At 38.4% G+C, this 144,179-nt stretch overlaps 9 protein-coding genes and 1 long non-coding RNA gene across 15 annotated transcripts in view; 4 read left to right on the forward strand and 6 right to left on the reverse strand.

Annotated features, from left to right (window-relative positions):
• Positions 1-367: 367 nt before the first annotated feature.
• On the forward strand, positions 368-8,737 carry LOC127414009 (uncharacterized). Its single transcript, XR_007892723.1, has 3 exons — positions 368-504; positions 591-653; positions 7,949-8,737. It is a non-coding gene; the product is annotated as an uncharacterized LOC127414009 (long non-coding RNA).
• Positions 2,532-31,052, reverse strand: LOC127413976 (ribosome-binding protein 1-like). Of its 2 annotated transcripts, XM_051651580.1 has the most exons (29): positions 30,543-31,046; positions 26,819-28,385; positions 22,475-22,629; positions 22,037-22,159; positions 21,338-21,490; positions 18,584-18,702; positions 17,781-17,934; positions 16,344-16,482; positions 15,769-15,920; positions 14,944-14,978; positions 14,756-14,831; positions 14,565-14,602; positions 14,374-14,455; positions 14,244-14,281; positions 14,052-14,127; positions 12,750-12,790; positions 12,541-12,628; positions 10,026-10,118; positions 9,134-9,226; positions 8,920-9,009; positions 8,748-8,840; positions 7,498-7,569; positions 7,046-7,141; positions 5,220-5,303; positions 4,988-5,068; positions 3,987-4,070; positions 3,769-3,864; positions 3,100-3,243; positions 2,532-3,014 (listed from the first exon to the last, which is right to left on the reverse strand). In XM_051651580.1, the coding sequence occupies exons 2-29, from the start codon at positions 28,356-28,358 to the stop codon at positions 2,976-2,978; spliced, it is 4,074 nt and encodes a 1,357-aa protein (XP_051507540.1). In that variant the 5' UTR covers positions 28,359-28,385; positions 30,543-31,046; the 3' UTR covers positions 2,532-2,975. The 2 variants fall into 2 exon arrangements, with proteins under 2 accessions (XP_051507540.1, XP_051507541.1); XM_051651581.1 differs by lacking the exon at positions 4,988-5,068 and having other exon boundaries at positions 30,543-31,052.
• An 8,718-nt stretch (positions 31,053-39,770) lies between these two features.
• On the reverse strand, positions 39,771-48,856 carry LOC127414169 (sorting nexin-5-like). 2 transcript variants are annotated; one of them, XM_051651972.1, is made up of 13 exons: positions 48,700-48,856; positions 47,923-48,027; positions 46,611-46,721; positions 46,233-46,354; positions 44,968-45,091; positions 44,425-44,520; positions 44,194-44,299; positions 44,008-44,083; positions 42,920-42,959; positions 42,722-42,808; positions 41,938-42,097; positions 41,647-41,732; positions 39,771-41,252 (listed from the first exon to the last, which is right to left on the reverse strand). In XM_051651972.1, exons 1-13 carry the CDS (start codon positions 48,733-48,735, stop codon positions 41,223-41,225), a joined length of 1,179 nt encoding a protein of 392 aa, XP_051507932.1. In that variant the 5' UTR covers positions 48,736-48,856; the 3' UTR covers positions 39,771-41,222. The 2 variants fall into 2 exon arrangements, with proteins under 2 accessions (XP_051507932.1, XP_051507931.1); XM_051651971.1 differs by having other exon boundaries at positions 39,771-41,273.
• Positions 48,857-48,988: 132 nt separating this feature from the next.
• Positions 48,989-50,570, forward strand: LOC127414172 (mitochondrial genome maintenance exonuclease 1-like). Its single transcript, XM_051651974.1, has 4 exons — positions 48,989-49,708; positions 49,776-49,998; positions 50,209-50,341; positions 50,430-50,570. Exons 1-4 carry the CDS (start codon positions 49,195-49,197, stop codon positions 50,559-50,561), a joined length of 1,002 nt encoding a protein of 333 aa, XP_051507934.1. The 5' UTR covers positions 48,989-49,194; the 3' UTR covers positions 50,562-50,570.
• A 104-nt stretch (positions 50,571-50,674) lies between these two features.
• si:dkey-76k16.6 (uncharacterized protein LOC566817 homolog) lies at positions 50,675-52,201 on the reverse strand. The gene is made up of 2 exons (XM_051651980.1): positions 51,950-52,201; positions 50,675-51,711 (listed from the first exon to the last, which is right to left on the reverse strand). Exons 1-2 carry the CDS (start codon positions 52,051-52,053, stop codon positions 51,315-51,317), a joined length of 501 nt encoding a protein of 166 aa, XP_051507940.1. The 5' UTR covers positions 52,054-52,201; the 3' UTR covers positions 50,675-51,314.
• si:dkey-76k16.5 (uncharacterized protein LOC566887 homolog) lies at positions 52,148-75,242 on the reverse strand. 3 transcript variants are annotated; one of them, XM_051651977.1, is made up of 8 exons: positions 75,224-75,242; positions 56,837-56,943; positions 56,626-56,733; positions 54,895-55,015; positions 54,692-54,821; positions 54,125-54,505; positions 52,414-52,530; positions 52,148-52,287 (listed from the first exon to the last, which is right to left on the reverse strand). In XM_051651977.1, exons 2-8 carry the CDS (start codon positions 56,909-56,911, stop codon positions 52,221-52,223), a joined length of 999 nt encoding a protein of 332 aa, XP_051507937.1. In that variant the 5' UTR covers positions 56,912-56,943; positions 75,224-75,242; the 3' UTR covers positions 52,148-52,220. The 3 variants fall into 3 exon arrangements, with proteins under 3 accessions (XP_051507937.1, XP_051507935.1, XP_051507938.1); XM_051651975.1 differs by lacking the exon at positions 75,224-75,242 and adding an exon at positions 58,653-58,752; XM_051651978.1 differs by lacking the exon at positions 75,224-75,242 and adding an exon at positions 58,394-58,519.
• Positions 62,408-65,142, reverse strand: cst3 (cystatin C (amyloid angiopathy and cerebral hemorrhage)). The gene is made up of 3 exons (XM_051651981.1): positions 64,830-65,142; positions 62,915-63,025; positions 62,408-62,792 (listed from the first exon to the last, which is right to left on the reverse strand). Exons 1-3 carry the CDS (start codon positions 65,028-65,030, stop codon positions 62,715-62,717), a joined length of 390 nt encoding a protein of 129 aa, XP_051507941.1. The 5' UTR covers positions 65,031-65,142; the 3' UTR covers positions 62,408-62,714.
• A 10,358-nt stretch (positions 75,243-85,600) lies between the features above and the next one.
• Positions 85,601-99,861, forward strand: LOC127414164 (epoxide hydrolase 1-like). Its single transcript, XM_051651961.1, has 9 exons — positions 85,601-85,733; positions 87,680-87,890; positions 88,064-88,244; positions 95,231-95,440; positions 95,650-95,779; positions 95,945-96,156; positions 96,396-96,504; positions 98,344-98,469; positions 98,801-99,861. Exons 1-9 carry the CDS (start codon positions 85,690-85,692, stop codon positions 99,009-99,011), a joined length of 1,434 nt encoding a protein of 477 aa, XP_051507921.1. The 5' UTR covers positions 85,601-85,689; the 3' UTR covers positions 99,012-99,861.
• A 43-nt stretch (positions 99,862-99,904) lies between these two features.
• Positions 99,905-102,658, reverse strand: LOC127414171 (MAD2L1-binding protein-like). The gene is made up of 3 exons (XM_051651973.1): positions 102,276-102,658; positions 101,812-102,092; positions 99,905-100,451 (listed from the first exon to the last, which is right to left on the reverse strand). The coding sequence occupies exons 1-3, from the start codon at positions 102,622-102,624 to the stop codon at positions 99,921-99,923; spliced, it is 1,161 nt and encodes a 386-aa protein (XP_051507933.1). The 5' UTR covers positions 102,625-102,658; the 3' UTR covers positions 99,905-99,920.
• A 1,857-nt stretch (positions 102,659-104,515) lies between these two features.
• macrod2 (mono-ADP ribosylhydrolase 2) overlaps positions 104,516-144,179 on the forward strand; it is a 790,103-nt gene continuing 750,439 nt past the window's right edge. For both annotated transcript variants that reach the window (XM_051651963.1, XM_051651964.1), the window contains exons 1-3: positions 104,516-104,735; positions 108,277-108,381; positions 113,404-113,505. In XM_051651963.1, coding sequence (XP_051507923.1) covers positions 104,699-104,735; positions 108,277-108,381; positions 113,404-113,505 — 244 coding nt within the window. In that variant the 5' untranslated portion in view covers positions 104,516-104,698. The remainder of the gene's footprint in view (positions 104,736-108,276; positions 108,382-113,403; positions 113,506-144,179) is intronic.

Raw genomic sequence — 144,179 nt, forward strand, 5'->3', positions numbered from 1 at the left:
GCTGAAATCAGTTTTGCTGTCAGATTAACTCACATTTATGCATATACACACTAACACATAGGACCCCTTGATTAGGAAAGTGTGCTGATTTCACATCTTTATGTACAGTACAGTGGACATCAAGTCTATTATTGTGTAAGCTCATAACAGCCCGGGAGACCCCTGAACTAACACACAGGGTTCAAAGAGATCATCTCTTTCTGCACCAGATGGGGAACCACCCCCTTATCAGCAGCCAATCAACATTTGACGCTCTCTTTTACACCAACAAACCAAAACGCTTTTACCCATGAGCCTTTTGAGCAATAACCATGCTTGCTTCATCTGCACGCTGTGTGTAATTCCATTTTAACAGTCACTTAGATTACAGATTTACAGAGCAACAGTTCAGTAGCATCAAGACATTTTTAATTAGCATTGCACAAGTGCGTAACCGCAAACTTACACAAGTGCACAACTAGAACAATTACAGAGCTGAGTCTTTGGTGTGATAAACAACAGCAAGTGAGTAAATCTTAGAACCTTTTAACTTTAATGCATTCAGTACACTGCAGTAGTAAGAACAGTGTTTCACAACCTATTTGTCTTAGGGACCCCCACATTTCAGTCCAAAATTGCACTTCGGTGTCGCTGAGGGAATACATGGAGTAAAGGTGTGTGTTTGACTTACTTACCGTCATGTAATTCTCTGTGTTTTGGTTTTGGTGGTTTACGAGGACATTTTTTATAATAGTTATAAACTAGCTGTTACGAGGGTAATATGCTATTAAGGTGGTTTATGAGGACATCCCTAGTGTCCCTGTAATTCAAGCGGCTTAAAAAACATACTAAACAATGTTTTTTTTTTAGTTTTTTATGTAAAAATGTCAAAAGGTTCCTGCGAGGGTTAAGTTTAGGGGTAGAGTGAGGGGATATAATATATAGTTTGTACAGTATAAAAATCACTATGTCTGTGGAGAGTCCTTATAGTGATAGGAGTACCAACATATGTGTGTTTGTGTGTGTGTGTGTATTGTGAAAGTGTGTTCAGAGTAAACTGGATTTCCTCTGTGCAGCAAGCAACTGTCCAAATAGCACTGCTATGTTGTTGTTTGTTTTTTTTTTTGTTTTTGTTTTTTTTCCTGTTTCAATCTCTCTCCTTTTTCATTTCTTTTTTACAATTATTCCTTTATTTTGTATTTACTTTCTCCTGCAGTTTGTAGAATGAGCTGATATCAGATTTACTGGTCACTCTGGCAACCTGAAGTACTGTCCTGATAAAATCTTATTTTAGGTCAGTAATTCTAAATTGGCTTCATTAACTATAAACGCGCTACCACTGAGGGTAAATTAAGTGGACTGCATCGCCCTCTTCTGGGCAGGAGGGGTCTGTGCAATAATTTCCTCTTACCTGGGAAAGCAAGTCTTTGTGGAGGAAACAAGCCAGTATAGAGATTATGGACTTTATTCAGAGTAGTGTCAGTGTCGTTTAATTTTTGACGGGAATTAAATTTGGGCTGTGAGGAATAGACTTACGGTATCTCCAAGGGTTTGTAATACGGTTTTGTTTTTATAGTTCCGCTGACGAAACATTGAAAAACACCTTTCCAAAACATTTGAACAGACATAAAACTCCAGAAAGCATGAGATGTGAAAATTAGAAGTGGTCTAGGAGCTTTATACAACTTTATGTAGTGCTTCACAGCCTCATCTTCATTCCCATCAAAATCAAATATGGTGCTGCTCTGAATAAGGTCTGTTACTTGCTAGTTGCTAATTTTAAACCTTGGTTTATAGGCCTACTTTTGATACTCTGATACTCTTGCTTTACAAGTGTTCTCTAATTTCCTTTTTTTTTTTTTATTAAATTTGTTTTTATTATTTCACAAATTAAATATTTGTTTATTAAATATAAATAAATAAATCAATCTACTGGCCTATAATACAACCCCAATTCCATAAAAAGTTGGGACAGTATGATAAATGCTAATAAAAACAAAAAGGAGTGATTTGTAAATTATATTCACCCTTTGCTATATTGAAAGCACTACAACTAAACATTATATGATGTTTTACCTTGTGAATTTTTTTTATTTTTTTAAATGTACTGTAATTTCAAATCAGATGATTGCAACACGCTTCAAAAAAGTTGAGATGGGCAATTTGACCAGATAAAATAACAAGGTGATGTGAAACAGGAGTTGTTAAACAGGTGAGGCAAACGTGTCATAGTATATAAGAAGCCTCCAAAAACAGCCTAGTCATTCAAGACCAAGGATCATTCAAGACTTGTCAATTTGCCTACAGATGCTTCAGCAAATAATCCAGCACTTTGAGAACAATGTTCCCCAAAGACAAATTGGAAGGATTTTGGCATTTCTGATATATTGACTTTGAGGCTGACAGTATATTTACTAGTTCATATACATTTAAGGCTCCCCCTTCAATGCTAGCGGAAAAAAAAACAGCTTTTTTTTTTTTTTTCAAACAGATGAACCAGCCACAATAGACCGAAATCATATTTAAAAAGAAACTGACAGTAATACATAAAGCAGTGTTGTAGGTATGTTTATTAATTATCAAATTTATACAGTGGTGTTTAAGCCAACTGCAGAGAGGGCATTCCAGATGCTGTATCCATGTACCATAAAAGTATGCATATTCATTCACTTACAAGCATTTGCACTAGTTGATGTATACTTAACATACATACGGTTTCCCTTTTAACACTGACATTAGGGGAAATGCAGGAACACTCAGAAAATATAAGGCAGTTGAGGAATAATTTAGGCCATAGCCAGAAGTTTTAAGATGGAATGTATAAAGCAGAAATCGTTCAAGCAAATCTCCTTAATAAAATATTTGCATTGGTTAAAGATTTCTCAAAAGGTGCAATTTTTCAAAAGACTACAGTACAACAAGAAAAAACAATTATGGAATGCTTCATTTTGGTAACCTTAAGGCAATTTTTGGCAAGATGTTTAGTGTTTTCCACCTTAAACAGAAGTGCCTCCCTTCAGCTCTCCACCACCCTCCTGAAAAGACCACAGTAAGAAAGGACATTATTGTAGACATGCACTGGCTCCTCCTATTAAATATTCATATTTGTGCCTTACTTACCTTTTCTTGCAACTGATCCTGCAGGGTCCTGACTTTTTCTTTTTCTTTGGTAAGTTGGTCCTGACTGTTTCTAAGCAGCTGCTGGAGTTTGGTGGCTGCCTGGCCCAAATCTTTTGTCATCTTTCGCTCTTTTTCTAGACACTCCTAAAACACCAAGTCATGAGCATGAGGGCTTTACACAGAATCTAAATTCAAACAAGTTTCCTAAACAAGAAACTTTTAAGAGAAAGTAGAATAACTAAATGGCAACTATAGTAATCGTCCAGAATGAATGGACACATTTTTAAATGAAGAATGCATGAGTAGAGTTCTTGTTTTGTTATGTCTAATTAGTTTGATATTGGAATCCGATAATATCAGGGCTTAATTTGGTTTTTCCAATTCAAATGATTTTTAGAGCAGAGCAGAACTAGAAAATCTATATTTACTATCATTTCCATTGCGTTTTAAGATTTAACTAATTTCCATGACTGTTCCAGGCCTGGAAATCATCATTTTTAAATTTCCTGATATTTTCAGGTTTTCCATGACCATGGGGACCATTGTAAAGACTTATCCATCTTTTCTACATTGTAAAGTAATTTCAACTGAAGTCATACAATAATAGATAATTGTCAGTGTAAGCCATCATTTCTATATCAGTGCATCCCAAGTCAAATTGCACAGTACCTTCAGCTGAGAAACATCCTCCATGGCTGCAGTATCTCCAGCTGACTTTGTTAGTTCCATGTGGGTTTGAAGCTGTTTTCTGAGGGTCTCCTGAGCCTTAGGATGAATGAGATCATGGAAATCAGAGTGGATGAATAATGAGCTTAAACCAAAAGAGATAAGAAGAACACTATGCCCAACTTGTGAATGTAATTTAATGGTCATGAACACTGCTGTACCTGCTCTACTTCTGTAGACAGCTGCTGGTTTAGAGCTTGTTCACTCTGCAATTTGTCCACCGTCTGCTCCAGTTGAGCCTGGACCTGAACCACAACACACATTTAAACCATGTCAGTCCAAATTGTTATTTTACTTAGAAAACACAGAGATAGACAAAGTGTGATAACATTCAGAACAGATCGAAGTTCATCTTGTAGCTGCTACAAAACCTTTCCATGCCAAACATCACAAGAGCTTCATTAGTGCAATTGCATTCAAAAGCAAGCAGTAAGATCTTTCAAATGCAAAAGGCAAATGTTAGTGGTTAAAAAGGGGAGTAAGAGAGAAAGAACCCCAAGTGAAAACGGGTGCCTGGGTTAACAGAAGCTGTTGAAACAAAATGCTGAAATATGAATGGTTAGAAATAGGAGTACGATGTCCCCTTACTGGCAGCACTGGACAGAGTGAGAAGGCCTCTTAACGGGAACTTTTATAAGGTTTACCCTAAGGTAAAATCTACCAAAGTAAATAAGACACTGTATATTGGTATAATGCCAAATTTGCATCCATTTAAAATCTATGGATGTTAAAAGGACAGCTCAACCAAAAATGAAAATTCTGTCAATATTTACTCACCCTCATGTTGTTCCAAATCCGTATGGCTTTCTTTTTTCCGTGGAACACTAAAGGAGATGTTAGACAGTGTGTTCAGTGTCAGTCACCATTTAATTTCAACATATGGAAAAAGATTCATTGAAAATGAATGGTGACTGAGGCTAACATTTTGCCTAACATCTCCTTTTGTGTTCCACAGAAGAATAAAAGTCATACAGGTTTGGAATGACTTGGAGGCGAGTAAATAATCACAGAATTTTTAAGGCGAACTACTCCTTTAAGTGATAGAGACAAAGGCTGTCTCAAAACACAGCCATCGACTACAGCTAGCAGTTGCTCTAATGCAGTGCACATCTAGTGCTGCTCAGTAAGGTGTGCAGGGTGCCCCTGTGCGTTGCACCCTAACCTGAAATTCCTCTGCCTCAGGCTGCCCATTCTCGGCCACTCCCTGAGCTCGCAGCGTCACGTCATTCAGCTGCTTTCTGACCTGGAAAAGGAAGCGGTCATTCAAGAATAACCACCCCTTGGTTGTGTCCATGGCAATCCCACCCATTTGCCACATGATTGTGGCTAAAACTATTAGAATTATGGGGTATTCCCTTACCACATATTGACAGAGGGGGAAAAATTTAACTGACCTGTGAAAGTTCCTCCTGCTGTGTCTCAACCTCCTGTTGGGCTGCACTCAGTTGTCTTTCTGATTCTGACAAAAGCTGCTTCAACTGAAAACAAGCAAAGGAACCGTTAAATGTCACAGCAGAACTAGCCATTTACTAGTAGGTCATATGTATGTGAAGTTGATTTAAAGGAATAGTTCACCCAAAAATGAAAATTCTCACATCATTTACCTGATGCCATCCCAAATGTGTTTTGGCTTTAGTTTCTTCTGCTGAACACAAACAAAGATTTTTAGAAGAATATTCAGCTCTGTACAATTTGCAAGTCAACAGGGTCCAAAACTCTGAAGCTCAAAAAGCACATAAAAGGCAGCTTAAAGGTAACTCCAGCGGTTAAATGTCTTTACAAGCGATTTAATAGGTGTGGGTGAGAAACGTATCAATATTTAAGTCCTTTTTTACTATAAATCTCCACTTTCAAACAGCCCTCAAGCGCTCTTCTCTCCTAAAAGTTCTTATACTTTTGTTTTTGGCGATGCACATTCTTCGTGTATATCGCAACCTATTGGGCAGGGAGGTGAATTTATAGGAAAAAAGGACTTAAATTGATCCGTTTCTCACCCACACCCATTATTATAATTTCTGAAGATATGGATGGAGTTGTATGGATTAATTTTATGCTACCTTTATGTGCTTTTTGAGCTTAAAAATGTCGGACCCTTTTGACTTGCATTGACTAGACCTACAGAGCTGACATATTCTTCTAAAAATCTTTGTTTGTGTTCAGCGTAAAAAAGTCAGTCATACACATTTGGTATGGCATGAGGGTGAGTAAATGATGAGAGAATTTTCATTTTTGGGTGAACTATTCCTTTAAGGCCTATTAACAACAAGCAAAAATTTTCACCATTGCAACATTTATCAGAGAACAATGCATGCCTTAATAGAACTCATTTAAAAATTAGCCCTGAAACACAACAGATGTTTATTACACTTGTAAGTTGACTGGAAGATAAAAAAAACTCAACGGACAATATGATATAAGCTTTTGGTTCATGTGTATGGAACTGGCATTCAAATAGACTTTGCATTTTCGGACAAAATGGGAATGTGTTTGGCATACTTGATTCTGATTAGTCAATCATGGCACTGAGTGGTCAAATATTTATGGCTGTTGTCCTAGGAAACTGGTTTCCTACATCCCTGTGCTACTTCATGTCTCCTTGTTTCATTTCACTGAAAGTTAGAAAAGCTTATTGGGCCATCTTACCAAATCAAGTAAAACTGACCTTAAAACTGGACCTCAATTTCAATTTTGGAGAGCATAAACTTTTGATTGATGGCTAGTAGTTATGGAGTCCCCAGTTAAAGCAAGGAAACAATCATTTTGCTTAGAAGAAGAAACTGCCAAGACAAAAAGCTGTATAAGAGTGAGCTTAACAAAATAGAGAATAAAAAGCACCACAAAAAAGAGCTCATTAATGGGCTATGACAGTTTCCAAAGGTTGGCAAATCGATGGGGGGGGGTAGAAGACCTCAATAAAGTTCTACATTCATTTTATGCATCTATTCAGAAAGCAAATGGTCAGCCTTATTTAAAAGCCAGTTCTAGGACCATAAGGGCTGGTATCAGCAGAAACAGAAAAGATTTAGATCTTAAAGAGCACTATCTTCCATTCATTCCAAGAGAGTAATAATAGATCTGTTACAGTTTAGCAATTGGTTGCATTTTGCATTTAAGTTGTGAACGACCAGAGTATCCTCCAATTTTGAAAAAAAAGCATTTTGTTTAGCAATTTACGCCACTGTTATTGTTAAAATGCCTTTAGTCAGGAGTGTGCTCTCACATGCGTCATCTCTTCAGATTGGCTCTGGCTGTCAGTAGAAGCTGACTGTATCTGTTCCTCTAGTTGGGCCTCTAGCAGCATCACCTTGTCCTTCAGCTGCACACAGAGGAACAAATGTGTGTGTGTGTGTATGTATGTATATATATATATATATATATATATATATATATATATATATATATATATATATATATATATATATACACACACACACATACACACACACACATACATAAGAGTAGAGTCAGTAATGATGTTTAGTGTGTTCTTTTCATACTTAGTTGCAAACTATGGAGTAGTGCCAAATAAATAACTAGCTTGCTGCATATAAATGGTCAAATGTTGCTCAGTAAAGAAAAACTAATTATGGTACAGCTAAAAAAAGAAGGCCAATTTGAAAGTGATTCATGATGATAAGGTTTGGCATCGTCTTGGTGAGGTGAGAGATATACCTGTTGACTGCTTTGATTCTCCGCTCTCAAGCTCTCTGTTGTCTCTTCTAATTCTTGCACCTTTTTGAATGCCTTAAAAAACAGGACAAAATAACATTGACAAAATGTCAGGTTGAAACTTGCACTCATTGTCCTTCAGTAGTGGAATAATCCTCCAAACTCCACCCAATAAGCAGAGTCCTTCATAATTTTCAAAAAATGCTTAAGAAATGACTATTTCATAACCATTTATCCAGACATAGATAGATATATATATATATATGTATATATATAGTATATATATATATATATATATATATATATATATATATATATATATATATATATAAAGTCTTAGGCACATAAGATGTTTCACAAAAACATTTGTCTTAAGATGATTATTTATATCTTCAGCTTTTGTGTGTCAATAGGAAATATACATTTTAGACTCCCACATTTCTTTTACAAATAGAATAGAAGAACAGGGAGCCCTGCAACAGATGGCATGGTCCCCACAGAGCCCCCCACTGATTATTGAATCAGTCTGGGATTACAAGAAGAGACAGAAGTAATTGATACAGCCGAAATAGATAGAAGAACTGTGGCAAATTCTCCAAGAAGCTTGGAACATCCTGTCTGCCAACAACCAAGAAAAACTGTGTCCAGGTGTACCTAGGAGAATTGGTGCTGTTTTGAAGGCAAAGGTTGTCACACTGAATATTGATTTAGCTTTTTTTATGTTTACTGGAATTTGTATGATGTTAATTGATAAATTAAAACTATTTATGGCATTAATTTGAAGACATCCTCACTATGCAACATTTTTCCCAAGTGCCTAAAACCTTTGCACAGTACTGTATATATATTTTGTTTTCTTTTTTTTTTTTTTAAGTAAATATAACTAATAAAGTTATTATTAACCTATAATAAAGGCTACATCTCTGTTTTGGCCTGTACTGGGTTCACTTTTTAAACTGTATTGCTGTACTGCTACTATTATTGTCTCATTCTTAATCACTAGCATTTTAATTTTCCTCACTTGAAAGAGTCTGCTAAAATGAAAAAATGTTAATTAACCTTTTATATGGAAAACAAGGGAAAGAAGTAGTAGTACATTATATTGTCATTTCTCTCCTATGTGGTAGGAATTTTTTTTAATATGGAGCCACAGTTCAGAACATGTAATGGAAAAATACTAAACACAATGTTTGGAAGTCAACACTGTAGCAATAAATATGAACATTAAAAATTCTACCATTGATTTGACCCACCATCCTTAGTTTCTCCTCTGAATCCGTTATCTTGGTCCTCCACACCCTTTCTTCCTCCTCTACGCTCTTCTGAAGGGTCTTCAGCATCCCCTCCTGTATAACATAAAAAACCCAGCTCAATACCTTTTCCAGTAAAGTTTTGCTGAAACAGATTCCTGGAGAATAATCTCACCGTCTCAGCCAGTACACTCCTGTACTGTTCACATTCTGCTTGTAGTGTGGATTGACTCTCTTTGGCGTTCTGTAGTTTCCCCATTATCTCCTATTAAATAAAAAAAAAAAGCACTGTACCATTTACAAGCATGCCTCATATCCCCACTAGGAGGTGACAATGAGCAACTTTACTATGATACAAGTACAAGGGCCAGAAACTGATGCAGTCTTACCAACATCTCTGTACTTTGCTGGGATTCTTTGTTCTGTTGCTTTTGATTTAATGCCTCTTGTGCTTTCACAGCAAAGTCCTTCAACCATTTGGTCTGAATGAAGAGAATGACACAGCTAGCATTCAGTGACTTGTATAGAGGAAGTTATGGGAGACTAAAGGGATAGTTCTCCCAAAAATGAAATCATTAACTCACTTTTACGTTGCTCAAACCCTGTATGACTTACTTTCTACCCATGAAACACAAAAGGAGGTGTCAGCAAAATGATTCAGTCACCATTCACTTTCATTGTATGAACAAAGAAACAACAAAAATAATGCAATGAAAGTGAATGGTGACCAATGCTGAAATTCTGCCTAACATCTCCTTTTGTATGCAGCTGCGCAAAAACGCGCTCTGAAGTCAATCGAGTTGGACATCTATTCCTCTGCCCTTGGTTCCTTTCCTTCCAACCTTCCTTCATTTCCTAAGAGGGTGGAGCAAGGAAATGAGGAAAGGAAGCAAGGAAAGGAAACGAGGATGCACAATTTCAGAAATGAGAAGCACTATAAGTGTTGATGTTTTGTTGTGGAGGCGGTCACATGCAAATGTTTACAACAGTGTGACAACACAATGTGAAAGTAGAGAACGAGTCATTTTGGCAGCTTGATTTCAACAGATGCTCTTTTTGCAGTGAGGTGGAAGTTTTGAGTTCTGAATCTTACAGTACGTTTTTATACTGCAAGCAAAAAGAACTCTTATATGTTAAAAGATCAAGGAAAATGTTATTCTTCATAATGCTTGTGACAAGTCTAATTGATGCTTAAAGTATTTGCTTTTACAAATGAATATTTGAAAGATGTTAAAATATATATGGTCATGTGATAACTACGAAAAATTAAATATTAGCCACCTGTTCAGTGTCTATATTGATGTGTGGGAAAAGGGAATGAAGAACTTCTTTGGTCTCGGTCTGGAAAGACTGCAGCACGTCCTCCAAACTCTCCTGTAATTACATATTCAGTGACAACCAAAAATACTTTCAGTACATTACAACAACAATTCTAGAGCCTTTCAAACCAACATGAATTTAAATCTAAACTCAGAAATTCAACTAAAAATTCAAATAAATTTTAACCTAAGTGACAGCTGAGACTGTGTTCTTGGCCCAACAAAATGCTGACTAAATAAAAATAAAAAAAAAATACTAAACTCAAATACTTTTATCAATACTTTTATTCTGCTGAAAAGTTTGTATCTAAAACATTCAAACTCCTTAAATAAATCCTTGGGGGCTTCTTTTCTTTTATTATTTTATTTTTCCTCATTTGAAAGTGTCTGCTAAATGACCCAAACATAAATCTGATATATTGCCATATATGAACTCACACATATACATACACCGTTCAGCCACAACATTAAAATCACCTTCCTGATATTGCGTAGGTCCCCCTCGTGCCACCAAAACAGCGCCAACCCACATCTCAAAATGGTATACTGAGATGATATTCTTCTCACCACAATTGTACAGAGTGGTTATCTGAGTTACCGTAGACTTTGTCAGTTCCAACCAGTCTGGCCATTCTCTGTTGACCTCTCTCATCAAAAAGGCAATTCCATCCACAGAACTGAACCTCACTGGATGTAATTTTTTGTTTTTGGCACCATTCGGAGTAAATTCTAGAGACTGTTGTGCATGAAAATTCCAGGAGATCAGCGGTTACAGAAATACTCAATCCAGCCCGTCTGGCACCAACAATCATGCCACGGTCCAAATCACTGAGATCACATTTTTTCCCCATTCTTGGTTGATGGTTGATGTGAACATTAACTGAAGCTACTGACCCGTATCTGCATGATTTTATACACTGCACTGGTGCCACACAATTGGCTGATTAGATAATCACACGGATGATTGTTGGTGCCAGACGGGCTGGATTGAGTATTTCTGTAACCACTGATCTCCTGGGATTTTCACACACAACAGTCTCTAGAATTTACTCAGAATGGTGCCAAAAACAAAAAAACATCCAGTAAGCAGTAGTTCTGCGGATGGAAATGCCTTGATGAGAGGTCAACAGAGAATGGCCAGACTGGTTCGAACTGACAAAGTCTACAGTAACTCAGATAACCGCTCTCTAAAATTGTGGTAATGGGTATGTGTGTATATGCTATATGCTGTTAGTATCACGCTTCAGTATTATTGGTCACAATTTAAAAATACACACAAAATGATCTCACACAGAAATACTCATTTATTGTTCTTTAAATTACAACTCCTGAAATGGAAATGTTAAGGCCAGTTCACACTGCTACAACAAATGCCAACAAACACCAACATCCAACACTTGTTGGGTTTTGTCGGATCAGTGTGATCACCCTGCTGGCGTTTGTTGGCATTCGCTGACGTCTGTTTTCACCGATTCAACACGTTTAATCGGTGTTTGTCGGGTCTAGGAATGTTTGAGCAGTGTGGTATGATCTTCCAACTAACTCTGACTTCATCGCAAACCGTTGCCATGACAATGAGGTAAGCGTCCCTGTCAACTCAGAAAATGAATGCACTGGTAGAGCACCTACATTGGTAGAGCAGGAGAAACACAATCACGAATAACAATAAAAATTTTGCAAACTTGTTAAAGAATTCAATTCCTTTCTAAATATAACATTTTTTGTTACTGTTGGGTTCAGCAGTTTGTGTGGATGACACACGTGAGGGAATACGTAAAAATAGGCAAGACACGGCCAGAGATTAATTTGTGCTGAAGCGCTCTTTTCACTCCCATGAAAAACAGATCCTTTATTTCTCAATATTATTGCTGTTTCTGAAGAACTGCATTAATATTAATTTATACCTGCAATAATATAAAATACTAACTTTCCCCACATTTTGGGACAAACCGCATGTAGTGTTTTTTTTTTTTTTTTTTTTTAAGCTTGATTGCTGTTCTTCATCGGAACTCGGAATTAAGTTTCCAGCAAACACAAAACGTTTTTAAAATGTAGTTGTGTTTAATAGGTTATAGCCTAATGTCTCTACATGCTGAACACGTTTAATCAAATGCACATAATATTTATATATTAAAATCGCACATGTTTGGCTTCATTTGCAACCTCTTCCTTGTCAGTCGTCTTCAAAGGCGAACTACAACATGCAAAGACGCAAGTTTGTTGGATCAGTGTGAGCACGACAGTTTTTTTTCTCAGCATTCCAAATACAACAGCCAACTTTAGAATGTTGGAAGTGTTGGTGTATGTTGCCGTTTGTTGGGGCAGTGTGAACTGCCCTTAAGAGTACTGCTAAAGTGAGCTTTTTATAGCAGGGCCTGATATGTTGAGATATGATGTGTGCCTGTGCATATTTTAATACATTATTATTCATATGCAAGATAATGACAAACAAGTTCACAATAGCCTTGGCTACTTACGCAGCTCTTGCCCTGTGACTGATATAGCTCCTTGAGTTGCTGCAGTTCCTGCTGTAGTGATGTCACAAGGCTTTCTTTCTCAGTTACACTGGAAAACAACATCAAAACCACTCATCACATAGATCAAGAGACTCTTTATTATGGAACAATCTTAATGTAGTGGTCAGGTATGAAACATGGAGTAGGCTTTAGTAGGAGTGAATATGCACCTCTTAAGTAGTGACTCCATTTTGGTTGTGTTGTCTTCCATCTGTAGAGAAAAAGTGTGTTATCAGACATGGTCAAATGGACCTAAATAACTTTTATGGTAACTGACAAACCTGAACAATAATTTAATTATTTTTAACATCAGTTCAAAGACCCATTGAAATCAATATTGAAGTTTTGTGGCATTTAGTCCATGTCTATCCGCTTTGAAGCCATCTATTTTCTATTTGAGTACTCCTAATAGTTGACAAAATGTACCTTTAGCATATACTAAATGCATTTCGAATATGCAGTCTCTCTCTTCCGGGAAAATGGACAGAGAAAAAAATAAAAATAAATATTGACTCAAAATGACTCATCTTGAACAACTCAGATTTTTGTCAAATCATATGCTCTCTAGAATGAGAATGTCCTTCTAATAGTACTGCCAGCCAGTGGTAACTAAATTTATCTAAAGCCTATAGGCTATTTTTTTAGAAAAGGGATAATCCCATCGATATGTCCCACACAAACTTCCTGTTTCAATAGGAAACACATCAACACAGGAAAGAAAACCACACTTGTCAAGCAATTTCATGGAATCTTTTAGATCTACCAAATATACTAAAGACCATTTCAAGGACTGTTCGTTGGCGACGTCAAATGACGTCACTGTTCCGTGAACATTTCCTGCTCGTCAAAAAAGAAAAAGAGACCATTTAGCAGAGATGGGCCACTTATATGAAAATGATTGAAAGAAATTGGAATGTCCAACAGCAGCAAAAAAAATACAGCTTCTTCACCACTGCCTTTAAACTCTGAGCGCGGATCTCCTCGGGAGACCGGTCTCTACCTGCTGGCATCTTCGCGGGTCAAGGAACGGAGTGGTGAGTGTCAGGCACGAGTTAGATGTGACACCAAAGATTGGAGCACGCGTTGCGGCCGGGGCGCTCGAGTGAAGCTGAAGCCACACGCGCCTCGGACCAATACAATTTTACTGCTTATTTGAAATATGTTCTTTTATCGTAATCCTGACCAACCGTTTTGGAGATTTCGGTCTTTCCCCATTCAATTAGAAAGTGCAGCTGAAAAACGGCAGCTGAGTGGACTGACTTACTTTGAAAAAGAGACTTTGTTGAAAGGATCCGGAAATACTTTTGGACCATTCTAATTTATTTGTTTTTGTTTACATTCTTGAAATGGTCTATATGCTTATTTAGTATTGTGTTCAATTTTAAATAAACGCAATCCTGTGCTCTTTAGCAAAGATTTATTTAAGCTTTCTGTGGAGCATTCAAAGAGAATAACACAGAATATGCACTTACTCTAGTGTTGCACTGTTCTTTACACTGTCTCATCTCATCCTCAAATGAAGCCACTCGAGCTTTCTCTTCTTTCAAACTACAGGAACAGGAAAAAACAAAACGCATGACAATTAGAAACAGCTTAAAAAATGTGTTTACTTAAAGTGAAAAACAGAATCTGATGTTGTTGCTTGGAATACAAATGATGCATACCTTTTTTGTAGCTTTTCCAGCATTTCTGTGTTTTCAAGCTATGAATAATTGAGCAAGCAAACTGTCATGAATATTTATGTCTGAATTTGAATATATTGTGAGGTTTACAGTTCTGACATGATAAACTTACTTTGTTGAGGTTAGAACTTTGTTCTTTAACCTGCTGAAGTTCTTCCTGAAGAGCTGCTATTTGGTCATCTTTTTCTTTTATGCTTACATAAAAAATAAAAAAAAGGATGAAAAAAAAAATTACCATCATTAAAATAAACTAAGTTCTACAAAACTGTATTAGTGCCGTAGCAGAAAACATGCACATTATACCTGCGCTGCAAGCACTGCACATCTGCTTTGTTATCCACCTGAGTGGGACATGTGATCGGTTCAAATCAGACAGTGAAACAGAAGAAAATTAAAAGAAACATGTGCAAATACATTCCAGGTTCAAGTTTATTAATGGTTAATCAAATAATGAAATATTAAAATGAGCCAAAAGTGTCTAAAAATGCCTTCACCTGATTGGCGATAGTGTTTTTGAGTTGGGTCAGCTCTTCTTCAAGAGTTGAAACTCTACTCTCTTTCTCCTTCAGACTAGAGATTAAACAATGAGTGTATGTGAATTCAAGTTCAACTAAATGTTATGTTGAAAGGTTGTTGTGAATTTTTATTAACTAGGAAGATAGATGCAGACAATAAATCTCACCTGCTCTTTGCTTGCTCCTGTTCAGCCATCAAAGCCTGTATTGACACATGCAAATGTTTATCAAATTACTGTTTCACAACTCATACTGTATATTTCGATACAGATGAAAAGTTAAAGGAAAAGTTCACCTAAAAATGAAAATTCTCTCATAATTCACCCTCATGCCATCCTAGATGTGTGACTTTCTTCTGTGGAACACAAACAAAGATTTTTAGAAGAATGTCTCAGCTCTGCAGGTCCATTCAATGCAAGTCAACAGGGTCCAAAACTTTGAAGCTCAAAAAAGCGCATAAAGACAGCATAAAAGTAATCCATACGACTCCAGTGGATAAATCCATATCTTCAGCAGGGATATGATAGGTGTGGGTGAGAAACAGATGAATATTTAAGTCATTTTTTTCCTATAAATTCTCCTCCCTGCCCAGTAGGTTGCGATATACACGAAGAATGCAAATCACCAAAAACAAAAAAAGAACTTTTACAAGAGAAGAGCGCTTAGGAGGGCTGTTTGAAAGTGGAGATTTATAGTAAAAAAGGACTTTAATATTGATCTGTTTCTCACCCACACCTATCATATCACAGTCTTATGGAATACTTTTATACTGCCTTTAAATGCTTCTAAGGTTTAGACCCTGTTGACTTGCATTGTAAGGACCTACTACAGAGCTGATATTTTCTTCTAAAAATCTTTGTTTGTGTTCAGCAATAGAAAGTCATACACATCTGGGATAGCATAAGGGTAAGAAAATGATGAGAATTTTCATTTTTGGGCGAACATTTCCTTTAATATTAGGGCTGTTACAGTCACGGTAAGTGGTGTCTCACTTCTGAATTGTGGTTCTGTTCTTTGTTCTGTCTTGCCTCCTGCAGCTGCTCTCTCTCCATCTGTGTCTGCTTCAGCTGGCTCTGCAGACTCTCCACCTGTCCGGCACGCTCTTTCAGTTCTGCCTCCACACTGGCTACACGAGTTTGTGCCTCTAATATAGTACATTAAGGAAGACAAGAGGTACATTTTAATGTGTACATCTTTTTGATTTAATTTGTGCAATACAGGGTTCAAATAAAGGGGGAAAAGTATGTAAGAGTATTTATACTGGAGGTAGCAGTATTTCTAATTACTAATTCACCATTTAGCTGACGCGTTTGTCTAAAGCGACTTACAGTACACTTATCCACACGCAACCTGATGTTACGTGTCTTAATCATGGGCACAATGGTGATACCAACCCAGATCTTAAACTATTTCACACTAACGTGTTTCTGAAGTAGTCTGGATCCACTTTACTCAATATGGTGCTACAGTGTGCTTCTTTCAAATGCTCTAAATAAGCAGCTAATGTTGAGAGTAAAAGCTTAAGATCTTAGCCCAGCACCCTTGTACTGTAATGTTGGGCGCTGACCTGCTAGATCCGTGGCATCATGCTGAGCTTGTTCCAGCTGCGTCTGAAGGCTGTTTCTGCTGCTTTGGGTCTGTCTGAGCTCCTCACTCACTTCCTCCAGACGCTTCTGCAGGGCCTGTTCACTACTCGCCCAGCTTGCCTGCAGGGGGACAAGGCACCATAACACACACACACAACGCAGGTTAGGTGTGATCATGAAACACCACTGAATTCTGCTCGAGTCTTTATGAAAAAAGCAGGTCTGATCATGATGCAAAGTTAAGATGTGAATTCTTTCAAATGTATTTGCATCAGCTGCTCATCGAAAAGGTTGAGGAGGTGCGCTGCTCCATTAATTCCATTTACAGTACATAAATTAAAAGGACATTTGGGTCTTAATGCACATTTAAACTACTTCTCAAAAGGGCATGCTGAAACAATGACAATTTGTGGTAATGTGGTTTTCTTTGTGTTTAATTTAGCAGAAATTCAATTTACATTTATGCACTTGGCAGAATTTTATCAAAAGCAATTTACAATGCATTCATTTTGGCAGTTTGTGTGTCCCCTGGGAATCAAGCCCATGACCTTAGCATTGCTAGAACCACACTCTAACAGTTGAGCTACAGGAGCACTAGAATTATCGATTATATCACAACAGATTACATCACAAACTTTAAAAATGGGAAATTTCTCATTGCAAGCTACAGAAATACTCTCAAGAGTTACACACTCAGATGTGTGTCTGGAGAGACGAGCCTTACTCACAGTCACCTATGTCTCTCCTGAGTCAATACAGTAAATAGGCTCAGTACACACTGTAACACAAGGCTGCTTTTTATACAGTGACATTTGGCGAGTCGAGACAGTTTGCTCCCAAAGCATGTGATCCGGAGAGTAAACTATGTCATGTTTTATCTGTGCTTCCAGTAAGTACAGGACCTCTTAGAACAATCAGACCCTCATCGGTGTATCTGTGTGAAATCATACTGCTCGGGCAGGCTCACATCCCAGATCGTTCTGAGAAGTGCTTCCCTGTAACACAGGCAATGTTCCAACCCACAGAGCACTGCTGAGCGATCAAACTGGTAATCAAACGTTCTGCCGGCATGCGTACAATCCCATTAGAAGAGGTACCAGCGCCGGGGGGTCAAAGCTTTTACCGGCAAGCCTAATCAAGATTTCTTTTAATAAACACACACTGATTGCGAGAAGCTAAGCTTGCCTACCTGTAGATGTGAAAGGCTGAACAGCCCAGCAAGAAGTAGCTGAAAACTCTAATGAGGCAAGTGCTCATGCTGGGAGATGTTTTATAAGAATCAGAGTGGCATTTTGAACTCTTTCATAAGAGGTTCTGCTTGGGCCCTTGTGCAAAACAGTGCTACTCTGCAAACTAAACAACAGGAATGATTGGCGACTGTGGTGCACAGCTCATATTTAGAAGGGTGAGCATCTGACCTGCAGCTGGGCCAGTTGTTTCTCAGCAGTGGCAGCTTTGGATTCCAGACTTTTCTTGAGCTGGTCGTCAGCCTGCAAGGCCTCATTCTTCTCAATCAGCTCTTTATTCAGTCGCATGCAGTCCTGACGCAGTTTGGCCAACTCAGCATTTTGTCTGATGAACAAAATAAAAATGTATTTCATGGTGAATCAGGATATTTAATGAGAAAAAAGGTAAAACTTTACTGTATCCATCTGGTATTGGTTGGATGGCAAAAAAGTGGGTGTTACACACTAGAATGGAGCCAGGTGGTACAAGGAGAGGGGTTGAAAAATAAAATATTATTTATTGTTATTACATTTTTATATTTTGTATAACATGCAATTATTAATCGTGTCCAATAAGATCAGGAACATGCTTTAAGAAAGTAAATGGGGTCGATGTTGATAATGTTGTTAATGTTGTTGAGTTTTTGTCCTCAACAGCCAGGACCGTCAACAGCATCACACATGAAGACATTTTGGTTGTTTTGTAGGGTAGTCCACTGTAACCTCATTGGTCCAAAGTTTTAAACATTAAATAAGTTCTCATTAGCTATCGTTTTCTTTATTTGGCTATGATTTTCTGTCATTTATTAGCAGAATGGAGGCTAAAGAAATTATTTGGCACGCTGCGGCAAGTAAAGACGAGGTGCAGGAGTTTGCTGTGGTCTCTGCTGAGAAACAATGTTTTGCACTATAAGGAAACAGATGAGTTACAAAAACGAGAAGTGAAAAAACCTATGAGTAAGACATTGGGTTTGGGAGGAGCTGTAGGTTCATACTTGCTCTCAGTTTGACTAGTGGCTTGGTTGAGAGCATCTCTGAGGATAGAGTTCTCCTGCTGTAGACGGGCCAGCTGAGCATTTGGGCCTTTCTCCAGCTGGTCCTGGAGAGCCAAGACCTGAGAAGAGGAATGGCTTAGATATTAGATAGGAAAATGCATCTACGTGTATTTCCTCAGTTAATTCGGGATGACTTCAAGGACTTACGATCATAAAATCATACAAAATCATTTTGTTTGGCCATTGACCCACAACACTTAGTTTACTAATTGAAACCACTAATAGTTCTAAACATAAATAATATTGGAATTATATTAATTAATTTTCTGTTATAGCTTAGTTTCCTGTACAGCTGCTTTGAAACGACATCTGTTGTGAAAAGCGCTATACAAATAAATTTGACTTGACTTGGGCCCTTGTGAGATATGTCACCTAAATATTAGGGCTGCTGAAGTTAACATGTTCACTTATGAGATTAGTACATCTAATGCCATTAAATGTAATTAATACAGTTATGCAACTACCTAATTTGACATTACAACGATAATGTGATTAATATTGCTACATTGTTTTTCTTCCATAAAAGAGGAATGGAATGCATTAAAACAAAATGCACACATTGGAAGAAAAACTATTTTTTACGCAAAATTCATAATGTGAGATTAATCATGTTAAAGGGATAGTTCACCCAAAAATTACAATTCTCTCCAATTATTCACCCTCATGCCATACCAGATGTGTATGACTTACTTTCTTCTGCAGTACACAAAGATTTTTTATAAGAATATCTCAGCTCTGCAGGTCCTCGCAATACAACTGAATGATGGCCAGAACTTTGAATCTTAAAAAAAATAAAAATAAAAAAAAAATCATTTACATAAAGGCAGAATAAAAGTAATCCATATGACTCCAGTGGTTAAATCCATATCTTCTGAAGCAATCCACCTTATTTTGCAATGCGGAAGTACGCAAGCGGCTGCATTTTCGGCAAATGTGACAAAGTTCCGCTCTCATTGACCGCAATGTAAATAACTAGAAGTATGATAAGACCAGAATTTAGTGATTTGGGCTTATAAACTCACACAACCACAGGATGTACAGCAGAATAATATGCCAATGTCAGAGAATTTTCTAACATCATCATTTTAAAAAAAATAAATAAAAAAAAAAAAAGAATGTAAAAGTGAAAGTGGAGATTTAGCTACACTATGTAACTTTTGACCCTCTAGCTGTTAAAAAATAAAACTGCATGTGTCTTGCAGAAGAACATAATTTTGGTAATGACTTAAGTCGTTCTTCGGCTCTGCTCCTCTGCGCGGATGAACGTAGTTCGAGGCACCGGTGTACACTGGATACAGGACATCTTATCAGAGCAAACGGACAAATAAGCAACGAAAGAAAGGAAAAGATGGATATCTGAAAACATGTCTTCTGAGCAGAAAAGTGCCATATCTTATTTGTTTTGACTTATTGGAAACATTGATGTTTTGAAATAAATGATGTTACAAAAGTTAGGCAAAATTTGTTAACATCAAGACACAGTGATTGCTAGTCTGATGGTTGTAAAGTTTTTATAACTGCAGGATATTCTGGCCAAATAGACCACAGTAGTAACTAATTTATAGATTGTCATTGTTACCAACCAGTGGTCAACATCATTTCAAGACTCACATGTCCTTGGCAAGCCTAGGACTAATGGATTTATTGATATAAATTATTGCCATTATAAAGAAAATACACAAGTGTGCAGACGTGTGTGTGTGTGTGCGATTACACAATTATACATAAACCATCTCAAATAAATATCTTACCTGTTGAGTAAGAAAAAAAGCCATCTCTGGGTCGCTTTTAAATCCTTTCAGATCTCGGAGTTGTCGCCACCTCTGAAAAGCCAAGCCGATGTTAATTTGGGTTTTATTACGGACTTTGCCACTTTCCCTTTTTGCTTGTAGACTCTGCTCTGTTCGGGGATTCTTTGTTTTTACAACCGGTGATTCCCCGGAGGTTTGCCATTTTGAATGATCTATGGTAAATTTTTCTCGTTCGTTGTGACAACATATTTTCAGCTTCAGCTACTCCCACACACGTGCTACAGTAGCCGGATCTTATTTTCTCTATGTATGGATATGATGTCAACACGTACGGGCGAGTGACGTTTGTATGCAATTTCCCGCGAAATCCATCCCGACAGCTCTAAAATATTTATAATATAATATCATTATTATAGGTTTATCAAAGTGTATTTGGGTAAAGACATGGTTTGGAAGATGGATTTTTGTCACGCTCTCTCGTTAATAAGATTTTATTTTTTAACAAAAAAAATTTACATTTAAATATTGATCTGTTTCTCACCCACACCTTTCATATGACTTCAAAAGACATGGATTTATCCACTGGAGACTTAAGGATTACTTTTATGCTGACTTAAGTGATTTTTGGAGATTCAAAGTTCTGGTCACTATTCACTTGCATTGTATGGACCTACAGAGCTCAGATATTCTTCTAAAAATCTTCATTTGTTTTCTACAGAAGAAAGTCATACACATCTGGGATGGCATGAGGGTAAGTAAATGATGAGAGAATTTTCATTTTTGTTTGAACTATCCCTTTAACAACAAAAATCATGAGATTAATAGTGATTATTTTAATCTACTGACATCCCTACTAAATATATGTTTTTCCAAATGTCTCCATAATTTGAGACTCATGCTGATTGTGCATCTTTACAACAGAGAGTCTATGCAGAGTACTCACTTTGGCATTAAGTTGCTGGGTCTCGGCGAGGTGGTCTTGATAACTGGCCTGCATGCGTGCTTGCAAGGCGATAATGTCCTGCTCTCGCTTGCTCAGCTGAGAGCTCAGCCTGGTCTCCACAGATGCCACCTTTGACTTCTCCACAGACAGCTCCTACATACACAAACACAGGTCATGATATGGGCATCTGGTGCAGGTGTAGCTTAGTTCTTAAACATCTGGGCTGGAAGATTGTAGTCAAACCCTACAACAATCACCACAAGACCCTTGAGCAAGGCACTTTTCCCCCATTCCTCCATGGGAGCTGTCCCTGTTAAAAATGTACTACAAGGGGCCATTCACACAGGAACGAGTGTCTTGTTTTCTTGTATTCCATCTGCACCATTTTTTTTTAATTGCTGGTCTATGTGTACACATATCAGACAAATGTTTTTAGCTGCATTTTAATACACTGTGTTAGTTAAAAACAATTACCAGAATATTTGAAAGAAAAAAGGCTGCATTCTGTTCCATTCCTATGACTAGCTGTTCATGCTTGAATTTGCAAGAATTTGCCTGTGTGAATGGCTCCCTAAGTCGCCATGAATAGAAGCATGAGCCAAAAGATAAATTAGTATTTAGTAGTTTCATTTTAGTTAGATTTAACTGATTCATTTATTTTTATTGTGTTTTAGATTGCATGAATGCTTAAGGCGTTACCTTATTCAGTTCTCTAAGACGGCTCTTAGCAGCTGCTGCATCCTCCTGCTCAGCTGCCAGCTGCTTTTCCCGTTCCTCCAACTGTTTCTTCAGTACTGCTACCGGATCACCCTTCTGTGTGGCCTATAAACACACATGCAGAGCTCTGTTTACAATAACTTCCTGCTTGAGTGTAAATGAAGTGAGAAGCATATGGGATGTATCTATATGAAAATAAATCCTTTTTATGATGAATTTAAATGAATTAATTTGGAAATTTTCAACAAAACACCATCATAGAGGAAATAAAAACCTATAATCTCTAAATCTCTCAAAACTGAAATCTGTCTTCATATGTGATATTGTATAACTCCACTTAAAGCTGAAGTTTGTAATTTCTGCACTACTGGTGGCACTAAACAGGTTTCCAGAACCCTGTCTGCCATTGTTTGAACATACCTTGTGCCAGGTGTCCTGGATGATGCCAGTTTTATCAGACAGAATCTCAATGAGCTGCTGGGCCTCTCCTTCACTGAAAACCATACTCCTCACGGTGGACACCAGAGCCTTATATGGCAGGAACAATGGACTGTCTGCGGGGTCTGCAGCCGCCGCTAGGGAAAACATAAATAATTTATTAAGGAGTGTGTGTGAGAGAGTGAAAGACATCTAAATAACCTAAGAGGGCATGAGATATTAAAACAGAAATAACTGCTATCTTTGGACATGATTTAGTTGGAGTGCTGCCCCATGTTGGAGTGTAAGTAGGTATAACTCAAGGACATTAATCAGAAATCCAAAAATGCTTTGCAGCAGATCAGTCATAATTCGCACCAGGGTGTACACTAAACTCATTACGTAAATTCTCTAAACCACTTTATTTCAATCCTAAACTTTGCCTAAATACACAAACCATGACCTCCAACATCCAATCTGTCATGTTTCCTCCAGTTCAAATCAGCACAGTCGTGAAAAAAAAATGCTCTCTTCAAAGGAATATTCCCAGGTTCAATACAAGTTAAGCTCAATCGAAAGCATTTGTGGCATAGTGTTGATTACTACAAAAATTGATTTCGACTTATCCATCCCTTTTATTTTTTTTATTTTTTTTTAATCTTGGTTACTTTGAGGAACTTGCAATGAAAGTGAATAGGGCAAATCAGTAAACAGTTAAATACTCACAGTTTCAAAAGTATAGCCACAAGATGTAAACAAAATGCCTGCTAACATGATTTTGGTGTGATAACATTGCTTACTAATGTTTTCTGTGTAAAATAAATTCAATTTTACAACTTTGCTGAAATGACAACGTACTGTAATGCTGTAAACCCTAAAATTGACTATAAAAACAACAACTAAACAAATTTACAGCTCAAATCATACATGTGTTGTAACAGAAGAATTAATGTAAGTGCATTTATAAAATTATAAGCTTCACATTTCTGCCTTTAACCCATCCACAAATTGGCCCTATTCACTTCCATTGTAAGTGCCTCACTATAATCAAAATTTTTGCGTATTTTAAAGAAAAGGAAATTAAATTTCTGTGGTAATCAACATTATGCCACAAATGCTGTAGACTGAGCTTCACTTGTATTAAACCCAGAATATTCTTTTAAATGTTAGAACAGAGTCCAAAACAAGTGCAGCTTCACAGGCCATAACTTGTACTTGACAATACAGTTAACTTGACACTTGTACAGTAGTGTGTAAGTACTATCATATTGACTCATTTTGTTATTTAGACAGTGCCAGCATGGCAGGAGTGCAGTATGGCACCAGGGTGAGATGGCACTCAGGACTGGTGATAAACTTCTATTGTCTGGTCAATAAAGGCCTTTGTATGCTCCACTAATGGAGCAGCTGAGGCAAGAGTATTGTTTGAGCAGAGCTGAGAGCTATGCTCTGCATAGAGGAGTGTAACTCAGAGCCCCGGAAACCCACCTGAGCAATGGCACAAACTCTGTTTTTTTTCCACGGGTGTTAATACCACATCACATGTGAGTGGAAACTGTATAAAAACTGACTGTATGTGTATGTTTAAAGAAAGGAGAAAGAGAGAATGGGAGATGTCATCTGTGAAGTCTAGTCAAAACAGCATTATCTCTGTGTATAAAACTTTTAGAAGCATCCCGTTATTGTGCACTGAGGCCAAGCTTCCTTTAAGACTTACCTTCTCCTACACACAAATATAATTACTTTTTGCATTTAACAGGTCTAATCTTAGCATCTGCTACATTCCTAAAAACATTCCTCAGCATTTTCCTGATAATAAGAATAATGATTATGATGAAAATAATGAAGAAAAATATAAATTTTTTGGGTCATTATCCTGGATAGATTTAGTAAGGGTGGACAGGAAATTAATGGCTTCAAGGTTTTATGGTTTTAGTGTGGATTTTGTAGTTACTAAAGTTTTCAGGTTTTCTCTGAACCTGAGCATAGTTGAGTCAAATCAGCCTGTCAAAGTGCAGATCTCAGACTAGGAGACCCGATTTTTATATGTTAAGGCTGTCAATCAATAAAAAAATTTTAGCGAATTAATTACAGGATATGCCGATTAATTAATCGAATTAATCACAATTAATAAGTCATTATTTGCTCATAAAGAATGCATATAAAAATGCATAATAATTTAAATAAGTATACTATGTAGGACCTATAATAAATATATAATATAAATTGAAATTCAGTTTAAAATAAATTGCGTTATTGTGGCAGATGAAAAAAGCATTGATTAGACAATACAAAATGTGGTGTAAGAAGTCAATATATTGTTTGACAGCTACAGCTGACAGCAATCTGTTTTGCATTGAGTTAGTAAATCTGTCCTGTTCTCACAGTAGGCATTCTTGCATTCTGTCTGCGCTATTTTTAATTGTCGCTCTATGTACATGTGCGTGCCTCAGACGGACACGTTAGGAGCGTCTCAAGCTGCGTTCACACTGCCAGCGACACGCAGCGACAAAACGACCTCATCTCATTCATTTTCAATAAGAGCTGGCGACTTCCGGTGACATGAGCGACGGCGATCGTTGGCGACCGGATGTGGGAGTGTCCAGCGATGCGACAAAGTTGAGATGTTTAACTTTATGCAAATGAAGAGCAACTTTCAGGAGCGACAGCCAATACGAGAGAAGACGGTAGAGCACACATGATCCTTCTCTCTCTCAGCTCCTGCAGTGATGGAAAGATGGAGGAAATGCTAATCCTTGCTGTTAGCAATTTACCAGTGTTATATGATATGTCTCTGCCCACGTACAGGGACATATTTAAGAAAAATTATGCGTGGAAAGGTGTATCTGAGATCACGGTGATTCCAAGGGTGGGTAGTGGGATAGATGTTTTTTGGTTTTTTTTGTAATAAAACTATTTTAATGAACATTCATGAACAAGCTGGCCAAAATCAAACTCTGCATAGCAAGCAGGGGAAGACAGTGGGGGATTTCAATTATTATTTTATTTATTTATTTATTTTGTAATTGTACTGCGTTATTGAACAACAACAAGCTGGCCAAAATTATCCTAGCAATAGCAACCAGGGGTAGGTAGCGATGTAGTGTAGGGGATGTTTTTTCATTTTGTTTTTTAACATAGATCTATAAGCCTAATAATGCCTCACATGGAGCTGTTTTGGAGGTAATATGTAATAAATCTAATTTTTGAACATATCTGGTGAGTGATGCTGAACCATCAGTGTTTATTACTTGTGCCAGTGTTACTGTGTCACAATGATTTTTGACCGTGACACCTGATCTGTTCATACCACTTATCTCTATACTTTATTATAGATCAGGGGTTCATATCCATTCTCTCGCGCTCTCTCTCGCCTTGCTAGATAATTTCTCAATGCTCTTCTATCGCTGTAGGCTGACTTTTCTTCTCTAAATGGAGAGCATGCACATGAATTGAGGTTGAGATTGTCACAACAAATACCAACAACACGTAAGCTCATCAGTCATTCGATTTATAGAACATCCGTTAGCACGTAAGACCAACTGCTGATGGCATGCAGGTCAATCATATTACTTGAAAGTTAGGAGGGCACTAGAACACAGAGAAAAAAATCATGAGAAGAGATGTTTTTAGTTTTATTAAAACTGAATGTACGTACACGTCAGAGGGCATGATACTTTTTTTTTTTATGTTATATAATTAGTTGCACTTAATTAACGTGTTAAATCGATAGCCCTAGTTCTAATATGTTAACCTAACGTGTTCATGATTAAAAGAAAATAAATATTTATCAATGATATGAAACTTGGTCTGATGAATCCATGGTAATATGTACTGTTCTAGTGGCGATAGTGATGCCGAGATGAAGACACAGAGAAAGTGGCCTTTTTGTAGAAGGCCTCATGTGTTATCACACACTGAGCTACAGTGCAGTGGCCTAAGGCCATGAAGAAACAGCATGTGGCCTTTCATAAATACCCCACTCACAATACGCATCTGAAATTTAATGCTAATTCATTCTTTCAGCAGGACTTATGTGTCCTTCAATGTAGCAAAAGAAAAAGATAAAAAGGAAAGCTGGAGGAACTAAAGGAAAAACTATGGTTCTAAAACTATGATGATGTCTTACTATACCCTACAGATTCAAGCTTTGGTTAACTGCCAGTTATGAAAGTGAAAGAACTGAAAAGGTAAAAAACCTGTCTGTATATATAAAATGTGCCAAGAGGTGCATTGTTTCAAGAAGGACCAGCAGGGGGCAGTCACCTCCTCTGACCTCCGGCCTGTTCACCCTGCCTAGTAATTATTGGACCAGTTACAGGCAGTTTAGAGGAGATAACAGCATACCTGGCTCTACCTTCTTCTTGGATCCTGTTTTCTTCTTAGATGAAGCCTCCTGTTTGGGTTCCTCTGCTTTGGACAGCACAGTATTTACTGGAGTGGCTTTCAGAGTGCCCACTGGAGGTACGGCCATCACTGGAACCTTTTTAGTCACCGTCTCCAATGGAGCCACTGATTTGGGCAGAACCTCAGCAGAGGCAGACTCCACTTTGGCTTTCTTCTTCCTCTTGCCCTTAGGAGATGGGGCAGGTGGGGCATCATCAAGAATGGGATGGGGTGCAGCAGGGACTGCAGATGGAGGACCTGCTGCAGCCTTAGGAGAAGGGGCAGGGGCAGGTGGACTGAGTTTTCGGGTGGCAGCAGGTTGAGAGGATTTCTGGGCTGGGGCAGTTGTTGCAGACTTTTGGGCTGGGGCACTTGAAGCAGCCATTTGGACTGAGGCTTGTGGATCAGATTTCTGGGCTGGGGCAGTTGAACCAGCCTTCTGGGCTGGGGCAGGTGCAGCAGCCTTCTGGGCTGGGGCAGGTGCAGCAGCCTTCTGGGCTGGGGCAGGTGCAGCAGCCTTCTGGGCTGGGGCAGGTGCAGCAGCCTTCTGGGCTGGGGCAGGTGCAGCAGCCTTCTGGGCTGGGGCAGGTGCAGCAGCCTTCTGGGCTGGGGCAGGTGCAGCAGACTTTGGGGCCTGGGCAGACGGAGAGGATTTCTGGATTGGTGCAGATTTTTGCGCAGGGGCCAGTGGAGCAGACTTCTGAGCAGGGGCAGGAGAAGTTGTTTTCTGGGCTAAGGCAGCTGAAGCAGACTTTTGGGATGGAGCAGCTGGAGCAGATTTCTGGGCTGGGGCCGTTGGAGCAGACTTCTGGGCTGGGGCCGTTGGAGCAGACTTCTGGGCTGGGGCCGTTGGAGCAGACTTCTGGGCTGGGGCCGTTGGAGCAGACTTCTGGGCTGGGGCCGTTGGAGCAGACTTCTGGGCTGGGGCCGTTGGAGCAGACTTCTGGGCTGGGGCCGTTGGAGCAGACTTCTGGGCTGGGGCCGTTGGAGCAGACTTCTGGGCTGGGGCCGTTGGAGCAGACTTCTGGGCTGGGGCCGTTGGAGCAGACTTCTGGGCTGGGGCCGTTGGAGCAGACTTCTGGGCTGGGGCCGTTGGAGCAGACTTCTGGGCTGGGGCCGTTGGAGCAGACTTCTGGGCTAGGGCTTCTGGTTTAAGTGCCAAAGCAGCTACTTGTTCCAGGGCTGGTGGAATTGGTGGACTGGGCTCAGCTGGTGTTTCTGCAGCCTCAGGGGTGGCCTCTGACTCTGGGATCTTTCCATTTGGCTTCTCTTCATTTTTCTTACCTCGGTTTTTTTTCTCAGCTGCCTTGTCTTTTTTCTTCTTGTCTGTTCGTTGGCTGGACTGGGTCTTTCCAAGCTCCTTTCGTTGCTTGGCTATAGCTTCTTCATACGAGGTCTCCTTCATGGAAAATGTTGAGACGAGGACTATCCCAATGGCTGAGAACACCATGAAGCCTCCAAACACAACTATTCCAAGGGTCTGGGGATCGTAGATGTCCATGACTGCAAGTTTGCCTTCTTATTAAACCTTTTAAACAAAAAGAGGATCAGGTACAGTTTGTGGCATTTAAATTTTTTTATGTAAATAATATCAATATTTCTGTATTCCATTGTTTTAAAGTTCTTCCTAAGGACCATAAACACCAGCTGAAATCATTTTCCACTGGAGTTGCACCTTAAGTATTAATCACTTTTTGTTCATCGTCTAAACACCCAAAACATTCACAGTTCTACAACGCAAAATTATTTCATAGAGTTTCATCCTCACATGTCTAAAACTTTTAACATTTTAAATAAAGGCACAAAAGTAGGCTTTTGAATTCTTTCTTGGAGGGATGAAAGCAAATACCAAACTCAACACTGCTCTGACAATGAAAGATTGCCTAGACATTTCCAGTTCCAGAATAATCCAAATTACTAAATTGGACATTTAGTGTGCTTCAAGACAGTGAGCTGGTACAAGCTCCCAAAAACAAGTATCTTCAAAAAGTGGGACAAGGAAAAGACAGGGGAAACAAGTCCAGCAGGCTACCCTCAACTTCTGCGAAAAACTGCAAGAAAAGTTATTTCAATACCATATGCAACCACTGCATTTGGTCGGCGAGGACAGTTACGAAACAGAGTTCTCCGTTCCACCATGTGCTACACTCATCTGCCAAAGCAAATTTTTATACTCCGCTTCTTCAATGGGATTCCTGCCATACCAATCTCATACTTAGACTGTGCATCAAAGCACAAATGCTTTGTTAGTCTAGAAACACATGGCACAAAAAACCCTGATCACTCAGCTGGACACCAGAAGCAAGAACAATCTAAACACCCTTCAGAGCACGATTTTCAAGAGGTTTATGGGCCATCTGTAACATGTACTTTGTAGTGTTGAGGTTCTGGGGAACCACAGATTTGCATATAGGCTTTTCATTTTTTTGCATAGCTTTAAACTGTTTTATTGTTTTATAATATCAACCTGACACCACGCTGCCCAGGTACTAGTAGAGGTGTAGAACCGGTCAGCATTATTTATCTCTCTGACAAAGAAAATAAATAAAGAAATAACCCTCAGGATATGCTCATCACAAAGTCTGCATAGTTCACCAGCTCTGCAAGGACCATAGTAGAAGAATCAGTAGTATGTTCCGCTGAAAAATTGGTACTTCTAGTCCTGCACAACCAGGCATGTTAAAACCCTGAGATTTTGTCAGTATCAGACGTGCCATTTAAAAAGCTAGTACGAGATTATGGGGGAGACTTTACAAATTAATACCTGATCAATATTAGATCAAACAATATTGATATTCTAGCCTAAGATTGTAAGATTGTATGTGTTTGCTTTCTGTTTAAATTACGAGATATATTTATAATATACTTGTTCATTGGAAGTACAATGAGCCAATACGGATGGATGGAACTTTCCAAGTCTATTTTTCTCTCTGAAATCGAATGATCAAGCCTGGTTAATGTGAAAGGGCCCATTCAAGTACAGTATACTGTATTTCTAGTCATTCCTGCATATTTACAGTTGCTTAATGAGAGTACACGTTTTACTTAATAGTTATAATATGTATGATGTGATAATTCATCTGCATTTTGGATTACTTTATTGGGTGCCATTTAAAGAGCCAATATACGAAATTGTGAGAGGGAGGTGGATCTCAACTTTTCTTTCTTAAAATAAATGAGCAAGCATGATCAGTATTTACAATTCGAATATTTTATTTTATATTTGTATTCACAATGAAGCCGTTCATACAAAATACAGTAAGACATAAGAAAATATGAGTGAGAGTAGAACTCCTGTTCTACTTCTCTCTTTGAAACTTGAATAAACTATATGAATGATGCGTTCAGACAGATTTTCGCTCATTTTACAGACATTAAAGCTTTTATAAACGATATAAAATAAAATAAATACCCAGCTAGCTTACTAAAGGAGAAGCAGAGAATCTGATATTTACTGTCAACCTACAGCTGAGCATCACCAAACCCAAAATATGAACCACAAGTTAGTTTTATTCAGGCCCTTTCGTCTTATAACTAAATCAAAATATTTTAACCCTCCCTGGTTTCGAGCTAGTTAAACAGGAGAGTAAATAAAGGAGAGAGATCAAAGTTTAAGGCTAAATTGCTACTGAACATCTTTGAAGCTTTAAAAGAATAACGCCATAGTAACAGCTTTAACGCTTACCTTTTCTCGCGACAGATTTCCGTTGGATTAATCACTTCAGGAAGAGTTTAAACAGAAGTGAATGAATCCAACTATCTTACCACGCCGGCAAAAAACAAAAAGAAATCTTGTCCCGGGTTGAGGAGTCAATCGTTGTCTGTGTGGAGTCGTGGCACTTTCTCTGAGCTGGCATTACGCCGGTCAATGGCCCACATTCCTTCCATCCTGAAGAATGCTGATTGGCTAGAAAAGAGTCGCTCAAGCACCTGAGAGCCAATAGTATTAGATGATAGTGAAAGAAGGCGGGTCTTTATGGAGTGTTCGGGAGTTGTAGTTTTATTTAACTCAGATTTTCTTTTTCCACTGTTCACGGTTCCGAAATTTCCCAGTTTTCACAGATGAGACCAACGATATAATTACCTCTTTCATTATCAGTTGCAGTTGTTTGTCTACATGCATTCTTAAGAATTCATTTTTATATATATCCATCTATTTACTTTATTTACTAGATTATATTTGTGAGTTGCTTTGGATAAAAGCGTCTGCTAAACGAATACAATTTATATTTTGTTAAGGCCTAAACCACATAGTTAATGTTTGAAAGGCTCTTTTTATGTTAAAAGTAAATAAATACATTTGGAAACACATCTTTGTTGACAAATAATTGAATAATGGGCGATAATTTGGTGTCCACCTCAGCAGAGTCGGTTCCAGGATGAAATACATGGGGGGGGGTCATGTGGAATTTCAGAGGGGGCCACATTTTGAGCCACTGAACCAACCCCCCACAATGCTTTTCACTGGGCGAACAAAGTGCATATAAATGCATATAGATATACAGTTGGCCTATCTGATACTCTGCACCCCTTAATTATTTATTTAAAGCAGATCTGTGATAGTTCAACTTTATGATCATTTAATATCATTATACATACGTCAGAGAGAGAAGGAAAAATGTCAATAACTTGCTGCAGTGCATGAAATTCGTCTGTAGGCTATATTGGCTCATCATCCTCATCTCCTCTTCATCTCTGACGTGCAGCCAAGGGCGCTCTCGTCCGCACCAAGCATTGTGTAGAATACCGCACAATGTTGTGTAGCATTGCTGTTACCGTTATCACTTTTGTTTTGGGAGTAAAGAGTCCTCCGTTTGATTGGTGAATGTCCCTAAAACAGTTTCCACACCTCTCCTTATTTTGCGCTTCGCAATAATGTTGAATCTCACACATGGACAGCAACTCTCAAAAGTACACTGTAAAAAAAAAAAAAAAAAAAAAAACTGCCAGATGTGGTTTCTAGAATAATTATGTAAAAATGCAGTAAAAATGTAAACAACTTCACAGAACAACCTGTACATTTTACAGTTTAAAACTGTTGTTTTTACAGTATATTTTACAGTGCAGTACCATTATTAAATGATAACCTTAATACATCAACTTTCTAACATTTTAAAATTCTGCTTTCCACTTTATAATGTATCGTTATTCACCTAAATACAGAAGGACACATGATGACATGAAGATTATCGATAGAGGCCCTTAGATGAGTAATGTCCAATAAACATGTGTACACAGTGCTCAGTTGCGCTCCATCAGGGTAACACATGTGAAATTAAAATTATGCAATAAACAGTAACTAAACTACATCAAATATAACACAGAACACCCAAAGTACATAACTGATATTACAAATAAGAAGAAACATAACTATTCCCATAAAATATAATGAAGGGTCACGCAGGGAATTCTGGGAACGCCCAATTACTGTTTTTTACCGTACATGTACTCTCTTGTTAAACATGATATAAATTTTAACCGTTAATTATACTGGAAAACCATACTTTTTACATCTAAAAAAATTACATTTTTAAAACATTTTACTGTAAAACTACATGTATTGTCTTTTTGAATATATTAACAAAATTTAACGTATATTTTACGGTAACTAGCCTATGTGTTAACCAATATACGTTTTTTTACTGTAGCATTTTTACAGTCTTTTACCGTTAACATTATGGACATACTTTACTGTGTAGCACTTAAAGAGCGTCCGCGCGTTCATGTTAAGTAAAACATTTTTTTAAGTAAAAAATATCGAACGTTTGTAAAACTGCTCGTAGAAAACGCTCTTAAAACTAAGATCAAGATTTAGTTATTGGGGCCCAAATCAGTCCAGAGCCTTTTGCAATACAGTTCTGCAGAGAGTCAAAATTCAAAACGCACCATATACTGTAACTAGTCTATCTAATCATTCACAGCAGTCAATTCAGTTCACCAAGTCATATACCCACATATCAGACTAATCAGAAATAATGCTGTGCATCAGCTATGACCTATAGTCCTGAACATATATTTTTTATGTAGTCCAACCGTTACCTGAACACGAATTCCTTGCGCAAATTCGTTGTAAATGTCGTGTTCGCCTCTTATCTATTGAAATCAGAAATTAGCCACCAATGACAGCATCATAATCTTTCGTTTCTGAGTGAAAACGTATTTTAAATCATATTTTGGGCGGCCTTTGGACAACAATTCCCTTTTAGCTCTGAAATGTACGTTGCTTCTTTTCCCTAATGAAGACGAGCAGTTAATATTTTCCATTTTATTTGAATATTTTTTTTGTCTCCCCTTCTGTTAAAATAGACTAAAATACAATTAGATAAACTTAAACTAAAAATCAGAAAAAAAAGACAAAAAAAGACAAAGAGGATTGATACTTCATACAGTTTAGACTAAATATCATAAACAAATCTAATTTACTTACACGACTTCTGCTGGTGTGAACTTCGCTACAGAGTGATAAAGAGCTCAAGTTCAAACACTCAGTAATTTCTTTCTTGTTTTTAGGGGTAAGAAACTGAATATAAGTGTATGAAGACTGTATGCACATGGGGCACATCTTATTTTGTTATTTGATTTTCTTAAACCTCTATACTGTACGGCGCTATTATCATCCGTTCTCCTTTTATTTTATTTTATTTTTATTTTATTTAATTGTTTTGCTTCTATTAAAGAGTCTTTTTCATGCGCAGACTGTTAATTTTAAGTGGTGTCGTTTTATGTTTGAAGTTCGTAGCATATTCGCCTACGGTGCCTAAGGGACCGTCTGATAAGTCCACCCACTGCACTAAAACGTTGTGGTTGACGTGGGCGAAGTGCACAACCCCCCGGAAAGTTTAAGGCTGTTCTGAGGTGGGTTAGAGCAGGCTTAATTTAGACTGGCTTTTATGCTGCATTGTGTCTTTACACAGAATTTTAAGCAGACACAGAGCAGGATTAACTCTGTGTCTGTGTAAAGACGCCTTTAGATTTATTGTCTATAGCAGGCTACTCTTAAGATCATCTGTGTTTTATGCTCATCCCATGACACCCATTAAAATAGAGCTGTTTGTTGAATGTAGACCACGCACGCATACACACACATACACACACCCACACACACACACACACACACACACACACACACACATTATTTACTTTTGAAAGGTTATTCTTTGGTGTGGTTTATGTGTCAGGTGTGTGGTGTCACATTCATATGTTTAGCAGTGGGTGTGGTTTACATCTGCAAACATTTGGTTCACAACCCTAGTAGAAATGTTTAATAATCATATAGTACATTTCAATACATCATACCTTAAATATTAACAAATCATAGTGTTATTCATAGTGCTGAAAAACGAATGACTTTATTTAATGATAATACTTACATATTTAATATGTAATACGTAAAATATTGAAAACTAAATCAAATGCATCAGTTTTAGCATTTACTGTACTTCACTGTACCATCATTAACAGTTAATTTCCAGAATTTGAAAACTGCATGAATACATTCCACACTTATATCTTTATTGTGCCAAAGAAGATTGTACTGTAACAGTGCCCACAGCATCTTTTAAGAGGCATTAAAAAAGGTCACACTGGGCCAGTAACAATTAGGATTCCATATAGAGCACATTTACCCGCACTCAGTGTCACACCTTGCCTCTCTCAAGACAATATCTCCAGAGAGCACCAACAAAATTACAATCTGCCATGTGTGCATCATGCTTTAGTTAACACTTAATTGCTTTCCAGGTGAAATGTTTTGTCATTGTAATTTGAGAATATGTCTTTACTTTGCAGTGCTCTAGTATACATGCACAGAATATTCTCTATAGACATGTGTCAATACTATGCATGATGGAGATATTTTTTCACTTCATTTCCCTTACTTCCAACATAGTTGCATAATCCTCTCTGTCAGGTGCACCTGTCACATGTATAACAGATCAAATCACACATGTTAAACAGCACATGGATATAAGAGAATTCATGCAAGATTTATACTGCAAGACATATACTGTAGCAGAAAAACAAAGATAGACCTAATGAAATAGTCCTTAAATTTGTAAGATAAAACTGTGCATTCATATCAAATCAACACCTCCATGAATACACTATATTTAATATTTCCAAATGTCATTCAACCTTAAGACACACAAGAAGTGGCCACAAAATGTAATTGTTTCATAATTGTCTTGAGTTTTACAACAGGCCCCATATGAATTCAAATGAAATGTTTAAAAACCTGGCATGGAACTGCAGTTTCATTGCTGGCTCATTGATGTCTTGTTTAACCATTCGAGGTCAAGTCAACGTGGTCTGTTTGCTTAGTGAGTGAGAAAGTCAAAGCTGTTGTAGCAGCACATGTTTAGCAAAGTAGTTATCAGAGAAGGCTACATCAGGAGGCCATTATAAAACATATCCACAATTTTGATTTGATTTGAAAAGACATTTAGACAAAGCATGTACAGTACATGATTTGTAAGCCTTTTGGATTGTTATCTACTGCACAGATCCCAGAACCTTATATAACCTATAAATTACTGCACGGTGGCAAGTTCCTCAGCTGTTACCACAGTGTTTGATTTTTGTCCAGAGTAAACATAACTGCTTCTCCAACTGTTTCCAGAGTAGTGTACAAACTGGTCTGGTTCACATAAGTATAGAAGGTTTAGAAAATTACACAGGATTCATTGCTGCCTGAACATTATAACCAGCTCTTTCAGAGCCCATTCATATAACAATCTGAGCTGAAATTTGCCACTCAAACTGTGAAGGCTGGGCTGAAATGATCAGGGACCTTGATAAAAATAAACGTCAGCCACTCTTTTCAAACACTAGGATGCTTCAGAAGGATATATGAAGAGAAGAAGGTGCTAAACACAACCAAGAACAGCACATGGTTTGCTGAACCTTCAACAAACCTATAAATTCAATGTTTGTGCATTGTTTCATTTGGTACTTTGTGGGTTTGGTGCTCCTGAATAGCATCTGCAGTGAAGTGTTACCAAGTGTGCACTCGTCCCTAACCAACACTCTTGCCTTAATGCTCAGAGCACAGAGGAACCAGAGCAGATGTTCTCCATTGTCTTTGGAGAGCATCGTGGAGTACTGCACTGCAGTCATGAAGTTTAATCAACAGTGTTTCTAGCGGTCCACGCTTCATGGTTTGTGGCAATATCCTGTGACCAGCAACCATACATCATCAAAAGCAGCCCAGCACTCTGTTTCTCTTGTTCATTTCACAAGATCTAATTATTTTTCATGCCACAGGAAAATAAGTGCAAAAATTAAACTGTCAATCAACTAATATTTTAAACATCAGTGTCAGCCACAAAACTTAAAGGTGAAGTGTATAATTTCTGCACAACTATTGCGTCTTGCGACTGTTTTTAAAAAGGCAAACACTCCCGTCTTACATGGTCTGACAAACAGATAGTCCTGCCTGAAATTCATGCTACTGGTTGAACAAATGTTACTGTTTCAGGCTGGTTGGGATGCTCAAATAAAAAGAGCAATGTTTTGAAAGCACCTCAGAGCCACAGTGTTTTCACTTCAGGGAAATTTCTTAATTATAGTTGTCTCTACACATTAAACTAGAGTATTTTAAATTGAAAAAAAAATACACTTCACCTTTAACTTTGCTCATACCAAGAAGTTCCATGTAACACGCACCCACAGTATCTATTATTTCCCCCATGTCACTTTTTAATGTAATTCATTGCACTTTTAAATGTATGTTCAGAGTTTTTTTTTTTTATATTTATTCCGCCCCTGCGGTCTTCTGTTCTGTGAGCAGATACAGTCATTTGACACAGGACAAGGCACTCTGACCCAGAATTGACTAAATAATCTAAAGACAATATTGAAACTTTGTAGGAAAGTAGGTTAAAAAAAAAAAAAAAAAAAAAAAAAAATTTAGATGGTGGTTAAAAGGAAACTGGGACAGGCATATATTAAGATTTAATGGTATTGTAACAGTGTAATGAAAAGCTGGCATGGCTAGAAAAAGTGGGTGGAATTGTATTGAATGACCCACTTAATGTCTACATTAACTAAATGTATATCAGGGTAAGTTTCTTGCTGGCATGGTGTACAGTACACTACAAAAACCATGGTACAGTAACTTGATGTTAAATATGTATTTAAATTAATACACTGTAAAATCTAATTAGTTGACCTTATTTAGATTTTTCAAGGCAAACGGTTTGCATGCTTTTTCTAAGTAAATATAATTATTTGGCTCAAGTAAACTGAACGTAATTTTTTAAGTAACGTTAACTAGTTACAAGTAAGCTTAACTCATCTATGATTAAAGTATAGTTGTTTTGATTTAATTATTTAAATGGGGTTATGTCTTGTACAATTAAAGGGAAATTATGACTTTAAGTTAGCATTATGGCACACTGGACTCTACTCAGTACTTCTTAGTGCACATAAATCTGCACTTTTGTAAAGTACAGTTGAGTAAAGAAGAATGGCTTAAACTTAACAGTTCACCAATTTCACCAGTCGCTAATCACCACAAAAATCTCAATTATCAACCAGCTACAACAAAACAACAAGAATAGTCATAAGAATTTAAGCTAAATACATTTTTAAATAAAAAAATTATTATTTTACTACATAAGTTCCCTTGTTTTGACCAAACAAACATAATTTATTCAAGCGCAAGGGATTATGGGTATTCCACACAGCCGCAATTTTGTACTTACTGAAACGGCAAATATGATTGGTTAGCAAATATCCAATCGCGTCTGAAATGATCGTTCTGATTGGTGGATCAGATGTGTGTGTGTGTGTGTGTGTGTGTGTGTGTGTGTGTGTGTGTGTGTGTGTGTGTGTGTGTGTGTGTGTGTGTGTGTGTGTGAATATGTAATGTTGCTAATTTTATCATCCCACTTCTCTCGAAATGTCATCATGTAATGCATTAACACAACAGCCACTATTATAGTTTTTGAAATGGCAGCCAAGTACACATTCAACAAACTGCAATCCTAATGGGGGAAAAAATAAAAATAAAACAGGGGTGTTACAGCCCTGGTTTAGGGTCAGAGCTAAAGAAAAAAATGCATTCCTGTTTCACTGGTGACTGTGACATGACCTATATAGACTGGACAGCCTCCAGTATTAGATGAGGAACTCTCTCTCTTGAATGACAATTCAAACACAAAACCACAAAATTTCCACCTCAACTGCTGACACCAACCATAGTTATTGTGGTTTTGGAAGAGCTGACCCATATCCTGACTGCAATGAGAACATTTTCCAACTTCAGAATTCTTGTTTGGGAGTCTGGCTTCGCTCACCACTGATGTAATATATTAATTTTAATTTTGTTTCTTGGCAGAGCATAGCACAGTGGCCTGTCATGAAGTTCTTGCATCAGCACTTGGACGGTTAGCCAGTTATGATAAGTCATAGGCATTACATCACATCAGTAAACCACTATGATCAGCCTGAATGGCTGAATGGCAAAACAGACCCAACAATCATGTTGTGAAAAACTCCTTTTCAGTATTTTAATAATAGAAATCAAAAAGATGGAGAATTTGACCAGTTTTCTTCCATGGAAGTTGGTCAAAGGAGAAGTTTAGCTAAATGTTTACATTGCTCTTTTGCATACAATGAAAACACATATTGACAAAGGAGTCAAACTCCAAAAAAGACCATAGAAGTAGTCCATATGACTTAATAGCCAGTTCACATTTCACCAACATACCTACAAAAAAATATTACTGAAAACTCTAGTAATATTATTTGTGACTAATGTTTCTTGCATGGAATCAGGGACATGATTGACCATAGACAAATGCAGCGGTCTTCAACAGGGGATTCCATGACCCCTAGGGGGGTACTGCACAGGGTTCACCGATTAATTTTTGATCTCAGACTAATTTTTGTGAATTTAGTGTGGAAAAAATGATTGCAAAGCAATTTTATACAATATATAATATGGGATCACTTGTTTGTCTCTCTATTCAGAATCATTGGCCTGAAAAGGTTAAAGACCCCCTTGTTAAATGCTTTCCTTGGGCAATGGTGCCTAAATTTAGGGGCAAATCTTAAAGTGATGACTAAGGGCATTTGAGAAAGCCCTCACTTTCAAATTCAATCAGCCTACAGGTAAAACCTACAGTAAACAATTGTAGATCACTATCGGAGTAATGTCCTACAAAAGATTGTGGGTTTACATAAAGCTTGGGTTTTCTTCCCTAAAGAATCTACACTACCTTAAACAAGACTCTGCATACAGTATTTTGCAGAATATTTACAGCCCCTTGGAAAAGGTCATCAAAAGGCTGCCCAACCACAGACAGCTAAATATCAACCAAGGTGAGTGAGCTATGAGGTCTGAGTAATGGTCTGCAGTTTAGTGGCCTTTTGACAAGGAAACATAATCACATTATGAAGTACAGTTCCTCTTCTCATTGACAGAGAATTGGAATCTGTAAATAATACTACATCCTATACAGCTTAAAAGCAGACAGTATCTCTGGCAGTCAATGCAACACTTTTCTTGGCAGAAGGAAGACACTGGTGAAAATCATCAATCTGTGCTCTTGAGCAAAGGCCGATGAGGAAGTCAATGCAGTAAATGCATACCATCCTATTAATGCTGTTTGATCTCTTTCAACAGCCCAGTTCAGAAGGAATCTAATCCTAAAAGTGCAAGGCCATTGGTAAAGAGCTATTGCTTCTTTTTAGCAGTAATGGGTTGCCTTGTGACTCCTAGACAGAGATACTTTTATGTCTCAACTGATGCCTGATTTTAGTATTTCTTATGGCAAGCTACAAATATCTTACACTTCATCACTTTGCTTTGGAAATACATAAGCACTGCCACCCTCTGGTGAAGAAGAAAAAAAACAAAACAAAAAAAAAAAACACTACTAGACAAATATGGCAGCAACATAAAAAAAAATATTGGGAAAGCAGGGCATATTTAATTTCATTATTGCAATTTTCATAAAAATGATACTCCATATGAAAATACTTTTTTCATCTGTACATTCATTTATAAAATGTATCTATTTTTGAACTACCTGTGCTTGTACATGATTGCAATAGTGCTTTTACAAAACATCATCTCATGTATCAGAATAGCATGCAAATGCTTGTGGTTTTACATTAAACCAAACTTTACACAAATTTTGGTCCATTGAATGCAGCTAGTCTTTTAGACTGTTGATTTCAGTAATAACAACGAGAAAACATCTAGTCAAGCAAAAAACAAACTAACATTTGAATAAGGAATAATGATTTTCATTTTGAGGAAGGGTGTGGAAGAAAACTAACAAAGTAAATACTGTATAGTGAATCTGTCTTCAGTCTCCTGAAAGGGAAGAGTTTTAGGAAACGCACAGCTCATGTGTGGGGAACTGCTTATTGCATACTTTTAAACACTGGAGGCATCGGGGTTTGCATGCAATCTTACAGCCAGTCCTTTACATTAAGACAAAAGAATCAGACAACAAAAAACTGATGTAATGAGAAAGTGCTGATTTGACCCTGGCAAAGGGTAATCTTTCATGGAATTTGACCATTAATGAATGTCAACATTCCCTTAGGACTTCTATTTTTTTTCCCCCCAAAGTAATGTGTGACATTGGGTAATTTCTTTGTCTAAAACTTTCCTGAATAGAAAAATCGTTATGAGGAATGATTTTTCACCGTATTTTGAGGAGATCCGTCAGCCTATCTGACAAATATTACATGTTAACAACACTTCAGCTGAGGTTTAAACTGAACTGTTTTTCCTCCTAACTTTATATGATAGATAATAGAACTAATCATAAACAATCAATTTTCCATTGTGACACAAAAAGCAGATTAATAATCACATTTAGAGGTACAAAACTGCAGTCAAAAACAGAACAACAACAAAATGATTCTGCAAGTCAACAGATGCATGAATAAATGACAACTTCTGGTGTAATCATAGCAAATTCACTAAAGCAATACACTTTTACTTTATCTGTTATTAATGTCTGCGTAATCTGAGCTAAAACATCTCAGCTAATGCAAGCAAAACAAAATACTTAAAATAGAAAGGGGTGGTAACACAGGTATTTGTGTTACTGATAACTCCAAAAAGAGACAAATAAATGGGAGAGGTTTTAAGTGTTGTTCATGGAAGGAGTCACTGCCCTCAGTTTGACGCTGCAAGATACTGGCAGTAAATAGGGGAGAAGCACAATACAGAAAAGTGTAAACATGGTAGAGACATTGTGCTGGTGGTGGCTCTATTTCATGTTTTTAGAGTGGTTACTGAGCCATGTTAGGGCTATGTGAAGTAGGTGCATCCAGGTTCCCCTATAATAGGTCAGTAACAATTCGAAGTGCTCAGGATGGTCAAGTGATGTCATCGTGTAAGTCAGTTTCTTTTCAGCATCTCAATGCTGCCCTGCAGAAGGGACACACTATTCTGTGGTGAGTGTCAAGGAGAGAGAAAACAACAGAGAGAAAACAATGGGAGAAATTAAATATATTGCGCCAAACCAAAAATCTTTTATCAATAAATTTCTTTGACTGTTCCAGCTGTCATGGAAAAGTTGTCCACATCAATCTAAAATACAATTTTACAGAGATGGCACTAACAAAGAGCAATTTTAGCCTATCAAATATTTTAGAGTCAAGAAAACTAGAAAGAAAAAAAAAAAGAAGAAAAAAATATATATTCACTATAGAAATTACCATGACTTTTACAGTCCTGAAATCAGCGTTTTAAAATTCCCTGATATGTCCATGAGCTGTACACCACTGACTAAACAGTACATGACACAACTCGTCATTCTCACCTTGGCATGTTTTATCTCTAACTCGGTCATCTCGACCAAGTTTTTACGAAAGGCCACTACACGCCTTGCCTTGAAGCTGGTGAGCTCTACAGACACAGCAAATCTGCATTAGTATGTAACCACTTACAAGCATTCATCACAAGTTACCAATTTCAAGTGTCTCACACAATGGTGAACCTACAACATTTTGGTTACCGGTCCAGATTTAAAAACGCTATGCCACACCATATAACTCTTCATACAATGTAAACTCAGACCATATGGATAATTTAAAATGACCGTAAGACATACCTTTCTTGCCAGACTCGGAGAGCTTGTCAAACTTCTGCAGACACTGCCTCTGGTGCTCCTCAGACTGTGCGATGTCCTTACTCTTCAGACGAGCCTTGTCAAGAGCTTTATTGGAATTCTCGTAATCAGCAAGCGCCCGAGCACGTCTGTATAAAAGGTCCTGAAGGAATTTGAATGTGTTATTGCTCAGGTTATAATCAGAATAACACAGCTATTTAAGTGTTTTTGGTTTACAATTAACCCATTCTTAGAATAAGTATATAAAATTAGAACTTAAAATACTCGGTTAGTATCTGGGTTCTGCATCCGAGAAGACTGAATTAAACACCTTTTCCTGCTTTAACTAGCTAGGACAGTTTCCTGAACAGGAAGTTCTAAAATGTTTTCTAATTAGGGCTCAAATTCAACTTTCAACATCCTGAGCATTAAAGTCAACATGAAATCCAGATTTACCCTATTTACTTTCTTATATTAGTGATGCACCAATATGGAATTTCTGGGCTGATACCAATAACCACTAATTCACAACTGTGTAAATTTTGGCATTTTAACCCTTTATAATGGAGCTGCCAGCTAATTAATTAAAAACTACTCACTTGTACCAATATGAGAGTATTACAAATGTCATGCTGGTTTGAATGAAAACTAAATTACATCAAACTTGTAGAAATTGTTTCGTGTCCATTTACATGAGTATTTATGGTAACTCTGATTTATGCTATAAAGTTAACCAAAGTAAAAAAAAAAAAAATTCAAACCAATGTACTAAAGAATTAAACCAAACCTTGGCAGCTTGAATGTCCCTTGTGTAATATCTCAAAAGTTCTGTCAGCTTGAGCTCTTGATCTGACGCCACCCTATCCTCTACTTTCTGCAAAACACAGTAAAAAATAAAGTGCTACACAATTATTACTTTCCATAGTATGATTTTATGAAGGTGGCCACAGTGTGATTATAAGATAACTCCTATAGAGATACTCACTCTAAGCTTTTCAAACGTGTCAGCAAATTTTTCTAAGTGCCTAGGAGGAGAACAAAAAAGTACAAACATTAGAAATCTTACAATGATGGCTTATATTTCCTCTCAACATTTCTTTTTATATATTTTTCACAGAGATAGGATTCAACATTAAGGATTTCATGGAGCTACATTAAAGTTTTATAATTCCAGATATTATTATACATTAAAAATCGAATACATTATTTGTAGAAAACAGTTTTAATTTGATGTTATTACAATATATTGATGTTTTTTTATTTGAATGTTTTTAGAAAATATAAATATATATTTTTTGCTCATATAAAATATGTTGCTAAAAATAAAATGCACAACTCAAAATACAGGCTAACTTATTTGAACAAATTTTATCAAAATATTGTTTGCCATAACTTGCACCTCTGAATTTAATATGTGCGTTTACTTTGTTTTTAATTATTATTATTTTATCCCCTTTTCTGCCAATTTTGGAAGGCCCACTACTTACTAGGTCCTCGTGATGGCACGGTTACTCACCTCAATCTGGGTGGCAGAGAACAAGTATCAGTTACCTCTGCTTCAATCCACGTATCTTATCACGTGGCTTGCTGTGCATGACACCGCAGAGACTCAGCATGTGGAGGCTCATGCTACTCTCCGCGATCCACGAGGAGGTTACCCCATGTGACTCTACCCTCCCTAGCAACCGGGCCAATTTGGTTGCTTAGGAGACCTGGCTGGAGTCACTCAGCACACCCTGGATTCGAACTCGCGACTCCAGGGGTGGTAGTCAGCATCAATAATCGCTGAGCTACCCAGGCCCCCTAATATGTGCATTTACTTAAATATTTTCTAAAAATGAAATGTAGACAAGGCATTGAAAATGTCGGCAGGGCATGTAAACATTTTAAGTACTGGCTAGCAGAAAAAAATCCTTATTGTTGAACCTTGAGCACATATTAAAAATGAACCTTTTAAAGACTAAATATAGGCTATATTTCAGATATAACAGTATAGAACTGCTCACCAAGAAAATGTTGCAAAACATATCAAACAGTTATACTTCTTTCTTGAATGCATAATATGCTTCTCACTTTTTCAAGGCAGTGTTGTTGTCTGCAGCAGTGCTGTTCAGAGCAGCAGAAATATGATTATAATCATCAGCAACATCTTAGAGAAGACAATAACGAAACAGTAAGCGTTAATTAATTCATATGAATATCTCTTAGTTAGAATTGATAAATTACAGCCGAATTCATGTGAATGAAATGTGGTCTCACTTTTGTGTGAACTGGTCATTTTCTCAGCTTTAGCAGTGGCATCTTTGATTTTGTTTGAATAATCCAATAGAAAAGTCTTCTCCTGCTCAAAAAACTCATCAACCTCCTGCAAAACAAAGAGAATTAAAAAAAGTCATTGTAATTATGAATCAGTCATATACGGAGAAAGAACACTGCTGCCCTTCTTGTTGATTTGACAAACACCCATGAAGAGTTTATTTATACACTGACCTTGACCCCTGACATGAGGACCTCATCAGCACTTTTTACCATGATCTTAAAAAATCCACCAAACATTTCCTTGGCATTTTTCCTCCTCACGCTGAGCTATACAAACAATGAGAAGAGAGGATAGTCAAGCATGCTATGAACCAATCAGAATACAGAACCACAGTGAACCACACTCTTTATCACGAATGGCTGACATCCAATAAGGTCAGATTTCTGTGTTATTTTTCTTGCAATATTTGACACTTATCAGTGCCATACAAGACTTACAGGTTATGGCAGCACTTGATATATGAATCAGCAAAAAACGGAAGTCCAGTCAGAGACAGTTTTTATGCTGAACTAAGCAGGAAGCGGCCCTTATAGTTCTATCCCCGCCTCCCCTTCCCCTTCATCTTCTACACTCATCCTCCACCGTCTCTCTATTTGTTTGTAAACTGCCAGCATTGCAGCTTTGCAGGAAATATGCACAGCCAACAGTCTCTCTCACTGTCATTCTGTTTCCTGGTGTGGAGAGAGGACTGGCCTAGTCAGAGGAACACTCACATCCTGGTCGTATTCCAGGAATATCTGTAAGTTTCTGTCCTTGCTGAAGATGGGGTGCGAGGAGAGCCGCTGTAGAAAAACTTCATGAACCTGCACGGTCTTCTTAAAAACAGCAAGATATTCCCTGCGAGGATAAATCGATTTAAATACACAAATTTAAAAAATAAACTAAAGCTGCAGTCACACTAGGGTTTGAGCATATGAAATTACTTTTAATAATATTACTTTATAATAATAATTTTAAAAAAATCTCTATATACATTTCTTAATAATCAAAAATAATAACTTTTATATATTACAATTTTCTACAAAAACTACACATCTGAAAACTATGCATCTTCAAAATGTATATTCTATTGAGCTAAGAGATAAATCTGTTACATTTAGATCCTTCATAAAAAGAGATGAATGGAAGTTTTCATGCATATGAATGGAGGTGAATGGAACACAAAGTCTAGTGTGACTGCAAATTAAAGGGATAATTCAGCACGAAATTAAAATTCTCTAATCATGTACTCAACTTAATGCCATCCCAGATGTGTATAACTTTTATCTGCTGAACACAAATTAAGATTTTTAGAAGAATATCTCAGCTCTTTTGGTCCATTCAATGCAAGTGAATGGTGGCCAGAACTTTGAAGCTCCAAAAAGCACATAAAGACAGCATGCAATTAAACCATACGACTCCAGTGGTTAAATCCATGTCCTCAGAAGTGTTAATATAGGTGTAGGTGAGAAACAGATTTAAGTCCTTTTATTTACTATAAATTCTCCTCCCTGCCCAGTAGGTGGCGATATGCAAGAAGAATGCGAATCGGCAAAAAACAGAAGAAGAACTCTCAAAAACATGCATAGGAAGGCTGTGTCAAAGTAGAATTAAAATTATAAAAAAATAATTTAAATATTGATCTGTTTCACACCTATCATACTGATTCTGAAGACATGGATTTAACCACTGGAGTCTTATGGATTACTTTTATGCTGCCTTTATGCGCTTTTGGACCTTCAAAGTTCTGGTCACCATTCACTTGTATTTTATGGAACTACACAGCTGAGATATTGTTTTAAAAAATCTTCATTTGTTTTCTCCAGAAGAAAGTAAGTCATCCACATCTGGGATGGCACGAGGGTGAGTAAATGATGACAGAATTTTCATTTTTGGGTAAACTATCTCTTTAAGTGCATTTAAAGCAAAAAACACAAGATCAAACACTCATAAGAATGATGTGATAAAATACAAAAATATAACAAAGAATTAAACTCACGCCTCAAGTTCTTGCTTCATTTTGGCATATTCCTCCTTTGTCATGCTGGATTCTCCCTCTCCCAGTTTATGCATCTTCTCCCTGGGACCCTCAAAGTCAGGCTTTGGTGGGGCAGGAGGGATCTGTGGAACATTAAGAAGTGAAAGGTAAGGAAAGCACTAGTCTTGTAAACTTGCTACTGGCCAACTCAATTCAACATGAGACATGCTCAAATTCAGCTCCAACATTTGAAGGTGCTTTGTGGCTATTTCAACGGTCTACAATGCAGACTGATGTTCAGTAGAGAAAATGTGTGTTTTGCATGTTGTCTAACAGTTGTAGAGTGTGGGTGTGTATGAGTTTAAATCTAGACAACATGAATATGGGTTTTGGATTTACAATGAGGCCAGCGTAGTCCTCAGTCTCCACCATTGTGTCATGGAGCCAGTTGAAATCTTCGTGCTGCCGTGGCACAGAAAATTCTGGCTTCTGAAAGGAACTAAGTGTGGTCTTTGAGGAAGTGAGGAGAAAAGAACATATATGAGTCAAAGTCATGCTGTGCGTCAAAAACTGAATCTAAAACTGCAGAGACTAGATCAAATCAATGTGACAAAACAAACAAAAACTCGTAGTCATTGAAAAAAAGTCTGAGAAATTTTAAATTATGACATGCTCTACTAAATAATACCTCAATGTACACTGGCAGCCAAAAGTTTGGAATGATGTAGATTTAGCTGTTTCAGAAGGATATTGGTACTTTAATTCACCAAAGTGGCATTCAGCTGATCACAGAGTATAGTCAGGACATTACTGATGTAAAAAACAGCACCATCATTATTTGAAAAAAGTAATTTTTAATCAAATCTAGACAGGCCCAGGTAGAGTCACATGGGGTAACCTCCTCGTGGTCACTTTAATGTGTGGTTCTCGCTCTCGGTGGGGCGTGTGGTGGGATGTGCGTGGATGCTGCGAAGAATAGCGTGGGCCTCCACACGCGCTATGTCTCAACGGTAACGGGCTCAACAACCCACGTGATAAGATGCGCGGATTGACAGTCTCAGACGTGGAGGCAACTGAGATTCGTCCTCCACTAACCGGATTGAGGCGAGTCACTACGCCACCACGAGGACTTAGAGCATATTGGGCATTCCAAATTGGGGAGAAAAAAAATCTAGACAGGCCCCATTTCCAGCAGCCATCACTCCAACACCTTAACCTTGAGTAATCAAAGAAAAACAGACATTGGACAACAGATAATTGGAAAAAGAGTGTTTTGGATCTTAACCCCATTGAGCTTTTGTGGGATCAGCTAGACTGTAAGGTGCGTGAGAAGTGACCGACAAGACAGCCACATCTATGGCAAGTGCTACAGGAAGCGTGGGGTGAAATGTCACCTGAGTATCTGGACAAACTGACAGCTAGAATGCCAAGGATCTGCAAAGCTGTCATTGCTGCACGAGGGGGATTTTTTGATAAGAAATCTTTTAAGTAGTTTAAGAATTTCTGAACATTTTTTTCAAATTGTAATAGTAATTTTTCATGTTATTAATGTCCTGACTATACATTGTGATCAGTTGAATGCCACTTTGGTGAATAAAAGTACCAATTTCTTTCCATAAGAGCAAAATCTGTACATTATTCCAAACTTTTAGCCGCCAGTGTATGTGCAATTCGCTGAAATATTTATTTTCAAGGCATTCAACTAAGTTACCTTGGTGTGGACGGTAAATTTGACTTTGTCGCGTTCACAGAGGGCGTCAGGGATATCAATGAGAAGAGATGCGTCATTGTTCAAGTCCACCGATACAGAGCGCACCTTAATAAAACAAGATTTATTGTGAACTTATATTGTAACCAATCAAAACATGTCTGCCTTTTATATGGCGTTGATGTGAAAAGCAACTACTGAAAACATAAATGCAAACATACTGACAATGCGTTTTATAAATTTATTTTAATTTAGACAATTTTAATAAATAGCCTAACTCTACTGTCTATGCTTATTAAGGTCAGGTTTCCTGGAAACAACAAAACATTTTTTTTTATGTTTTTCAGTCACGTGCTTTCCTAAACAGATTTGCACAGTACACTGACACAGTCAAGAGTAATGAAGGACCACAAAGTTTGAAAAAGCACTCATTCCAACAGAAAAGAGACTCATACTGTGCAAGAATTACAGATTCTCCTGCACCAAATAACCCATAATACTCCAGAACAGACGTTATACAACCAAAACAAACTTTAAACTACTGAGATCATGGCCAATGACTGGTGAATGATTATTGTTTGTGATGTAAATAAAAAGTAGATAGATAAATGTAATATTGTAAATAACAGTAAATAGATAAACGCATTACGCGATTATTCACTTTAAATCAAGTGCAAACCAGAGTTGGGCGGTTAAATACCAAGCAAGCAGGATAAGTGCTTCAAACATTCTTCATTAATAAGATCTGTCTCTATAATAAAGATCTGTCGCATGACTCACCTTCTCCTTATCACTATTCTCTGAGATAGATGTCATGATCAGAAGCTATCTCGGCTCTGGAGGGTACATTAAACTGTACTTTTAACTTTCCAACTGCAGCTCGCTGCTCTTCACTTTCCACTCAGTCTCGCCTGTCACTGTGGACTTCCGGTGTCATGATTTAAAAAAAAAAAAAAAAAAAAAAAAAGGAGTCCGCTCAAGCGATAGATAGCAAAGAACAGCATTGTGGGAAATTATGTTTTAAGCAGACGAACTCTTTGCACTTTCGACGTCGTTGGAACTACGATTCCCATTATTCCCTAAGCACATCCGGTTCAAACTTTTGGCTTCCTTTGAAACCAGAATGTTACAATAGTTTGGCTAATCCACTCTAAAACTTTTTGGTAGGTTTTTAAAATTCTCTTATCCATTTAGTATCCAACGCAAAAAAATGCAGAAGTAAGGTTTCAACATCACCATAGAAACAGAATAAGAACTTCAGAAACGGGGAGCACAATGCATGTAGTGAAGCTGATGCTGCATTGTAACTGTGTGAGATCAATGGGCTTCCCCTCTCGTCAGTTCTCGCGGGTGGAAAACTTTTCAAGTAGCTGTCAATGGCGAACCTGCAAAAAGGTCAGTGAGTACAGCACAGTGGACACGGAACGGTACTCATCACTGGTGCGGGAGGTTGTATCCTCAAAGATCAGCTCTAAGACTCCTGAAAGCATTGAGGATGTGGACTGTCAGCTATACGGACCTGTTATCAGATCGAGACCACCTTCACAAGAGCGCAGAGTGCCTAAAAACTTGCATCCACTGCTAAATCAGGCCAAAGGTCATTCGGAGTATGTGCCGGGACCTTTGGCTCGTGTAACTTTACAGAAAGACTCTAATAAGCCATCTATGTCCAGTGTGACTCGGATCCTTCAGAAGACCATGCCACCTGAGCAAGCCTTTTACCTGGAGAGGTGGAAGAGAAGGATGATTGCTCAGCTCGGGGAGGAAGGGTTTAAAGAATATAGCTTGGGTAAGAATTTTTATATTTTTTCTTTAATTATATTATTACACTTCCTAATTAATGTGTTGTGTCGTAGGTATTTTTAAGCAGGGGAAGCTGTTCCATGCTGCCATTGAGGAAACTTTCATACAGGAAACCCCTTCTAAGAAGGAAGCAGAGTGGCCTGAAGGGGTGACAGGATATTTAGAGAGTGTATCTCATGTGCTGAATGATATCACAGAAGTGAGAGCTATTGAGAGTGCCGTGCATCATTCAACATTACAGTACCTGGGCATAGTAGATTGTGTCGCCCATTACAGGTGAGATGCATTCCTTTATAACAATGATCCATATGCATAAGAATTCATAATCATACAAATTCCATACTGTGCTTTTTAATGTGTGTGAGTGCTGGCTTATTTGAACAGAATCATACTTTCCTGATCTTTTTTTTTTTTTTTTTTTTCCATGTTGGCAATGTTACTTGTTCACATGTTCTGGTCATGTTGAATTCTGAAACAAAACTAAAGAGGTTCGTTGTGTGTCATCGACTGGAAGACTTCAGAGAAGCCTAAACCCTTTCTTCACAATACTTACGATAATCCATTACAAGTAGCCGCATACATTGGAGCCTTGAACAGTGATGAAAACTACAGCTACCAGGTAAATATCAGTAGGGGTTTTCTCTTTTCAGATGGCTTGGAGTTGTTTCACTGTCTATTCCTTCATGTTGTGCTATGTTTATGTGCAGGTAGAAAATGGGTTAATTGTAGTGGCCTACAAAGATGGATCACCTGCACATGCCCACTTACTGAACTCAGAGAAAATTATGCCATTCTGGGAGAAATGGCTCCTTCGACTAGAAGACTATGCTGAAAAATAAGAGCCCTTCTAATAGTACTGTATAACCAAATCAAGCCTATGGTTTTTTATTAGCTCTACACAATGTGTAGTACAATTGAAAATGTTTGTGTAAAATTTAATATAAAGAATAAATGGTTCTTTACACATTTTTATTCAAGGAATGAGTTAAAAATTAAATAAATTCATTTGTGTTGTTAAAGGAATAGTTCACCCAAAAATGTAAATTCTTTCATCATTTACTCCCCCTCATGCCATCCCAGATGTGTGACTTACTTTCTTCTGCAGAACACAAATGAAGATTTTTAGAAGAATATCTCAGCTTGCCTACAGACTGCATTGGCAAGATGTACATTGAAAAAGGAATTATGTTTTGTTCTGTTGTCACCCAAAACTGAGTGGATCACTTCAGAAGTCATGGATTAAACTATTGGAGTTTTATGGATTACTTTTATGCTACCTTTATGTGCTTTTTGGAGCTTGAAAGTTTTGGTCACAATTTACCATTTCACTAACAGAGCTGAGATATTCTTCTAAAAATCTGTGGTTGTATTCTGCAGAAGAAAGAAAGTCATACACATCTGGGATAGCATAAGTGCAAGCAAATGATGAGAGAAAAATCATTTTTGGGTGAATTATTCCTTTAAGTATGGATGGGCTTGTGACCATTCTTTTATATGCTGTTAGGTCATTACATAAAAATGCTGTTTACAAATCCATACAAGGCATCTGTGTCAGTTACAAAGCTGTAATTTGGTCACATCAGTGCACCTGATTAAAAATCATTAAACACAAACCAGGCTGCCCTGTAATCAGGGACCTTGGTGAAACCCAGGTTTGTGAATAGGCTATAAGATAATTGGTTCTTTTCCTCTATAAAACAATACACTGGATAACCCTGAGAGTGAAGTCTCTGTGACATAATGGTAACCAAAGCTTTTGCATAGCCTTTTCCTCTGTGTTCTGGAATTGTATACAGCATTCCCAGCGCACAGGAGGTATAAGTCAATATCCATGCTACTGGCTGATCATTTGAATCCAGAATACAATACGAGGGAAAGTTCAAAATCATATTCTTAATCATTAGTTTGCTGTGCTCACTGCCAAACTTCCAGGTACTGTTGACTAGAGCGAGATGAGACTCGTTGAGCGAAGACAGCTTCATTGACAAACTGTAGAAAAAAGAACACATGCACTTTGTTTAAACAGTAACCTTGTACAGTAGATTATACAATGATAATGAAACTGAACTAGGATTAAACTCTAGAGCCATTAATGGGTTACTTGTTTTCTATAAATTTCAGTGCTTGCACTCAGTGACCATACTGCAACATCGATTGTTGTAAAACTTTGACCTGCCATAAAATGGTAAAAGTAATGTTGTTAATGATTATAGCTGATACACTTTACCCGTCAACTGGTGAAAGTTTTGATGGTTCTTGAAGAACCATCATATGGCACACAGCTTCTTTAATTACAGGTACACCTCGGTTTGCAGCCACTGTTTCCACCATCTTCTCATGACGAAGCTCAGTGGCTTGAGAAAGGTTAAATTGGAAAATGTATTTGAGATCTTAAACATTTTCATTGATTCATACCGAAGTGGGGGGAAAAAACAAGTACAAAGGAGTGTATGTACCCAAGCAAATAAACCTCTTCCAATCAATGATGTCTGACTGAGCTAGCATTTCTTCGAGACAGCCATCACTTTTAGAAAATACACCCAAGTCTTTGAAAAGATCTCCCTCCTGCAGAAGAGAGAAACAAAACAAGGGCGACACTATGCAAGATATTTGAAATGTATTTTTTTGCTGAACCTGTCCCAAACCATTGTAAATTAGTCAAGGATGTATATTTTGCAGTGTTCCTTATACCTCACGAAATTCTGGTTTAATGAGTACAACTCTGAACTCTGGCCACTGGTCAACAAACACATCAATAGGATCAGCTTTCTGTCCATTTCTGTTGAGGTAAAAAATATTTCCATAGACCTGTGGATATTCAGGACAAAGAACAAAAAAATAAAGTTAAAAGTGAAGGCTTGCACTAGCCTACAGAATAATTATATTTTCTGATTATTTAAAAGTGTACCATAAATCAAGTCTGTCATTGTCATCACGCACATACTATACAGCATTGCATATAAATTCTGAAAACTACTGCTGACATTTTAAATGGATGAAATATTTTACACTGTAATTTAAATTATTATTGGCTTAATTAACGTTGCTTTCACACCTGCAGCGATCGCGGAAAGTAGTTTTTAAGGGCCAACTCCAGCGTCTTCAGATCCTCTGCGGTCAGCTGATGCATTGCTGTTAAAGACAGACACGTGTCGCGTTCTTCACTCGGCGTCAGCGTGTGTACTGTGATTTTTATGGTGCATTCCTCTTATAACGCACTGGGCAGAGTCATTATGTTTGCAGAGTTACGGTTTATGGTTGGGGGTAAACTGTTTAGTTTTGATAAAAGCTCATGTAACTCCTATGAGCACCGGGTAGGCCCAGAGGCGCAAAAACCATATATTCAAGGTATGCTAAGCATAGGGGCGTCATGTAAAGAGGGGCGCCAGCGGCTCACTAAAGGTGGTTCAAACGGCTCCCCCTTCTTATTTTTAGCAACCCCTCGGAACCGTTTCCGGGTTCTTTGTTTATCGTTCAAACCGAACACGTTCTAGCGCCAAAAACCTAGACGCAAAGCACAGAACAGAACGCAGGTTCTCGAAACGCGTTTTAAAAGCTGAAGTTCTTGTTTACCTGACACGGCGTAAATGTAGCCCATTTCATGCAGCGCAACAGTCAAATATGTCAGTCTAGCGCAAGTAGTGTATGTTTACACACATGGGCGTAGATTCCAGGGGGGTTTCATCAAATAATCAAAACAAGCAAGTACAACCCCCCCCCCCCCCAAAAAAAAACTGTATACCATGATCAATGGAAACATGTAAATTCTTCTTACTTTAACCCAAGAAATCTAGCAAAAACGACCTCTTAGGAACCCTGCATATATTTTTAGTCATTCTTGTCTTGTACAGGTAAGGCATGAATACTTTTTAAGATGCTATAGTAGCCCAATTTAATCTGTGGTAATATTATTGCCCACTTGAATCAATTTAAACACATTATAGTTTCTATTATACCTTTATTAATTTATTAACAAACATTATAACGCTCGACCAATCAGCAATCCATGCGCATTCAAATACCTATGAATATGAAAATATAAATCAAAGTTTTATGACATTTCCATGATTTAAATGTACATAATCTAAAAGGAATTATTATAAAGTTTGCCAAATATGTAATGCACTCCCTATGCTTCACTTTTGTCATTACAAAGGCATGATTTTTGGTGGTTTGCCATCATCCATGAAAAATGTTTAAAAGGAAGATCTAGAAAACAGCGGTCATCATAAAATATATATATATATATATATATTTAAAATGTTGCAGTAGTATATAAAATAGATATTTGTATTTGAAGGTTTACAATGAAGCCTAATACTGATTTAGTTTAAGGATTTGGAGTGTGTTTCTATTGCACAGGACTACTGCTGAGTATTCACTCTATTAAATAAATTCATACCAGGCAGCCCTATAAGAAGGGTCCTCTGTAAAACCAAGGCTTGTAAAAAGTTTGTAGGAAAGCTGATTGCATTCCTCAATAAAACAGTAAACAGGATAGCCCTGAGAATGGAGCCTCTTTGCCATTGTGGTGACCAGGACTTTTGCATAGCCCTTCCCACGATGCCCGGGTTGTGTGTACAACATTCCTATGGCGCAGTAATCATACAGCAGCACCCAGGACACAGGCTGGTTGTTCTCATCCGTAAAGCAGCATGTGGGAAAATGGCTGATTAGATTTAGGATGTTGTTGTAACCTTTCTCATCCCCACCAAATTTCCAAGTCTTGTTAACTACATCGGCATGTGACTCATTAAGAACGGACACTCTTGACTCAAGCTCACTGAGGGAGGAAGCAAAGATATACAGTACAAGACAAAAAAAAATTAAACCTCAGGTGCAACACACCTAAAGCATAAGCAAACTTTATTTTAAATCTGTAAACACATGTTGATAATACACACAACAAGGGTTCATGACAGGGCCCATGACATGGCAGATATTTAAATAACTGAGAATGGCCTCTTACCTGTTCATGAGCTCAGGTAACTGGTTTGGCTCAGATAATGTCATAAGGTGCACTAAGCTAAAGCCTTTCATAGTGACACCCCGAGAAGCAGCAATTTCCTTCAGCATAGGAGAGTGACTCACATCACATCCTAGAATTAATATAATTAAAATGACCAAAAGTCAAATTAATGATCATTTCTTCAAAGAAATGAAAAGTCATACCTCCTATTAAGAAATATGTTCTCCAGTCAATTGCATTTTCCACAGTCAGCATTCTTTTCATAACTTCAACATCTGTAGTGTACAGAGTCACCTTCTTCATAAAGTCCTTCGCTCGACAATTCTGTTAATTTCAGACAAACATCTGTGATGTTGACTTACTGTACACTGAAAAAAATTATGTGTTGGATTTACTTACAATATATACATAGCATTTTTGCCTCACACTTTTTAAGTAAATTCAACTTATCGTCATTTTATGTCAGCACAACAAGAAAATCTTTGTAAGATATACACAAATGTATCAATTCATTCAACATTATTTACATAAAAATGTCTGTCACTCAAATAAGATTTAGCAACTAATAGCCATTTTGTTTAAAATTAACATCTATATAACTGTTTCTAGTTAATTTACTTAACTCAATAGAAATTAATAACTGAGGTCAGGCATTAAATTTGTTTCCCCAAAGAAGTGCAGATAAAGTTGCACTTCAGCTATGCATGTTCACATGTGCAAGGAAAAATGACATTGATTGAACAGGATCTAAGTATGGAACAATAATCACCCTTATAGTTGCTTTACACGAAGCAGATTTTTACAGTAAAACAACATCAATATTAGTACAAATAGCTAAACTCTATACGGATTCTTAACTATTCCACACAACCTCAGTTCTGTACTTGATTGTTCGAGGTTGTAGTACTTAAAATCTTAATTTTATGTATTTGTATGCTACAGAAGTTTAAGGAACTCACGATTGTTCATTTACTTTATGTAACTCTCTAACTGCCTTAACTGATATTTTGTGTTGTACACATCAATGAAAATTAAGTAAAGCTAAAAATGTTATAATAACATTTCTGAGTAGAAGCAATTTATTTTTAAATGTTAAGGTTGATGAACCAACAAATAGTTTTTTTTTTTTTTGTTTTTTTTTTTGCAGTATGCAAGTGGTTTATTTGGACAAAATGGTGATGGGGTTAGTTGTCACACTTTTTAATCCAATGAGTAGGCCTATTTCTGAAGGATGGTTTTTGGATAATTTTTGGAAGTCAGTTTTTGTATAGGCACTTATATTAAAGTCTTTGCTACAAAAACAAACATCTTTGAACATTTCCACAGTTATTGTTCAATGAACACATGCTGACCTTTTGTGACAACATGCCCCAATAGTGGGGCAAGCTGTCACATTATATAGGGCAAGTTATCTCCGTGGAACTTGCCTATTAACAGCCTGTTATAAGCCTTTCATCAAAATTTAACAGTAGAAGAACTATGTCTTGACACAGCATCGATTTTAAATGCAAAATATAATATCAAATAGCAAAGCATTGGTTAGGCCAACAAAATTTGTAATAATAAATAGCATACATTTAAATCACATGCTACATCTTGCACCAGCTTTTATGGCATTTATGAAAAATACCCTTGTCCTGAGAACAAAGTTCAACACTTCAGTTAAAACCAATGTATACTGATGTGTTTTTATTGTGTTCACACCCAACTGCTTTTATGAGAATATGATGATTTTTTATTTTTATTTTAATTTAGTACATTTTTTTCTAATTTCAGACAGTTTTGATCTAGGTATTTGACACCAATAAACTATTCCACTGCTAATACCAATTTTTGTGTATTTGGACTTTGACTCAAAACCTTATAATTATTACTGATATATAGTCGTGGTTTCCTTTTGGATAGTTAATAAAATGAATCTTGTGCATTCTCACATTTGGATCTGGTCGAACAATGATAGTTGTGAATAATGGCCACGAGTCCACCACTACCTCCAAAGTGTGTGGTTTCCCTCTATTTATGGCGAAAAGAAATCCATACACCTGAAAAGAGGAATGTTTTAGAGCGACAACTGACAAAGAACAAAAGGTAAAAGCACTGAGCGTTGCACTGTTTGAACTGACGTGACAAAAACGTCATACTCACCTTTAAAGATTTGGGCAAGTGCGCATATAAAGTGGTCTCCGCTATCTGTAATTCGTCTGAATTTAAAGTTTTCATTTTTCATAGTAAATGTGCAAGTCCGCTTTAATCTGTGGAGTGAAAGAGAAGCATGTTTTGCTAGTAAGAGGTGGCAACGACGTCTTCACTATCCTACCCAGACCTAAATTTGATACAAAGCGGAAACTTGGTAAAATGTGTAATATTTAACCGAACTCCATGAGAGTGGGATAACTAACATTTATTAGAATATCGTAATTCTATCGTGACGCGTTCCGTTTGTCCACACCCGTATTATGACAAATCCCGCCCTTGAGCTCATACATCTTTGCTATGATTGGTAAATGTAAACGAATGACTTCTCGATTGTCCAATCGCAGACTACCAATCCGGCTGCAGGAGGCGGGATTTGTCGGAATACAGGCTATGTACATTCGAACTCTTTGAAAAACATAGAGACAGGGTAGACCTCACGGTCTGTTTGAATAGTATTGTTTGAACAGCTGAATGCTGCTTTAGACTTTGCTCTACATTGCTGCAGTGTAATGTCTGACTGGCTTTTATGTGGGAATTTGTACAAGCAAATGCCAGGAATGTTGGATCCTGTCTCTCACTAGATCTCTCTCTCCCCGTCAGAAGATTTCCAAATACCAGAGTTTTGTCTGGTATCCGAAACCAGTCAACATCAACAGCTTAAATTTACTCTTTTACCAGCCAAAGAAGCAGGCAGAGACTGCAGGGTAAAATAGCAGAAGTCAGGAGATGAAGGGATGGTAAACATTAGCAGAGTTTATTGAATAATCTTAGTTGCTTATGTCTTAATGTCAGTGGCAGGCCGTGCATTTAAAGTCTAGGCCTTCGGTGAGATTCATGACATTAAGAAAACACAGTTTCACAATGAATAAGACACCCTATGCCTTTGGGTATCATACATTATGTCGCAGCTAACTAGTAGCTAACCAATTGACATTTTAAAAATACGTCCACGTGCGAAGCCAGAACTTGAAACGACACTTAATGCTCAAGCAAGCCTAATTTTAACTGCAGCATGATTCATTGTGAAATGAACGTCTCCCGAACAGAAATTCAAAAATCATAATTTTTCATATGAATCTACCAAGGAGGTCTATTATACCTGGAAAAATCAATCTAATAATATTTGCGATTTAAATGTTGCTTGGAATAAATTTCGTTTCGTCAGGGTACACGGTTGTTCTGCGTTCAATTCAAGTTGGATGTGGGATATTCCTACTTGATATCTCTGACCATAAATGCATTCCATTCCCCGATATTCAGAACTGCAGCGCTCCCTTTAGCTTAGCAGGGGTTTGACTCTCATTAGAGATGTCTCCTAGCAACTCAACTGATAAACAATGCTACTGCGCTAGCATTTGTGCTTCAGGTGTACGATTATCAAAAGAGATTATAATGTTTTATACACCTGTTTCTGCAGGCATTTGTTAAACAAGCTTTAATATCATGTAATGTGGAAACGAACTCATTTATCGATATTACTTAATAAAGTGAATGTTTATCACTTACTTTGTATATCTCCCTGAGTGTCGACATGTTTGTGACATCATGCCCCTGCATCTCGGCGAAATCGGAGTTGAGAATTTCTGCACAACCTTACAAGTTGTAATTCTGACTTCAAGATGCATTCCATTGAAAATCCGACTTTCCGAGTTGAATGGAAAGCAGCACTACTTTTCAAAACTTGATGCGACACTGAATGCTCCAGCAGCCTAATTTACACTTAGAAAACTCCTGATGTTGCTATAACAATGCAAAAAGCACTTACCAATTTACTTGAAGTGAAAATCAGTCCTCCTTTCATGATTAATAAATTAAGCAATCACACGGTCATGAGGAACAGCTCGTGTTTTTAAATCAATAAGGATCTCTTTCTCAACAGCAATAACAGCAGTGATGACAGCCGACTCGTCAGACAGCTTGATTTTACGCTTTTCCCTCTTGAATTATGTACATCACTTAAAACGTGATTGCATCACTCAAGGTCAGCTAGAAGGCTTCGACCGGGACATATCCTAAAGATCACACCCACCAAGAACAAATAAATCAATCTGATTGGCTGATGAATCTGACATTCTGACTTTAGTTGCTCATTCATTTGCACTGTTGAGGGATTCTGTGGAAATTCTGAAGGCCTGAAGGGGTGGAGCTCAGACTCACGCGCTGCTTTGGGCATGTGATATGTGAAACAGTTGTCACACTTTGCTTGTAAGCATCAAGGAATAAATTCTGACTGGATAAACTTTTAGTTTTTCTCTATTTGTTTGTAGATTAATTAAGAGTGGTAATCGATTCAAAATACATGCAAAAAGGTGATTGAGAATGAAAGGATGAAAAATATTTATTTATTTGGCATGTTTGGCCAGCAGAGAAGGCTTTGCTGGCCCTGAGAATTCGCCACTACTTAATGCTCAGTCTGACCAACACAAATTCAATAAGTGTTATATTACCAACCAAAGACAAATGATCACTTCACAACATCATCCAATGACATTAAAGATCTTGAAACTCTAATCTCAAACTTGTGAAGACAATACAGCACACAACATAAGATTAAACAGTAAAAATAACATACAAAATGAATATAAAGAAATTAGTAAATATAAAAGAAAATAATATGAAAGAACTAAAGAAACGACACGAATGAAGTACATCACAAATGTATGTTTGCTCTCTTGTTCTCATATGGCCATAACATCTCCCAACCCACCCTTGCGAGCACAGTTGGCAAGAGCCAGGCATATAATGTGCTCTATGGGCAGGTATTTTTAATGACCTTAATTGAGTTCTTCCAACACAGGTTATTGACCACTATTGTGCATTTAGTGAACTTAAGGCAAAAGACATAAAAAAAAAAAAAAAGTTGCATTATCACACAAAGTCAACCTCTTTAATTTGGAAAGCATGAAATGTAAACACTAAACAGATAACAAAATATTATGCATTTTGGTTCCAGTGTGGGGCGGCACGTTGGCTCAGTGGAGATGCCTCACAATAAGAAGTTCCCAGGTTCGAGTTCCGGTGTCATGATAAACTGAGACTGTCCGGTAAATCGAATCCCCACGGGGGTAACCGTTTGTAATGCCTGAGCTAAAACCTGTCATGTTATTGTGATAGCATGTCATTGAAGCTAACTGAAAAACACAAACAATGACACATCTTTAATTTCACAATCTATAACTTCATTTATATATTATTATGTGTAACATATGATTTAAAAGATATTAAATGTCATATTTACATAGTTAATTTGTACAATTTTTAATCAGGCACTGAACAGAGTAACCATTACTAGCTCTTTGAGCCAATGGAATCGCTGTGATGTCATAAAGGGACTCGATTTACTGGGCGGACTCAATTTATCAAAACACCGGCTCAACTGGGAGTTTGCATGTTCTCCCCGTGTTTGCGTGGGTTTCCTCCTGGTGCTCCAGTTTCCCCCACAGTCCAAAAAGACATGCAGGTTAAATTAATTAGAGACCCTGTATTGCCCATAGGTGTGAGTGAGAGTGTGAATGTGTATGTCTGTGTGTGTGTGTTGCCCTGTGATGGACTGGCCACCTGTCCAGGGTGTTTCTCTACCTTCGGCCTGAGACAGCTAGGATTGTCTCCAGCACTCACCGCGACCCTGTACAGGACAAGCAGTTATAGAAGCTGGATGGATGGATTGGTTCCAGTGTGTCTAACCTGTGCAACAGCAGAGTCCTCATGGATTGCACAAAGGGTCTCGACTTCACCTTTTCTGCAGCTGGTTCTGGCCATTTTCACATAGAAGTACTTCAGGCCAGAGTCAATCTGAAGTGTGAACCAGAAACATTTTTAGAAATATCTGACTTAGTGTTGACATAATGTGTCACCAAGAAGAGTCCCCTCATCAACTATTTGCTTACGAGAGAGCCATTTAAATAATGCTTCTTACATGAGTATGGTGGATTTTTTTAAGCAGCTTTTTACAGAGCAGAGATATTCTTCATTTTTATCTTCAGCAGAAGAAAGAAAGTCATACACAGCTAGGAGGGCATGAGGGTGAGTAAATGATAAGATAATTTTCATTTTTAAGTGAACTAAGGTAACGTATAAAAATATGCTTACTCGTCTCTGGACTTTGATAATTTCGGAAACCTGATGCACATACTCATCATTGCTTTCTCTGTTGTACTGGTCTACTGTGAACTTTAATGCATTCTGGACGCTTTCATCATCCATATACTCCTCGCCATAATTCAGCACAGTGGTTGTCACGGCCAATACCACCATGAAAAATGGGAATTGATGTTTGTATTAAATGACTCCAAACTGTTTGATTCCTTTCTTGTTCTGTCAATAAGACAAAACTATGGTCTTAGATTTGATAAAACGTCATTCCCTACAAGGGGCAATGTCTTGCAGCTCAACCAATAGCAGTTGTAGAGAGAGTAAATAATTAGGCTGAATACTTTATTGCTTCATTTTGACACTCTCTTTTTTCCAAATGGGATAAATTGCCCTCTGAAGGGCACTTTGAAGGGAGAACAATCATGATAGTCATGCTGTAAGATCACTTCAAACAGAATTTCCAATAAAAATGACTTAAAAAGTGAATTCCAAATGACCCTTATTTTTGAGCCCAACACCTTTTAGCCCTCCAAAGCTCTCACAGTGGATTGTAAAGTCTTCGAAGGGAATAGGGCATAGGGATGATCACTTCCGAATGGAATGCACCCATTCTCAAGGAAAGAATGTTTTTTTTTAAATGCTTTACGACAATTCACATAAAAAAAATATAAGAACAGAAGAAAAGAAACTGGATCCAACACTGGATAGATTAATCAACACTTGCATTTATTGTAGCTCTGACAGGAATGGCTCTTTTATATAGAATCAAGTTGCAGGATATTTTTGCTTACTAAGTAAACATCACTTAACTTCATGACCCCACAATGATGATTCCATTAAGTCAGTGACCTGGGACTAGAACAATTAAATTGCCTGAAATTAACTTCTGTTTGATCAATCCTCACAATAATTATTTCACAAGTAAGTTAATCATGTTTATTTGCAGAAAAGAAGTAAGGCGTGTCCCTGCAGTTCACACCCTTCCCAGTGGAGTTTCTCCTATTATTTTTGAGTAAGATGGGAATCAGACAGATGTTAAACCTTATTTGAAGCCACTGATAAAAAAAATTAGACAAATAACAAATTATACCCAGTGAAAGTTGTAAAAATGCAATTTTTGTATAAATGCATACAATATAATATTTATATAGGCCTAATAAACACTACAGTACATTCACTGGAAATGGTGTGAACTGTAATATTGTCTGCAAATAACTGATTAATGTACTTATAAAGATGGATCATTAGGTTATTTGATGCTATGTACTGATTCAATTTACTGATATGGAGAGGACTTAGTCCACACACTAGCTGTCCTACATACAATTGAATACAGCATTCTGTCTTTCAAATCTTTTAACTGTTTGAGAATATCTCTGAAAGCCAGTGTAACTCCTACAATGAATAAACTCAAGGCACAGACATCAATAATTCAAGCACGTTTTAATAGTAAAGAATGAACAACTACAGAAACATGCCGTTTATTATTTCGAAATTCTTAAAAACTGAAGCTTTTTTTCAAAGAACTAGAGTCTAAAATGAAGCATGGTTACGTGTTAGTGTAAAGCATTCTTATTTCATGATCAGTTGTTGACATTGAAGGTTATTAGGACAAATAAACTTCCAATTTAGTCAACAATAAAGTTTTAGAGTTTTACAAGTATTAGCAAAAGCAAGTCAGTTTTATTGCTGCATCAATGATGAAAATCCCCAAACTGCACAAGAATTATGTGCTCTATGGGCAGGTATTTTCAAGGACCTTAATTGAGTTCATCCATGGCTGGCTCCAGACCACTATTTTGCATTCAGTGACCTAGGGAAAAGACATCAAAAAGGTTGCATAATCACACACAAAGTCAACCTTTTTCAGTTGGAAAGCAAGAAATGTAAACAGGTAATCAAATATTCTGAATTGAATTCCAGTGTGTGTCTAACCTGTGCAACTGCAGGGTCCTCATGAATGGCGCAAAGGGTCTCAGCTTCACCCTTTCTGCAGCTAGTTCTGGCCATATTCACAGTGAAGATGTACTTCAGGCCAGAGACAACCTAGAGTATGAACCAGAAACATTTTCAGAAATAGTTTAGCAACAAGTATAACTGGGAACAAATGAACTATTTCAGTAATTTTGCGTAATTTTAAATAAAACAAACCTATGCTCTAAAACGCCCTGTCAACACATACACCTGAGGGTGTGTTCACACTCGGCAGGTTTGGTTCGATTAAAACGAACTCTGGTGCGATTGTTCTGTTAGTGCGGTTCATTTGAACAAGTGTGAACGCTGCCATCTGAACCTTGGTGCGCACCAAACAAGTGGACCGAGACCGCCTGAATAGTGGGTCTCGGTCCACTTCCAAACAAACTCTGGTGCGGTTCGATTGATATATGAACGCAACATGGACCAAAGACGTGTAAACGGACCAAAAACAGGAAGTAATTTGCCTAATGCTGACCTCAAGCATACCTGGTTCTTCTCATCATAGGAGCTATGTTGCCCATTACAGTTCGGTACAGGCGTCGGAACCGCCGTCAGCCGTCCTGGCAGCATATCTTCATTTGAGTGCGGTAAAGTTAGTTTTACATTTGACATTCGTTTTACATTCGTGACAATACCCATTCAAATCTCTGTGCCTATAACATTTTCAAGCCAACCCAACTTGGACATGCATGAATAGGTTTTCTTTGCCTAGCACAAAGCTGAATTTTAAAATATATATTTTTTTTCATATCAATTTTATTAGCCCTATACATCAATTAAACAATTTAACCCTTTGATATTATGACATCACAACAAATCTGAAATGTTCTTAAAAATATCCCTTTGATGACACAAGGCTCTGTTTGTGGAATTTACATTCTATATGTTTCAAATAAATATAGTAGTGTAAATGTTTGTAATATTCTAATTCCATTCAACTTGAAGACCGTTTGATCTAGAGACATAAAACCAACTGCAAAACACTCAGAATATTTTTCTTTATATGGCACAAGGCTTGTTTTTGGGAGTACACGTTCATTACTTTTTATACAGATTCAATTATCCCTATAAATCTATTAAACTCATAGATAAACTCATGAGTTTAATAGATTTATAGGGATACTTGAATCTGTATAAAAAGTAATGAACGTGTACTCCCAAAAACAAGCCTTGTGCTATATGAAGAATAATATTGAGTGTTTTGCAGTTGGTTTTATGTCTCTAGGTCAAACTGTCATTGAGTTTAATAGATTTATAGGGATAATTGTATCTGTATAAGAAGTACTGTACGTGTACTCCCAAAAACAAGACTTGTGCCATATAAAGAATAATATTCTGACTCCTTTACACATTTTATTAGCTCTTCGTTTGTTCTCGGCTGGTAAAAATACCACCATATATACATATACAAATCTCACGAGGGCATGTCGCCCAGCAGCCAGCATTGTTTTGGACGTTCGGCAAGTTCTGTCGCAAAATATACGTCATAAAAGCTGTCCAATCAGGTTGTGACTTTTTCCTGCTGAACAAAAACTTTTTGTTTTATATCTTTAGGTTCGGTGTTAAAAATGCCAGTGTGAACGCTAAGCGAACCAGGACTAAATGTATCATTTTCTTTTTTGGTCCGGACCAAGAGGACCAACAGAACCGAACTACAAGTGTGAACACACCCATAGAATGCAAGTGAAACTGATCGTGTCCTAAACAGGCCCGCCCGTAACACCAGCTAAATCTGCTAGATACATCAAAATCACGACAGTCATGCTATTACTATTTGTTTTCTAGGAGGAGTATTATGTTTAACACTGGGCTGTGTTACTGACGTTCCCAATGTTAGAGGAAAAAGGAATAAACGTATTAAAAAGGTACTTACTTGTCTTTGGACCTTGATGACTTCGGAAACCTGACGCAAATACGCATCATTGCTCATTCTGTTGTACTGGGCCACTGCGAACTGTAACGCTTTCTGAACGCCCTCATCATTCTTGTCCGCATCCATAGGGCCTCCAACCAGACCCCCGCTCGCCACGGCCAAGATCACCGCAAACACCGGGACAATCATCTTAAGAGACATGACGAATTTATGTTTGTATTAAATTACACCAAACTGTGTGATTACCTTCTTGTTCTGTTGATGGACCAACAAAACTGTGGTCTGAGATTATATAAACAATACGTCATTCGCCACAGCGAAGCAAAAGGGGCGGTGTCTTGCCGCTCCACCAATCGCAGTTGTAGGCAGGGTAAATTCTTTCGAGCTCCTTTATTTATTGCTTCATACAAGAACAATCAATACAAAGAGAACTATTGATTCAAATGTAAAAAACAAAGAAAGAAAAGAAAACAATAAACAGGTGCCAGAGTATGACAAAATAGGCTAATCCAAAGAGGAAAAGGGTGCCACTTATGTAACGTCATATTTACTTGCAATATAACAAACTCTAATAGTCTTTTTAACTTTACATTTATACAAACCATTCCAATTTTGTTTGAAATTATTTATAAAGTGAAACAAATTTGGTTTAGAGACAGACTATTTCATTTAATGAATGGGAAACGGCATTAATATTAACAATTGTAACAAGATGCACTTTATCTTTGTTTATCCCACAGTCTTTAAAGAATGATTTTGACATTCTCAAGGAAATATATATATATATATATATATATATATATATATATATATATATATATATATATATATATATATTTATTTTTTTTTTTTTTACGTTTTACGACAGTTTGCATGACAAATACAAGATAGAACTGAAAAAAAAGAAAAAAGAAAACAATTACAGAAATAAACAACTATATACAGGTGTTTCTTCAACTTCATTTCTTTTTGTCATAAGAAGGTCATATTAAAACTGACTAAAATCTTTTTACCATGCCTTCATATTACTTTTATGTCAAGATTTTATTGTTTTAGCCTAGTTTCAGACCCAGACTTTCAATATTAAACTTTGAAAATCCATAAAATAAAAAATAAAAAAATACAAATGATTACATGAGTAAGACTATTATAAACAATCAATACAAAGAGAACTATTGATTCAAATGTAAAAAACAAAGAAAGAAAAGAAAACAATAAACAGGTGCCAGAGTATAACAAAATAGGCTAATCCAAAGAGGAAAAGGGTGCCACTTATGTAACGTCATATTTACTTGCAATATAACAAACTCTAATAGTCTTTTTAACTTTACATTTATACAAACCATTCCAATTTTGTTTGAAATTATTTTTAAAGTGAAACAAATTTGAGTAAGACTATTATAAACAAAGAGTGAAATAGACATAAAACATTTCAATATTTATCATGTGAAAATTATTTCTATCAATTTTCAAAAAGATTGTCAAAACATAAATCTCCATTGATGCATGTACATAAACTGTTAGACATTGTTAGTAGACAAATTAACCCTTAAATGCAGTGGTGTAATAGTGTCTGAAGAGGTGGGCATTCTGTGAATTTGTTGTTTTTGCTTGTTTTTCCTGCGTTTAGTCATCTATTTCCGACCAGTTTTACCAGAGCCCAGCTGCTGAATATTTGGCAGCACACGGCAGATAATCTTTTACCGGTATTTGATTATTCAGACGTTCTGTTGGACATTTTAGTCAGAGGAGCAGCGGTGCTGTAGGCCTACAAGCGCATAAAAAGACGCAAATGTGGGAATCGAGCTGGTGCGCTGGTCAAACTCCGACAGTGCGGCTTTCGAACCGTCTAGCGAATCTCCACTCTCTTCCTAAAAAAACGGACGAATTACTTCTCACCCACAAAAATAAGGACTTTGCAAATTCTGCTGCATTGTGTTTCACGGAAAGCTGGCTGAGTGAAGCAATTCTGGACAGCCTATTACATCTTCCAGGCATCCAGCTGTTCAGAGTTAACCGGGAAAAAGAGAGGAGGTGGAACGTGTTTTTACGTCAACGAATGTTGGTGTACAGATGTAACAATGCTGAAGAAGATGTGCTGTCCTATTTAGAGGCACTCTTCATGAACTGTAAGCCTTTCTACTTGCCGCGGGAGTTTTCCTCATGTATTCTTGCGAGTGTTTATATTCCTCATTCCGGAGCAACAACACCCGGACTCACTTATTATTATTCTTGGAGATTTTAACAAGGCAAATCTCACACATGAACTGCCCAAATACAGACAGCACATTACATGCCCCACCAGAGACAGAAATATACTGGATTACTGCTACACAACAATAAAGGATGCATATCGCTCTGTCCCACGTGCAGCTTTAGGTCTCTCTGATCACTGTGTGGTTCATCTTCTTCTGACCAACAGGCAGAAACTAAAATCAGTTAAACCTGCAGTAAAGACTGTAAATAGAAAGACCAATGAAGCAGTGCTGGAACTACAAGCCTGCTTTGACTGCACTGATTAGAGTGTTTCTGAAGCTGCAGCCACCGACCTGGACGAGCTCACAGATACTGTGACATCATATATCAGTTTCTGTGAGGACATGTGCATTCCTACTAGGACTTATTTAACATACTACAATGACAAACCATGGTTTACAGCAAAACTCAAACAGTCATTTGAGAAATTGATGTTGGCCCACCTGAAGGACATCACTTTCTGGATCCCCTTCAATTGGCTAATAGAGCAAACAGGTCTGTGGATGATGCAGTCAATATGGGACTGCATTACATGCTTCAACATCTAGACTGACCAGGGACTTATGCAAGGTCCTATACTATTTGTTGACTTCAGTTCAGCTTTTAACACAACCAACCCTGCTCTCCTATTGACTAAATTAACCCAGCTCTCTGTTCCCAGCTCTGTCTGTCAGTGGATCACCAGCTTTCTGACAGACAGGCAGCAGCTAGTGAGAATAGGGAAATTCACCTCCAGCACATGTACAATCAGCATTGGTGCCCCCCAGGGATGTGTGCTCTCCCCACTACTCTTCTCCCTCTACACAAATGTCTGCACTGCCAAGGACCCCTCTGTTAAGCTCCTGAAGTTCACAGATGACACTACTCATCCTCATCGGCCTCATCCAAGATGAAGATGAGTCTGCATACAGAAGAAAGGTTGAACAGCTGGCCATCTGGTGCAGTCAAAACAACCTTGAGCTGAACATGCTCAAAACAGTGGAGATGATTGTGGACTTTAGGAGAAACACCCCAACACTGACCCCCCCTCACCATTCTAAACAGCACTGTGGCAGCAGTGGGGTCACTCAGTATCCTGGGCACTACCATCTCACAGGACCTGAAGTGGGAGACCCACATCGTTTGTGGGTCTCCCCACGAGTGGCATCATTTTCACATCATTGTGAAAAAGGCCCAGCAGAGGTTGTACATCCTTCGCCAGCTGAGGAAATTCAACCTGCCACAGGCGCTGCTGATACGGTTTTACTCAGCAGTCATTGAGTCTGTCCTCTGCACTTCAATATCTGTCTGGTTTCAGCTACGAAATAAGACATCAGAAGACTACAAAGGACAGTTCGGACTGCTGAGAGGATTATTGGTTGCCCCCTGCCACCCCTTCAAGAACTATACACTTCCAGAGTGAGGAAAAAGGCTGGAAAAATCACTCTGGACCCCACTCACCCTGCCCACTACCTTTTTGAACTGTTGCCTTCTGGCCGACGCTTCAGAGCTCTGAGCACCAGAACCGTCAGGCACAGGAACAGTTTTTTCCCTCAGGCTATCCATCTCATGAACAGTTAAACTGCCCCATTGAGCAATAGCTATGTGCAATGCACAGTTTAGTCTTTTTTATATTTATCCAACACATCCAACCTCTTCTGCCATTTCATTCCTCTGAAAAAAAAAAACAAAAAAAAAACATTTGCACTGTACATAACAGATTTGTATTTGCACTGTACATAACAGATTGTATTAGATTTGCACTACCCATGTGTATGTGTGTATGTATGCATGTGTGTGTGTGTGTGTCTGTACGTATGTGTATAATTAGTTTAATTTTTTTTATTATTATTATTATCTATGTCTTGCTGCTGTTTTAGGATTGTTTTTGTATTGTTGTACACTGGAAGCTCCTGTCACCAAGACAAATTCCTTGTATGTGTAAGCATACTTGGCAATAAAGCTGATCTCTTTGATATATGAAAAATAAAACATCAAATTATATCAGAATATATTCTATTCTATTATTTTATGATTGTCTTGAAAATGCTTTGAAAATTTTACAATAGCTGGGCATTTTGTAGATTAATTTGAGATAGATTTACGTGCCGGGTCTCTAAAGACCCAAGTATGTAATAATCTTTGGTGAAATACCCATGCATTTAAGGGTTATATAAACTAGTCAGAGTGTGAAAAAAATGTTTCAATGAGATTTTACTTTCTAGAAGTTTACAGTGCTAAAAGTGCCCAAAAAGGGCATTAAAACAGAAATTCCAAGATAAGCCATGAATTTCAAAAGACATGACTACAAATGTCTCTAAAACGGGTGAAAATTTTAGGGTCTTCAGCAGTCCAGACTGTTCTTTGATTTAATGTTCCTTACACCCTTCAATGTTTTCGAGATACTGAGATACTGAAAGTTAAAATTATAACTGTACAACATTTTGTATCCTCTTTGACTATTAACATTTATGAATGTAATATATACCTAAAGTAATAAATAAATGAAGTAACTTTGGTAAGCATGATATTTTGTCAGCTGTAAAGGTGTTTAAGCAGAGACAGTAGTTCCCCATTATTTTCCATCTGGTTTAACTGAGATCTCACCGGATTGGTAAAATTACTTACCAGTGTATGCATAGCAGGGACAGATTTATAAAACCACAGACAACAGACCATAGAGACCTGCAAGTATTTACTGGAGAGAGTTAACTATCCTGGACCTGTGGCTTTTTGCATGATTCAGAATCAACTCAGACAACATGTGTTTTGTTTTGTTTTTGTTAGTCATTCAGCTATTGTAACAGAGGCTCTTTTGTTTTGTATTGTTTGGTATTTCCTATTTTCACATTCCTCATAATACTGGATAATACTGTAAAGTTGAACATAATGACTATTGTGCAGTTCATGCCATATTCAGACCCTGTTATGTTAGTTAAGCTTATAGGTGCAGTATGTAAGATTCAGAAACCCTTGTTATTAATGACACCTGTGGCCGTTAAGTGAACTGCAGCCAGCTACCTGTTGCTCGTGCTCGCGCTGGTGCACACACTCCATAGGGACGTGAACAAGCGAGCATCGACCAAAACAATGACGTAACATACAAAGAGACTGAATGTGATCCACCGGCATCATCCTGACAGATTAAAATTACACAGTTATGATTGTTTTACTACAAACTTTGAGACTAAACTAAAACTACTTATCAGCTCACATAGCATACTGATACACACATACAGCTACATACTACTGAACTATACCAGACAGTTTACTGTTGCACTGCACTGTTATGTTGCACTATTGTATGTTTTGTATGTCATATGTTGTACTACGATCAAGAAACCAGCGTATTTGCTTAAATTTATCCTATATACCTGACTTTTATTATAAAGAGAAGATCGTTTAAATTATTTGAAAGTTACGAAGCAAGGTAGCTTGCAATTCGTCAGCGTTAGCAGGCAAGATCAAGTTAGCTAAAATTACACAGATCAATCCTTATGGCACTATATTTTATATGCTTTGCAGTTATGTGAGCTTACCTGTCCAATAAGAAGAATGCCAATTCAGGGTTTGATCCCCAAAACCGAACGAAGGTCCTTCCAGGAATCAAATGCCCTGCCAATGTTCACTCTTGTTTTCGCTCGACCATGATCACATTCCCGCTTAGCCAGACGGGATTCAGTAGATAAATGTTTTTTTGTTTTGTTTGTTTTGGCTTACTTGGAATTTGTGTAGGAGTCAGTGTTGTGCTGGGAGCCGGACGTTTGCTGGATTCCATCTCTAAGATAATGTTACCTTGTGTTGCAGTTTGTTGTCGCTGTTGAATAGCGGAAGAAAAGCACTGAGGCAAGGCTCTCGGGAGCGAGCATAAACGTCACATCCTTTGCATTTTCCCGGCAAAACCGACCCGTTCCCTTCGCATGAAAATCAGTCCACAGGCTTTTATAGGCAACCTAGGAAGTCCGGGAAGGGCTCTTTTTTTAAGTTGCGTTACAAGCCGTTCACACATTGGCAAAAAAAAAAGGCGAATATTACATGAAAACTGTTACATACTGCACATTTAACAATTTTTTTTTTTTTTAACAATTAACTAGAATTTGCATTAAGTTGCTTTTTAGTGAGCCATAAATATATCTGACCTTATCACAACCTTATAAAATGCTTATGGCTTAGGATTATAACAGTATTATAAGGTAGGAGTTCAAATCTTTGATTGTTAGTGGTGTGGCCGTATGTGGAGGCTGAACAAGCAAGAACAAATCATTTGATCAACAAGGGATTAATTAAACAACAATTGCATTAACTCTGGCAGGAATTGCTCATATAGAATTAGGATGCAGGATATTTTAGCTCACTGAGTAAACAGGACTTAACTTCATACAAATGTCATGATGACCCCATAATGATGTTTCCATCAGTGGTGTAGCCAGAAACAAGGCATTGGGTGTGCCAAGAGAAAACTGGGTGTGCAAGAACTAAAGCACAATTAAGTAAAATATAATAAAATTAACATTAACAACCACTGTATCAATTTATTTTTGGCTATAATTGTGTAGTTTAAATGACTGAAAAAAAAAAAAAATTAAATGGAGTAAGTTGCCCTGTTAATATACGAGGCTTTATAATGTAAAAAAAAAAAAAAAAAAAAAAATGATTTTCATTAAAAATTATGATCATTATTTTCCAAAATATGCTAAAAGCACAAACATAAATGATGGTACAATTTGCACAAACAAAAAAAAACATTTTATAATAATATATATTATACAGTGCATCCGGAAAGTATTCACAGCACTTCACTTTTTCCACATTTTGTTATGTTGCAGCCTTATTCCAAAATGGATTAAATTCATTATTTTCCTAAAAATTCTACAAACAATACCCCATAATGACAACGTGAAAGAAGTTTGTTTGAAATCTTTGCAAATTTATTAAAAAATAAACGGAAAAAAAATCACATGTACATAAGTATTCACAGCCTTTGCCATGACACTCAAAATTGAGCTCAGGTGCATCCTGTTTCCACTGATCATCCTTGAGATGTTTCTACAACTTGATTGGAGTCCAGCTGTGGTAAATTCAGTTGATTGGACATGATTTGGAAAGGCACACACCTGTCTATATAAGGTCCCACAGTTAACAGTGCATGTCAGAGCACAAACCAAGCCATGAAATCCAAGGAATTGTCTATAGACCTCCGAGAGAGGATTGTATCGAGGCACAGATCTGGGGAAGGGTACAGAAAAATTTCTGCAGCATTGAAGGTCCCAATGAGCACAATGGTCTCCATCATCCATAAATGGAAGAAGTTTGGAACCACCAGGACTCTTCCTAGAGCTGGCCGCCCGGCCACACTGAGCGATCGGGGGAGAAGGACCTTAGTCAGGGAGGTGACCAAGAACCCGACGGTCACTCTGACAGAGCTCCAGCGTTTCTCTTTGGAGAGAGGAGAACCTTCCAGAAGAACAACCATCTCTGCAGCACTCCACCAATCAGGCCTGTATGGTAGAGTGGCCAGATGGAAGCCACGCCTCAGTAAAAGGCACAATGACAGCCCGCCTGGAGTTTGCCAAAAGGCACCTGAAGGACTCTCAGACCATGAGAAACAAAGATTGAACTCTTTGGCCTGAATGACAAGCATCATGTCTGGAGGAAACCAGGCACCGCTCATCACCTGGCCAATACCATCCCTACAGTGAAGCATGGTGGTGGCACCATCATGCTGTGGGGATGTTTTTCAGCGGCAGGAACTGGGAGACTAGTCAGGATCGAGGGAAAGATGAATGCAGCAATGTACAGAGACATCCTTGATGAAAACCTGCTCCAGAGTGCTCTGGACCTCAGACTGGGGCGAAGGTTCATCTTTCAACAGGACAACGACCTTAAGCACACAGCCAAGATAACAAAGGAGTGGCTACGGGACAACTCTGTGAATGTCCTTAAGTGGCCCAGCCAGAGCCCAGACTTGAACCCGATTGAACATCTCTGGAGAGATCTGAAAATGGCTGTGCACCGATGCTCCCCATCCAACCTGATGGAGCTTGAGAGGTCCTGCAAAGAAGAATGGGAGAAACTACCCCAAAATAGGTGTGCCATGCTTGTAGCATCATACTCAAAAAGACTTGAGGCTGTAATTGGTGCCAAAGGTGCTTCAGCAAAGTATTGAGCAAAGGCTGTGAATACTTATGTACATGTGATAATTTTTTGTTTTTTATTTTTAATAAATTTGCAAATATTTCAAACAAACTTCTTTCACGTTGTCATTATGGGGTATTGTTTGTAGAATTTTGAGGAAAATAATGAATTTAATCAATTTTGGAATAAGGCTGTAACATAACAAAATGTGGAAAAAGTGAAGCGCTATGAATACTTTCTGGATGCACTGTATATGGGTGGCAGTTGCACACCCTGGCACACCTGTGGCTACGCCACTGGATTCCATTAATTCAGTGACCTGGTTGGGAAAATTTACATTGCCTGAAATTACCTTCTCGATCCTTACAAGTTATTTCACAATCATGTTTATTTTCAGAAATTAAAGATGATGTGTCCTTGCAGTTAACACCCTTCCCAGTGGATTTGCTACTTTTATTTTTTGGGTAAACCCTAAACCCTATTTGAAACCACTGTTAACATAAATTAGATTGATTTGACTTTTAAGAACAAATAATACCCAATGAAAATTGTGAAAATGCTATTTATGTTTACATGCATATAATATAATAATTTTTATATAGGCCTAAAATACAAATTGTGTAAACCAGAGATGCCCAAACCAGAGATCCCCAAACCAGGGCCCGCGGGTCAAAGTTGGCCTGTGATGACCTTTGATTTGGTCCGCCTTGCCTTATACAGTATGACAAGAGAAAACATGGTCTGTGATTAATATCTAGGAAATATGTTTTCACTAATATTTATGATTTTATTTCTGTTAACATAAATACTGTATATTGAAATTTTAAAATTATATGAATTTGACATATATCTTCCTATAATAGGGTGGACATGTTTTGCTTGACTAACACCAAAAAATAAGGGAAAACATAAATAAAACATTACAGTTATAAACTTCAAATAAATAAAGTAATTTTGCAGAATGGCTGATGTCCACCTCCAGTGTGTGTGATGTAATTTCCTAACATATATCTTCAGTGAAATGTCATGGTATCATGCAGTGGCGGGCCATGCATTTAAAGTCCAGGCCTTCAGTGTGATTCATGACATTAAGAAAACACAGTTTCACAATGAATAAGACACCCTATGCCTTTGGGCATCATACATTATGTTGCAGCTAACTAGTAATACCAATTGACATTTTAAAAATACGTCCACGCACGAAGCCAGAACTTGAAATGACACTTAATGCTCAAGCAAGCCTAATTTGAACTGCAGCATGACTGTTTTGTGAAATGAACGTCTCCCGAACAGAAATTCAAAATCATAATTTTTCATATGAATCTACCAAGGAGGTCTATTATACCTGGAAAAATCTATCTAATAATATTTGCGATTTAAATGTTGCTTGCAATAAATTTTGTTTTGTCAGGGTACATGACTATGCTGCGTTCCATTCAAGTTGGATGTGGGATATTCCTACTTGATATCTCTGACCATAAATGCATTCCATTCCCCGATATTCGGAACTGCAACGCTCCCTTTAGCTTAGCAGGGGTTTGACTCTCATTAGAGATGTCTCCTAGCAACCCAACTGATAAACAATGCTACTGCGCTAGCATTTGTGCTTCAGGTGTACGATTATCAAAAGAGATTATAATTTACCATGTTTTATGCACCTGTTTCTGCAGGTGTTTATTAAACAAGCTTTAATATCATGTAATGTGGAAACAAACTCATTTATCGATATTACTTAATAAAGTGAATGTTTATCACTTACTTTGTATATCTCCCTGAGTGTTGACATGTTTGTGTGACATCATGCCCCCGCATCTCGGCGAAATCGGTGTTGAGAATTTCTGCACGAGCCTCCAATTTATAATTCTGACTTCAAGATGCATTCTATTGCACTTTTCCTAATAGGAAGTTGGAAAAAGGAACGCAGCACTACTTTTCAAAACTTGATCCGACACTGAATGCTCAAGCAGCCTAATTTACACTTAGAAAACTCCTGATGTTGCAATAACAATGCAAAAAGCACTTACCAATTTACTTGAAGTGAAAATCAGTCCTCCTTTCATGATTAATAAATTAAGCAATCACACGGTCATGAGGAACATCTCATGTTTTTAAATCCAAAAGGATCTCTTTCTCAACGGCAATAACAGCAGTAACAGCCGACTCATCAGACAGCTTGATCTTACGCTTTTCGCTCTTGAATTATGTACATCACTTAAAGCGTGATTGCGTAACTCAAGGCCAGCTAGAAGGCCTCGACCAGGACATATCCTAAAGATCACACCCTACCAAGAACAAATAAATCAATCTGATTGGCTGATGAATCTGACAATCTGACTTTAGTTGCTCATTCATTTGCACTGTTGAGGGATTCTGTGGAAATTCTGAAGGCCTGAAGGGATGGAGCTCAGACTCGCGCTGCTTTGAGCATGTGATATGTGAAACAGCTGTCACACTTTGCTTGTAAGCATCAAGGAACAAATTCTGACTGGATAAACTTTTCATTTTTCTCTATTTGTTTGTAGATTAATTAAGAGTGGAAAGCGATTAAAAATACATAGGTAAAAAGGTGATTGAGAATGAAAGGATGAAAAATATTTATTTATTTGGCATGTTAGGCCAGCAGAGAAGGATTTGCTGGCCCTGAGAATTCGCCACTGGTATCATGACATAACAGGGTGCGCAATAAATCAAGGGACGCACAAAAACGTCCACTATCAGTGTTAAAATTACACACAAATGAATACATGTTAATGAGAGAATGTAACACTAAACTCTTCACTTTATGTGGGGGAAAAAATAGAAATCAATGATTTAGCATTTATTTTTTGTCAAAGATGCTTGATGTGCAGATTTGGAGACATGAGGAAGTGACACAGTGCAATAGAAAAGGATTTCAATTATTTAAAATGTAACTTTTAAGCCCAGAAGTGTGTAACATTATAAAAAGTCTTTATTCTTTTTAACAAGCCTATCAAAATTGTAATTGGGTGAAATTAAACAATATAAATACCACACACATTTGTAATGGGGACTTAAATGTCAAAGAATTGTAGAAATGACCCATATTTACAGGCATTCCTGTGCGAGACTCTGCGTTACATTGAAAAACAGCGCAGACGGACGCAAAAACGTTCAGCATGAACGTCCCCTACTAAACTTAACATGAAAAATGGTTTAATACAATGACTAGCAACAAGAAAGGGAGAAAAAAGACTTAACATGAAAATAGTGTATTTCTCATTGGATTAGTGTTGTTTTTATAATTAGGGAAATGTAAGAAAATCATGTTAAGTGTTTTAACTAAACCTGCACAACTGTACTTTTATTTTGAATTAATGCAGTAGGCCTAATGCAGTTTTCCTTACCTCTATCTCTCTCTTCCAGAAGGAGCTCTGACATATGAAAAATGGCATGTCATGAACAGGTGCGTTTACTGGTGTTTTAAACTCCCAGTGGTGGGAAACAATTAACATGCACTCCAATGCTATATGATTTTGACAAAATTATCTTGCTTATGACAGAAAACACGTGCAGATTGTCACTGATCGTCTGTGTAAAGCAACAGCCGATATCTCACACAACTCATGTGAAAGGTGTGTGTGTTTCAGGTCCATTTCTCTCGATTTGTGAAACAGCAGTGTGGGTGTGTGATGCTAAAATACGGGACAAGCGGCATTGCGTATGGATTTCATACGGAACGCAATGTTTTCCCTTAATTACGGGACGATTCCTTATTTTACAGGACATTTGGCATATTTCGTTAATTTACCTGATACCGCTTCAGTGTGTGGGTGACTCTCTCTCTCCACTCACTGTCATAAATTCCTTCAGTCGATGATGGTGGTGACAACGGTTGTCAGGGGCAAAGAATAGTAGAATTCAAGTGATAAATGCACCATTTATAACAAAGAATCTCCAGTTTCACAAAACAGCATCCAATACAGTTAAAGGGAAACTAACAACAGTAAATTATGGACTTCTGAAGCTGCAAAACAAGTGGGTTAACCGAGGGTAGACGCAAATATTGATCCTTAGAAGTCGTTATAGGCAAACATCCCTGGGAAAAAAGTAAGTATAGCCTACGTGCGTATGGCCCCTGTTCTGTCGAAGTCTGTTCCCCCTATGTTTCCCCTTACAAAAAAAATAACTGCAGTTTTTAATAAGTAATACTGCAGTTTCTGTTACATGTAGGTAAATGCAGTTTTCTGGACATGAAAAAACTGCAATATTGCTGTAATATTATAGTTTCAACATAGTACTACTGACTAACTACTAACATAATACCCACGTAGTACAACTGCAGTAGTACTGCAATACAACTGCAGTAAAACAGTAATACAACAGGAGTACAACTGCAGTAGTAATGCAATACAACTGCAGTAAAACAGCAATACAACAGGAGTACAACTGCAGTAGTACTACAATACAACTGAAGTGCAATTTCAATACTACTTAGGTACAACTGTAAAATTACTTAAATGCAACATAATAAATACCACTGAAGTACAACTGCAATATATATATATATATATATATATATATATATATATATATATATATATATATATATATATATATATATATATTTATTTATTTATTTATTTATTTATTTATTTATTTTTTTTTCACACATCTGCAAAATGTGAATGTCTACTATACATACTACAAACAATATGAAGAGTGAATATCTTCAACTGCAATGCAAGAATATTTATGTGCAGCTTACCATTATTCATTAAGGTAAAATGCCATTCACAAGCTGAGAGAACAGTGTTACAGCAATTAGATATTATGAAATGTAATTTAATCTTTTAATAAATATTTACATTTATCCCCATTATTCATGGAGATTCGCTTCATGAAGAGCTTGTCCTCATTGTTCAACTTCGTTCTTATAACTGCCTTTATCTGAGATGTGGAGACATTGAATTTCTTTTGGATGTAGTCTGGAAGAAATGAATTAGAGAAATGCTCATATGTTTCAGTTACTACTCCCTCACCAAAGGCATACAGTATGCTTAAGCTTCTGGTGGCATCACAAAGTACTAGGAAAAGTATTCACCCCCTTCCTAATTCTATACTTATTGGTCACAATTAATTCCGTTGTATATTTCAGAAATTTACGGATACATTTGCTAAAAAAACAAATTCTCTCACCACTTACTCACTTTCATGCCACCCCAGATGTGTGTCTTTCTTTCTTCTGCAGAACACAAATGAAGATTTTTAGAGGAATATTTCAGCTCTGTAGATCCATACAATGCAAGTGAATGGTGATCAGAACTTTGAAGCTCCAAGAAAATCACATAAAGGTAGCATAAAAGTAATCCATAAGACTCCAGTGGTTAAATCCATGTCTTCAGAAGCTATCCACCTTATTTTGCAACGTGGAAGTAAGCAGGTGGTAGCATTTCTGGAAAGTATATCAAAGTTCCGCTGTCATTGACCGCAGTGTAAATAACTGGAAGGATGATAATACTAGAATTTAGTGATATGGGCTTATATCACACAATCGCAGGATATACAGCAGAATAATATCCCAATGTTGGATAATTTTCTAACGTCAGCTTTTATAGTAAAAGAGTAAGTAGATCTTCACTTGTTTCTGTGTGTTATAATGAAGAGATGATAATAAAATCTGCTTCTTTACAGAGAGCGTAATGATACTGTGTTTCTTGTCTCCGTGTAAACCTCCATTAATTTGTATCCGTATAACCTCCGATAATGCATTTATTTAATTCATACTGAATGTGATATCTGCGTGTTTATTTACTATACACTGCTAAGAATGAGAAATTCTCGGTCATGTTACGCCATGCAAGAAGCAGACGTGTGAGCGACGATCTCTGCGCACTTTGCTAAATTTGTTATTATTTTTATGTTATAATCTGGTGAAATTTGACACACCCAGTTACACATTTGCTCTTTGAGGTAAAACATGGCAAAGAAGTCAAAATCCTCAGGCTCTGGAGACATTTGAAGACACTTACGTGTTCAGGATAAATGCCCCAACAGGCCTACAGACCGGGGACTCGATTTGGATGGCGTGGCGGGAGAGGAGATCCAGCGTCATTTGTCCAACATTTCGGTGATGTTGACGAAGGTTCTAGCTGACTTGGAGGATCTCGCTGTAATACGTCGATCGATTACGGCGATGGAAATAAAATTCTCTGATTTAGTTACAAGAGTGTCTGATGTTGAGAGACGAATCGATTTTCTGAAATCTTCAGAGATGGAATTAACTGCTAATCTGCCCGAGACCAAAGCTGATTTGGAACATCTCCTTGAAAAGCTTGAAGATCTTGAGAATAGAAGCCGCAGGAATAACTTTCGAATTGTTGGAATTCCTGAGCATGAGGAGGGCAGAGATATGGTGAAATTCCTAGATGAGCTTTTCCCGTGTCTGCTCGATATAACAGGCCACAAGCTGGAAATCGAGCGAGCTCACAGAGTCCCAGCTCACAGATTTGCAGAGGGAGACAGGCCCCGATCGATTCTGACCAGATTTCTGAGATCATCCGATAAAGTCTTTTGTTGCGCCAGGCGAGGAGCAAAGGGAAGCTTTCTTGGAAGAACCATAATATTTTCTTGTTCCCGGACTTTGCAAGTTCGACAAGAGAGAAATGAGATCGGTTCAAGGAATGTAAGAAACTCTTACATCAGCGAAAGATCACTTTTGCTCTGATGTTTCCGGCCAAACTGAGAATAGAAACGAAGGACTGTCACAAAGTGTATATATATATATTGATATCCAAATCCCTCATTTCATCTGTTGTTGATTGTCCAATTGGAAACATCTTAGTCTCAGATCACGCCCTGGTGAGTTTAGAGGTGTTGCCATATACAGAGAAAAAGAAATCATATAGTCTTTATAGTTCCACGTCTTCGTCTACTGATGAAGATATTAGAAAATTTGTGGAACCATTAGATCTTCCTAAACTGACGATTGAGCAAAAAAATTATCTTGATTCTGTGATAACCTTGGAGGAGCTTGATGAGGTAATTAAGTCCCTACCTACTGGCAAGGCTCCGGGGCCAGATGGTTTTGCCACAGAATTTTAGATCCGGTGCTACAGAACTGGCTTCACTTTTGTTAGAAGTTTATGCTGAATCATTAAAGAATGGAAAGCTTCCTCCAACCATGACACAAGCCCGGATCAATTTGATTCTTAAAAAGGACAAAGATCCAAGCAAGTGTAAAAGTTACCATCCAATCTCCCTGATCCAACTAGATGTAAAAATTTTGTCAAAAATTTTGGCTAATCGATTAAGTAAAGTTATGACATTTCTTATACATATAGATCAGGTGGGGTTTATTCGGGGCCGTAGCTCTTCTGATAACATTAGGCGTCTCATCAATATCATGTGGTCAGTAGCGAATGATCACTCTCTGGTCGCTGCCATCTTACATGACGCCAAAAAGGCATTTGATATGGTAGAATGGGATTATCTTTTTAAGATTTTGGAAATATATGGGTTTAGGAGTACATTTATTGGTTGGATTAAGTTACTTTATAGACACCCTGTAGCAGCGGTACAAACAAATGGATTAATTTCAGATGATTTTATAATAATAATAATAATAATTTTATTTATCACACATTATACATTTGCACATATACAGTGAAATTCTTTTTTTCACATATCCCAGCTAAGCTGGGGTCAGAGTGCAGGGTCAGGTTTTACTCTGAATAGGGGCACTCGGTAGGGCTGCCCTCTTTCACCATTATTGTTCTGTCTTGCCCTGGAACCATTAGCAGCCATGATAAGAAAGGAGGATGATTTTCCAGTGGTGGTTGCGGGAGGTGTGGCGCATAAGCTTCTGCTTTACGCAGATGATATTTTATTATTTGTCTCTGAACCTACTAGATCTATGCCTTGCCTCCACAGAATTAATAATTCCTTTTCCAAGTTCTCAGGATACAAAGTTCATTGGTCTAAATCCAAAGCTTTGGCTCTGACAGCGTACTGCCCAGTAACGGCTTTCCAGCCAGGCGCCTTCCAGTGGCCCAAACAGGGCATTAAGTATTTGGGTATTTTAATCCCAGCAAATTTGTCTGATTTAGTTAGTGTTAATTTTGACCCTTTAATAAAAAGATTTTCGAGCAATGTGGGCAGGTGGGCTTCATTGCATTTATCGATGAATGGGAAGGTTAATGTTATTAAAATGAATTGTATTCCAAAATTTAACTACCTGCTACAATCTCTCCCTGTAGATGTCCCCCTCTCTTATTTCAAGCAATTTGATAGCATAGCGAAGTCCTTCATTTGTAATGGTAAACGTCCCAGATTGCATTTTAATAAGTTACATAGGCCGATTGACAAAGGAGGGCTAGGCCTACCCAAGATTTTGTTTTATTACTATGCGTTCAGTCTCAGACATTTGGCTCATTGGTCACTTCCACCTGAGAGAGCCCCTCCCTGGTTTGTTACTGACGGAGCCTTAACTTCTCTCAAGAGAGTATGGGAGAAAGATTTCAACTTGGCATTGGAGGATGGAGTGTGGACTAAGATTCTTAAAAATGTTAAGTATGCATCTAGAGATGCAAGGGTGCGTCTTATACGATTCAAAATTTTGCATAGATTTTATTGGACCCCCTCTAGACTGTATAGGCTTGGTCTTAAAGACACTCCCACCTGCTGGAGATGCCAATAGGAGGATGGAGACATGGCCCATGTTTTTTGGTGGTGTGTCGAGATCCAGAAATTCTGGTCAAAGGTTCAGAATTTTGTGTGTGACATGGTGGGCACTCGGGTTTCATTTTGACCCAGACTTTGTGTTCTGGGCGATGGGGTGGTCATCGATGTGGGGGATGGCCATATAGAGAACTGGGTTCTGACCTGTGTGATGATTGCCAGGCAGGTTATTTTGAGGGGTTGGAGGTCAGCTGGTGTGCCCCCATATCCGGAGTGGTGCATGGAGGTGGGGAGGGTGGCAGCTTATGAGGAAGTGTCATCGGGAAGACGGGGTGGCTTGGATATGTTTATATGGAAATGGGGTAGGTATCTGGAGTTTTTGGAGGGCTCTCGGGTGGGGTGTGGTGAGAGTAATGTAATATAGTTAGTATGATTATTACAGTGCATCCAGAAAGTATTCACAGCGCTTCACTTTTTCCACATTTTGTTATGTTACAGCCTTATTCCAAAATTGATTAAATTCATTATTTTCCTCACAATTCTACAAACAATACCCCATAATGACAACGTGAAAGAAGTTTGTTTGAAATATTTGCACATTTATTAAAAATAAAAAACAAAAAAATATCACATGTACATAAGTATTCACAGCCTTTGCTCAATACTTTGCTGAAGCACCTTTGGCACCAATTACAGCCTCAAGTCTTTTTGAGTATGATGCTACAAGCTTGGCACACCTATTTTGGGGCAGTTTCTCCCATTCCTCTTTGCAGGACCTCTCAAGCTCCATCAGGTTGGATGGGGAGCGTCGGTGCACAGCCATTTTCAGATCTCTCCAGAGATGTTCAATCGGGTTCAAGTCTGGGCTCTGGCTGGGCCACTTAAGGACATTCACAGAGTTGTCCCACAGCCACTCCTTTGTTATCTTGGCTGTGTGCTTAGGGTCGTTGTCCTGTTGAAAGATGAACCTTCGCCCCAGTCTGAGGTCCAGAGCACTCTGGAGCAGGTTTTCATCAAGGATGTCTCTGTATATTGCTGCATTCATCTTTCCCTCGATCCTGACTAGTCTCCCAGTTCCTGCCGCTGAAAAACATCCCCACAGCATGATGGTGCCACCACCATGCTTCACTGTAGGGATGGTATTGGCCAGGTGATAAGCGGTGCCTGGTTTCCTCCAGACATGATGCTTGTCATTCAGGCCAAAGAGTTCAATCTTTGTTTCTCATGGTCTGAGAGTCCTTCAGGTGCCTTTTGGCAAACTCCAGGCGGGCTGACATTGTGCCTTTTACTGAGGCGTGGCTTCCGTCTGGCCACTCTACCATACAGGCCTGATTGGTGGAGTGCTGCAGAGATGGTTGTTCTTCTGGAAGGTTCTCCTCTCTCCACAGAGAAACGCTGGAGCTCTGTCAGAGTGACCGTCGGGTTCTTGGTCACCTCCCTGACTAAGGTCCTTCTCCCCCGATCGCTCAGTGTGGCCGGGCGGCCAGCTCTAGGAAGAGTCCTGGTGGTTCCAAACTTCTTCCATTTACGGATGATGGAGACCATTGTGCTCATTGGGACCTTCAATGCTGCAGAAATTTTTCTGTACCCTTCCCCAGATCTGTGCCTCGATACAATCCTCTCTCGGAGGTCTACAGACAATTCCTTGGACTTCATGGCATGGTTTGTGCTCTGACATGCACTGTTAACTGTGGGACCTTATATAGACAGGTGTGTGCCTTTCCAAATCATGTCCAATCAACTGAATTTACCACAGCTGGACTCCAATCAAGTTGTAGAAACATCTCAAGGATGATCAGTGGAAACAGGATGCACCTGAGCTCAATTTTGAGTGTCATGGCAAAGGCTGTGAATACTTATGTACATGTGATTTTTTCGTTTTTTATTTTTAATAAATTTGCAAAGATTTCAAACAAACTTCTTTCACGTTGTCATTATGGTGCATTGTTTGTAGAATTTTGAGGAAAATAATGAATTTAATCCATTTTGGAATAAGGCTGTAACATAACAAAATGTGGAAAAAGTGAAGCGCTGTGAATACTTTCTGGATGCACTGTATATACCATGACTTTATAAAAGACATCCTTTGTGTGAGCATGTAGATATTTTGCGGTCATCCGTAGTGTCCACTCTCAAACTGGCCGGGAACTTCAATGCAAAAGTTTCTTTAAGGAAAAGTGTTATTCACAAAACAAGCTCCAGCCGCACGGCGGAGCCAACGCAAAAAGAAAAAAGAAACCAAAGTGATGACCAGCTTCCTCAAGAGTAAGTACAGTCGACCCACTCACATGAGAAACATCCAATGGTTTACTCAGCCATTGATTCAATAAAAGACACTGCCTGATTGGGACATGTAAATACTTTGCGACCGACCTTCGTTTCTATTCTCAGTTTGGTCGGAAACATTAGAGCAAAAGTAATCTTTTGCCGATGTAAGAGTTTCTTACATTCCTTGAACCGATCGCATTTCTCTCTTGTCGAGTTCGCAAAGTCCGGCAACAAGAAAATATTATGGTTCTTCCAAGAAAGCTTCCCTTTGCTCCTCGCCAGGTGCAACACAAGATCTTTATCGGATGATCTCAGAAATCTGGCCAAAATCGGTTGGGGCCTGTCTCCCTCAGAAAATCTGTGAGCTGGGACTCTGTGAGCTCGCTCGATTTCCAGCTTGTGGCCTGTTATGTCGAGCAGACTCGGGAAAAGCTCGTCTAGGAATTTCACCATATCTCTGCCCTCCTCATGCTCAGGAATTCCAACAATTCGAACATTATTCCTGCGGCTTCTATTCTCAAGATCTTCAAGCTTTTCAAGGAGATGTTCCAAATCAACTTTGGTCGTGGGCAGATTAGCGGTTAATTCCCTCTCTGAAGTTTCCAAAAAATCGATTTGTCTCTCAACATCAGTTACTCTTGTAACTAGGTCAGAGAATTTTGTTTCCATCACCGTAATCGATCGACGTATTACAGCAAGATCCTCCAAGTCAGCAAGAATCTTCGTCAACATCACCGACATGTTGGACAACTGACACTGGATCACCTCTGCCGCCGCGCCATCCAAATCGAGTCCCTGGTCTGTAGGCCTGTCGGGGCTTTCATTCTGAACACGTAAGTGTCTTTTAATGTCTCCAGAGCCCGAGGATTTTGACTTCTTCGCCATGATTTGCATCAAAGAGCAAATGTGTAACTGGGTGTATCACAATTCACCAGATTATAACATGAAAATAATAAAAAATTTAGCAAAGTGTGCAGAGCTTGTTGCTCACACGTCTGCCCCTTGCATGGCGTCACGTGACCCTGTTTGAAGATGTTTTAATATTTCTATGTGTACATAGAGGGCTGCAGATCTCTTAATTGTAATTTGTAATGTGACAAGTAAAATGTCTGTTTGAATTCAACTATGTGTACATGCAAATTTAACAAAATCACTCATGATCTTAATCTCATGCATTGTCATAACAGCATGATGAACTCTTATTTCCATAACAATATAAAATACTGAGGCACAGCACAATGTGGTACAAGTTCAGTATATATGCAGTTCAGTGTATGAACACTAATAACTGCAGTTATATTGGATTTATACTTAATCATAATGTAAATCCACAGTTATACTTCACTGTGATACTGCAGTTGTATTGTATTTTACTGCAGTTATACTGTAGATTACTTTATGTACTGCTGTTATACTGCAGTTATTTTTTGTAAGGGTCCACTTAGGTTAGTGTTGAAGTCTGTTCCGCCTATGTTTCCTTGATAACTCCTCCTCCACTGGACTTTGAAACGTTTCACAAAAAACCTATACTATTTGCCAAGTTCAGCACAGCTTTGTCGGGAAAACATTCCATTGTACGTTCAATATGCGTTTTGAGGACACTATTATGCAGACAATTGAAAGTATCAGGTGAGTAATACTGCGGAGAACTAAACTGTAGACTTCAAAAATGCTAACGCAGCCTCATACATTTTAGAGTGGGGTTAAATCAGTCTCGGTTGAAGCCTGTTGTAAATTTTGACTTCATTGCATGCATGAACTTCACCAAATTCCTCGTAATTATGGTAAATTGCCTACAACTGAAACAGAGTACAGCTGTAACTCTATGAGTATTTCCTTACTTGTTCTTATATATTTCTTATTTCTGGCACATTCGCAATGTATCATCTGCTATTTGTGTGGGCGTTCTTACTCCTATTTGTGAATAGATTATTACTCCTAACCATGAAAGTAAAATTCGCTTTTGTAATGATTGATTTTTCTTCTTAAAATAAATTTTGGTACATGCTAGGATGCAAAGTCGCTGAGAACATAAAAAATTCAAGGTGGTAAGCAGGGGGAGAGTTAAAGAACACTTAAAACTGTACACGCAGCACAAGAAACTTGGTAGGAAATGCTCCTTCTAAACTTTTGTTAGCTTTAATTTAGTAAGAAAGATTAGATAAGTAAGACAAATAATGAATTGGTAGAGAGTCAGATGCCAGTGGGCTAGATAGATAGGTAGGTAGGTAGACAGACAGACAGACAGACAGGTAGGTAGATAGGAAGGTAGATTGGTAGGTAGGTAGTTAGACAGACAGACAGACAGGTAGGTAGATAGGTAGGTAGATTGGTAGGTAGGTAGGTAGACAGACAGATAGACAGACAGATAGACAGGTAGGTAGGTAGGTAGGTACAGATATCAAAGAATGCACTGCTTATGTGCAGCCCTAAACACCATAGTAGTTACTAATGAAGTACTAATAGTTACAAATAATATAATATAACCTTATAAGCATCTTTTCCAGGGTGAGATAAAGTACACAATCAAATATGAACAGGAATTGCTCACCAAAATTCTGACATAATTTACTCACCTCCATTCCAAACTCCATATGACTCGTGATATATTTCATGTTTTCTAAATTCCTAAGACAGTTTTGTGTAGGGAACAGAACGAAATTAGAAATGTTGTCAGCTACTAACTGTATCCTATGAGACACAAGTTTTCTTCCTGCAGGAGTCGCTTGACAGCTCAGAAATAATTTAGATCTGATTTTTTCGGTGGGCCTGGATAGCTCAGCGAGTAAAGACGCTGACTACCACCCCCGGAGTCGCGCGTTAATCCAGGGCATGCTGAATAACTCCAGCCAAGTCTCCAAAGCAACCAAATTGGTCTGGATGCTAGGGAGGGTCACATGGGGTAACCTCCTTGTGGTCGCCATAATGTGGTTTGAGCTCTCAGTGGGGCACGTGGGGAGTTGTGCGTGGATACCGCGGAGAATAGCGTGAAGCCTCCACACGCGCTGTGTCTCCGCGGTAACGCGCACAACAAGCCACGTGATAAGATGCGTGGATTGACGGTCTCAGACGTGGAGGCAACTGAGATTCGTCCTCTGCCACCCGGATTGAGGCGAGACACTACGCCACCACGAGGACTTAGAGCACATTGGGAATTGGGCATTCCAAATTGGGGAGAAAAGGGGAGAAAGAAAAAAAAGATCAGATTTTTTCATGATAATGAAAAACTTTAATAACCATTTAAATAAAAATGGACATAAGACAGTTTTTAAAATGCCGTCGTGTGGTGCCCCCTGGATGTGGTGCCCCTGGGCATGTCCCCAATTGCCCAAATGGTTAATCCGGCCTTGATTCTGTTAAGTATTTGTGCGGTACAACTGCACTCTCTACCCCTACTCTTGAAAACTATGTACTGTAGATTCATTCATAATGTTGGGTTCTTGTTTCATTATTAGAGGAATAACTCATGCTTTATGTTGTGCTGATGGTTGGAGTATTCAAAGCACTTTGAATGATTATGCTGATGAGCTAGAATGCAGCATGTAAACATTATTGTCAATTTTCTTCACTTTTAGAGACACCCTGAACAACCTCGATCAGACTAAACTACAGCTCTTGGCACTCTCTTCTGCTGGGATCGGGGCACTTTTGTGCTACTTGGCATGGAGGAAAAGCCCCAAAAAGATACCAGTTGGGGATGGCTGGTGGGGAGCTGGGGAGAAGTCAATAACAGAGGACAAAACCATTCACAAATTTGTCGTGAAGACCTCAGTGGAAGAAATAGAGGTGAAGAACATTTATTTGGATGGATGTACACAAAAACCCAATTTTGAATTTAATATAGGTTTTCCACATCTCTACAAGATAACTCTTCTCTTAAAACATATGTGTGTTAAACATGCATTCACTTGCACACTATATACTGTAAATATACATCATAACTACACTGTTTTCTTTAGGATCTGCATAGACGCATTGACCAAACACGTTACGCAGACCCACTGGAGGACAGCTGCTTTCATTATGGCTTTAACTCGTCCTATCTTAGAAGGGTGGCCTTTTATTGGAGACACCAGTTTGACTGGGAGAAACAAGTCAAGGTGATCAACCAGTACCCTCACTTCAAAACCAAGATTGAGGGTAAGTGCCTAATATTTAGTAGATAGCTTTCCCCACCAGATAAAACATAATGTAATAAAGCATGCTATTTTTATATAGTCTTGTCATCCTGCATTCACAGAATGTAAGCATATTGCAAGCTGTTATAGATGGTTCGTTGTTTTCAAATCAAATCAAATCAAATCACTTTATTGTCACACAGCCATATACACAAGTGCAATGGTGTGTGAAATTCTTGGGTGCAGTTCCGATCAACATAGCAGTCGTGACAGTGATGAGACATACGCCAATCTACAATAAACATCAAATTAACACAACACAATTTAAACATCTGTTATACATAATTAAACTCGACTTAAAACATCAAATTAACACAGCACAATTTAAACATCTGTTATACATAATTACACAACTTAAAACATCAAATTAACACAACACAATTTAAACATCTGTTATACACAATTACACTCAACAATATACAATAATAACATACATTGCACAGTATACAATATGCTGTTTTTGTTTTTTTTTTGTTTTTTTGTTTTTTACTATATAGATACTATATAGATACACATTATTCAATAAAAATTAAAATATATATGAAAAAAGTATATATATAGAATGTACAGTATTGTACTGTATTGACATTCAGGCTGTCGGTTGATAGTCAGTTGTTAAGAGAGACATAATATAATGACAGTAATATAATTTATGACAGTCCGGTGTGAGATAAAAGAGTAATAAAGTGCAGGGATGATGTATTTTGATCGTGGGAGATCAAGAGTTCAGAAGTCTGATTGCTTGGGGGAAGAAGCTATCATGGAGTCGGCTGGTGCGTGTCCTGATGCTGCGATACCGCCTACCTGATGGTAGCAGTGAGAACAGCCCATGGCTCGGGTGGCTGGAGTCTCTGATGATCCTCCGAGCTTTTTTCACACACCGCCTTGTATATATTTCCTGGAGGGAGGGAAGCTCACCTCCGATGATGTGTTTGGCAGTTCGCACCACCCTTTGCAGTGCTTTGCGGTTGTGGGCAGTGCTATTGCCGTACCAGGCGGAGATGCAGCCAGTCAGGATGCTCTCCACAGTGCAGGTGTAGAACCGTGTGAGGATGTGGCGGTTCATTCCAAACTTCCTCAGCCGTCTCAGGAAGAAAAGGCGCTGATGAGCCTTCTTCACAACGACTTCAGTGTGGACGGACCATGTGAGTTCCTCAGTGATGTGGACACCCAGGAACTTGAAGCTGCTGACTCTCTCCACTGGTGCTCCATGTTTTTAAACAGTATGTACAGTACACTAGGGATACACTAATTTAGTAATATTGCCTGATACTGATAGCTGAAATATATTCTTTTGGATAACACGTTACAATAAGGTTATTGTGGCAGCGGGGGCGTGGTCAAGCATCTCTCCGGAGAGAGAAAGCGGTAAGGGCGCTTACTCCTGAGCTAAATTATGTCTAACACCTGTCTCTAATTTCAGTGAGCACGGGGAGAGCGGCATAAAGAGAGCGACACAACTCTCAGAGTGAGAGAGACTGGATATGACAGAGCTGAGCCAGAGTGACCATTCCTGAATAGTGGAAGTTATTTGTAGAAGCAGTGTGTGTGTTAGTGTCGATAGAGTGTATAAATGTAACTATAAAGTGGTGTCGAGGAAGAGGGGAAATAAAAGCGTCACCTGAAAAAGGAAAACTGCTTCTCACGTCCTCTTTTACACTGGTGCCGAAACCCGGGAATTGAAGTTTGGGTCGAAGATGGATGGAGGTCGTCCCGTAGAGTCCTCCCAGTTGGCGGAGATCCTCCAAGCCCTCGCCAGCCTACATCGGAACCACCAACAAACGCTGCTTGAGCTCCGACAAGATCAAGACCGCCGGTTTGTCGAGCTCATGCATGCTCAAGCCGAGGACCGGCAGGCGATCCGGAGCCTCCTCAGCCAGGGGGCATCCTCAGCCGCGACCCCGGACACACCCACGCCGTTACCCCCGCCAGCATTACAGAAAATGGGGGCGGCGGACGACCCCGAGGCTTTCCTGGATTTGTTTGAGCGGACCGCCGAGATCTGGGGCTGGCCGCTCGGCCAATGGGCAGCCCGACTGATCCCACTACTGTCCGGGGAAGCCCAGCTCGCGGCTCAACAACTGCCAGCATCGAGCCTCCTGGCCTACGGAGATCTAAAAAAAGCCATCTTGCAACGGGTTGGTCGCACTCCGGAGGAAAGTCGTCAACTCTTCCGGAGCTTGAAGTTGGAAAGCTCTGACCGCCCGTTTGCCTTTGCCCAGCGGCTCCGTGACGCCTGTCGAAGATGGCTGTTAGCGGGGGATCGCGACGTCCAGGGAATTATCGACCAGGTGGTACTGGAACAGTTCATAGTTCGACTGCCAAAAGGAACGGCGGAGTGGGTCCAGTGCCACCGCCCGGCGTCGTTGGAGGAAGCTATCCGACTTGCGGAGGACCACATGGCGGCGATCCCGAGGACAGAAGATCACTCCTACCTTCTCTCTCCTCCCTCTGTTTCTTCCCCCTCCCTTCTCTCTCTCTCGTCTGCTGTCTCTCCAGGTCCCGTTCCTGCCCCACGCAGACGAGGAGGAACCCAGCCCCTGAGACCAGTTCCCCGGGTGTGGGAGGCGACACCTTCCCCTACTCCAGTGCCCCGCTGCTCTCCCCCTCAGGGGGGGGCGCCCGCCGACGCAAGTGTGGGCGTGGCGCCTGGGCCGGCCTGCTGGAGGTGCGGAGACCCGAGCCACTTCCGAGATCAGTGCCCTCTGATGGAGCTGGGGACGGTGGTGCGGGTCTCTGACCTCCCACAGGCTGCCCCCGACCGGGCCGGAGCGTACCGGATACCGGTAAGTGTCAAGGGGGGTACTCACCAAGCGTTGGTGGATACCGGGTGTAATCAAACCACTATCCACCAACGCCTGGTTCAACCCGAGGCATTGGTCACATCCAAAACGGTGAAGGTGAAGTGTGTATACGGGGATATTCACAAGTATCCAGTGGTGACCCTGACAATTAAATTTTGGGGGAAAAAGCATAGAGTGGAGGCTGCGGTTAGTTCCCGCCTCACCCATCCGCTGATTTTGGGGACTGATTGGCCTGATTTTAAAGCTTTATTAAAGGGAATTTGTGTGGATGGGTCCTGTGTGAGAATAGGGAGATGTGTGATGTGCGATGCTCTGGCAGGGGAGGCGGAGCCTGGGCCATCCTCGACAGCTCCACGTCATGATGACGAGAGAGGGGGAGAGGCTGCGGCCCCTCCCCTTCTCAGGGAATTCCCTGAGGGGGATTTCCCTTTGGAGCAGTCGCGAGACGAAACCCTCAAACACGCCTTTGACCAAGTGAGAGTTATCGATGGTCAACGACTCCAGCCTGACATCGCACTTTCATATCCCTATTTTGCAATTATAAATGAGCGGTTGTATCGAGTGACACAGGACACTCGAACCAAAGAGGATACAACCCAACTTTTGACTCCAAGGAGCCGTCGGGAAATGGTATTCCAGACGGCTCATTATAATCCTATGGCAGGTCACCTAGGAGAAAGGAAAACACTGAACCATCTAATAGCCCATTTCTATTGGCCGGGTATTGGCGGCGATGTCCGCAGGTGGTGTGCGGCATGCCGCGAATGCCAGCTGGTTAACCCACCGGCCACCCCAAAAGCGCCATTGCGCCCTCTCCCTTTGATCGAGGTCCCCTTTGAGAGAATTGGAATGGACCTCGTCGGGCCATTAGAACGGTCAGCACGCGGACATCGCTTTGTATTGGTCCTAGTGGACTATGCAACGCGATATCCGGAAGCAGTGCCTCTTCGCAACATCTCAGCACACAGTGTTGCGGAGGCACTCTTCAAAATAATCTCCCGGGTGGGGATTCCGAAAGAAATCCTCACCGATCAAGGCACAACGTTTATGTCACGGACACTACGCGAACTGTACGAGTTATTAAATATTAAATCGATTCGCACCAGTGTATACCATCCTCAAACGGATGGCCTGGTGGAACGATTTAATAAAACCCTCAAAAACATGATTCGTAAGTTCGTGCACGATGATTCTAGAAATTGGGATAAATGGCTCGACCCTCTGTTATTTGCAGTACGAGAGGTCCCGCAAGCCTCCACTGGCTTCTCCCCATTCGAGCTGCTGTATGGGCGACGCCCACGCGGCGTGCTTGATGTATTGCGAGAAGCCTGGGAGGAAGGACCTTCAAACAGTAAAAATTAAATTCAGTACGTTCTTGATCTTAGAGCAAAACTCCACACCTTGGGGCAACTAACACAGGAGAATTTGCTCCAAGCTCAAGAACGACAGCGCCGACTGTATGACAGGGGAACTCAGCTAAGGGAATTTGCACTGGGAGATAAAGTGCTTGTATTGCTTCCCACATTGAGCTCTAAATTACTCGCCAAGTGGCAAGGACCCTTTGAGGTCACACGACGAGTGGGAGATCTCGATTATGAGGTTAAACGATCCGATAGAGGGGACGCACGTCAAATATACCACCTCAATCTCCTAAAATTGTGGAGGGAGGCGGTCCCCGTGACGTTGGCTACGGTGGTTCCCGAGAAGGCGGAGCTCGGACCGGAGGTGAGCTCAAAACATAAACAGTTCACCCCGGTCACTTGCGGAGACCACCTCTCACCGAGCCAACTCGCGGAGGTTGCCAGGTTGCAACAGGAGTTTGCAGATGTGTTTTCCCCTCTACCGGGACGTACAAACCTCATCCATCACCACATCGAGACCGAGCCGGGGGTGGTGGTACGTAGCCGCCCCTATCGACTACCCGAACACAAAAAGAAAATTGTTCGGGAGGAATTGGATGCGATGCTTGATATGGGGGTAATAGAAGAATCCCACAGTGATTGGTCCAGCCCAGTTGTTCTAGTGCCTAAGAGCGACGGGTCTGTGCGATTCTGTGTGGATTATAGAAAAGTCAACGCGGTGTCTAAATTTGATGCACATCCAATGCCTCGCGTTGATGAGTTGCTCGATCGGTTAGGCACTGCTCGGTTTTATTCAACATTGGATTTGACGAAGGGTTATTGGCAGATCCCCTTGACACCAATTTCCCATGAGAAAACCGCCTTCTCCACACCGTTTGGATTACACCAATTTGTGACACTTCTGTTCGGTTTGTTTGGGGCCCCGGCTACGTTTCAGCGTCTCATGGACCGAATCCTCAGGCCGCATTCAGCTTACGCCGTTGCCTATTTAGATGACATCATCATTTATAGCAATGATTGGCAGCGGCATATGCAACACCTGAGGGCGGTTCTGAGATCGCTGCGCCGAGCGGGGCTCACAGCGAACCCGAGGAAGTGTGCGATTGGGCGGGTGGAGGTACGGTATCTGGGGTTCCACTTGGGCCACGGGCAGGTGCGTCCCCAAATTGACAAGACAGCGGCGATTGCGACCTGCCCGAGACCCAAGACCAAAAAGGGGGTGAGACAGTTCCTGGGGCTGGCTGGCTATTATAGGAGGTTTGTGCCTAACTATTCGGACGTCACCAGCCCGCTGACTGATCTCACTAAAAAGGGAGCTCCAGATCCGGTCCAGTGGACGGAGCAGTGTCAACAGGCGTTCACGCAAGTTAAAGCCGCACTTTGCGGGGGGCCGCTGTTACATTCACCTGACTTCTCTCTCCCTTTTGTTTTACAGACAGATGCTTCAGACGGGGCTGGGGGCTGTGCTCTCGCAGGTGGTGGGGGGGAGGAGCGCCCGGTGCTGTACATTAGCCGTAAGCTCTCGTTAAGGGAAACTAAGTACAGCACCGTGGAAAAGGAGTGTCTCGCCATCAAGTGGGTGGTCCTCACTCTCCGATACTACCTGTTGGGGCGGGCCTTCACCCTCTGCTCGGATCACGCCCCACTCCAGTGGCTCCACCGCATGAAAGATACTAACGCCCGGATCACCCGTTGGTATCTGGCTCTTCAGCCGTTTAAGTTTAAGGTGGTCCACAGACCGGGGGCGCAGATGGCTGTCGCCAACTTCCTTTCCAGGAATGGGGGGGGAGTGGTAGGCAGGCCGGATGTCGCCCTGGCCTGAGTCGGGCGGTGGGGATATGTGGCAGCGGGGGCGTGGTCAAGCATCTCTCCGGAGAGAGAAAGCGGTAAGGGCGCTTACTCCTGAGCTAAATTATGTCTAACACCTGTCTCTAATTTCAGTGAGCACGGGGAGAGCGGCATAAAGAGAGCGACACAACTCTCAGAGTGAGAGAGACTGGATATGACAGAGCTGAGCCAGAGTGACCATTCCTGAATAGTGGAAGTTATTTGTAGAAGCAGTGTGTGTGTTAGTGTCGATAGAGTGTATAAACGTAACTATAAAGTGGTGTCGAGGAAGAGGGGAAATAAAAGCGTCACCTGAAAAAGGAAAACTGCTTCTCGCGTCCTCTTTTACAGTTATATTTATTAACATTAATTGACACAGTAGTTAACATGAACTAACAATGAACAATAACAATTAACTTAGTTAATTATTACATGCACTTTTATACATTTTTACATTAAAAGCTGTATATGTTTACATTAGTTGATGCATTATGAATTAACATTAACAAAAAAGGAACAATTTTGATCAATTAACAACATTTATAAATGCTGTAAAAAGTCCTTATTCATTGTTAGTTCATGATACATAATGCATTAACTAATGTTAACAAATAGAATCTTACTGTAAAGTGTAACCTTCTTAAGTTATGACTGGTAACTGATGAAAGTTAATTTTGTAAATTTAAGCTAAAGCTGGAAATTGTACATGCTTTGCATTTTACTAGTGATTCTTCAGCAAACATTATAATGTACTGTAGAAAAAACAGAGAACTGTTTTGTACTTTTAAAACCTTGCAGAGATAAAGAGTGAACTGTAAGTCCTGGCATGGATTTTGGCCTATTCAGACCATTGCAGATAATAATAATATACAAAAAGGCTAATAATAGATGATACCAGTTTGGAAATTTGTTACTTTCATATTTTGACCTTTAGTGTCTGTATCACTTCCTCTCAGGAATAGATGTGCATTTCATTCACGTGAGGCCTGTTCAGACGCCTGGACAGAAAGTTGTCCCTCTCATGATGGTTCATGGCTGGCCTGGTTCCTTCTATGAGTTTTACAGGATCCTGCCCTTGCTCACTGAGACCAGTTCAAATGTGGTCTTTGAGGTCATCTGTCCCTCCATTCCAGGCTATGGCTACTCTGAAGCACCACATAAAATAGGTGATGTAATACTGTAAAAGAACTTATGGTGCAATTCTACTAGAGATTCTGTAATGACCTACTGTAGATAACTTTTAACAGAGAACAAACAGCATGAATGCATAGAGATAATCTATTATCTCAACCTCTGTAAACATTTTCCACTAGATGATGTTTCATATGGAAACTGGTGAGTAAAACTGCTGTTATCTCTATTATTGAACTTGAAGGCTTTAACTCTTTGGATGCTGCCAGGATCTTCCATAAGCTCATGGAAAGATTGGGGTTCACTCAGTATTATGTGCAAGGGGGAGACTGGGGATCACTCATTACCAGCAACATGGCCCAGATGAAGCCAGAGTAAGATTCTTATTACTGTCCTTTTCCATTAGTTATTGTTTTTCACTAGATCCTCCTTTGTGTCCTCTTTTCCATGTAACTTCCCTTAATGCAGATAAATGGATTTTTTAGCAATGTTGTTTATTGTCAATTAAAAAGTTTCTTTGTTTTTCTCTCATAAACAAGGTGTGTTCGTGGTCTTCACCTGAACATGATCTTTGCTACAAATGACCTTGGACAACTCCTCTCCTTACTGGTTGGTCGTTACCTGCCGTTTCTGGTGGGCTTCTCAAAGGAAGATGTCAAACGACTCTATCCTTATATGGAGAAGAGTATATATGAAATACTAAGAGAAACTGGCTATTTACACATTCAAGCCACTAAACCAGACACAGCAGGTAATGACTATCACCTTATATGTATAACCTGGAATATATCATATTATTTTCTTATGTTAACCCAATTCAAAACCTATAGTAATTAAATAGAATTTAAAAAGTCAGTGTTTGCATTGTCAATGCATTTTAGATGAAGGATTATGTTTCGGAGCATAGCAAATGTAACAATAAATTCTGTTAATTTACCATACAATTTGTGATGTATAATGTATTTTTCTGCACTTTTTCTGCCTCTGTAGGATGTGGACTAAATGACTCTCCAGTGGGATTAGCTGCATATATCCTGGAAAAATTCTCCTCTTGGACAGACTTGGGAAATAGAGACTTGGAGGATGGGGGTTTAGAGAAGTAAAGAGAGATTAATCTCAAAATATATTTATATCTGCATGCCTGTTGTACAGTGCATCCAGAAAGTATTCACAGCACTTCACTTTTTCCACATTTTGTTATGTTACAGCCTCATTCCAAAATGGATTAAATTCATTATTTTCTTCAAAATTCTACAAACAATACCCCATAATGACAACATGAAAGAAGTTTGTTTGAAATCTTTGCAAATTTATTAAAAAAAAAAAAAAAAATGAAAAAAAAAAAAAATCACATGTACATAAGTATTCACAGCCTTTGCCATGACACTCAAAATTGAGCTCAGGTGCATCCTGTTTCCACTAATCATCCTTGAGATGTTTCTACAACTTGATTGGAGTCCAGCTGTGGTAAATTCAGTTGATTGGACATGATTTAGAAAGGCACACACCTGTCTATATAAGGTCCCACAGTTAACAGTAAATGTCAGAGCACAAACCAAGCCATGAAATCCAAGGAATTGTCTGTAGACCTCCGAGACAGGATTGTATCGAGGCACAGATCTGGGGAAGGGTACAGAAAAATTTCTGCAGCATTGAAGGTCCCAATGAGCATGGTGGCCTCCATCATCCATAAATGGAAGAAGTTTGGAACCACCAGGACTCTTCCTAGAGCTGGCTGCCTGGCCAAACTGAGCGATCAGGGGAGAAGGGCCTTAGTCAGGGAGGTGACCAAGAACCCGATGGTCACTCTGACAGAGCTCCAGCGTTTCTCTGTGGAGAGAGGAGAACCTTCCAGAAGAACAACCATCTCTGCAGAACTCCACCAATCAGGCCTGTATGGTAGAGTGGCCAGACGGAAGACACGCCTCAGTAAAAGGCACAATGTCAGCCTGCCTGGAGTTTGCCAAAAGGAACCTGAAGGACTCTCAGACCATGAGAAACAAAGATTGAACTCTTTGGCCTGAATGACAAGCATCATGTCTGGAGGAAACCAGGCACTGCTCATCACCTGGCCAATACCATCCCTACAGTGAAGCATGGTGGTGGCAGCATCATGCTGTGGGGATGTTTTCCAGTGGCAGGAACTGGGAGACTAGTCAGGATCGAGGGAAAGATGAATGCAGCAATGTACAGAGACATTCTTGATGAAAACCTGCTCCAGAGCGCTCTGGACCTCAGACTGAGGTGAAGGTTCATCTTCCAACAGGACAACGACCCTAAGCACACAGCCAAGATAACAAAGGAGTGGCTCCGGGACAACTCTGTGAATGTCCTTGAGTGGCCCACCCAGAGTCCAGACTTGAACCCGATTGAACATCTCTGGAGAGATCTGAAAATGGCAGTGCACCGACGCTCCCCATCCAACCTGATGGAGCTTGAGAGGTCCTGCAAAGAAGAATGGGAGAAACTGCCCCAAAATAGGTGTGGCAAGCTTGGAGCATCATACTCAAAAAGACTTGAGGCTGTAATTGCTGGCAAAGGTGCTGCAACGAAGTATTGAGCACGTGTACATGTGTTTGTTATTTTTTTTTATTTTTATAAATTTGCAAATATTTCAAACAGACTTCTTTCACGTTGTCATTATGGGGTATTGTTTGTGGAATTGAGGAAAATAATTAATCAATTTTGGAATAAGGCTGTAACATAAAATGTGGAAAAAGTGAAGCGCTGTGAATACTTTCCGGATGCACTGTAAATATATAAACTTACATACTTTACAATTTCTCTTGGAGATTAATAAAATAATCTCTGCTCATCTGTTTGTTACTCATTTAGTGCACAAATTAGTGCACACACACACACACACACAGCAAAACCTGAAAACTATAAGTGTTTTTTCAATTATAATTAAGTGGCTTTGTCTTTTGCTCCATCACAGAAAGTTCAGTCTAGATGATCTTCTTACAAATGTCATGATCTACTGGACTACATGTTCCATCATTCCCTCAATGCGTTTCTACAAAGAGAACCTGAAGCAAAATCTCAAGACAAGGGTGGACAGTGTGTGAGTCAAAACACATTAAAAATTCTTTAATCATTTAGTGATGTACATGTTTATTTCAACTCTTTAGAGTTAATATGTTGGCTTTTTCACCTATCTATCAGCAAAATTTCATGTTTAAATTGAAATATACTGTGTATCTATAATGCACATTTGAATGGTGTAAACTTTTAAAATCGAAACCAGGAAAATTCTGACAAGATTTTTAGCTCCGGCAAAATGATTTATGGCGCTTCTAATTTTATTAATCACCTTAGTACAGTTAATTCTTTGTAGCCTTTTCAAAACAAATTAGATTTTTAGTTCTGAATTTTTTGTCTCTGTACTCTTAAAGGACAAAGGTGTTTGTGCCCACTGGTGTGGCTGCCTTTCCTCATGAGCTAGCCCACTGTCCTAGGTCTTGGACTGGAGCGCGGTTTAGAGATGTCCGTTCTTACACTTACATGCCAAGAGGTGGACATTTTGCTGCTTTTGAGGAACCTCAGCTACTAGCTCAAGACATCATGCAGTTTGTGGAGAAGGTGGAGAGTAAAAGGCGCAAATAAGCTCTATTCCAAAACCTCCAAAAAATAATTTAGCTCTGCTTTGATAATTTCTGTTGAAAGTAATTAGTGTGTAGAAAAGTGTAAGGGAGTTTAACTGGAAGGACTCTAAGTACATATTTGTGAAGTTTTAGAAACTAACATCTTCAGTCTATAAGAAAAAGGTTTCATGGTACATTGTTTATTAGAATATCCATGCTACACTCATCATTTTGTATCACTTCATAATGATTTAATGAACACTGAAAAAAATGGAATGTTCTTTTGTGAATTGAAATTAAAATATTACAAACAAAATCTTTTGAAACAGTACAAAGATGTAGCACCAATTGGAAAGTGAAAACCTAAATTGCATTGTATTTATATACTGATAGACTTAAAGGCTGTAAAAACACAATTCATTAACTTTCAATGGATAAAAACTATCAAGTACATTCATCAGTTTACAGAAGCTCCTATTTAGCGGATGGTTTTAATTCATAATGACTTGAGTTCCTTGCTGCAACATGGAAACAGCTGCCTTGCTTTATGGTGCAAATGGTAAAAGAGCAGTGTTATCAACATTCCAGGTTGTGGGTTACTCCTACTTGAAGTTAACCTGTAACATGTTCATTACCCAGTCCCAGATTGTTTAACATTAGAAAAGCAACACCCTATTCTGTACTCTTTACACTGTAAAATAAAGCTGGTTAAAGATGGATCATCTGATGATAATGTAAATGTAAACTTTGCATAAATAATCAAAAAAAAAATGTAAAACATTAAAATTCACAAAGAATTCTGAAATTAACCAAAATAATAACAAAACGTTCTTCTTCTTATTAAATAATAATAAAGAGAATTTTCCCTGAAATCTGTCACTCTTTATTCCCCCTCTTCGAAGGACACACATTTAATTTTCTGTTCAACCTATTATTTACAGAAACCTCTGACAGTGACAGGGGCCTGAAACCATATATAGTCCTCCAGGTCTCTGTTACATTTGTGCACCTCTCCAGTGAGGGACATATCACTGGCTATGGAGATGACATGCTTTTTCACTTTTGTAGGAACCCTAAACTCTACTTTGGGCTTAAACCCAGTCACGCCACAATCCCGGTGACCCAGAGCCATGACTGTGGTGCTCATGAGACGAACAGACTTTGCATCCGACAGCAGGTCGGCCACAAATAGTGTGCGGAAAAGCTGTCTTAGACAAGACGAAGTCCTTAAACTGTTTTCTCCGGCACCAACAGCCACCGCTTCCAAGTTGACCTCGTACAGCTCATTGGGGAGGATAGTAGAGCCCCCCAGCATGAAGAGCACACGAGGAACATGGCTAAGAGAGAACAGTTTCTCCAGGTGGGCCAGCACCTCGTCCAGCTCCTGCAACGTCCGTTGGCACCGACGCCAATCCAAGCCCCCTGATGTCTTCACAGGCCGATGGTTCACCATGTCCTCTGTCTGAGAGAAAGGAAACATAGTCACACCAAATACAAATTATATCAGTACAAAACAAAAGATCAAACAATAAGCAAATAATAAGGGTATTGTTAAAGGAATAGTTCACCTAAAAATGAAAATTCTATACCCTCATGATCGTGACGTCTTCCTTAATAGAGACCCAGCGTTGCAGAATTGCAATGTACCTATTATTTTATTAAAACAGTAAAAAACTACACATAACTGTATCCGTCACTCTGAATTGTATCACAACAACAGTTTTGGTGGCTAAAAAAAAAAAAAAAAAAATTATTGCATATTGAATGTCACAGCTTGCTCAAGTCACACAAAAGTCACCACAAAACAAAATATGCTTAAAGAAATAGTTCACCCAGAAAATGAAAATTCTCATTTACTCACCCTCATGCCATCCCAGATGTGTATGACTTTCTTCTGCTGAACACAAATGAAGATTTTCCAAAGAATATCTCAGTTCTGTAGGTCATTTCAATGCAAGTGAATGGTGACCAAAATGCTGAAGCTCCAAAAAGCACAAAGGCAGGAGAAGGGTAATCCATAAGACTCCAGTGGTTTAATCAATGTCTTCTGAAGCAATCTAATCGGTTTTTGGTGCCAACTAACTTTTTTTTTTTTTACTTGCACATCTTGTCTCTAGGCATGATCATAATTTCAAGCTCGATTATACTTCCTAGTGCTTGATGCATGCGCAGAGCGCTAGGAAGTGTAAACAAGCTTGAAATGATGATTGCCAAGGAGAATGCTGATGTCAAGATTTATAGTGAAAAAGGAGTTATATTTTGGTATGCTCACACCCAAAACCGATTGTATTGCTTCAGAAGACATGGATTCAAACACCGGAGTCGTATGCATTCCTTTTATCCTGCCTTTATGTGATTTTTGGAGCTTCAACATTTTGGTCACCATTCACTTGCATTGTTTGGACCTACAGAGTGGAGATATTCTTTTAAAAATCTTTGTGTTCAGCAGAAGTAAGTAAGTCGTGCATGATCTGGGATGGCATGAGGGTGAGTAAATGATGAGAGAAATTCCATTTTTCGTTGAACTACTCCTTTAAAATATCAAGGTTCACTTAAGAGGAAAAAAGAAAATACATTAATGTCAATGGGGGATATAGCACATCGATATTTTTATGTCTTCTGAAGCCATATGATGGCTGCTTGTTAGGAACTAGACCTGAAATGTCAGTCTGGTTGGAACAACATGAGGGAAAACAATAACAGAATTTCCATTTTTCGGTGAACTACTCCTTAAATTGAATCTTATTTCACAAAATGATGCTTGGGACAACAGTGAAAACCAGTCTGCTCTTTGTGAACACATTCGAGGCCTTCAGTCGTACCTGTGTGGCATTATGCTGTTGTTTCTGAAGGAACACCATTTGGTCATATGTCATGGGCAGCTGTTGCCGCTGGTAAAGGACACACTTAAAAAGCTCACAAACAAATCTACAGCAACCGTCCTGTGTGATCTGCCCTAGGAAGACAATAGTCACTTGTCCCTCCTCTCTTGCTCTCCTGAATATTTCCTCATCATCAATATGGTGTGCAGACACAGCACTAGAATCACAATCCATCTGCTGTGTGCCAGAAACACTGGCCAAAGTGTCTGCCTGCTGGCAACCTTGAAATAAAAAATACAAGCCATTTACATGCCATTTTTCAACACATGCAAAATCAAAAAGTCACTGGTTTAGACAGACATACTATGAATTGTGATTCAGATGGCTGGTGTTAAACTATTACATTTTGTTTAGAAGGTTGGCATATACAGGAAATCTAACCATTTGGCAGGAGGACTACCTACCTAGATCATGATCATCACATTGATGTCCTATTCTTGAATCTGTAGAGCGATTCCTATTTTCTTTATCATCTGAAGGGTTAAAAGACTCCATCTTACTAGTGTTATCCAGCAGGTACACATTTTCCACCTTAGACTCATGGGAAGACTCAGGATCATCGACATGGTACAAAATGTTCCTGTCAGTCTCTCCATCTGATGGAACGTTTGACTTTTCCTCTTGAGTTGTGCGTTGATTGATCTGATTAAGCCTGCTATTGCAGATGTTGTTGGAACTTTCTGCGGTGTTGCTGTATTTGATGACAGTCATGTTTGCACTTTCAGTCTCTCCCCTCCTCGACCCCTCTTCCATTTCTACAGTTTGAATTTACCCACCGGTACTTCATCATGGGGAACCGGAAATACAGAAAACATTATAAAAGTCCCTATCGTGTACTGATTTATTATTAATTTCACATTTGAAATTATTGGATTAAAGAACTAGACACAAAAAGTATTTTTTACTTGTATTGATAAAATCAAACAAATGTACTCTTTTATTAATTTAATTAGATTTCTTTTTTTTATGATTCCTTTTTTGGATTTTACGCAAAACAACCCAATGACGCCCTCTACAGTTAATTTACATACAATCTCGTTAGGACAGAGGTTCTCAAACTTTTTGACTCCAAGGCCCACCCATCCCCCCTCCCCCACTGTCCCATACAATATTTGAAGGCCCCCTCGCCCGAAACTAGACGTGTCTGATTAAAATAATTAATCATGGATCATTTTTGATTCTAGAAGTCTGTTTATAATCTTAAAGTTTTTTTTTTTTTTTTTTGTGTATTTTAATTAATTTTATATTTCTTATTTTAAATTAATTTTAAGTCAACTTGAGGCCCCATTGAAAGTGTGCTGAGGCCCCCTAGTGGGTCCCGGCCCCCTCGTTTAGAACCACTGCGTTAGGATACTGACTTTTTTATTTTTTATTTATTTATTTATTTTTTTTATTAAATAAAGATTATTATACAGTTTGTATGATTATAGACATTACATATTATATAGTAAGGTAGGATACAACAGGGCTAAAGTCACCCCTTTAGGATTTTTGTTCCTGGTAGCAGTGTATCAATGGCATAAATAAATAAATGGCATATTTAAATAAATAATAATTCGGTTGTTTTGATTCAAATTCATTGAAAAAAAATAAAAAAATAAAAGAAATAAAATTTAAAAAAAATGCCGAGGGTGTTTCTTATGCCACACTTGGGTTTAAAGGCCCCCAGGGATGTTATAATGATACAATAAAGAAATGAGGGCAATAGTCAGAGGGCAAAATTTGCCAACTCATGCAAAAATTTTGAGACAAGTTAGTTTTTTAAGTAAAATGTTAAGATAATGTTTATTCAAAATAACCACTTCAAAAATTAGTGTACCATTTCCCTTTACTTTCAATCACATTTTGCATTTCATAAGATCTCAAGTATTCTGTGAACAAATTACTCTGCATGTGAGCCATTGGTGTAACTTGGATCTAACGGGCCCCAATGCAAAGACAGATAGATATATTTAAAGACAGACAGACAGATATACTGTAGAATGAAAATCATCGAACGAATAAAGGATTCAAAGACAGACAGAGATGTGACGATCGTACGAACAAAAGATTACAGTAAAATAACAATTTACTCTGTAGACAGACAGACAGACACACATACAGACAGATAGATACATTTAAAGACAGACTGACAGATATACTGTAGAATGAAAATTATAGATCGAATAAAGGATTCAAAGACAGACATGCAGACAGAGATTTGACGATCACGAACAAAAGATTACAGAAAACTAACAAACTAACAATTTACTGTATAGACAGACAGACAGACAGACAGACATACAGATAGATTTAACGACAGATAGACAGATATGCTGTAGAATGAAAATGATCGACCGAATAAAGGATTCAAAGACAGACAGACAAATAGATCACATTATAATAATTCAAATCTGTTTGAGACACGGAGAAAATATTGGACCAATAAAGCTAAAGTCAGGGAACAAGTGTAGCACATATGTGCTCCAGTAAGTGTTGCCCACTCCCACCCAACCTTTCAACGCTCTGACACTCAACCTACCGCACGTCAAGCGTGTGCGCATCTTATCTGAGGGCTGCATCAAACCGTCCAATCAAAACTCCTCTTCCTTGTACGAGCCGACCAATCACTGCGCGTCATTTCCCACACAGTCTCCACGGTTACCATCAAGTACGGTTGCGTCAGCTCACAGTCTACTCACCAACTACAATTTGACTGTTTCTCAGGTGAGGCGTTACGATACCGGAGCGCTTTCACTTTCTCTTGACTTCCAGGACGCATATCACTGTGAGCCTGGGGTTGTTTAACTCAAAACCCAGTTACCAGAAGCCCTCACACCACGGCACCATGAGCAAAAAGAAAAAGGAGTGGAGAGCGGAGAAAGGTAAGGCTCTTTTGGACTATGTTCGTGTCTCTTAAGGATTCACAAATATCATGCCAGTCTGTGGGTTGACATGCACGGGGTTTATCCGGACTTCACACGCCACCCATGGCGCGAGAAGCATGTACATATAGGTGCATTGTCGACAACGTGGACAGATGCACACCTTCAGTTGCAGGTAGAGCATCTTTGTACATGATGCTATGATCAAGGCCCTAATGTGTCCAGCATTTACACCTGTTTGAATGAAAATCAGCTACAGTTATTCATGCATTCAGGATGGATGTTAGCCTTGTCTTTTGAAATGAATTGGCACGTGCAAGTGTTTGCTTTATGCAGCCAGAGATACATTGTATATTATGATAACATTCCATTAACTATGAACATTGTGTACTTGATTAAAACACAGAACGCTGTGTAACTCCATGGGCACTGAACCTGTAATAGGTGTGTTAGTCTGTTGGGATAAAAGTATTAGTTTAATTATAAATTAGTAGGGCTGTTAATAGATTAAAATAATTCAGTTAAATGAATCTCATGCACTTTGCATGCAGAGTTTAGTGCCAGCCCTGTTCTAAAACACATGCCTGTAATATTCAGTGTCATACTACTCTTACTCTTACTGCAGTGTCTACTACTAATATATATACATATACATGGCAGAAAGGGTAAGGGTAGCATGGTAGTATGCCATTTTGAACTCGGTCAAGTAAACACAAAACACTTCAATTAGTTGGTCCAGGTGTATTTGATTGGAGTTCAAGCTAAACTCCAAAGTCTGATTTCTAGAAACAGGATAGAGCACAGCTGGTTGTATATTTAGAAGTTCTGCATTGTCACAGTCCATCTCTGTTTGATGTGATAAAATTTTCGCTCAATTAGTGTTGTGAGCTGAAAGCAAAATCTGTTTAACAATCCTGTGCTACAACAGAGATGCTTTATCGTTAGAATAAGGTGAATTTATGATTACATTAAAATAATTTTCATTGCATCATCAAGGATTTGTAATGTATATAATGTAGCACACACTGGCACCTGTTCTTACAAGGTATTTTCATGAGTGTAACCTGACATTCAAGGCAACAGTGTATATAGGTTGTTGAACATCATTAGGACTATAGTTAAGTATGTATTTAATACAGGATGTGTCCAATGAAGTTGTAAACCGTTGACAGTGACAGTACTCTACACACCGCCATACATTTGCATTTATCCAAAGCAACTTAAAAAATGAGGATAACCACAAGAAAAGCGATTCATCTTAGCAGAACAGCAATAACATGAGAAGTGCTGCAAAACAAAGTTCCAGAATTGCTCTGAAAAGCTAATGCAGATGTAATGTATGTGTGAGACACTGTGAAACAACAGAAAGAGAATGGAAAGATTCAGTACTGTAAATCTCTTGCACTATCTTATGAGAACTGTTGACATATCAGATTTGCAAATGGTATAATACAGTTTATCATAGTAAAAAGTATAAAATAATATATTTTTGCACAGATCCATTTCGCAGAATCACCATAATATATTTTTGCACAGATCCATTTTGCAGAATCACCATCTAAACACAGAGTGTAGCTGGTGTGCTATTTTAAAACCATGAAGTAACTATTGTGCTTGTGAAAGAAATCTTCAATTGTCTAGCAATAGGGAGTGCAGGAGGATAAAAACAGAAAATAAATTAATAAAGATGGAAGAAGGCAGACGCAGGGGCAGTCAGCATGAAAAATCAGTTGTGTCGGCAGAGGCACTTTGGAGCTGGTTTGTATCAAGAATATCTGAAGGTGAAATTTCAGTTCATCTTGAGTGAGACAGAAATAATGTGAAAAACCTTTCTTGAGTTGAGTTTTAAGAGTTGGATGGGCCTTTAAGCTCGTGAGATATTTTGGAGTGGAGTTTGATGGTTGGAGATGGATTTTAAACTCTTTAACTTAGCAACTACTAGTTTTAGTGAAAACATTACATCATCAATTTATAAGACAAGTTTCTAGAAAGAGTTATTAATTTCCACTTATACCTCTGCTTTGTTTTAAAAGGACCAGTGTATTTCTGATTTGATTTTCATGTTGTATTCAGTCAGTACATTGATCAAAGTAGACAGTGAAACTAAAATAAAATAAAATCTAGATCTATATGTACACTGTCTTTCGAGGCCATTCAATTTGGTTTCTTTCCTATTGTAATTTTTAGTAAAATTATGCTCCACATACAGCCTGAAGCAATTTACTTGACATGCAGAATTAAAGGGATAGTTCACCCAAAAATGAAAATGTTATCATGATTTACTCACCCTCCTGACATCCCAGATGTGTATGACTTTCTTTCTTCTGCTGAACACAAATGAAGCTTTTTAGAATAATATTTCAGCTCTGTAGGTCCATACAATACAAGCCAAATTTTGAACCTCCAAAATCCATAAAGGGCAGCATAAAAGTACTCCAGATGACTGGTGGTTAAATCCATATCTTCTGAAGTGATATGATAGGTGTTGGTGAGAAACGGAGCAATATTTGTCATTTTTTTATTATAAATTCTCCTCCCTGCCCAGTAGGGGGCAATATGCACAAAGAATGTGAATCACCAAAAACAGAAGGAGAAAGTGAAGGAAAAAGGACTTAAATATTGATCTGTTTCTCACCCACTCCTATCGTATCGCTTCAGAAGATATGGATTTAACCACCAGTCATCTGGAGTACTTTTATGCTGCCCTTTATGGATTTTGGAGCTTCACAATATTGGCACCCATTCACTTGCATTGTATGGACCTACAGAGCTGAGATATTCTTCTAAAAATCTTCATTTGTGTTCAGCAGATGAAAGAAAGTCATATATATCTGGGATGGCATGATGGTGAGTAAATGATGAGAATTTTCTTTTTGGGTGAACTAACCCTTTAAGGGAAGTAAATTTACTTCTAAAGTTTTCTAAAGGGGTTTATTCTATTCATTAGCAGGAAAAGATCAAATTACTGGGAGAAACAAAAGTGAAATTAAAATGGTATGAACAAAAATGTCAGTGTGGATGGAGAATGAAAAGAGAAAGTAAGAAATGCATTGTACAACATAACCAACTGTGTAAAGCCACTCAGCCTAAATTAATGTATAAAACTTAAGGCCTCAAATTTCGAACATGCCTCAAAGTATGCATAAAAATCTATGATTGGAAACCAGTGATTTATATTGAATGATATTTTCACAACTTACTAGATAGAACTGATCACAGACGGTCTGTTTCCATGTCAAGGATACAACTTGTGCCTGCAGCTGTTTGCTTAACAGTGTACCCTCATTACCATGTCACTTCTTTCTCACACATACTTGCACGGCTGCCACAATTACCACACCAAAGAGTACCACTCTGACAGCAATGCACAAAAATAGTTGCAGATGTTCCTTTATGAACCCCTCTGATTCTGTGTAAACCGATTAGCTTTGCTTCACAATACATCATGTTGTCTGTATTATGACAAAGTGACATAAAACAATGAAATGGCATTACATTATGACATCATCTGTTCTATAAATTTGTCTCTTTTGTTGCACAGAACGCTTACTCAGCCTTGGAATAGAAGAGAGACGCAAAGATTATAGGGGCAGCTATGTGACTTTGGACAAGATTTCCACCTGGGCAAATCATGACAACAATACAGGTAAATACTAAAGGCCTCGATATAATTCCGGAGAAGTTCCTTTTCGTTCTTTGTTCAGGGGTAAAAAAAAAGTTCTAAACAGCCAAGCAACAGTATACTGTTTCCGAAAATTCAGACACCCTCCACACAGCTGTAGGAGGCGTTTAGAAGTACATGTAAATATGAGGACACTATATGTAAAACCTTAACCAATGTGTTAAACTGAAATGTGTCATCAATGACTTTACACCTCATTTTATGAGTAGACTTCACATGAGGTCAGTAAAAGAAGCTGTTTTAATCACTCAATGTTTATTTAAAATAATATGTATGCAGTAGAAAATGTTTAATTTGTCTTGTTTATATTCTGAATCCATGACGCTAATGTGCAAACACGCTATACGCAGCCATTATACTGTATGTGCCGGTATTATGGTTCAACTGGCGATCATGTTAACTGAGGATGTGCGCGTGCATGTGAATAAATTTACTTGCCTTTTCAGCAGATTCGTTCAATGTGAATTGTCAGTGAGTAAAGAAAAGATGTTTTGCACATTATAAAAAAATTTGGTATCATTATTAAAGAGTTGTTTCATTGATGTCTGTTCTAATGAATTTGACACAGTTTAAGAGCGATTTTAATGGTTTCACAGGGTAACATCTGGTTTCCCATTTTGACGTGGGACATTGGTTTGAATGGGAACTGGCGATTACACTTGTTGAGAGCAATAAATCGCAAGTGGAATTCTTTTATATGCAACACTAAAGCATCACAGGCTTATGTGTGTCAATAATATACTTTCAATTGCTTTTTTTTCCTTTTATAATGAATAATGGCTTAATTAACCATGATAGATTGAGTAAATTTCTCCTACCATTGAAAATGAACGAAGTGATCCACTAATTAGAGCTGGGATGCTGGTTCAGTGCTAAGTCATGCTGATGCATCTCTCAGCGACCTGGGTTCAAATCCTGATTCATCAAGGCTGGCGCTGATCAGCGGGAGAGCGAGATAAGGGGCAGTTGGAGATGTCGGTTCGAGAGAGAGAGAGAGACACACACTTGACCGCGCTGTGTGTTCATCTTATGTTTTATGTTGTTTTAAGTTTATGTTTGACATTAAATGTTATGGTTACTGTTCAGCCGGTTCCCGCCTCCATCCTTTACCTGTTACAGTGGTGCCAAAACCCGGGAGGGAGGAGGGATGCACTGTCGCGGAGTCCTCGCCACTGCCATCCACCAGGGGAGCAGCCGCGGCCGTCTGCTTGGGGACGGAGGGGTCACTGCCTGCCGCTGAGAGCCGGAGGAACTGTGGCCATTTGCCGAGAAGGGGAGGAGCGGTTCCATCCGCCAGGGGTCGGAGGACTCTCTATCTTCGCCGGGGGAGGAGCGAGCTGGCATCTGCCAGAGGGCGGAGGAGCAGTTGAGGACTGGGCGACAGTGCGTCTGGGAGCTGGCGAGCAAATTCTTCTCTCTCTCTCTGTGTGTCTCCGCTTGCCCTTTCCCTCTCCCCACGCCTCCCCTCATCTCTCCCCCAGGTTTGCAGGAGGTGGGGTGCACCAGCTGACAGAACGGCCAGAAGGGCAGTGTCTCCCCTCTAGAGATGGGGGGGGAGTTAGTCAGACCGGTGGTGACCCGGCCTGAATCAGGTGGGGGAGGAGTGTGACAAGGAGGAGGAAAACGAATGCAAAAACACCTTGTTTTTGGCCAGATTTTGTTCTAAATTATGTCACACCTGTTCGTTCTTTGATTTCGTAGGAAGTATATTGAGGCCTTTTGAGACTTGGCACAAACAGTATAAATAAAGGAAATAGCCATACGAGGCTGTGCATTACAGTGACTTTGCTTGTATACTTTAGTTTCTCCTTTACTTACAGACTTGAGTGGCTTAATGCTTTTCTAAAACTGTGGCAACAGCAGTATAAAAGACACCCATGATCAGTTACTTTTAATAATGATAGGAATTAACAATTTTGACTTTATTCTAACTGTAAGCTGTTTGCAGTTGCTAAGCAATGTTACAACTTGGCTCGTTAGCATAGAATGGATACAGGGTAAGTATTAAAGTGGATAGATACATGGATACAGTAAGTCTTAAAATAAAGGGCAGAATTATTGTTAAGTGACCTGTGTGCTTCTACAAAAGTGGATTGTATCCTTAAGCCATGGAAGTCATTAGCATCAGGTCCAGTGCCTGAGATGTGAGTCAAACAAACTGGTCACCTGCAAATTCATAATGGTATGTCTTCTCTTGGTGAACAGCTTTAGAGCTGTTTCACAGTCTTTTTCAAAGACTGTACCAGTTGTTTCAGCACTTCTCTGCCAGCAGCCATGATAGTCACTGCATGCAAGTGACTTACTGCCTATTTAAAGGGGAAGGACACATGGATCAGTCTTGCCCTGACAGCTCAGATGTCATGGCTTATTTATGGATGAACCTGCCATTTTAAAAAGCATGTCAGCAACCATCCCTTTTGTAGAACCTTTGTTTGTTCTATATTGATATTTCTGATGGTTGAGCTTCCTGTACCAGTTATCCCTTTTTGTTTTTATTGGATTTAAAGGCTGTGATGTACATACAGAACAAAGAGTCAAGTTCTTCAGGGTAGTCTTTTTAAAAAGATGTTTTATATGTCCTTTTTTCAATGAAAGGATGTCTCTGGAACTCTGTTAATGTCCCCAGACTTATAACGTTTCGTTAAACTTGATAGTGACTCTTTGATAATGTATGTGGTTATACTCTTGAAATGCTTGACTGAATAGGACACAATATTATTTAATCCTTTTATTCCAGTGCCATGGTAGTTACTTTTCTAGAATTTTGGTAGGCCCCAAACGGAATCTGTGGGCACCGAACTTTGCATTTCTTCTCCGAATTGACCTTTCGCTAACTTCTGCCTTAAAGCGTTTCTGACTAATCCTACCTTAGCAACTGTTGCCGTCCGCAGTTTCTCTGACAAGCTTTTGAGAGTCTACGGGAGAGAAGTATTCTAAGCGGAATTTTATATAAATAATCCAAAAAAATGTAAAAACAATAAATAAAAAAAAATCCATGCAGTGTTTTTTTTTTTTTTTTTTTTTTTAAATCTTTGTCTCAAGAAGAGCATGCTATGGATTAAAATGTGTCAGCCCTCATTCCCACAAACATGTATAACATCAGCAAGGAAAACTACATTTGCTCCCAGGTAAATTAAAGCGAATAACTTAACATTAATTTATGTATTGATTCAGATCATAGTATTAATCTCTTCAATTACACTAATGTTATCAAGGGTGTAATCGCCAGCCAATAACGCTTTTCTCTTAAGCAACTATGATAATCGTTTGCCTTGATTCTGCTTCAGTCTCCACAGTTTCCAATCATATAACTGTGTAATTTAACAATTTTTTTTCAATAAAAAAACAAAAAACATGCATCAAATGTCACTCTTCATTCCAGCCCACGTAAAAATATGATCAATTCCATTTATGAGAATATGTTGCCAAAAAACAAAACGCACAGTTCTCTAGAATTTCCCATTCATTCCTGTGTGAAGTTCAGCAAAAGTTGTCAGAGCGAGAGCTTAGCAAAGGGTCAGTTTGAATGTCCATCATTTACAAAATGTTAAACATCCCTTGCCCTTACTGTGTTTGTTTCAATATTTCTTTGGTTAATTTGATAATGTTTTCAGATATCAATAAGAGAGTCATACTCTCAGCTCTGTTTAACACATTTTACTACGTTTAAATCCATTTAGCAGATTTGACCCCAAATCAGTTCTGAAAATGCATTGTATCTGGGGCCTAAAAATAGGCAATTCTTATTTTTTTGTTATCTTGTTTTTTTCTTTAAGGGCTGTATCCTACTGCCCCAACAAACACCACATTTCAACAATAGTAGGGTTTTGTTGGATCAGTGTGTTAAACCTGTTGGTATTTGTTGTGGGCAGTGTGAAAATGTCATGTTATGTTTCCCAAAGTTGTACATCCAAACTTTTTAATGTGTGAAATGTTGGTGTTTGTTGGGGAAGTGCAAACATGACTTAATGGATACATTTAGGACATTTTCAGTATTCTGTGTAAAATAGGTTTTATTGAAAGTAGATGACTGTTGATTTAAATGCATATGAGTTTTTATGATTTTAAAATGGCTAAATGGGACATTTCCACTTTGTTGGATGGGGTTTGTTCCTAGCACATCCTGTTTGTGCTCCACCAAATGGCTTTTTTTTCCTTTGCCAGATGAACTGACAGGAGCCGAACTGGTTTGTTCACATTAGAGCTGGATATTTGCTCCAGCCCGTCTAATTTCAGAGGACAGTCTGTAGGATGTGCTATAGGCAATTAAGCATGATGAAAACGGCTTATAAATTTACATGTGATTGATCATTGTTTGCATTTTCCTGCAGCCTATGAGATCAAATAAGGTTGACCAACTGGTCGATGACAACAGTTTGTGGCCTGTTGGTTTGGACATTCTAACAGTTGGAATACTATCAGTTCTGCTAACCCATATGCACAGCATTACATGCCAGTGATAGTGCTGTAACCAGATCTGGGCTGCATTTCCCAAAAGCATTGTAAGCCTAAGTAAATCATAGAAACCATTAGTGCCAATGGTCTCTACGATCAACTTAAGCGCAGCCCAGATCTGATTTCATTGGTTCCTACTCTTTCAGGGTTCTGGTAGCCAGTACAAAGCTATGTGCATCCAGTAAATGACATTGTTATTGGTAGACCTAACACATCTGTTGCACTATGGAGAACCTGAGCAGGTCAGAATGTGCAAAAACTAATGCTGTCAGATTTGACATTTAATCTTATATAATGTTCATTTTTGACACCCACTTCTCATCCAATATCGTCCAGTTCCTTCTTCAAATGCAGTGTTTGCCCTTAAAAGTGAGTGTTTACAGAGTGGATGTGTCAGTGGACTGTTGGAAGACCTTTGAACCTGGTTTGTTTGTTCTAAACAAAGCCAAAAGTCAACATGCAACTTGACATTTAGTAGTACTGACTTTGTACCTCTTACATAAGTTAATCTCTACTCTCTGCTCCATACAGCTACAGAGGAAGAAGAATGGCCATCTTACTCTTTGGCCGACAAAGTGTCTCTGTACAATGGTGACATCACTATCCTTGAGGTGGATGCCATTGTGAATGCTGGTGAGTTTGCAGATTCTGATCAAATTTCAGTGTCACATGCTCGGTATAAATTTAGCAAGACAATTAGTGCATGGTGAAAATGCTGTAATGGTGTCATTTAATTTAAGGATGGCATCGATAAGGGTCAGAAATTCTTTTATAATGAGGCATTTTTTAACCATATAAAAACACTGTGTGTCATCCTCTAATGTAAACAAATGACAGAATTCAAGTTGAATTAAATAAAATTCCATATGAATTAAATCAGCATAAACTCATATTTTATGTGATATGTATGAGTCTTAGAACAAAAACATTAGGAAATATATATATATATATATATAATTATAAATGGGAAATTCATAGTAAGGGATTTTTTTTCCCCCATACATTTAGAATTTCTGAGGCTTTTTGTCGCTTTCAGTGGAGTTTTTGCCCCAAGCCCCCAGTAAAGGAACAGTTCACCCAAAAATGAAAATTCTCATCATTTACTCACCCTCATGCCATCTCAGATGTGTATGACTTTCTTTCTTCTGCTGAACACAAATTAAGATTTTTTTTTTTTTTTTTTAAATATCTCCGCTCTGTTAGTCCATACAATGCGTGTGAATGGTGGCCAGAGCTTTGAAGCTCCAAAAAGCACATAAAGGCATCATAAAAACAATCCATAAGACTCCAGTGGTTAAATACATGTCTTCAGAAGCAACATTATTTTTTTACTATAAATTCTCCTCCCTGCCCAGTAGGTGGCGATATGCACTAAGAATACGATTCACCTAAAACAAAAGAAGAATGCGGAAGGAAAAGTGAAGGTGGACATTTACAGTAAAAAAAAAGGACTTAAATATTGGTCTGTTTCTCACCCACACCTATCATATAACTTCTGAAGATATAGATTTAAACGCTGGAGTCGTATGGATTATTTTATGCTGCCTTTATGGGCTTTTTGGAGCTTCAAAGTTCTGGCCACCATTCCCTAAAAATGATGAGAGAATTTTCATTTTTATGTGAACCATTGCTTTCATTTCTGATCCTGGCACTGGTCATTAGGTATTTAACCAATCACTTGCTTTGCTCTGTCTATACTCCAGCCGAACAGTTTTGCACAGGCTGCAGTCCACTTTGCATTTGTTTGGCTGGCCTGCCCTCTAGTGTCAAAGTGGTATAGGCATGATTTTTTTTTTTTTTTTTTTTGGTGCTGATGTAGTGTTTACAGGAGTGTTTACTTTCTGCATTTATTTTCATATAAATCTTTTTTTTTTTTCTACAGCAATGCATTTGAAACTGACGCTTAATAAAAGCAGTCTGTCTTGTTTTGAAGTGATAGTATTTCTAGATGTGTGTGTGTGTGTGTGTGTGTGCAAATCCAAAGACATCCAGAATCATAGACATGATGCATTTCCTCTTTAAAAGGAATCATCATGTCTGGTTAGCAGAAGCCAAGGATCAAACTTGTATAAAGTGATATGAATTCATTTTCTCCTTTCGTTTGCAGAGTGAGTTGGTATTTTCTGTCCTTTTGTCTGTGAATTGCAATGTTCTCATGTTGCAGTGAGGTTGTGTAAAATCTATTTTCTTTGTGCCTATTATAACCTTGATAACTGTTTAATTTAGGGCCCTGTTTCAAATCTTTCTGTTGATTCTAAAAGGGAAAAGGGCTGTTTAAATGTAGGCATTCTGAAGAAACAGACCAAAGTTTGAAAGTTTTCTGCTGTGAGAGACCGAAAACATTATGGTTTACCTCAAGCCATGTATGTGCTGACAGCTGAGAGCATCTGTTGTCTGGGACAGTATAGAAAGGAGCTGTTCTCCACTCAAGCTGTTTATCTCAACATCAGTCATTGAGGGAGAGTGTTTAACATGCCCGCCACAGAGGTTGATTGGAAATAGCTGGACGTGGTTCTGTTCACTTCCATAACTGCTGTCTGTTTGTCAAAAGCATCCATGAAATATTATTTTTACTGAGCCGTTGAATCTGTAGCATTAGACAGAACGGCTCGTAACAACTGTGTTGTGCTCTTTGCTAACAACATGGATGAAGATAATGTGTTTGCGAATGATTGAGCATCTGTGAGATTTTTTTTTTGTTGATCTCAATGTAATTCAAGCATTAATTGATGTAATCATCCCTGTGATACTTGGGGATTTAAACTAATCTAAACCTTCTGCTGGCCTCCCTGCCAAACTTTCACGCTGGCAGACTGATCATCATTGAAGCTTAATTTGTTTATGAGTATTGCCTTTTGCTGTCCCGTATCTGTATATAGATTTGTTTTGTGTAATCAGTCCTGAAAGTGGAATAATACAAATCTGGAGATACGTCGGGAATTATTCTGGAATTAAAGCTGAAGTGTGTAATTTCTGAACCACTATTGTCACTAAATGGAATTGCAAAAATAATTGTTTTCAGCTTTCCTGGATACTCCCCCTGTCCAGACTGATCTCACAGTGAAATCGGAAACAGTAGATCGACTTATTTTTTTAATATAGCTAAAATCGGTCCATGCTTGCCGAAATGCAAAACACTGCCCCCAGTGGCCAAAGCGGTAAGTGTTTTTGGGTGTATGGGCACGTGTGAGCATATTTTATAAACTGTACCCCCCCCAACCCAACTCCCAAACCTAACCTTCAGTGGAGAAAAAAAATCTAATGTTAGAGGGAAAATGCAACCTCCGGATCGCACTTGTCACTGATTATGCGAATGCGATTATTTCCTGGTTTCAACACGGAATCTGAACCCGGGTCTCCCATGCTGCTGATGCAACACACTTCCGGTCATGCCACAGGAAATGTGAAGACCTTGGAGCTGATGAAATAATGTCTGATAGGAGATGGTGCTTATCATGAGTCAGCATAATGTGGCCGATCCTAGAGTACCGAAACTACACGGCGACTTCCTGTGTGATCATGTTGTCCTGTTGGCATTTGTCGACAAATAGTCCTGTGCCAGACTTATGCCATTAGTTGAGCCAGTGTTTTGATAGCACCACAGTGTTTATTCTTTTCTGGGAAATCAACCTGTAAAAACTTTACTTATAACTGTCTCTGCATATTAAGCTGTGATGAGAGAAAGTATTTTAACATAACAAAAACACATTTTAGATTCAAATAAATAATAGGTGTTTGGAACATTATTGAAAAAAAATATATAATGAATTCCCTCAAAATGAGGTCAAATGACTTTCAGTGACATTGATAATCTGTTTACCAAAATTAATTTTACAGTATTCAAAACCTCAAAGTTAAATTGCATAATTATTCAGGACTGTGTCTAACCTTGACTCTATTGGCATTATTACTGCACATCATTCAGGCTGTCCGTTAAGGGTAAAATGTGTCAAAATCCTGTTAGCAGAGACAGGTGTATGGTCTTGTTGCTTCTGTTTGCGAGACTGCATATGTGACTTGACTGTATTGCAACCTTGTGGAAAGTTTCAGAGGGTAAAGCAAAGAAAACAAGAAATGAGAGAACATGCTGAAAGGGCCGCTAGTCTAATCTAGGGGTCTGATGCTATCATACCGATGTGAAACTGCAACTGTAGGCAAAGTGAATCAAAATGAATCATGTGTTCGGCTTCACCGTGCGAGTTTATTTCCGTTTGTTGACAGATTCTTCAAATCAGCGGTCACATAAAGAATGCAGACTCTTTCTGTAGAGTTTGTGCGACTGAATTAGGGAAGTAATTGGTTTAAAGGCTTCAGAGTATGAGGGAGGCGACTTATCATGCAGACGGGTGGCTGTTCATCCATCAATAGCCAGTGGCTCAGGCCAGGAAAGTAATCGCATTATTACAGCAGTGCTTTGGGTTGACTGTTAAAGCCCCATTTGCTCCAGTGTTTTTGAGTTTAGATTCCTGGAATGATGTTTTCATCTCAAAAAGCTATAATACGATGATAAGAACGATCAGAAAAAAGCTCTTTACGATTGCAGGGAATTGCTCTATTTTTGTTTGCAGTAGTCTACCTGGAAATGTACAGACAACATTGTGCTCTTACAAAAAAAAAAAAAAAAAAAAAAAAAAGTGTATAGTTTGTATTTTTTTTTATTTTTTATTTTTATACAGTTGTGCTCAAAAGTTTGCATACCCTGGCAGAAATTGTGAAATTTTGGCTTTGATTTTGAAAATATGACTGATCATGCAAAAAAAAAACAAAAAAAACTGTCTTTTAAGGATAGTGATCATATGAAGCCATTTATTATCACATAGTTGTTTGGCTCCTTTTTAAATCATAATGATAACAGAAATCACCCAAATGGCCCTGATCAAAAGTTTACATACCCTTGAATGTTTGGCCTTGTTACAGACACACAAGATGACACACGCAGGTTTAAATGGCAATTAAAGTTTCATTTCCCACACCTGTGGCTTTTTAAATTGCAATTAGTGCCTGTGTATAAATAGTCAATGAGTTTGTTAGCTCTCACGTGGATGCACTGAGCAGGCTAGATACTGAGCCATGAGGAGCAGAAAAGAACTGTCAAAAGACCTGTGTAACAAGGTAATGGAACTTTATAAAGATGGAAAAGGATATAAAAAGATATCCAAAGCCTTGAAAATGCCAGTCAGTACTGTTCAATCACTTATTAAGAAGTGGAAAATTTGGGGATCTCTTGATGCCAAGGTCAGGTAGACCAAGAAAGATTTCAGCCACAGCTGCCAGAAGAATTGTTCGGGATACAAAGAAAAACCCACAGGTAACCTCAGGAGAAATGCAGGCTGCTCTGGAAAAAGACGGTGTGGTTGTTTCAAGGAGCACAATACTTGTTGACCCCTCTCCAAACATAGCGCTTATGGTTGTGACCATAAAGCTCGATTTTGGTCTCGTCACTCCAAATTACAGTGTGCCAGAAGCTGTGAGGCATGTCAAGGTGTTGTCTGGCATATGGTAACCAGGCTTTTTTGTGGCATTGGCTTCTTTCTGGCAAATCGACCATGCAGCTCATTTTTGTTCAAGTGTCGTCATATTCAGCCCCAAATATCGGTTATCGGTATCCTTGATTACTAATAATCGTTATTGGCATCGGCCCTGAAAAAAATAAAAACATATCGGTCAACCCCTAGTAAACAGCATTTTATGTTGACTTTAAACCTAGGGCTGGGTATTGATACAGATTTCCCGATTCGCTTTTGATTTGATTTCGATTCAATATTGATTCATGTGTGTACGTTTCAGTTACAATGTCCATTTTGTTGACATGAAAGAAATTCTCTCTCTGCTAATGGTGTTAATTATACAGGAGATCTTCTAGCATGGTGCAATAATCAAGTTATTTATTGAATTAGTTTTTAGTTAATTAATTAATTTTGGTCACATTTAAAAAAAAAAAAAAAAAAAAAAAAAAAAATTCCATGTGTTCCATCAAAAAAATATGTCTCAATATAATATATGATAAATTGCACATTATATTACATATACATGTGTATTGTTTACATGCGTAATTTCTACAATTTGTATAATCTAAGCATCTGGATTGGAACTTTTTAAATTCAACACTAAATTTTTACTTAACATGTGAATGATTTACTTTGATACTATGTGAATTCAAACTAAATTCAATTAACACCTTATTTCTATAGGACTAGTTATTAATTATATTCTTATATTATACGCTGTTACTGAGTTGAGACTGTGTTAGTGAAAATGTTTTTTTTCCCACTCTATAAAAGTCAGGGGCGTAACTAGAGGGAGGGCAGTGTGGGCAGCCTTCCTAGGGCCCGGGGTGAGAGGGGGCCCACAACAGTCAACCAAAAGAAACCATAAAAATGGCCGCGGGCCTGAGAGGTGATGGAAAAACGACCAGGGACCCCAAGGAGGGGGCCTGACAGTTTCTTTGCACTGGGGCCCACAAGATCCAAGTCACACCACTGATAACAAATAATTTATCTTTTGTCAGGCTTCTAATGATTTAGGCTAAGTAATCTTTAGGAATATCTGCAGGCAAACAATGCCAGGTGATGTGTAATTTGAAAAACCTTAATTTTGCCGCCTGTAGTTTTGTCTCTTTTCATCATCAGTGCTGAATAGAATGTTGGGCTGTCCAGCAGTTTGAGAGGTTTAACTTCTTCGATAGCACTTTAACAAGTAATTTTCAGAATTCAGTTGGGGCTTTGAAGTCTGCTTCACAATATCAAGGTAAGCCGCAGAGATATCAAGTGATCAGCTCTGCACTATCCCCCTATCGAAATTTGGTCGCATATGCGTGTGCTTTAAGGACTTAAGAATCGATATCAGGATAGATGAAATGATGACCACTATGCATCGGGAAACTATATTTGTACTTTTTATTTTATGTTGTCTATTGTGTAGCCCTCTTTGTTAATCTCCCCATTGCAAGTTCTTCCCCCCCTTTCCTTTAGGAAGAACAGGTGCATGTTCCAATCCCTCAGAGATTTGGCAATTTTACTGATTGCCAATTCTTTCCTCAACCAAGAGAACTGCATCATCTAATGGACTTTGCATCTTTTTGAACATTTTTGATGATGAAAGATGACCAACCTCCCCAAAATCCTCCAGCTGACTCAACTCCGCATACTCTAGCATTTACTGAGGCCCATCTCTTCATTTTTCTCTGTGGGTGGATTTACTGTATGGTTAATCACAGTTATTTTCCTGCACTTTGAAATTCAACTCAGCTCGATGAGCCTGATTTTCGCCATGCTCACACATCTGCTGTCCTCGCTCTGTCCCCAGCTCTCGTGGAGAGAAACTCAAAGTCATAAAAACTCCAGGAGAGGAGTGAAATTGAATGATTATCCTGGTTACTCATAATTATGTGGAGAGATTGACGCAAGAGCCATTTGCCCATCATAAACGGTTCCTTCCCTTACGATTATTATAATAGTTTTTACTCTTGCCCTCCCTCCCTTAACCAATTTACTGCATGTAAGGTTGAAGAATATTACTGCAATAAAAAAACCTCTTGGGGCTCTTGCCGAAAAGGCCTACATGAGATCACGTAATATTATTATTCTTATTCTTATTATATTCTATAACTAAAAAGTTTAAGACATTATTGGTGACCTAAAGTGAGCAGGATTAGTTCATTTTGGGTTTATATTCCCTATTTATTAGAGTATATTCACACTTTTTTTAAAGGGATAGTTCATCCAAAAATGAAAATTCTGTCATTTACTCACCTTCATGTCAATTTAAACCCATATGGCCCATATGAAGTCAAGGAGGTTGAACGTTCAAGAATGTCCAAGCTGTATTTCCCATTCAAAGAAAACTTAGTAACCAGGGACTGTCAAACTCAAAAAAGCACCATAAAAATAACATAAAAGTAACCCATATGGTTCCAGGTCTTTTTTTAAAAAACAAACACTTATAAAAACCGTAATTTAATTTAGTTAAAAATTATACTATTCAATTTAATGTAATTTTGTTATGAAATTTAAGTAAATATTAAATATAAAATGTGTATTTCACTTAATATTAAATATAAAAAATAGGCTAATAAATAAATGTAAGTCTTGAGAGCTTAAGCAAAGGGGATTTTCAGCGAATAATGAAATATAAATTTCAATTTCAATTTTTTTTTTTTTTTACCCTACTGTATGTTATTGTCAGCCACTCCCAATCAGATTCTAGAGAACTCCTCCTTTAAACTTGTGAGTGTGCTGCCTTCACAGCTATTTTAGAGATTCAGCAAAAACAAAAGATTTGTTTTAATCCAGAAATATTGTTTAATAAAATGTGCTGGTTTTACACCCAGGCTGTGTAGAGTTTGCTGAAATTGCATGAAATTAAATGGCAACAGTGATTAATTCTGGGCAGCTGCATGCTGAGAGAGGTGAGGCTGTAAGCATGTTAAATGGGTTTTTAAATCACTCTCTGGATGGCCAATTATTTTTTCATAGAAATAAATTTCTTGTCAGAGATGCTAATTGAAATAGCAACTGATATCAGTGTCGTGAAAGGTACAAAAATTTTAATTGCTATCCCTTTATTGTTTTCACACAAGATGCCACAGCACAGAGCAAACAAAACAAACACCAAATGAAAACGTTGTAGTCTGACAGGGCGGTCAGGCGACGTAGCTGTTAAAAATAACTTTGAAACTTTTGCCCAAAAAAATCTGTCTGTCTTGTAAAGGAAATGAGAACAAATGTTGAACTGAACAAACTAAAACTAGGACTAAAAATAAACAGATAAAATAAAAATATTGTTACACAGTATCCTTTCCCTTTAACAGATGTGAGTTATGTAAAGCATGCGGGTGAGCACTCCGCCATTTGAAGATGCTGTGCAGCCTTTGTTCTCAGCACGAGAGAGTGACATTTTGTAATTACGGCAGCTCTTCAGAGAAGAAACAGAAAGCTATGTCTATTGCCCCGTAGCGTGGTGAATGCAGTAATGGAGTCTAATGCAATCTGCACAGTAAATGTTCTATGAGACACAAACGCCTTTATTTTTGTCACGCATTATACGTTTGCACATATACAGTGAATATTTTTTTTTTCTTCTTTATTTTTCCCCCCGCATATCCCAGCTAAGCTGGGGTCAGAGCGCAGGCTCAGCCATGGTAGGGTCAAGGGCCCAAAAGTGGCATCTTGGAGGTGCTGGGGCTTGAACCCCAACCTTCTGGTCAGTAACCAACAGCCTTAACCGCTGAGCCACCACTGTCCCCTAATGGAGAGCACTTGCACGTTTAACCGAAGACGAGCCTGAGCTCTTTCGTAATTCACATTTGAGAGTGGGGAGAGCACTCCTTATCAACACGACTTGCAAAAAGTGCCAATGTGCACTCTGTTCTCATCGAAAAACAGTGCTTTAACATATAAATCGGAGCTTACATTGCTGAAAGTACCACAGATACTTTTTGATATGAGAGGAAAAGTGAATTCACTTTCATTCAGTCTTTGCTATCTCTACATTTAATGTAGAGTGTATATACCATGAATATCTTTTAGTGAGAAATGGCCAGGTCCAGTTGGAATCTGTGCCTGCAGAGCTCCAAAGAAAGCTCCACAGATTGCAGCATCTTTACATTTGGAAAACAAGACAAAAATACTGTTTAAGGCCACATTCACACTAATGTGTGAAATTGTAGTTTTTAGTTTCCTAATTTCATCATTTCTAACATTTATTAAATGCTCCATTTTAGGTGAAGGAAAACTCCATTCTGGTGTGGATGAGAGGCAAAAACATGTCAAAATTTGCAGCAAAAATCTGCTCCGATTAAGACATCTTACCATGTTTAAATCCAGTTTGCTGAATTCCACTGATTTTCCTGCCAAATTATTAGAAAATGTGGAAAAAATGAGCCATTTCCATCTGGACCTATGACCACAGGGAAAACTTCTGTCAGGCTTAGTCTTTTTCACCTCACGGTAAATCAAGTCTTGCAGAAGTTCAGTAACAGCAGTCCTTGCTTCAAGGATGTTTTTCCTTTGATGTCTGTGATTGTTTTAAAGCTATGGAGCTTGGACAATTTGAAGACTTCAAGGCTGTCATTTTCAGCATTATTGATTCTGCGTTGATGTGAGCAAGACAGAGTGTGTGTGTGTGTGTGTGTGTGTGTGTGTGTGTGTGTGTGTGTTTGGCTGGATGAAGCCAAGGGGAAGTGAGATGGACATTTTGGTCTAGTAGGCTATAGCTGTTCAAGGCTTTGGCACTTAATAAAATCAGTTTTTGATATAATGCTTTACTGGCCTCTGCTCTCATGCTTATATTGATTAGTGGCCCTCCAAAACACACACACACACACAGTTCAAGTCCACATCCAGGGTTTAAACTGGACAGTAGAAAGTGAGTTGATGTGCAAACTTGTGATTGTTGCTGTTGTGCCAGGAATGAAAATCGATGGCTGTGGCCCGTGGCAGTTGCTGCTCTGATGAACAGTGAAATAACTGTGATGTGTGTGTGTATGTGAGCGAAGAACCGAACTCCCTTTTAAAAAGCCCTGTTAATACTGTCAGCGTGATGGGATTCAGGCTCAGAATTTTTCTTTAGCACAAGACTGCAATACTACACACACACACCCCTCCCATTTATCCAAATCATCCATTTGAATTGCTCATTGCAGATGGAAATAAATCTGACCTAAATTCTAAAAGTATCTCACACTCTCGCAGACCTGCATGACCTTTAACCAACTTCAAAAGCAAAGGTGCAGGAATTTTTCAGGGTGTTTTATGTGGCTTAGCATAATAGCGCAGAATTCATTGTTTAAAGAGTGTCATAATGTCCAAGAGGAACGTGTTAGCCTAGTGTAAATTTAAGGAAACACTGCCATAGATAAAGATGTGTGCGCAAAATAAACAGGGGTTTCAGAAAGTATGAACAGCGAAAACTGGCTTTTCACTTGTGTTCAATGTAACTTAAAGGTAAAGTGTGTATTTTCTGGGCCACTAGCATTACCAGATGGAATTGCAGAAATTATTACTATTTTTAAATAGGTTTCCAGATTTTGGTGAACTAAACAGATTGTCCCGTCCCCAACTCAGGCCATTGGTTGAGTCATTATTGCTATGTTGGGCTGGTTGGGATGCTTGAACAAGCAGAGCAATGTTTTGATGGTGTCGCAGAGCCAAAGTTTTTACGTTTTACAGGGGAATCAACCTTCTAATTGACTTGAGTTGCCTCTGCATATATAGTTGTAATGGGAGGAAGAATTGTAACAGAAAGTTACACACTTCACCTTTAAAGAACTGGTTAACCCAGAAACGAAAATTCTCTCATTTGATCACCCTCATACCATCCCAGTTGTGAGTGACTTTCTGTCTTCTGCTTAACACAAACAAAGATTTTTAGAAGAATATGTCAGTTCTGTAGGTCCAAACAATGCAAGTAAACGGGGTCCAAATCTTTGAAGCTCAAGAAGCATATAAAGGCAGCATAAAAGTAATCCATAAGACTCCAGGGGTTAAATCCATGTCTTGAGAGGTGACATGATGGGTGATAAGTCCTTTTTTTACTATAAATCTCCACTTTAAAACAGCTTTCTTTAGCACTCTTCTCTCCTAACAGTTCTTGTTTTTTGCAATTCACATTCTTCGATCATATCACCACTACTGGGCAGGGAGGAGAATTTATAGTATAAAAGGGCTTAAATATGGATCGGTTTCTAACCCAAACCTATCATATTACTTCTGAAGACATGGATTTAACCACTGGAGTCGAATGAATTACTTTTATGCTGCCTTTATGTGATTTTTGGAGCTTCAAAGTTTTGTACCCTGTTGACTTGCATTTGGACCTACAGAGCTAAGACATTCTTATAAAAATCTCCTTTAGTGTTCTGCAGAAGATAGAAAGTCATGCACATCTGGGATGATACTCTTCTGGGAAGAGTAAATGATTAACTAGATAAATAATAAATGAGAATGTTTTCATTTTTTGGTGAACTATTCATTTAATAGCTGAAGGCACAATGGTATAAGTTTACAGATTGCCCCATCCCTCAAACATCTGCAATGATTCTGTATTCATCTCCCACGCTGTGTGCTCTGAATGGACCAATCCATAAAAACTCATTACACAAGCTTATTTCTTACAACCTGATTGTGAATTCTCATTTAAAGAGAAGATTGTATCTGTAGTGACACCATACAGGGCTGTTCGTCCTTGCCATATTATGAGTTAGTTGGTAATTCCCCATTATTAAAGTTGCTGAACACATTTTTAAAAATTAATTTCCTATACTGATACTGACAGAACACCATAAAAGGTATTTTAATTTGTATATAATTAAAGATAGTCTAGTTGATTTACTTACTGATGAATTTCTATGTGATTTCACTGTAGATTTGTATCTGAAGGTTACATCACATGTGGTTACAAATAAGAGGGTCTTATTAGAGAGAGAGAGAGATTATTAATTTAGTGAGCACAAAGGATAATCTTACTGATTAACTATGCATAGAAAACCCTTTTATTTAAATCTAAAATGTATCTAGAAAATCTATATATTAAAACTTTTTTTATTGTTTTTCTATGTTAGCCACTTTTTAACAGAACTATTCTCTGTCTGTGAGAATGTAAAAGTCAGAATGTGTTAAATGGCCCTTTCTCTGTTTATAAGATTTGAGTCTTGAGTTTTGACTGGAGCTGGAGCTGCAGTGCAGTTTGACTCTTTGGCCTAAAGGGGGCACTGTGCATCCATGAGACACCTGACCTGCCTGCAACCCCAGAAAACCACTCCGACCCCTCATGCAAACGGGCAGTGCTCATCTCTGCTGTTTTGACCAAATCCACAGCGCTTGTTTGGATAGCTGCTTGTATTCCAAGGATGCCACAGCCGTGACAGATGCCTTTTTGTCTTACTTCAGTCTCAGATTACAGAGATGAGGGGATGTAGCTCATCGTTCCTGCTTATTCCAATATGTGGCCAGTTGTAGACATGTACCAGTAGTAGCTTTTATGCAAATATAATATAAATGTATAATATATGAGACTGCTGGGTTTGTGTTTGTTTAGAGGACCTTAAGGAAAGAGAAAGTGAGATGTAGAATGGATACAGTTGAAGTCAGGTGTTTACATCCACTTAGGTTTAAGTCATTAAAACTCATTTTTTAACCACTCCACAGATTTCATATTAGCAAACTATAGTTTTGGCAAGTCGTTTAGGACATCTACTTTGTTCATGACACGAGTAATTTTTCCAACAATTGTTTACAGACAGATTGTTTCACTTTTAATTGACTATATCACAATTCCAGTGGGTCAGAAGTTTACATACACTAAGTTAACTGTGCCTTTAAGCAGCTTGGAAAATTTCAGAAAATGATGTCAAGCCTTTAGACAATTAGACAGTTAGCTTCTGATAAGAGGTGTACTGAATTGGAGGTGTACCTGTGGATGTATTTTAAGGCCTACCTTCAAACTCAGTGCTTCTTTGCTTGACATCATGGGAAAATCAAAAGAAATCAGCCAAGACCTCAGAATAAAACTTGTGGACCTCCACAAGTCTGGTTCATCTTTGGGTGCAATTTCCAAATGCCTGAAGGTACCATGTTCATCTGTACAAACAATAGTACGCAAGTATAAACACCATGGAACCATGCAGTCATCATACCGCTCAGGAAGGAGACACATTCTGTCTCCTAGAGATGAACGTAGTTTGGTGCGAATAGTGCAAATCAATCCCAGAACAGCAGCAAAGGACCTTGTGAAGATGCTGGAGGAAACAGGTAGACAAGTATCTATATCCACAATGAAACGAGTCCTATATCAACATAACCTGAAAGGCTGCTCAGCAAGGAAACCGCTCCAAAACTGGCATAAAAAAGTCAGTGCAAGTGCACATGGGGACAAAGATCTTACTTTTTGGAGAAATATCCTCTTGTCTGATGAAATAAAAATTGAACTGTTTGGCCATAATAACCATCGTTATGTTTGGAGGAAAAAGGGTGAGGCTTGCAAGCCGAAGAACACCATCCCAACCGTGAAGCATGGGGGTGGCAGCATCATGTTGTGGGGGTGCTTTGCTTCAGGAAGGGCTGCTGCAATTCACGAAATGGATGGCATCATGAGGAAGGAAAATTATGTGGATATATTGAAGCAACATTTCAAGAGATCAGCCAGGAAGTTAAAGCTTGGTCGGAAATGGGTCTTCCAAATGGACAATGACCCCAAGCATACCTCCAAAGTTGTGGCAAAATGGCTTAAGGACTACAAAGTCAAGGTATTGGAGTTGCCATCCCAAAGCCCTAACCTCAATCCGATAGAAAATGTGTGGGCGGAACTGAAAAAGTGCGTGCGAGCAAGGAGGCCCACAAACCTGACGCAGTTACACCAGTTCTGTCTGGAGGAATGGGCCACAATTCCAGCAACTTATTGTGAGAAGCTTGTGGAAGGCTACCCAAAACGTTTGACCCAAGTTAAACAATTTAATGGCAATGCTACCAAATACTAACAAAGTGTATGAAAACTTCTGACCCCATGGGAATGTGATGAAAGAAATAAAAGCTGAAATAAATCATTCTTTTTACTATTATTCTGACTTTTCACATTCTTAAAGTAGGGATCCTAAATGACCTAAGACAGGGAATGTTTTCTATGATTTAAACATGAAAAACTTAGTATAAATGTATTTAGCTAAGGTGTATGTAAACTTCTGACTTCAACAGTACACTGTTTTGAAGTGAAGAAAGCGTAAGATCTGTTCATTCTGAGAACAGGAAGAGAGAGAGGAGAGTGGTTCTCAATGTGTGCAGAGTCACAATCCAAAAATGGTTTGCAGGTCTGTCAGCCTTATCTCCCTATTATTCATAGGTATTTGTACATCAAATTTACTTGTACATTTCTGTTCTTTTGGATAGACACTGAAACGGTCAATATAGATGTTTTGACAACATCTAAAACTTAAACGTTTGAACTTATTTACAGCTTTAGAAGCATACATATATATAAAATATATAATTACAAAATAATGTCACTTGATGCATGTCCTTGTACTTAAACCATGAACAAAACTATGCAACATAAAAGGAAAAGTGACCCAGGATACATTAAATACAGGTTACGTTTTTACTATGGTGGGTCGCCACTTGATTTCCAATGTAAAATCCTGAAGCAAAACCAGTTGAGAACCACTGAGTTAAATGTACAGACAGGAGCAGTCTGGCTGTGCTGTCACACACCTACAGTATATGTTAATTATTATTAATCATAGGACATTACTTTAAAAGCTCACACAGCTGGTGTTATTTTTCGTTTAGTAGTTAATTTAACATGCTATGCTAACATGTAAACTAACATGCTTTAGTTTTATAACATTATATATGCATGCTATTTTTTTTTTAATCATGTTTATAATTCAGTTTATTATAATTCTGTTAGCTTTCTTATTCCATTTATTTTATTTTCAAAAGGCAGACTTTTCAAGTTTCAATTATAATAAAGTGTTTCTTCAACCAAATAAAAACCCTTCTGTTTTCACTCCTTTAAGGGTCATTGTAACTGATAATAATAATTGTGTAATATCGTATACCTTGAAACCGTGATATTTTCTGAGATGGTTATCGTACTGTGAAAATCTCATACCGTTGCAACCCTATTATAAATACAAGTAAATAAACGATTAATTCAATGAATTCAATAATCATGAAATCAATAAGGAATCATAAAATTTGTATTGTATTGTCTTTAAGTTGTTCATACATAAAATTATTAGCATTTTAAATGCTGTCAGTATGTCAATACTGTACGTTTAAGTGTCTTTGCAATTGTAAGCTAATGTAGGCCTATGTGTGCTAGAAACACATGTAAGAACACTTGCAAGATTACATTTGGTCTGATAGGGTACAAATAGCAGGGAAAAAACAATGCTAAATAAAATTAAATAATGCAAGTATAGGATGGCAAAATATGCTTAACTTTTAAAAGTGAGGAGAAAAGACTTCCTATATCTTTTAAAGGCAATGCGTCCAATCAAACTCTTGGCGCAAATTCTGTAACATGGTAGAAGCAAGCCAAATTAGGTAGATGCCAACATGGACAATTTGTATGACTTGCAAACTGTATTTATACATTTTAATTTTGGATCCTGAAGAAAAACTAATTGAGGACCACTGGCTTAAAGAATGACTTGCCAAAACAGAACATCAATCAAAGCATGTGGTTTTTAGTGACTTGGTGAGTGAAAAGAGGCACAAGCGAAGTGATTGCAAAAAATGTTATAATAAGCACAGAGCTGAATACATTTATTGCCTCCTAAATACAGCCCATTCATTTTCATGGAAACTCATTTTCCCAGAAGTTCCTTCTGCCAGGCCACCTGCTGGCTGCCCATTGTCTGTGCTGCTGCTGCTGCTGCTGCTTTGCCCAGAATTTCCCCAGATACGTCAATTTTTTTTTTTCTTCATTTTTCCTTCCTTTCCTGCTGTTTTGTCCATTTTCATGACTAATCACTAGGTATTTGGACATTCACTAACGCCTGCTCTTATAAGCTATCAACACAACACTCAGGAATACCGTGTGCCTTAGCAGAAACGCTTATTAGGTGCTTGGTTACATGCCCACGGTGGGAATATTTGCAGTAATGGCCCCTCTGAACATTTTCATAATGGGCCCGTTCACTGCTCCACATACAGATTTCAGGAACCATGCTATATTTGAAGGAGGTTGTTTGCTCAGTGGAGTGCCCTTTTTTTCTCAATTCAATAGGATTTTCGTTTCCCTGTTTAGTAAAGAACCTCTTCTAGCATTCCACACTCATTTCATAACATTTAGTCATTCCTTCTGTGTGCTCCGCTTTGTAATCAGACTGAGAATATTTTATATGTTGCTTGTTTGCTTTTTCTTTTTTTTTTTTTTTTTCTAGTTGCTCAGAGCGTTTTGCAAACTGAGATGTTCCTTCACGGGTCTGTGATTGAATTCTGGCCAAAATGCAGTAGAAGGGAGCTTTAATTAACACCCCATAATTATAAAAGAGTGTAGAGCAACACATTAATGGGTAAAATCTAGACTTGATATTTAAATTGAAATGTGGCTGCACTCTCCTTGTGTTAATGTGTAACTCTATCTGCGCTTCTGAGCACAGTTGCAGATCAAATGTTGCTATGAGGAAATTGATTTTGATGGTGGTGTAGCTCTCTGCACTTTAACAGATGGAATTGAATGGATCTCTACTTCGTGGCTGTTTAAACCAAGCTCTCATCTGTATGCTAATGCTATCTGAACACAGTTCAGTTTAAAGTTTCATTTCGCTTGGTGGGAGGTTCTCAGTGCACAACCACATCAGTCCACCTTACTTAAGCACACTGAATTTAATGCTGTTATGGACAGATAAGATTTCAAAAGCCTTCATTTGCTTTCGATAATGCTTTTATCAAATTCTGGAAGTATTGTACAAAAGCAAGTTCACTTGGAAAGCAAGATTTCCTGATCTGTGCCTGGGTAACTTTGGAGGCATGTTTGATGTAGTTATGGATGGATGTTGCAAGCCTTTGAGTATTTCTAGCTTCAAGTGCAAACCAAAGTTCAAGCTTTTAGCATCCACTTTACAACAAAGTATTTATATATAATATATGAAAATACAAAAAAGCATAAGTAAAAATTAGAGGCCATGATAAAGTATGTAGGTTGCTTTTCACTTGATGATTGATTTCTTTTATTTAATTAATTAAATTTGTATTATGTTTTTGTGGCTAAGCCCTGAAGCCTTAATGCAGGGGTGGGGAACCTTTTTCCCATTAAGGGCCATTCAAGTATTTACAAAATTATTTGCGGGCCATACAATTGCTTGCAATTTCTGACTGTGGGTTGAAATTAACATACGCATTCCGTTATGTGCTCATACACCAAGAAAAAAACACTAAAGAGTCTGTTTATTGTACAATATTTGCATTTTTATCATTTAAAAATATTTTTAAACATTATTTTAATTGATTTTCTTTTTTTCAGTTAATTAAATCAAGGCCATTTTTTGCTTTTCAAATTATTTCTCAAATGGCCTCTTGGGCTGGGTAAAATGGTCTCGCGGGCCTTATATGGTCCTGAGGCCTGAAGTTCCCCACCCCTGCCTTAATGTAATGTGACTGATGTAAAAATGAAAACCATTTAAAAGAAGGAAACATCATTAGTGTACTGAAATCAATCAAACAAACAAACAAAAAAGGTAGTGACCTTTGGTATATGACTAAAGTCTTTCTATCAAGTCAGTCCACTGTTGGTCATCTCTCCGCCATGCTCTTGCTCCAGTCATGCCAGTGCAGCATGATTTCTCCCATTCATTTTAATAGAAGTGGCACATCTCTGCTAAATAGTCTCTGATCTGACATACTAGGCATGTAGAATAGTGTGTTAAATGCATGTGAACATTTTTATATACACTATATTGTGTAGCGAATAGAGCGAGACAAGACAGAGAGAGCAGCGGTTGCCTTGGATACAATGGACAATGCCTATTTTGTGTAACACTATTCTACGGTTTATTGGCTTTCTCAACTGGCCCTTCATTGAACTCGTGATAACACATGCCATAATATCTTCTCCAAGTGGTAATAGTGTGGTTTTTTTTTTTTTTTTTTTGCATGTGCAAGATCCAATAAACAAATTCCCTTAATTGCTTCAGTGTCTAATTTCTATCACTTGGATTGATTGCGTTGTTTTGAGTTTTATTCATTGCCTGGTCTTTGTAAGCAGGGGTGTCTAACCAAAGTCTTTCTAGCAAGTCCGTCCACTGTCGGCCATCTTTGGAATGCTCTCAGGAGTCTATTTCCAGTCATGCCAGTGCAGCTCCTATTACTTGAAGACTAATATCAAAGAACATATTTCAAATCAGCAGTAAAATCTGACAATGCTGGTATCAGAAATTGTGCTACTTTACCTCAGATTACACTAAAAACGCAATTTTCCCGGCTTGTATAGCTAATGCGCATGCACGTTCTGGAGATGATTGACAGGCTATATCTGTATCTAAAAGGTGATTGGCTCTTTTACCTGCAAGGCAGGACTTCCTTTCTACAACTGTTGACTGTTGGGCGCAATGAGCTTCTTGGTTGGCCGGTCCAATTTCTCCCATTCATTTAAATAGAAGTGACCCATCTCTGCCAAATAATCTCTGGTCTAATTCCATTAATTGTCCTCATTTTAAATGACATGCTGAAGCTTACTTATTGAAGTACATTTGATCCATGCATATGGGCTGTTCTGAATAATAAACTACCATACTGCTTATTATATCAAAATTTTGCAGTATATAGAGAGGATACTTAATTTCAAATATTTTAAATGTTTTTTGTTGTATAATACATGTTACACTGTAATTTTAATACTGCCTAATCTATATTTAGTGTATACGGTAATGTGGGCAGTAAGCAATATGCTAGTATTCCATTATAATATTATATAGTATACTTTAACACTATGGTATGCAGTATTTGAGATTCCAACATAGCCATTGAAAGAGACAGGACGAACTGGCAGCCAGACAGGTGTACAGTCTCTAGAGCAAAGGTTTATGTAGAGGAGATGCAGAAATGTTGTTATTTGCAGAACTCATTGGAGGAGTTCACCAGGAGCACTGCATTTGTTTAACCTCCTCTGGCTTCTCTGTGTGTAATGGGATGATGGCTGCTACCATTATCATGATAAAATGGCCAAATAAGTGACTTTAATGTGGCCTCATAAGCGGCGAGGCCTGTCGGCGTGTTGTTTTGTTGCCCTTTGGCACGGTTGCCGAGCACACCTGTCAAATTAAGGCTGCCAATATGACGGGAACAAGTCTTTTAAGATACAGCAGAATTATTAAAATGTCCAATGCTCACATATTCTGACATGCTGAGAAACACAAAGAAAGATGAAATGCAGCGCATTTCCAGTGATTTGCAGTCTGGCTTTTCGTCTGTTATTTTCTTTACCAGGTGAGACGGAGGAACTTTAATCCTGATAAGACTATTTAAGATTGGAGATCAAATGGCTGTCTGTTGGCAGTGCAAAAAAACTTCACTAATATTATAAGTGAACCTATAATGCAGTTTTCCCAAACCAACAATGGTATAAAATTGTTAATGACTACATTCTACCTTCATAAACTACTGTGGCTTACTTTTTTTTTTACTAGGTGTTTTGAGCTAAGGCTGCTCTGGGGAGACTCTGTGCCGATTAGGGATGTACCGATACTAATTTTTGAAGACCAATACAAGTACCAAGAACCTAGTTTCAGGTATCGGCCAATATGGAGTACCGATACGAGTAGTTTTGTGTTTGTGTGCGTAATAGGGCTGGGTATTGCTACGGATTTCCTGATTCAATTCCGATTCACAAGCTGTCGATATGAGTCCGATTTCAATTCGATATCGATTCATGGTATCTTGCGGTTACAATGTCCATTTTCTATATATATATATATATATATATATATATGAAATAAATTCTCTCTCAGCTAATGCGGTTTATTATAAAGGGAACTTCTAACTTTCTAGGTTACCCTTCTAGGTACACTTCTAAAATATTAATTTTACAAGTTAAATTTTCCTTAGTTTTTCATCATATGTGTCACATTAGCTTTTAATTTTGTTCAAAATGAGCTTATTTCATCAATAAATGTCTTGAAAGTGCATATATTATATTGCGCATATTTTTGGTTACATATTTTTTGTATACATGCATAATTTTTATTATTTACAAGTATTTACATTAAAATGTAGAACACGTGTCTCTTTAAGACAACCGGCATCAGTCAGTGAGCGCATATTAACGAGAGAGGATGCGTTTCTTTAGCGTATCCACGCTATGTGTGATTTAGAATTAAAACCTTTTTTTTAAATCAGCAACTTACTAAAGAACAAAAAGGGTAAGAGAGACATTGTTCAATGACATGGATTGCATGGATCTCGTCTTTGGACACAAAACGAGTGAAACCAAACTTTTAATCTCAACACGCAGTGAAAGGATCTCAATGCTAATATTCCCTAACCAATGTGCTACGCAATCATTGGTGAGTGAAATCAGAAAGTTTACCAGCCAGTGGCTAATCACAGACACTCGCGTAGTATGAAATTTGGTCGTGTATGCAAATTATTTAATCAGATTGTTGAGGGTTGCCACAGAGTAAGAGATCAATCTTGGGATTCAAGAATCGATATCGAGATCATTCAAACGAAGCTATGAACGCATCCAAAGATCTAACAATATAATAATAATACTAATAATAGCACCACTATTGAGCACTAATGGTATGCAAAGTATGTACAGCCAATACCATAAGGCACTGCTGGATGAATCTTTAGATTAAAACTGAAGTGCAATGAAGTAAAAGGATAAATTCTGCATTCTAAATCTCTACTCTAAATAAATGCAAATAAAGATGCAAATTCTGTATAAAGATGCAAATATCACTTGACTGTGTGACAATTCAACAAGTGGTTTCCAAAACTAATAGCTTTTATAACTCTGTTTGCTTTCTTGAGAAAATATCTAGCAATAGGGTAAACGATTCAGATAGAGGTAAATCATACTTTCTTTTAAATGTTTTTCCCAGTCTGAGCTATTTTAATATGAAAATTAAGCTATCAGTACCACAGAAGGCTTACACTCTGTCTTAAATGTAATGTTCAAGTGTTTGATATGTAGTGCACACTGAGCACTAATTTGGAATTTCATATTTTTATTCATCATTGCAACATCATTTCAGCAGTTGTAATTCCTATGTGAATGCACTGATGCTGCCATAGTGCAGCATTGCACAGTCTGTGTAAAATCACCTTTTTGTGGTATGCCGATTCAGATGCATATACATATTACGAACATATTTGTAAATGGGTTATATACTGTATAGTAAGGATTACTTATATTGGTTACACAGTCTGCCAGTCATTACCGCAAAACAAACCCTGACAGGTTGATCAGGATCCCAACACGAATCAAGTATTCTAGAGAGCTGTGTAATAAGGATGTATAAGCATTGGTGTTTAATAATTTAGCAGTAAATTAGCATACCAGATTAACTGAGTATGCAACAAATTTGTATCATTATTACTGATACTAACTTTTCTGGGATATATATATATTTTTTTTTTAAAGCTGGAAGCCTTTTTATCTCCTTAGCTAAGACATAGAATGTCACTGCGTTAATTATTTCCAGTCATCTCCCAAGTTAAACTTGCCACAAAACATCAGATGCTTCATGCTTAACAACCCAACAGATACTCTCAAATGTCTCAACTCTAATGAAACAGCAAGCAGACTTGCACATTCCTTAACGCACACACACACTCTCTCGCTCTAGTTCTAGCTCTAGCTCTTGCTTTCTCTACAGTATTTCCGGCAAGCAGTGTTGATTGATTTGAAAGAATGTCATTCGGCGTTTTAATGTGAGAGCGAAAAAAGGGGGGGAAAAGAAAAACGGGCAGAATAGATGTCTCCGACATTTGTCATTTGGTGGGGTTTTTTCATCATGGATTCTGTTACTTTGACAAACAGGAAGACAAGGTGTCTATGCCTTGTAGGGAAAATGTATTTATAGTGCTATTCTCAGAATTGCACCAACAGTAACAGCAAACAGCAGAAGAAAGAACAGCAAGAGCAGCAGTTGAGTGAATCTGACACAATGTTTCCAATCAGAAGAACTTAATTGCATGATTGTCGTGTCCACATGCAGCTGACAAAGTAGACCGCTGCCGACTGTTGTTGTGCGTAAACCACTGTTTAATGGGTGTACATGCAGTCACAGCCCCAATGTGAGAACATACTAAAGGTGTGCTTACTCGATGGGAATCGTGAAGAATTGAAAGATTCCAGTTCCAAATCGCGATTCCTCTTAACGATTCCGGTTCCTTAACAGTTCCAGTAATGATTCCAGCAATTCTTTTAATACTTTTGAGGAAGAATTATCTGGAAATAAGAAATGCCAATCTTATTGGATTTCCTGCCCCTTGCAGTCTGTTGCCAAATGATGAGATCATTTTAGATTTCTACAGAGCAGATATAACAAATCTGAAATCTATTTAATACAGTTCTTGTAAAAGGTGGGTTTACAGACTTATATATGGAATCAAATTATTAATTCTAACTTTATTAAAAAAAAAAAGAAAAAAAAGCTAAACAAACAAGAAATGTGGCATATTTCATCCATTCATTTTATTCTTTTGTAAAATTCCAATTATTACAACAAGTGTATCTTTAACTACACATTGTCATATTAAACACCAGTCAGTCAGTAATTGCACCGCTTGAAGTCTCACAGGTCTGAAGTAACATTACATAACAGTAACAGTTCCAGAGACAGTTTAGACTGTAAACTGTGTAGAATGTAGTATGGCTGCACAATTATGATGAAAATCATAATTGCAGATTGTTTCCTTTGATATTATAATTGTGATTATTCATTTTGATTAATACAACTAATATTAAAATACATATTTTGTGTTGGGCAGTTGCATGCCATATTCTTTATGTAGGCTATACATAAAATAACTTTAAGTATGTTGCTGAATTGCTTTAATATTTCAATTGTATGTAAAAAAAAAAAAAAAAAAAAAAAAGTGTTAGTCACATTTTTTATAAATTGTACAGAGTATAAATTAGATGGTGAGCATTACTAATATGCCTTTAAACACATCAGATATGCCTCTGCATTCATGCACACAACGGCCCAAAATTGTTTGTTGCAAATAGAAATTTTGGCGCAATGGGAGTACACCTAAATGGAATGCTGTAATTGAAACTTTTCACCATTGTATAATTGCTGTAATTATAATATCGATTATTTTTTGGATTCATTGTGCAGCCCTATTATGTAGCCTAATGTTGTACTTCTGGCTTGTGTGACTTCAACAGCTCTTTTTTTCTTTTTGAGTTGGACATTCATAGCTTGCGCATCAGTGTAAGAATAAGACTTTACTGGACTATACCGGAAGTGCCGTATGTTTCGCTCTGTAGATTCAAAAGGGCCGCAAAAACTCGTTCAGTGTGAATGGCCCCTATGCTATGCAGCTTCAAAGTTTGTATTCTTTGTATTGAGCCAAGAGGTGACGTCTGATCTGTGATGATTAGATCCTCTGTAGTTCAAACATTATCTCACTATTGTAATTTGCAGGTCAGAGTTTACCAAACGTAAAACTTCGGTTTGCACTCAGACAAAACTTTTTCGCATGTTTACATTTCTGCTCTTTCGCATGTGGAAGTTAATGGTCACAAAGTCTGTGACTGCACCTTTTAAGTTAATTTTTTTTTTTAAAGAATATTTAACATTTGTTAAGTAGATCCAGGTGGACGGCTAAACAGGAAGTGACAACTGCTGCCCAGTTATCTTGATGCGATGCATTACTTGCCTCGTCTTATTTCTGTTTCCCACTCTCACCCCATTTGTGCCTACGCCTCCACACTGCTCTTTACAAGGAACCTTGCTCGGAGCACTCCCTACTCACATCAGTACGGCAGTAGCTCTAGCAGAATGAGCCCTGAATGTGAGCATCAGAGTAATGACAGTGGCCGAAGGGCTGCCGAGTGGACGGTTTAATTGAAAGCGAAGCTGTGATGCATTGGTAGTGAATGGACAGCAACGTGAGATCAAGAAGTAGGGAAAAAAATTCTCCGACTAATTTACACCAGCTAAGAGGATGCCCCATCACCGAGAGCCTCTGTCACATCGCCTTTTTTGGAGCATCATTTACCAGTGAAGTGGTAAACATGGAATAATTGCTCGCGGTCGCCTCTGTTTTTAAATTCCTTCATTCCCTGCTTTTATTTTGTTTTAAGTGTTGGACCCCAGAATGGGATGGTGGTGTTCCAGTGTCCCCACCAGGCTTCTTAACAAGCTTAACCAGCAAGACTTCCTTGGTCAACCCAATCTCATGAAAACTAGTAAATAATTTTGCAAGATGGAAAAACTGTAAGATGTTGTACGACTTGGCTTGTCACGTCTATGCTTTTTCACCAACTAGACCATGTTGATTTTTTGCTTGGTCTTTTCAGTAGGGTTTTTGTTGTGACAATGAAATTTTTAGATTTTTTTTGTCTTTGTTTTTGATTCATGGATTGACTCTTGGTGCATGAATTACATTGGAACCTAGGGCTGCAACAACTAATCGATCAAATCGATTATTATCGATAATGGAAATCAACAACGAATTTCATTATCGATTAGTTGGATACATGCCGTGAGCAGGGAGAAGCTCTGTCAGTGATGTCACTTTATTTAACAGCCCGGTGGAAAATGTGTTGCATGATAAAACTCATTTGAAAAACAACGGAGGCAAGCTGAAGCAGGAAAAACATGACCCAAGTTGTCCAGTGCACGAGAACACTTTATAACTGCTTCAAAGAAGATCATTTTAAGCATACAGTGTAATGTGGAGCAGTTGCTGCCTCAGGTGTGTTAAACGAGTGATTGTGCTGTTTAATGCGTTTAAGAGTTGTTTCTCTCCAGCACATGACTTTTCTGTTTTATAATGTATACATGTTATGAATTCAAAATCAGGCACATATTTCCACGTATTTCGAAAAACTGTTTGTTTTTACCACATGCAAGTCTCCGTTAAACTTCACTGAGCAAGTGAGCACGAGCATCCACATCAATCAAACCGATCGCAATGGAGAAAGGGAGCGTGATCACTTTGATTAAACTCGTGCAACAACAACATGGTTCCACTAGTAAATTTATACCATGGCAAACATTATTTTACTGGATAAACATACACACATTTTTGAAAAGAATTGTTTAGAAAAATGTAACCAGTGACAGTACTATTTTAAAACCTACAATATTAATTTAAAATACTTCAATTGTATGTAATCAGTGACAGTGTACAAGCATATGTATCTAACATAATTATGATTTTTTTTTCAGCTGGGCAGAATTATTAATATTTCTATTCTGGTGTCACCATTGCCCTTTGCTGGGCTGATGTTTTGTCCCACTCCATCCCAGATGGATCATTTTACTTTTTAATCAACAGTACTTTTGGTTCTGCGAAGTTTTACAAGTAATGAAAGGAACTGTTTTACATACGTACTGAAAGTAGTAGTAGTAATAATAATAATAATAATAATAATAATAATCAATTCAAACTTTAATGATTCAGGCTTTGTTCAAAGTTTTGTGAGAGTATAGAATCATGAATTCATTAATGTAACCAAATCCTTGCGCCCTTTATCATTTGTTTATAAAAAATCATATTTAACAAAATATAGGAAATAATATGTATTTTTTAATCCGATTAATCGATTATCAAAATAATCATTAGTTGCAGCCCTTTACCAGATTGTGGTGTTTTTTTTTTTTACAATAATTTATATTTATAGTAATAATAATATTTTTATGAATAGGTCAACAACTTTCAACCAGCATAAAGGACTTTTTATGGAGACACATTGTCTACACATTACCCAACTTATATGTTGTACTATTTTCACATCGTCTCCCAGCTCCAAAGCAAGCAAACCAAGAAAACAAACCTTTTGAGCATAAACCCAAAACACTGTATAAAGTTTCATCAAAATGACATGTTCTTCCAAACATGCCTGAATCAGACTTTCTGAGGAAACTCATCCCACCCTTACGTGCTGGAAGAGAGGCGCATCAGCGATCTATAAGTGTTTGTAATGCCGAGCGCATGGCAGAGAGGATTTCTGAATGGAATTGACTGACACCCTCACACTGCCTCGTCTCCAGAGTCTCATCAATGTCAGGCACAGCAACAGACCTGCCTGTCATCTCCGATATAGAAGCTGTCATTGCTGAAAATCGAGCACTTGGCCCGGGCCGGCACTTGGCCCTGCAGAGTTGTTAAAAAAGCACATACTAAACAAAATGGAGGATGAGTGCAGGTCAGAGTCTGGCAGGACTCCCTATAGACCATCAGTCTTTCAGTTACAAGAGTCAAATCTTACAAACTCATAAACACCAGCTGCTATTTCAATTACAGTGTTCTACAATTTTAACATGGATGAACAGACTGCTGTTACTGTTTACCAAGGGAATTTTGGATGCAGTGGGAAGTCCTTTTTAAATTTAGATTTTTTTGGAGTCTCTTTGAAAATGCATTAAACGCATATTTAACATAAACGCTATATTTACACCTCAGTCTCTTATTACTCGCTTTTTACTCGCTCTCATCAATACTGGAAAAAAGTTTCCCTTCATCAAAAATGAGACTTTCGAAAATTCTTTGTAGTTCACGTACTTTGGAAAACAATGTTTTCAACCAAAAGTATATGTGTGGATGTGGCATTAATCTATTTAATGATCAGATTCCATTACTAATAGCTAGACTATTTCAACATTCAGTTAAGCAGCAAGTAAGCATACGTTTACCTTATAAACTGGATAGTTCTGGGTGAAATTCTGATTGGAGGAGCAGTGTTGTGAGCCGTTATGATATAGCCAATATATGCACACCTTTTAATGTGCGTGTAATTGGCTAATAATGTGTCAATCATTTGTTCATAGATGGTTGTTACTTTTCTTTGCAACCATAAATAGTTAGGATAGTGAACTATATAACTATCCGGAAGAATAGTTTATTTGGATTATTATTAGTAATAAAGGTATTTATTGATAATTTGTTTCTTTATCATATTTCAGTTGGCAACATTTGATAAAAATGTTATAAAATCAATGTAACACATCTTGTGGCTTACTTAGTTGACTTTGAAGTAGGTTTTTACTTCTATGATGAATACATTGTAGCAAGAGGAGCCACACATTCATCGCTTTTTTTAGTAGTAGATAGCCATCTGACATGAGAGCCCTCAACCACAGGCTAACACCAGGTCACATCACTGTATACTTGTACATTCAGCCTACTCAGATTAACATCAGGCAAGTGATTCATCATTCTGCCTTTACTTCTCTCCCGCACAAGGGCATCTTGGGAGTCTCTGACAGCCAAGGCAGGTAAGGCAGGAAAATCAACATGCCCCTCTTTGAGCTCCTGTTTCTAAAGATGAAGACGAGATTTCCACTTATCTATTCATGTATTCCTTGTCAGGGCCTTAATAAATGCAGCCTCTTTTACCGTCTTTCTTTCTCGCAGAACACTGCCTGTCTGGTCGTATGACTCCCGTTTTGGTGGGTGTTGGAAGGGACGTGAGAGATGAGCTTTTTAGCTTTGCTCTTTGGTAATGGGGTTTGAAAAAAATTCCTAAAATGGACAAAATGTGAAAACAAAGACTTGTGGATATTAATCATCATAAAAAGACAACAGCATCATGTCCTGCATAGATCTAAAAATGGGAGACAAAGATGTCCTCCAAGTCTCCTTACCAACTGCATTTTACGTCACTTGCTACTTTGTCAGAAACCTCAACTACAGCGATTGCACAAGTGCCCTTCCAACCGTCTGATACATTTCTGAATCAAATTGAAAAATTAAGGCAGAGGTCTTGATTCAGGATGAGAGCATAAGTGCAGAGTGACAATCTGGCCATGAGCTGGAGTGGCTGTTAATGAAATGTTTTGATGTTTAATGGAGTGGTCCAAGATTTGATCCTTATCCTTGAAGTGCACCTCTTGCTGCCAAACAACCACAAGGTTATTTCTTAATGGCACCACACGTTCTACTCACTTGACCATGTATAGATGGGTGATTGAAGATGATGTTTCTGTGGTTCTTTTACTAGCAGGGACTGTCAGTGGCACTTGAAAGAGAAAGCAGAAAGTTGACAAACTAACTTGATGGTGTAATTTTCTTTTAACAGTTGTTCCCACTTCCCTCACCTCTTTCCCCAAACATACGTGTTCACGGGCCATTTGAACGCATTCCAGATGGTTTTGCTTTTTGGCGTAAGCGGTTAGGTCTGCTTTTCATTATGGAAATGCGCTAATTATAATTAGTGGTTAACAGATTACATCGAACGTTACCCTTTGATTGTTGTTTTTTTTTTTTTTTCAAAAAGGCAAGATGAAAAGCATTCCATTTAGTGGTATGCACTTTTTACATTTTATAAGGGCAATCATCATTGAAAATATTTGAGATGTGGAGTTCTAATGTGTGACCCAGCATATAACTAAAAACATAAATTGAGGTGCATGTTCTGGAATTAATTAAGTTCTTTTGGCTGTAATAGACTTATTCATTTTGTTCCAAGGATCACAGCTAACTAGGTAAACAGTGGTGCTCTTTAAAGACCTTGGTCACATGTTAAAGGACTAGTTCATTCAAAAATGAAAATTGTCATTTTTTGCTCACCTCGTGCTGTTTCAAACCTGTATGACTTTTTCTTTCCATGGAACACTAAAGGAGATGTTAGACAGAATGTACTGGCCAAAGTTTACATCAGTTGTCTGCATTGCAGATCGCTCACGCACATTATGCGTGGAGCAAATTTCATCATCAGCTCAGTCTGCGTGGACTGTCCATTTTCTTGCTACATGGACAATCCTCGTCTTTGCGCATCGTCGGCACATAACCCTGCCGTTGACTGTACTAAAAGAGGATCACAAAGCCATTGTAGTGTGCATGCGTTGAACGCTTTCGTATTCGCTCATGGTCAGAAGAGTATACTTTGAAAGGCAACGTGGTTGACCAGGTGCGATCCGATCCGCAATGCACAAAAAGTATATCTTAAGGCTCAGTCACTATTAACTTCTATTGTATGGAAAAAGATTCAGTGAAAGTGAATGGTGACTGAGACTAACATTCTGTCTTGGAACAACAGTAAATGAAAAACTTCTCATTTTTGGGTGAACTATCCCTCTAGGTTTAAATTTTTTTTTATCCTTCACAGTTTGTACATAAAAAAATATATTACAAGCACGAAAAATAATAAGAGGAATACTTCTGAATTTAAAATTAGAAGTCTTATCGGGTTTGACCTCCTTTTTGTGCCCCTCATTTAATTCATTAAAACCACATTAGATTTAGCCATCCAAAGTTGGAAAAACTTTTTTTAGTTCTCAACCAGAATGGCACGCATTCCACTGTGGCTGAAGTCATGCTGATAAATACTCTGTTAGTCGTGCTCTGTTATGGAGACAGCCCTGACTTAAAAAGGCATTTTTGGGGATAAATTGCCATTTGCAGGAAGAGGTGTTGACTAACTGGAGATTTCATTTATTCATATATGCATTTATGACTGTTAGGCTTGTCTTTGGAGCCAGGGCAACAGTGAAAAAGAGTGCAAGGCAGAAGATGAATACCTGATAGCTTCTCTCCCAAGACATTATAACATGCAAACGGGCAGTTTACAGCATTGCCACAGCCGAGCCTGCATATTTTATAAAAGAGCAGTCCTGAGCACAGAGGAATATCCCCTCTCCCTCAAAACAGAGCACCATCCTGCCTATTTGATTTTAATAGCCACTTACAGGCTCTTATTACTCGCTTTTTCTCCATATTTGCTTGTTTTTCTTCAAAAAAACGTCCATTAGGAAGGGTGGAAAAGCTTAAATGAAGCCTTAAACACAGCAATATGCGATTAAATGTCATTACTTTTATTACACAGGCCACCTGGGTGGTGGTTTTGCAGAGGTGGAGAGTAAAAATTAGTGTTTCCTCCATTCCTACCCCCGCCCTGGGATTCGAACTAGTGAACTCCAGGGGTGGTAGCCAGCGTCTTTTGCCCCTGAGCTACCCAGGCCCCCCATTCCTACACTCTTAAATGGTAGAAGAAAAAAGGATTGCCAAGCGATGAGAACAATTTCTCTACCAGCACTGTTTTCCTGACCTTCACTTTCTCTCCAACTTCAATTATGGTTCAGTATGAGCCTTTGTATGTAGAGGCACATGCATGAGCTGTGTGTGCATTTATTAGTGTACATACAGTATCGTTACAGCTCTACTTAAGTTTCACTGATATTATTTATGGCGTTGGTTCTGGTTCACCTTGCATCCTTGTAAGTTCATTGTACCTGTGATTGTACAATGGAGATTCATCATGGGTCTTGGAGATCCACTTCCTGTGTTTACTCTCTATGCCCTGAGACACAATACTCTCTACCGAAGGTCAGAGAGCCTGCAGATTGCATTCTGAGCACTGGGGACTTGATTAGCACAGACTTTCAGGCAGCTGTGATGAGGGGCAGGTGTCGCCCTCCTGACGTTCAGGGTGGATGAACCTGGGGAAGAGGCATACCCTCCAGAAACGCATTATAAAGGACCTTCAAGCTTCCAATTCCATCTTCCTCTGGTGGTAACCTGATATCCCTCCTCACAACAACACGGCTCTCTTCTCAACACGTTCCTCATTTGAAAAATCTCTCGCTCTAGTCTTTCCCCTGGAAGCTGACCCACAGACTAAGGTCATCAGTCTAAGAACAAAACTATTCTTATCTCCCCCCCCCAATCTCACTGTCCCCGCAG

The sequence above is a fragment of the Myxocyprinus asiaticus genome, chromosome 23, assembly GCF_019703515.2.
Source record: "Myxocyprinus asiaticus isolate MX2 ecotype Aquarium Trade chromosome 23, UBuf_Myxa_2, whole genome shotgun sequence".
Taxonomy (NCBI): Eukaryota; Metazoa; Chordata; class Actinopteri; order Cypriniformes; family Catostomidae; genus Myxocyprinus; species Myxocyprinus asiaticus.

Coding starts and splice junctions, on each gene's coding strand:
- LOC127413976 (XM_051651580.1), bottom strand. CDS start 28,358: ATGGACATCTACGATCCCCAGACCCTTGGAATAGTTGTGTTTGGAGGC. Junction 18,703..21,337: donor CCCAGCAACTTAATGCCAAA/GTGAGTACTCTG, acceptor TCCTCTTCTCAG/GTCTTGGCTCTCCAGGACCA. Junction 7,142..7,497: donor AGAATCAAAGCAGTCAACAG/GTATATCTCTCA, acceptor CTCTGTGTGCAG/CTGAAGGACAAGGTGATGCT.
- si:dkey-76k16.5 (XM_051651977.1), bottom strand. CDS start 56,911: ATGAAAACTTTAAATTCAGACGAATTACAGATAGCGGAGACCACTTTA. Junction 54,506..54,691: donor TTACCTGAGCTCATGAACAG/GTAAGAGGCCAT, acceptor TTCCTCCCTCAG/TGAGCTTGAGTCAAGAGTGT. Junction 52,531..54,124: donor CCTTCTTATAGGGCTGCCTG/GTATGAATTTAT, acceptor GAATATCCACAG/GTCTATGGAAATATTTTTTA.
- LOC127414171 (XM_051651973.1), bottom strand. CDS start 102,624: ATGGAAGAGGGGTCGAGGAGGGGAGAGACTGAAAGTGCAAACATGACT. Junction 102,093..102,275: donor ATGTGATGATCATGATCTAG/GTAGGTAGTCCT, acceptor TTTTATTTCAAG/GTTGCCAGCAGGCAGACACT. Junction 100,452..101,811: donor AACAGCATAATGCCACACAG/GTACGACTGAAG, acceptor CCTTTCTCTCAG/ACAGAGGACATGGTGAACCA.
- cst3 (XM_051651981.1), bottom strand. CDS start 65,030: ATGTCTCTTAAGATGATTGTCCCGGTGTTTGCGGTGATCTTGGCCGTG. Junction 63,026..64,829: donor TCATCAAGGTCCAAAGACAA/GTAAGTACCTTT, acceptor TTCATACTCTAG/GTTGTCTCTGGCCTGAAGTA. Junction 62,793..62,914: donor AGGACCCTGCAGTTGCACAG/GTTAGACACACA, acceptor TCTTTTCCCTAG/GTCACTGAATGCAAAATAGT.
- LOC127414172 (XM_051651974.1), top strand. CDS start 49,195: ATGCATGTAGTGAAGCTGATGCTGCATTGTAACTGTGTGAGATCAATG. Junction 49,999..50,208: donor GATTGTGTCGCCCATTACAG/GTGAGATGCATT, acceptor ACAAAACTAAAG/AGGTTCGTTGTGTGTCATCG. Junction 50,342..50,429: donor ATGAAAACTACAGCTACCAG/GTAAATATCAGT, acceptor GTTTATGTGCAG/GTAGAAAATGGGTTAATTGT.
- LOC127414164 (XM_051651961.1), top strand. CDS start 85,690: ATGCGTTTTGAGGACACTATTATGCAGACAATTGAAAGTATCAG. Junction 85,734..87,679: donor CAGACAATTGAAAGTATCAG/GTGAGTAATACT, acceptor CTTCACTTTTAG/AGACACCCTGAACAACCTCG. Junction 87,891..88,063: donor CCTCAGTGGAAGAAATAGAG/GTGAAGAACATT, acceptor TGTTTTCTTTAG/GATCTGCATAGACGCATTGA.
- si:dkey-76k16.6 (XM_051651980.1), bottom strand. CDS start 52,053: ATGGTGGAAACAGTGGCTGCAAACCGAGGTGTACCTGTAATTAAAGAA. Junction 51,712..51,949: donor AAACTTTCACCAGTTGACGG/GTAAAGTGTATC, acceptor TTTTTTCTACAG/TTTGTCAATGAAGCTGTCTT.
- LOC127414169 (XM_051651971.1), bottom strand. CDS start 48,735: ATGACATCTATCTCAGAGAATAGTGATAAGGAGAAG. Junction 45,092..46,232: donor ATGAAGCAAGAACTTGAGGC/GTGAGTTTAATT, acceptor TTATCCTCGCAG/GGAATATCTTGCTGTTTTTA. Junction 42,960..44,007: donor AACAACACTGCCTTGAAAAA/GTGAGAAGCATA, acceptor TTCTCCTCCTAG/GCACTTAGAAAAATTTGCTG.